Raw genomic sequence first — 123,693 nt, forward strand, 5'->3', positions numbered from 1 at the left:
CGGTATCATTGTTATACTGTCGGTATCATTGTTATACAGTCGGTATCATTGGTATACTGTCGGTACCATTGGTATACAGTCGGTATCATTGGTATACTGTCGGTACCATTGGTATACAGTCGGTATCATTGTTATACAGTCGGTATCATTGGTATACAGTCGGTATCATTGTTATACTGTCGGTACCATTGGTATACTGTCGGTATCATTGGTTATACTGTCGGTATCATTGGTATACTGTCGGTACCATTGTTATACAGTCGGTATCATTGTTATACTGTCGGTATCATTGTTATACTGTCGGTATCATTGGTTATACTGTCGGTATCATTGGTATACTGTCGGTATCATTGGTATACTGTTCGGTACCATTGGTATACTGTCGGTATCATTGTTATACTGTCGGTATCATTGGTTATACTGTCGGTATCATTGTTATACTGTCGGTATCATTGTTATACTGTCGGTATCATTGTTATACTGTCGGTATCATTGGTATACTGTCGGTACCATTGTTATACTGTCGGTATCATTGTTATACTGTCGGTATCATTGGTATACTGTCGGTATCATTGTATACTGTCGGTACATTGGTATACTGTCGGTATCATTGTTATACTGTCGGTATCATTGGTTATACTGTCGGTATCATTGGTATACTGTCGGTATCATTGGTATACTGTCGTGGTACCATTGGTATACTGTCGGTATCATTGGTATACTGTCGGTACCATTGGTATACTGTCGGTATCATTGGTATACTGTCGGTACCATTGGTATACTGTCGGTATCATTGGTATACTGTCGGTACCATTGGTATACTGTCGGTATCATTGGTATACTGTCGGTAATCATGTACATTGGTATACAGTCGGTACCATTGGTTATACTGTCGGTATCATTGGTATACAGTCGGTACCATTGGTATACTGTCGGTATCATTGGTATACTGTCGGTATCATTGGTATACTGTCGGTATCATTGGTATACAGTCGGTACCATTGGTATACTGTCGGTACATTGGTATTACAGTCGGTACCATTGTTATACTGTCGGTATCATTGGTATACACGTCGGTATCATTGGTATACTGTCGGTACCATTGGTATACAGTCGGTATCATTGGTATACTGTCGGTACCATTGGTATACAGTCGGTATCATTGGTATACTGTCGGTATCATTGGTATACAGTCGGTATCATTGGTATACAGTCGGTATCATTGTTATACAGTCGGTATCATTGGTATACTGTCGGTACCATTGGTATACTGTCGGTATCATTGGGTATACTGTCGGTACCATTGTTATACAGTCGGTACCATTGGTATACTGTCGGTATCATTGGTATACTGTCGGTTTCATTGTTATACTGTCGGTATCATTGTGTATACTGTCGGTATCATTGGTATACTGTCGGTACCATTGTTATACAGTGTCGGTATCGATTGGTATACAGTCGGTATCATTGTTATACAGTCGGTATCATTGTTATACTGTCGGTATCATTGTATACAGTCGGTATCATTGTTATACAGTCGTCGGTATCATTGTTATACAGTCGGTATCATTGTTATACTGTCGGTATCATTGTTATACTGTCGGTATCATTGTTATACAGTCGGTATCATTGGTTATACTGTCGGTACCATTGTTATACAGTCGGTATCATTGGTATACAGTCGGTATCATTGGTATACAGTCGGTATCATTGGTTATACTGTCGGTATCATTGTTATACTGTCGGTATCATTGTTATACAGTCGGTATCATTGGTATACTGTCGGTACCATTGGTATACTGTCGGTATCATTGTTATACAGTCGGTATCATTGTTATACTGTCGGTATCATTGTTATACTGTCGGTATCATTGTTATACAGTCGGTATCATTGTTATACAGTCGGTTACCATTGGTATCTGTCGGTATCATTGTTATACAGTCGGTACCATTGTATACAGTCGGTATCATTGTTATACTGTCGGTATCATTGTTATACAGTCGGTTCATTGTTATACAGTCGGTATTATTGTTATACAGTCGGTATCATTGGTATACAGTCGGTACCATTGGTATACTGTCGGTATCATTGGTATACAGTTGGTTTCATTGGTATACAGTTGGTTTCAATTGTTATACTGTCGGTACCATTGGTATACAGTCTGTATCATTGTTATACTGTCGGTACCATTGGTATACAGTCGGTATCATTGGTATACAGTCGGTATCATTGGTATACAGTCGGTATCATTGGTATACTGTCGGTACCATTGGTATACTGTCGGTACCATTGGTATACTGTCGGTATCATTGTTATACTGTCGGTATCATTGGTATACAGTCGGTATCATTGTTATACAGTCGGTACCATTGGTATACTGTCGGTATCATTGGTATACAGTCGGTATCATTGGTATACAGTGGTTTCATTGGTATACAGTCGGTATCATTGGTATACAGTCGGTATCATTGTTATACTGTCGATACCATTGGTATACAGTCGGTATCATTGGTATACAGTCGGTATCATTGGTATACAGTCGGTATCATTGGTATACTGTCGGTATCATTGGTATACTGTCGGTACCATTGGTATACAGTCGGTATCATTGGTATACAGTCGGTACCATTGGTATACTGTCGGTATCATTGGTATACAGTCGGTATCATTGGTATACAGTTGGTACCACGGTATATAGTCGGTATCATTGTTATACTGTCGGTACCATTGGTATACAGTCGGTATCATTGGTATACTGTCGGTATCATTGTTATACTGTCGGTACCATTGGTATACTGTCGGTATCATTGTTATACTGTCGGTATCATTGGTATACTGTCGGTATTATTGGTATACTGTCGGTATCATTGGTATACTGTCGGTACCATTGGTATAAAGTCGGTACCATTGGGTATACAGTCGGTTTCATTGGTATACAGTCGGTACCATTGGTATACAGTCGGTATCATTGGGTATACAGTTGGTTTCATTGTTATACTGTCGGTACCATTGGTAAACAGTCAGTACCATTGGTATACTCGGTACTGTCGGTACCATTGGTATACAGTCGGTATCATTGGTATAGTCAGTCGGTATCATTGGTATACGTGTATCATTGGTATACGTCGGTACATTGGTATACAAACATTTGATACTGTCGGTATCATTGGTATACTGTCGGTATCATTTGGTAATACAGTCGGTAATCCATTAGTAAACTGTCGGTACCATTGGTATACAGTCGGTTTCATTGGTATACAGTCTTTGCCATTGGTATACAGTCAGTGCCATTAGATATACAGTCGGTACCAATGTTATACCGTCGGTACCATTGGTATACATCGGTACCATTCGAAAAAAGTCTGTACCATTAGGTATGCCGTCGGTATCATTTGTTTACAGTCTGTACCATAGGTATACAGTCGGTACCATTGATAAAAAATAGGTACCATTGGTATACAGAAGGTACCATTGGTAAACAGTCGTTACCATTGTTATACTGTTGGTATTATTGGTATACAGTCGGTACCATTATGTATACAGTCGGTATTATTGGTATACAGTCTGTGCCATTATGTATACAGTCGGTATTATTGGTATACCGTCGGTGCCATTGGTATACAGTCGCTACCATTGTTATACTGTCGGTATCATTGGGTATACAGTCGGTACCATTGGTATACAGTCGGTACCATTGGTATACAATCGGTACCATTGGTATTCTGTCGGTATCATTGGGTATACAGTCGGTACCATTAGGTATACAGTCGGTGTCATTAGATATACAGTCGGTACCATTGTTATGCTTTCGGTACCGTTGGTATACAGTCGGTGGCATTTGAAATACAGTCGGTACCATTGGTATACAGTCAGTACCATTGTTATACTGTCGGTATCATTGGGTATACAGTCGGTACCATTGGGTATACAGTCGGTATCATTGGGTATACTTTCGTTACCATTGTTATACTGTCGGTATTATTGGTATACAGTCGGTACCATTAGGTATACAGTCGGTGACATTAGATATACAGTCGGTACTATTGCTATGCTGTCGGTACCGTTGGTATACAGTCGGTGCTATTTGAAATACAGTCGGTATCATTGGTATACAGTCGGTACCATTGTTATACTGTCGGTATCATTTGGTATACAGTCGGTACCATTAGTATACGTCTGTGCCATTGGTATACTGTCGGTACCGTCGGTATACAGTCGGTGCTATTAGAAATACAGGCGGTATCATTGGTATACAGTCCGTATCATTGGGTATACAGTCGGTACCATTGGGATACCGTCTGTGCCATTGGTCAACTGTCGGTACCATTGGTATACTGTCCATATCATTGTTATACAGCCGATATCATTGGTATACTGTCGGTACCATTGTTATACAGTCTGTGCCATTGGTATACAGTCGATACCATTGGTATACAGTCGGTACCATTGGTATACAATTTGTGCCATTGGTATACTGTCGGTACCATTGGTATACAATGGATACCATGGGTATACAATCGGTACCATTGGGTATACACTCGGTACCATTGAGTAAACAGTCTGTACCATTGGTATACGTCGGTACCATTGGTATAAATCGGTACCATGGTATACATCGGTACCATTGGTATACATCGGTACCATTGGTAGTCTGTACCATTGTATACAGTCAGTCGGTGTCATTCGGTCATGTATACAGTCGGTGTCAGTACAGTCGGTACCATTGGTATATAGTCTGTACCATTGGTATACAATCGGTATCATTGGGCGTACAGTCGATACCATTGGTATATAGACGGTATCATTGGTACACAGTCGGTCCCATTGTTATGCAGTCGGTGCCGTTAGGTATACAGTCGGTACCATTGGGTATACAGTCGGTACCATTGGTATACAGTCGGTACCATTGGTATACAGTCGGTACCATTAGGTATACAGTCGGTACCATTAGGTATACAGTCGGTACCATTGGTATACAGTCGGTACCATTGGGTATACAGTCGGTATCATTGGTATACAAGTCTGTAGCCATAGGTATACAGTCGGTACTATTGATGTTCAATCGGTATCATTGGTATACAGTCGTTACCATTGGTATTACAGTCGATTACATAGGCAAACAGTTGGTACCATTGGTATATAGTCGGTACCATTGGTAAACAGTCGGTACTTATGGTATACAGTCGGTACCATTGGTATAAAGTCGGTAATAATTGGTATATAGTCGGTACCATTGGTAAACAGTTTGTACCATTGGTATATAGTCGGTACCTTTGGTAAGCATTCGGTACACGGTGGTATACAGTCGGTACCATTGGTATACAATCGGTACCATTGGTATACAGTCTACATAATCGGTATACAGTCGGTATCATTGGTATACAGTCGGTACCATTGGTATACAGTTGGTATCATTGGTATACAAACTATACCATCGGTATACAGTCGGTATCATTCGTGTAATGAATGAATGACGCATTTGTCTAGCCTCATATATATACAAAACCATTCCGTGTACACTTTCTCTTTACTTTAAAGATGCTCCACCGCTGACAAACGGTATTTTATTTCTCTGGCAAAATCAGGATAAGACGATTTAGTAATTATCTTCGGTTACAAAAGTTACTTACTTAACACCATTTCCGGATTAACCACCAATAAAAAGTTTGAACTTCCCATTTTACTTCAAGATAAAATATATTTAAAATACAATTGTAATTAATTGCATCCCTCTCAAAAAAACCAACCGTGGCACTATTTCCTATGTGGAATTAAGTACTGATTGCGCATGCACCAAAAGCAAAACAAGTGATCTGATATTATTTTTTGTGTTAATTAGACATATATATACACGATTGCTCTGTCGGCGGTGGAGCATCTTTAAATAAAGAATTCATGCATGCAGTTAAGCCAAACAGGAATTCGATTCATACCAATATTGAAAATGAGATTGCTTTGTTTATCACGATCTATATATTAACCAGATTTTTTCCTAACCTACTTATAATAATTACTAATCCAATAAAAGGCTATTGCAAGACCCAATAATATATAGATCGTGGCAAAGCTGGGCAAATTGAGGAAAAAAAGATAATGGTTTAAAGCGGTTAAATGCTGTTGAAGTTGACCTCAATTACTTACATACATGTACATGTACAGTACATGTACATGTCTAGTCCTGACTTCTTTTTCTTCCCGGCCTGTTGAACATAACTCTAATCTGTAATATGATGTACATGTATACTAATATGCCATATCAGAGAGACACTGTTATAAAATTATCAATCCTGATTTATTCTCTGCTTTGAGCTTTGGTTCACTATATATTGATAACGCCAGGTACATTTACAAGAACTAGCTGTACTGTATTCATATGGCGAAGTGATCCACCAAATCCTCAGCCCCTAAGTCCTATTTATGTATGTTTGTATGCAATAAAAAATAAACTAGACTCAATATATAGAACTGTATAGTACAGATGTAGGCTCACTAATGAATATTCTACGGACTTGTGTAAGTCTGTTTCCTGTATTCTGGGAATCCCCTTATCACTGGGCATGCGCAGTCAACATGCTTGAGCGTGTAACGTATCATAACAAACGTCATCGGTCGATGAAAGTTCATCGTCCGAACATGCAACGCCAACATATTGGCCTATTCTAGACAAAGGAAAAGAGGAAATCATTCATAGTAGTGAGTACAGACAACTGTTTCGGACAGATCTTATCAACAAGTTATATTTCCAAAGTTTTACGAGCGAATGCAATGTATAAACGGGCAGACGTCAAAACAAGCCATATTTAGAATCGACTACCCAAGCTCCGAGTAGAATATTTTTCTCGATCCCTGCTAAAACTACAACCATATGCTAAAAGGCTGTGTGCGTTTTGCACAATGGGTCTCGTAGATTTAGTTAATGGAAGGTCCAACCACAAATCAACATGTGAAGTTACATACGAGAAATTTATTTTACAATGTAAACCGGGGAAGCCCTTACGGTCACAAAGGGATTTATTCCGACTGAGTTGCTCGGTCACTGAAATTATCCGGTGTCACAGAAGTCGGCGAGAACGAGATCTTGTGTGTGTTGAGCATCATTGTCTTTTCTCATCTCTACGACTTTGTTTCGAAAACAAAAATGGAATTAGATGCAGTGTGACAGATTTACTGAATGAAATTCTACTCTGTGAAGGAAACCTCCAATCTATTTTTAGCATTCTTCTTCCTGGTCACGTGATTAAGTCAAACGTAAACATAAACATTCACACGCTGTACCCACGGGTTTCCACTCGATTCCTCAATAAACAAGCGATGGGCGCTTTTGAATTTTATCTACACAATATCTGTGAGTTAAAATGTCCAATGAAAAATGGCAAGCGTATAATTGACAGCGAATTTGACAACTGTGGCTGTTTTACACCGCTCATCGCTGCCTGCACAAGGAGAGAGCCGTCCTTGGTTCTCCTGTTACTAAAATATGGCGCCGACCCCTTCTGTGCATCTGTTGGTGACGATTCTGTAGTGGACCCCATTGATACCCTCATATCCGGTCTCAATAGTGTGGCATTGTTCAAAAACAGTTCTATAGACAAAGAAACTCAAATAGCTCTAAATGTAGAAGAATCAAAAGGCATGCATTGCTTACAATTGATTTTCCGGGCTGTTAAAAACATACCCTTTTCCCAAACTAAACATTTTGAAACCCAAATAGAAGAGAGGGATACAGAGAAGAAGAAAGATTATAATCTCCATCCACGCCTCGCGGCTTTGATTGACACAGAGAAGTTCTCGGGCGTAAGAGAATTACAGCATCTCTGCCGGCTGACCATTAGGAAGCGTATCGGTGACAACCCAGCTGCTGTCTCCTGTCTCCCGGTCCCATCTGTAATGAAACAGTATCTCGACCTACAGATGGATTAGAAACAATACCCCGCCCTACAGTTGAATTAGAAACAATACTCCGACCTACAGATGAATTAAAAACAGTACTCCGTCCTACAGATGGATTAGAAATATTTGCGGCATGCCATTCTTTTCATTTGAGCAAAATGATTCATTATTTATTTTAGATATAATTTCTAATATCAAAACTAATACATGTATGATACTAAATTATTTTAATTGACTGTGTTACATTTAATCCTTTTGTTTTTAAGTATTTATTTTATTTATATGGCTAGCATTCCAGCATGTATATATATTTTTTTAAATTTACAAGAGAAATTCTATGCAATACATACACTGGCATCATTGTAAAAACATTTCCTCCGATCATCATCATTATATTTTTTACACATGTTTAAATGTTTGATATTTATCGCCTATCATATTTCAGTGTTTGACGATGAACGATTTACATTGTGTATGTCTTACGTACATAACGTATAACATGATCTGGTTCGGCTGGTTTGTCAGTAATTCAATGTGTATATGTCAGTAAACACAATGTGTTTTACTTTAACATTCACTTTTACGCCCGAGACACATTTAGATTAGTCACAGGGATCTGGGAAATCATTAGATACCAAAGTACATGTGGATTTTGTATCTACAGTGTGAAGGAGTAGATACTGCTCTGTGTATCCAGATGCTTGTGACTTTTTGTTGTTACAGGTTGGATTTTTTTGTGGTTGGATACTATTTCATTTTAGCCCCTTTCACCTCTCTTTTTTTATGAGGATGTTTCGCAACTTTCATGCATCATTATTTATCTACTTTCAATTGTGATAATAATAAAGTTTTATCTATAAATTTTAACTTATTTAAAAATCCCACTTATATTTATGTATTTATAACTAGCCTATATGTTAACATTACATTGTTTATATGAAGTGATCATCGTATATATCTTATGTTAACACTGGTGTAATAACCAGGTTATAATATGTTACAGAAAATGTATTAGGCCAAAAAAAGTGTCTTCCACTCTAAAATAATGGCCGGAACCGGAGTCTGAGATCGAGATCCCGACTTTTATTTTTTTTTTTCGTAGAAAAATGGAAAAAAATAGGGTCGGGGGTAAAAAATTAGGGTCGGTCGGGTAAACCTAAACAGACATATTATTTTTTTTGGTTTTATCATAATATATCTACATTTATTGTGCATTGGCAGCTTGGTCATTGGCCGAATATGTATACGGTATTTTACTTATCACGGAGAATAGACGCATTACATCATAGCTATGCCTACAGACGACGCACGCGGAACTTCATGTAAACCTTGCTCATATAAACACTCATATGCATTTGCCAAACTTATTCAATTTTTGGGGAAGTGATGGGTGAATATTTTAACTTGCATTGAATAACTCTTCCTTTTAAGTAGTTGAAGTTCATGTCATTATTTTGGACACATAATTTCATCAGTTAACGTTTTACCCTGTTATTTTAATCCCGTTTACGATGGTTGAAACTTTGGTTTTGTGAAATAAAAATATAAATATCTATTGTTTTGGAGTCGCTTTTGTACACAATTCTCTCATAATGGTCCGCAGGAGCTGGTATTTATTTCCACATGTACCTGGGATTTATTTCCGCAGGGACCTGGGATTTATTTACATAGGGACCTTGAATTTATTTCCACATGAACCTGAGATTTATTTCCACATGGACCTGGGCTTTTATTTCCACGGGGACCTGGGATTTATTTCCACGGGGATCTGGGATTTATTTCCATATGGACCCGGGATTTAATTCCACATGAACCTGGGATTTATTTCCACGGGGACCTGGGATTTATTTACATAGGGACCTGGGATTTATTTCCACGGGGACCTTGGATTTATTTCCACAGGGACCCGGGATTTATTTACATAGGGACCTGGGATTTATTTCCACATGGACCTATAATTTATTTCCATATGGACCTGGGATTTATTTCCATATGGACCTGGGATTTATTTCCATATGGACCTGGGATTTATTTCCACATGGACCTGGGATTTATTTCCACAGGGACCTGGGATTTATTTCCACATGGACCTGGGATTTATTTCCACATGGACCTGGGATTTATTTCCATATGGACCTGGGATTTATTTCCATATGGACCTGGGATTTAATTCCACATGGACCTGGGATTTTATTTCCACAGGGACCTGGGATTTATTTCCACATGGACCTGGGATTTATTTCCATATGGACCTGGGATTTATTTCCATATGGACCTGGGATTTAATTCCACATGGACCTGGGATTTTATTTCCACAGGGACCTGGAATTTATTTCCACATGGACCTGGGCTTTTATTTCCACGGGGACCTGGGATTTATTTCCACGGGGATCTGGGATTTATTTCCATATGGACCCGGGATTTAATTCCACATGTACCTGGGAATTATTTCCACACGGACCTGGGATTTATTTCCACATGGGCATGGATTCATTTTCACGGGGACCTGGGATTTATTTCCACAGGGACCCGGGATTTATTTACATAGGGACCTGGGATTTATTTCCACATGGACCTATAATTTATTTCCATATGGACCTGGGATTTATTTCCATATGGACCTGGGATTTATTTCCATATGGACCTGGGATTTATTTCCATATGGACCTGGGATTTAATTCCACATGGACCTGGGATTTTATTTCCACAGGGACCTGGGATTTATTTCCACATGGACCTGGGATTTATTTCCACATGGACCTGGGATTTATTTCCACATGGACCTGGGATTTTATTTCCACATGGACCTGGGATTTAATTTCCACATGGACCTGGGATTTTATTTCCACATGGACCTGGGATTTATTTCCACATGGACCTGGGATTTATTTCCACATGGACCTGGGATTTATTTCCACATGGACCTGGGATTTTATTTCCACATGGACCTGGGATTTATTTCCACAGGGACCTGGGATTTATTTCCACATGGACCTGGGATTTATTTCCACGGGGATCTGGGATTTAATTCCACATGGACCTGGGATTTATTTTCACATGAACCTGAGATTTATTTCCACATGGACCTGGGCTTTTATTTCCACGGGGACCTGGGATTTATTTCCACGGGGATCTGGGATTTATTTCCATATGGACCCGGGATTTAATTCCACATGAACCTGGGATTTATTTCCACGGGGACCTGGGATTTATTTACATAGGGACCTGGGATTTATTTCCACGGGGACCTTGGATTTATTTCCACAGGGACCCGGGATTTATTTACATAGGGACCTGGGATTTATTTCCACATGGACCTATAATTTATTTCCATATGGACCTGGGGATTTATTTCCATATGGACCTGGGATTTATTTCCATATGGACCTGGGATTTTTCATTACTGGGATTTAATTCCACATGGACCTGGGATTTTATTTCCACAGGGACCTGGGATTTATTTCCACATGGACCTGGGATTTATTTCCACATGGACCTGGGATTTATTTCCATATGGACCTGGGATTTATTTCCATATGGACCTGGGATTTATTTCCATATGGACCTGGGATTTAATTCCACATGGACCTGGGATTTTATTTCCACAGGGACCTGGGATTTATTTCCACATGGACCTGGGATTTATTTCCACATGGACCTGGGATTTAATTCCACATGGACCTGGGATTTTATTTCCACAGGGACCTGGGATTTATTTCCACATGGACCTGGGATTTATTTCCACGGGGATCTGGGATTTAATTCCACATGGACCTGGGATTTATTTCCACGGGGACCTGGGATTTATTTTCACATGGACCTGGGATTTATTTTCACATGGACCTGGGATTTAATTCCACATGGACCTGGGATTTATTTTCACATGGACCTGGGATTTATTTTCACATGGACCTGGGATTTATTTTCACATGGACCTGGGATTTATTTCCACGTGGACCTGAGATTTATGGGATATATTTGAACCTGCCCTGACGTTTGATAGATTGAAATGCTGTTCGCTCTGATGGCGAGAAACCGCATTATCCGGAGAAAATCAAACTAACAGTTGCAGCTGCTACACGTGGGTTTCGAACCCATACATGTAGGTAGATACTGGATGGAGGTATGACACCGGTTTATCACAATCAATACACTCCTGTAGTCATACAGCTTCGTGACGTCACTGTGTAAACGAATTTTTTTATGTTTTTTTTTTTTTTTTTTTTTTTTTTGTGAATTTGAACATTATTTTCAGAAACTATGCTGGTTGTACTGTAAAGAATGCAAACAACGACATATGCGTTAAAATATGACGCATTTTTCATGCAGCCCATTTTATCTCCATTCACTTCTTCCTCCGAAAGACGGCAATACTAGTAACTATGCTTTAGAGCTAACAGTTTCATTCCTAACTGTAAGAAATTCCTTAACTTAAAATTCCCCATAGGAAAGCATTACAGAAGTTAAGGGAAAAACTCTAAGTTAAGGAGCCTTTCTTAAAATATGTAATGTTTTCCTATAGAAAATTTTAAATTAGGGAACTCCTTAAATTTAAGAAATAAATCTGTTATGCCATCTTTTCGATGAAGCGACTGGATCATCATTTTCATTAGCAACTTTTAAAAATGTATATCGCGTAATTCTGATGAAATATATGTTCAGCATATTACAATTTTTAGATGACAGAAATACAAATATTGTACATACAAAGTTAAGACATCGATGTAGCCAGTTAAATTAGGACTTATTTCGTGTATCTTTGGTCATAAGTGTGAGAGTCCCTTTCATTGTTTCTTCCATTGTAATAAGTATTTCATGAAACTTGAATGTTGATGTTAGTGTGGCAGCGAGCTATATGCTGATTACATAAACCAAAGTTTTTTCGGGCACGTGCATCATTTATAAAGTGCAGTAAAAGATTTTTTTTTTTTTTTTTTTTTTTTTTTTGCATTTATCAATATTGTCTGGGTATGTCGTCTCTTTGTTTCGTCATTGTATGATATGATCAGAAGAAAACATTCATAAGTTGCAATATTTTTTTTAAAAATATGTTTAAAAATAGTTAATTTTAGCCTTTTCTTGTTTTCGGACTGAAAAGATTTACTATAGGACTGAAGCTTTTCTATATTTCAGTCTTTTCGGTCACGCAAAACACAAAAAAAAAAACCGCGATTTTTAAGGCGAAAAGACGAAGATTGAAGGCGCTAATTAGCGTGCATCCATTTCGTCTTTGCGTATTTGATTTTTTCGGGGCGAAAAGACGAAATGACACAAATCAGCCACCGTAAGTTTCGAAACCGTTTTTATCAACTAAATGTACCCTTTTTTATCATTTTCTGAATGAAATTGGGTTGACACCGATGTACAGTGATCTGAGAATTAAAGTTTATGTAAATTTTGGGAAAATCGTAACAATCTACATGATACTATACATACGACGAATAGAGAGCTTTGTATTTAATTTGAAGCGGACTAACGCACTGTACAATGTATCTACATGTACAGTGTGATTAAAATATCTGGATCATAAAAGGTAAACGGTGCACATCAAAAAAGTACAAGCAACTTAATTCAGATGTCAAATATCTCTAAAATATCTAATAAAATAATTAAATGATACAGATATATTGCCATAAACAACACAGTATACATATCTAGTTTAAGTTATATAATTTGAAGTATCGTTTCATTTAGGCTAGTTGTCAATGTTTATGGGGGAAATTCACAGTTATCTCTCTTGTTACGAACTCTCCTTCAGTGCAGCGGTATCAACTTCCGGTTTGCGAAAATGGACGAAATATCTCTAGAAAATATTGTAAAAAGTCAACAAATTACCGTAATCCAATGATGCATTTTTAAAACAACATGGATATGTCGATGCATAGAGTTATGAAGAAAGTGTTTGCATATACATCCGCTGAATTGTCATCAGAATTTTTGAAGAATTTCGATGATGTATCGACTCCACTGTCGAACGTTCAACTTTCAGAAATTAGTCGGGAAGCAGGGGTTGACCTGCACGAAGAAGATGGTAAATTTACCATGGCGGGGGATTGGAATTCTATGGTTTCTGCATACAAACTTTTGATAGAGTTACTCAATTCTGTGTATGGTATTCCTCCGGTGTCATTGGATTACGACGATGGTATCAGACAGTCAACGTTATCGAATCACGCTCAAGACAGTGTCGAAACAAACATAACTAAACAAATAGCAGACATTTACATGAGTAAACAACACGAACATCAAAAGGAGCTTACGTTTAAACCAAATGTTGCGAAAAGCAAGATTCCAGAACCGATCGTATTAACCTTTTCGTCGAAAGATTTCATGAACGAGCAAAATGCGGACACTGAAAAAGTAGCCGAAACGGACCCAATGTATGATGGGGAAACAGAAGATGAAGAAGGAAATATTTCGCCACCTGAAAACGTCGTGAATAGTAGTGAGGATGATGACAAAGATAATATCAATCTAGATTTAGAGGAGGATGCTTCAATAAACTATGTTCATAAGAAACAACAAGCAAACCGTGATGTTATTAATAGAAACAGAGACTTCAAGCATAATTTCAATAAACAAGAACACACTGTTACCAGAACAAAGACCAAACAAACTCTACGTGTTGATAACATAGCTAAGAAAATAAGTAAATTATCACCACCCAAAAAAAAACATAAAAGGAAAGGTGTTCCTGTGAAACTTCTCAAAACTTCATTACGTGCAAAATCTGTGGAAATCAAGCAAGAGGAAGGCGAGGAAGGTCCTAAGGAAACTGTCGAAATATCTGAAGAGGTGGTTGATGATGACAATGATGATGATGTTGAAGATGATGATGCAGATGACGGACAAGATCTAGAATTAGAAGTTGATGAAGAAGAGGATTGTGAAGATGAAGAAAAGGATGAAAAACAGGATGCCAATGATCAAGAATGGCTTCCAGATAAAACATTTAATGACAAAGCTGATGGGTTGAAAATAAAATTTGAAAGGAAATCTGGTAGGAATTCGAAGCAAACAAGGAAAACCAGAGCAGGACAAATTAAGAAATCCAGAGGGAAAAGGCCCCAAAATGTAGGAAAAACTTTAGATTACCCTTGCCCTTCATGTTCCTATGTGGCTAAGAAAAAAAGTCAGCTTGGTGAACATTATAGGAGGAACCACAGAATGAAGAAATGGAAGTGTGAACATTGTGACAGAACATTCGGTATTCATAAGGATTTGAAACGCCATGTGATGACACATGTTGAACCGCAACATTGTTGTGACACATGTGGTAAGATGTATAAATCCCTTCGGACATTTATCAAACACAAGAAAGTTCATGAAGAAGATTATGAAAAACCTGAATATCCATGTGATCAATGTGATAAAGTATTCAGCACTAAATATGTATTGAATTACCATATCAAAGCTGAACATATGGGCATCAGAAAAAGTTTTTTGTGTCCAACATGTGGAAAAAGTTTTACCCAGAAAAACTCGTATATCCAACATGCAAATGTTCATATGGGTCTGCGACCTCATGTTTGTAAGGTGTGCAACAAGTCCTTTGCCTATGAAAAGTCTTTGAAAGAACACAAATACACACATGATGAAGTGAAAAGGTTCAAATGTGAAGTGTGTGATAAACTTTTCAGGCAGTCTTCAGCCCTTGCCATTCACATGAAAGTACACAAAGGTGGAAAGGATCATCTGTGTGGAGTTTGTGGTAAAGGTTTCACACAAAAGCAGGCTCTGTATAGACACGAGAGAATTCACAATGGTGATAAACCATTCTCTTGTGGTCTCTGTGCTAGAAAATTCAGTGACACTTCCATTATTAGACGCCACATGATCTTGGTGCATAAGAGAGATCCAAAGAAATGGAGAGACGGTGTCATATCAGATTTGAAAGGGAAGGAAGGTTATTTTATTGAAAGTTTTGATGGAACAGTCAGAAGAGGAGGTAGGCCTATGATGATGAGTGGTTCGGACACGCCGGCAGATTTAGATAGTCATGATAAGGACTTCTCTAATGAACAAACAACATCCAACATAGAAAGTCAAACCCCAGAAATAATGTCAAGTCCAGAGGCTGAAAACAGGGCAGTGTTTAGTAATATTGTGGAGCGTATCATTGGTGCTACTAGTGACAGTGGAGACAGCTCAGAAAAAATAAACAATCATTTAGATAGTGTGGATTCAACCTCAGAACCAGTGGACAATTATATGTCTCACCAAGATCAGCAGCAACAGCAGCCATTACCACCAGTGACGACTGTACGACCTTTGTCAAGGTCACTCAATCAGGTGACGGCAGCTGCTTCGGCCCATGGCCTTTCACCTCAAGACGAACAAATGGCAGCGGCAACTGCCGAATACTTACGCAAACAAGCTCTTCTCCAAGCAGTCAGTACCATGCATCATCAGGAGCAAGTCCAGGCTCAGGGACAGTCACAAGGCCAAGGTCACGCTTCAATGCACCTGCCCCATCTTCCCTATACAGTTGATCCAACAGCTAGCATTGATCAGGTCAGCCATTTGTCTCACCAGTCGTCCGCCTATATGTCCAGTGTGGGGCCCGATAGTTACTCTGAGCTACGGAGAAAAGACGGTCGAGATGGTCAGAATTCTGATCACTCCTTCACAGACGTGCCACAACAAGTGCATGACTCTGGTCAGAGACAGTACGACAATAAAACTCCTGGTCAGTGGGCTGTACCCCCATTCCCTTACCTTTACATGCACCAGAACTATAACCCATTACAGTACCAAAACCAAAACCAGTGAGATCTGGCTAAAACATGCCTCTATATGGTCACTCTGATGTGATATCAGTTGTCTGCTCTTGATTATAGCTATCAGACAGTGAATAGTAACATTAGATGTGAAAATGACATTGGTTTATCTAAAAATGATAAAAATTTAATTTGTTTTCATACTAAATCCAACATTCTGATTGGCAGATACTTTTTCTTCATACTACTATGAAGAAAAATCTGAGATTGGTGCAAAAACCCGATGTTATCATGACGTCACAATAGAGACCGCGACATGGCGTATTGAATAAGGAAAAAGAATCCATTGAAAAATCAATGGAATCATATGTTTAAATGTATCTTTTCAAGTAGGCCGAAAAATTAATTATAAGCATTGATGTAACTACACGGTTTCACACAGTTTGCAAACAAAATTTCTTTTATACTCTGATGAAGTTAAAATATAATGACATTATAGCTTAAAAATATGACATTATGCTCATAGAAATATATGAAGCCACAATTAATACCTACCCACAAAAGCAGCTGACTTGTCATTACTGTAATCCTAATACACATGTACAATGAATTTTAATGTCAGTCAGGAATGTTACCTGGTATCCTGTGTCCTTGATTGTCAGAATGCATGCCAGCTAGATAGATAAATTGCATCTTGAAGCACAGGGACCTGGCACAAAATTTCTTAACCAACAGTATGCATATAATATATATATATATATATGTATACTCTTGGTTAAAAAAGTTTGTGCCATGTCCCTGTGCTTCAAGATGCAATTTATCTATCTAGCACAGGGACCTGGCACAAAATTTCTTAACAGTATGCATATATATATATATATGTGTGTGTATACTGTTGGTCAAAAAATTTCGTGTCATGCCCCTGTGTTTTTAAGTGTTACCAAGTCCTGTGTTTTTTTTTACTTTAATTGGTTAAAAAACAGAAAATAAGAATCCAGTTCTGTGTGTTTAGGAAAGAATATTTACCAGGTATTTGAAACATAATTATAATATGAGACTTATTTTGGGATGTTTATATTAATATTAAAGTTCACTTTTATACATTTTTCAAGCAAAACTTGTAAAATATATTGCTTTTACAATGCAATTTTATCTATCTGAAAAACATTAATTTAAAAGTTTTTACATCATAATTTCAATTGCATGTCCTGTGATGAATTCTTTAGAAGCAATTGCTGTTGAATATAAGATATAAATCTAATTCACTGACTTATTTAATTTATTTTTCTAATTCTCCAATATAGATGTTACTACATTGAGGTAAAGTTTAAGAACATCATCATCAGATGATGGGCTATTCAAATCACCTTTTGTCCGTGGTATGTCTGTCATTCGTCCGTTAACAATTCTTGTTACCGCTATTACTCATAAGGTACTGAAGAGCTACGTCTCAACTTTCATGCGCAGATTCCCATAGGTCCTTAGTTGTGCCTATTGAATTTTCGTACTGTTTGGTTAACAAGATGGCTGACAGGATGCCATCTTGGATTTTGACAATTGCAGTTAATTAACGCTATTTCTCAGAAAGTACTCAAGGGATCTGTCTCAAATTTCATGTGCAGGTTCCCCAAGGGTTGTAGTTGTGCATACTGCTATTTCAAACCGATCGGTGAACAAGATGGCCGACAGGTAGCCATCTTGGATTTGATAATTGAAGTTTGTTACTGCTCTATATCTCAGAAAGTACTGGAAAGATATTTCTCAAATTTAATATGTAGTATGTAGTTAAAGTTTGAAAAGCAGAGAAAAGATCGCTCCTTCTATTGTCAGAAGTATATTCTTTGGTGGGCGCCAAGATCCCTCTAGGATCTCTTGTATGTTTTTCATTGTCTGAAGGGTTAATGTCCTATCTTTAAAATCCAATACTTACAGTCTTTCACACTATTATTTTTACTGAATTAGTTTGTTTTATGGACAAAAGATTTCGATTTCACTGAAACAAGCAATACTATTGCAACCAATTTTAATGTAGATAAAAAAACCAACTGAATTTCAGTTTTATATATAAGTAGTTGCTTCTTTTATAAAAGTCTTACAATGGCCTATGATTGGAAGTCTCACATCGTTATAATGTTATGTAGAGTTACAATTGACGGATCGCCAGCTGTCAATCAAACCGCATGTGACTTTGTATTTTGTATTGTGTGTGCTACGATGTTTGCTCCGACATTGAATAGAAACACGTGCGTTTGTGAGCATGAGACGTGGCTATATTGCACCTGGCGATCGGTCAATAGGCAAGCTTTGGTGTTTGATCTAATTTGTAAATAAAATGATGGTGTGTAAACCTGTACCAAAACACATTAAGGTTTCCTATTGTAGATTGGTATGCAATGTTATTGGCAAAACAAATATCTTGTGCTTTAGATCCAAGAAAGTGATTTTCCTGTGTGTCCGTACCTTTCCTGTGTGTCCATACCTCTCCTGTGTGTCCATACCTTTCCTGTGTGTCCATACCTCTCCTGTGTGTCCATACCTTTCCTGTGTGTCCATACCTTTCCTGTGTGTCCATACCTTTCCTGTGTGTCCATACTTGTCCTGTGTGTCCATACCTTTCCTGTGTGTCCATACCTCTCCTGTGTGTCCATACCTCTCCTGTATGTCCATACCTTTCCTGTGTGTCCATACCTGTTCCTGTGTGTCCATACCTGTTCCTGTGTGTCCATATCTTTCCTGTGTGTCCATATCTTTCCTGTGTGTCCATATCTTTCCTGTGTGTCCATATCTTTCCTGTATGTCCATACTTGTCCTGTGTGTCCATACCTTTCCTGTGTGTCCATACCTTTCCTGTGTGTCCATACCTTTCCTGTGTCCATACCTTTCCTGTGTCCATACCTTTTCTGTGTGTACATACCTTTCCTGTGTGCCCATACCTTTCCTGTGTGTCCATACCTCTCCTGTGTCCATACCTTTCGTGTGTGTCCATACCTTTCCTGTGTGTCCATACCTCTCCTGTGTCCATACCTTTCCTGTGTCCATACCTTTCCTGTGTGTCCATACCTTTCCTGTGCGTACATACCTTTCCTGTGTGTCCATACCTTTCCTGTGTGTCCATACCTTTCCTGTGTCCATACCTTTCCTGTGTGTCCATACCTTTCCTGTGCGTACATACCTTTCCTGTGTGTCCATACCTTTCCTGTGTGTCCATACCTTTCCTGTGTGTCCATACCTTTCCTGTGTCCATACCTTTCCTGTGTGTCCATACCTTTCCTGTGTCCATACCTTTCCTGTGTCCATACCTTTCCTGTGTCCACACCTCTCCTGTGTCAACACCTTTCCTGTGTCTATACCTTTCCTGTATGTCCATACCTTTCCTGTGTGTCCATACCTTTCCTGTGCGTACATACCTTTCCTGTGTGTCCATACCTTTCCTGTGTGTCCACACCTTTCCTGTGTATACAAACCTTTTTCGGAAGTGTAAAACTGGTGCTGTTATTTGTTCTGCCATTTGGAATCTCTTTTTTGATGGTTTTGTACTACAAACACATACAACTATACCAAGACACTGTGTTATAAAGCCTGTAAGTGTGTATCTTTATATTTTATTGTGATCATGAAAGGACTGATGGTTACATTAATCACATAATGTACAGTTAGACTTTCCATTAGTCCACTAAACCTGCTTATATAATTAGGTCTTCCCCCCCTCCCAATACCCAGTAAGATGACCTGACATATTATCACAAGCCCTCCACCCTTAGGATGTGGGTTCGAATCCCATGTTGGGCAGTTGCCAGGTACTGACCGCTGGTTGGTGGTTTTTCTCCAGATACTCAGGCTTTCCTCCACAAACAAACCTGGCATGTCCTTACATGACCATGGCTGTTAATAGGAGGTTAAACTAATGAAACCAAAATCCACCTAATACCTGGTATATATATTAGGCAAAAATTAATAAAGCCTTATAATATAGGCAGGTTTAGCGGACTCACTTCCCATGTTTGATGATTTAATGGTAAATCACTGAGGACCTATAGTGGATGATTTTCATTTACATAGTTATTATATCTAGATTAACAAGCGTTTTCTTTCATTTCTGTGCAATATTTCAACTTTATTAATTACTAGCCTTACAGACTAGAGAATTTTTTTATTATCAGCTTTGTATGGTTTTATTTTGTGGAGTTTACTGAAAACATATATTTTCAAGTATTTTTACTGTGACAAGCATGTTGCTATCATGTATATATGCATTACATCCTCGATACTCCAGGGGTTCCAATCACTTATGATCTCTACACCCCTGGACTATCCTCATAGTAAAATTGGGGGCAGTTCAGCTGAAAACATCTGAACCAATCACAGGCCAGCAAAGATTTCCTTTGAAGACGACAGAGAGAGTGACGCCAAACATCAAAGCCACACAGCCAACCACAGTGTACCATTATACGGCTCTTTTGTATACATCAAATGACTAAATTACCTGTTCTGTTGTCTCCAATTTTACTATGAGATTGTCAGAGGTGTAGAGTTCATAAGTGATCGGAACCCCTGGAGTATTGAGGATGATATGCATTATAATAATATGTATGATATGTATTGAAGCCAAAGGCAAGTGAGCTTATGCTGTGATGCTTCATCTAGATCTGTTATCTGTCCAGCCATCTAGATCTGTCATATGTCCAGCTATCAACATTTCCCTATTAATGACTTCATCTAAAATATCAAGTGGCCCAGCTTCTAAGATTGTTCAAATGAATAACCTTGACCTTCATCCAAGGTCACAGGGGTTAAATAGGTTTATGTTTTACATAATGTAAAGCAAGTTCTTGAAGTTCTTAAACATGATGCCTAGAGACCTGATATTGGGCTTGCAGCATGTGGGGAGTCTTGAAGGGTTACCAAGTTTATTCAAAGTAATGACCTTATTTTAAAAAGTCATTCAAGGTCACAGGGATCAGATAAGCTACAATCTTTAATTAGGATTGTGCAATTATGTTAAAAGGAAGAAGAGTAAATTGTTCAAAAATTTTGTATGATGGTTCCCAAATTAAAACCATCTAGATGTACAGTGTATTCTTTTTAGGCAAACCATATTCAAAACTCAGAGACTATCATAATTCCCTGTCATCTAGATCTGTTGCGCACCTTTTGGGCAAACATGGAACATCTTGAAGGCCAACAACCTTTCCAAAGCAAAACATAAATGTGTCTTAAAAACATTAATAACATCAGAAAATATATACCGATGGCCTAAGATGAGGTTACAACACCAAACATATGCAAGATTTCTGGCGTAATATATGATAACAGGGGAGATTCATTTCACTGTTTTGCCTTCTCACGCAATAATAGTCAACTTCCGCGTGTTATTTATGGATGACAGCGGGAAACATAAAACGACCCGCATTTTGAAAATTTACATTTTATTTATTTCAATCATATTGTGCAGAAGGTGATAATACGTTTAGTATAAGCGATAAGTTAATAACTTTTGTGACTACGAAATTTTCAGTTTGGTTTTACATTTCCATTTTAAAAATTAAGAGCCGTTTCAGAAAGGTAGTGGGCCTTTAGCAGATTTTCTTTAGTCTTAAGTATGCATCAGTATTGATAATTGCAGGCGAGTTAATTGGGCCATATTTAATGGGGCTATAAGTAACTAGCCTTAAGGATATCTTCATTGCCCATATTGATAAATGGATATACCGGTCAGGTGAAAATAATGATGGTAAAAGGATTTAATTTATAATTTTTTGTTGCTTCCCTTGCATGTGTAGCTGATTGTTAATATTTCTAGCTTTCTGCACACTGATTACATGGTAAACTTTCATGTACCATTTCTGTGATCAATTGATGTAAAGATGTTAAAGTGAATAGTCGGGCATTGAAACCAGTCTAAAAGTGTCCGTTGGCCTTCCAAAAGTCTATATATATACAAAATGTATATATATATATCAAAACAACTGTCAAGTTCTGCCCAGTTTTGACCTTTGAAACTTTAAGGAAAAGCCCTGGGTAAATTTAGCACAGTTCCAAAAATAAATTCTGAAAGAGGCTGCGTAGGAATATCAACAAGGATAGGATGTTTTAGGATTGTTGTAATATAAATTAATTTCTTCGCATGCAGAGCGATTTTGGTGTTTTATTTTTCTATTTCAAAGGAAATTATACTGGATATATCAATACCATTTTACTGACTTTATCCTTCCTTTGCCCGACTATTCACTTTATTGGCTAGTTGAAGACTGAGGTAAATGTACAAAACCATGGTTTCAGTTAACAACATGCGAGATAATCGTTATTATACCATATGTTTACCTGCTTAATTGTTATGGAGTCTTTTTGTGATTCCTTTGCTGTTGAGAGCAGATATTGTTATTTATTTGAGTAAAAAAAAATTCCTTTCTTTATGGAATGTAATCTTTGATTTCGACATTTAACTTTGTTAATTTCTCAGAAAGCACTGAGGGGATCTAGTCCTCTCAAATTTCATATGTAGGCTTACTTTGGTGTCTAGTTAGACATGCTGTCCTTTATAGTATGTATTTTGAAAAAACAAGACAGTTGACAGACAGGCATCTTTGATTTTGATAGAAGAATTTTGTTAATACTCAGAATGTAGTACTAAAAAGAACATTCTGAAATTCCACATGTAGTTTTGTCCTGGTGCTTGGTTATGTATCTTGAATGATGGGGCTGGTTTGAATACAAGATGTTCAGCAGACAGCCAGTTTGACAGTTAAAAAGGTTTAGAATTACTATTTCTCAAAAATCTGAAGGTTTATTTCTCAAATTTCATGCATTGTACATTGTATGTAGTTTTGCCTTGGTGCCTATACTCATGATGTATATTGCATTTTGGGACCGACGGACGGCAATTTCTGGCTGCCATCTTAGCTAATTGAAGTTTTTGCTTTATATTTATGATTTTTATGCAGTTTCCTTCTACCAGTTTTGCTATACAGTTCATTACATTTAAATAATGATATATTTAAAGATGATCCATTTGTAAAAGTTTGTATCCCTGTGAGAATTGTCCAATCTGCCTTTGGAACAGAGATTGTAAGCCTGTGTATATCTATTTATACCAGTATGTATGTACCGTATATCACCTGTAATTATTAGGCACAATGTATAGCTTTGAATAAATAATCAGCCTATAAAAATGTGTATTTCTTGTTTCATGTCTCCGTATTGAATAGTTGTTTTAGTTCACAGTACATTCCACCATTATCTCTTTCTTTGATCTCAGAGACAATTGTTCACACATTGCCAATTTCTGAGATAAATTGTACAGGTCATCTTTCTCACCATTTTCATTTTATTCATGAGTATTCAAGTAAACTTAAAAAAAAAAAAAAAATTAGAGATGCTCCACCGCTGATAAATGGTATTTTTTCACTATCAAAAACAGGAGCAGACGATTAAGTATTTTTCTTCAGTTACAAAAATTACTTACTTTACACTATTACCACCATTGAAAAGTTTGAGCATCTAATTTTACTTCAAGTTAAAAATACAAAAATTAATTAATTGCATCCCATAAAAAATTCTGTGACACTAAATCCTATTTGTACAATATGGAATAAAGTACTGATTGCGCATGCACCAAAGGCGAAATGAATTGTTTCATATTATCTTTTTTTGTGTTAATTAGGCATATCTATACACGATTAATCACCAATTATTGTTCAAATGATGAATATTGTTTATACTCTGCCGGCAGTGGAGCATCTTTAACTTGAACAGGAATAATACAAAATGTCACCCCAGGAATAAAAACAACAGTATATTGCCGTTCTTCCATCTTTTTCAAGGGTGGGCTATTGAAATTGCCTTTTTTTTAGCTCACCTGGTCCGAAGGACCAAGGTGAGCTTATGCCATACCGTGGCGTCCGTCGTCCGTCGTCCGTCGTCCGTCGTCCGTCCGTCCGTCCGTCCGTCAACAATCGACTTCTTCTCCATAACCGCTGGTCGGATTTCAACAAAATTTGACTGGTAGCATCCTTATGGGCTACTAACTGAAAATTGTACAAATGATGGGGCTGACCCCCCAGGGGCCTGAGGGGCGGGGCCAAAAGGGGTCAATTTGGCTATTTCCATATAAACGACTTCTTCTCTGAAACCAAGCATGGGATAGCATCCATAATGCAATGGTAGCATCCTTATAGGGTGGGGATTCAAAATTGTACAAATGATGGGGCTGACCCCCCGGGGGCCTGAGGGGCGGGGTCAAAAGGGGTCAATTTGGCTATTTCCATATAAACGACTTCTTCTCTGAAACCAAGCATGGGATAGCACCCATAATGCAATGGTAGCATCCTTATAGGGTGGGGATTCAAAATTGTACAAATGATGGGGCTGACCCCTCGGGGGCCTGAGGGGCGGGGTCAAATGGGGTCAATTTGGCTATTTCCATATAAACGACTTCTTCTCTGAAACTAAGCATGAGATAGCACTCATAATGCAATGGTAGTATCTTTATAGGTTGGGGATTCAAAATTGTACAAATGATGGGGCTGACCCCCGGGGGGCCTGAGGGGCGGGGTCAAAAGGGGCCAATTTGGCTATTTCCATATAAACGACTTCTTCTCTGAAACTAAGCATGGTATAGCACCCATAATGCAATGGTGGCATCTTTATAGGGTGGGGATTCAAAATTGTGCAAATGATGGGGCTGACCCCCAGGGGGCCTGAGGGGCGGGGTCGAAAGTGGCCAATTTGGCTATTTCCATTTAAACGACTTCTTCTCTGAAACTAAGCACGGTATAGCACCCATAATACAATGGTAGTATCCTTATAGTGTGGGGATTCAAAATTGTGCAAATGATAGGGCTGACCCCCCGGGGGCCTGAGGGGCGGGGTCAAAAGTGGTCAATTTCCATATAAATGACTTTTTCTCTGCAACTTAACATGGGATTACGCTCATAATGCAATGGTTACATCCTTATAGGGTTGGGATTTGAAATTGTACAAATGATAGGGCTGACCCCCGGGGCCTTAGACGGCAATAGATGCGAGGTCAAAAGGTCAATTAGGCTACTATTTTCATATAAATTACTTTGTCTCTGAACCTATGTATTGGATAGCATATTTGTATGGTATCAATAGCATCATTGTATGGTTGTGATTCAAAATTAAACTTTGGGAGTCAATTTTGCTTATTTTTCTAATTGTCTGAGTCTTGTGATAATTACTAACAAAAAACCAGGTGAGCGATACAGGCCCTCTGGGCCTCTTGTTTTCTTTTTGCTGCTATTTTTTTCAAAAAGTACTGAAGGATCATTTGTATAATTTAGAGTCACCACTCCATGAGGATACTACATGTACCAGATCAATTCAGTTAATTTCTGACCAGTGGTTATGAGAAAGTAGTCGATCGGCTACTTGCAGCTGTATTGCATAAGATCACTCAATAAGCTAATTCAATACCTGGATATGAAATATCAAATAATTTATTTTTTTTCTTTCTCCCTATCCACACTACAACTTCTGTAGTATGACGGCCCAGTTTCCCTGATCGTAATAACTTTCTATGACTGTACAGTTGTCCAGCCTCTTACACAGTGTCTCTAGCTCCCCCTGTCTGAACACATGGTAGTATCTATGAAATACACACTCTCCCTGCTCCTTCTTTAACTGCCAGGGCACTAGCATGTCCTGTTGTTTGAACTTGGTCCGATTTTTGTGGATCTCCAACATATTACTAATACACTGTCCTGTTTCTCCACAACTCTCACATGTCCTTGGTGTTAATTCAGGTTTCTGATCACATGTAGAGGCTGTAATATTCACTTGTCCATCGATATGCTCATCTTCACATTCGTTTGTAACAGAAACATTCCCCATTTTTCCTGACTGTGCAGAAGATAATTTATCAATCACTTTATCTGATGAATGTAATTGTGAACTACTCCTTGCACTGTTATCAATGGCCTGTGTTGTTTGACTGTTATCAAAGGCCTGTGTAGTTTTATTTCCTTTAACCTCCTTCAATGGCCTGTGAACTACTCCTTGCACTGTTATCAAAGGCCTGTGTAGTTTTATTTCCTTTAACCTCCTTTAAATATTTTGACTTGACTTTATGAAGCTCCTGTTCCATCGCCCAGACATAGATCAGGACTTTTCCACCAGGACGTAGGATACGCAGCAGTTCTGATATTCCGTGTAATCTTCTCTCCTGGAAATGAAAATATAGAGTAGATGAACAAGAGGCCCAGAGAGCCTGTATCTCTCACCTAGATTTCTATGTTAAGAAATGTTCTGAATACAGATTTATTTCCTCACTGAATTAACCTCAAATTTCCCTATTGGATCCCACACCCCTCCTGCACCAAAGGGTCACAGCTGAAATGTATGTAAACTCTGTTCTCCAGCCCCCAAGAATGTCTCGGGTCTAATGTGCTTTTAAAATACTGCCCTGCATTGACCATCAGCTAGAAGCAGGATAGGCCGTCAGTCTTTTGTTTTCTAATTCAAAGATTGAAATTTGATGGTAAAGGTGTAATTATCAATCGTTTGTTTAATCATCCAATTATTGGTATATATCGGCTGTTTGTTTGCAATCATCCAATTATTGGTATATATCGGCTGTTTGTTTGCAATCATCCAATTATTGGTATATATCGGCTGTTTGTTTGCAATCATCCAATTATTGGTATATATCGGCTGTTTGTTTGCAATCATCCAATTATTGGTATATATCGGCTGTTTGTTTGCATCATCATCCAATTATTGGTATTGGTATATATCGGCTGTTTGTTTGCAATCATCCAATTATTGGTATATATCGGCTTTTGTTTGCAATCATCCAATTATTGGTATATATCGGCTGTTTGTTTGCAATCATCCAATTATTGGTATATATCGGCTGTTTGTTTGCAATCATCCAATTATTGGTATATATCGGCTGTTTGTTTGCAATCATCCAATTATTGGTATATATCGGCTGTTTGTTTGCAATCATCCAATTATTGGTATATATCGGCTGTTTGTTTGCAATCATCCAATTATTGGTATATATCGGCTGTTTGTTTGCAATCATCCAATTATTGGTATATATCGGCTGTTTGTTTGCAATCATCCAATTATTGGTATATATCGGCTGTTTGTTTGCAATCATCCAATTATTGGTATATATCGGCTGTTTGTTTGCAATCATCCAATTATTGGTATATATCGGCTGTTTGTTTGCAATCATCCAATTATTGGTATATATCGGCTGTTTGTTTGCCAATGCAAAGTGTTTTCCTCTGATGTCTTATTATTGCTTTCATGTTCGGATGTCAATATGAAATCATTGTATATTGGCCGAGAAAAGTCTAAATTACAAAAAACAATTGTTTTATGAATCGAAACACTTGCATGCAAAATGGATAATCCATTCTTTCAACGTTAACATTAGTTCCTAGCCGTTATTAATTAAGGGTTAATTAAGAAGGTGTTGCTAATCCGTTTTTATGATTTAATTTTATCATGTAGTTTACAAAATATTACGCACAGGATAAATTTTCGCGATCAAACAAATTTCTCGTAATTAGCGTAAATTTCCCCATCTGGTCAACGTTAACAGTAATATAAAGTTATCAAACAAAGTATTATACAGATATCAATAATTATGGTAAACTAAGTATTATATATACCATATTCGACCCAATAAGCGCCCATGTCCCTATAAGCGCCCCTCCCATTTTTTGAGGCCTTCATTTTAATTGCCCAGGCATAAATAAAGACTAAAAACTGTATAGATTTGCAATAATTTCATCTTATTAGCATTTTTTCAATTTTTTAAACGGCCTGGGCACTTATTGGGTCGAATACGGTAATATAAATCTACTGACCTCTGTAGAGAGATGGTGAAGCACGGCGATACAGAGACAAATGTCACATGCTCCAGACCTGATCGGAATAGACATCACATCACTGACAAATACTTGGAACTCTCGACTCCGGCAGATCTTAGCCAGGTTATAACTCCTGTCTGAACCAACCTAAACATACAAAGGAGATCTTAGCCATGTTATAACTCCTGTCAGAACCAACCTAAACATACAAAGGAGATCTTAGCCAGGTTATAACTCCTGTCAGAACCAACCTAAACATACAAAGGAGATCTTAGCCAGGTTATAACTCGTGTCAGAACCAACCTAAACATACAAAGGAGATCTTAGCCAGGTTATAACTCCTGTCAGAACCAACCTAAACATACAAAGGAGATCTTAGCCAGGTTATAACTTGTGTCAGAACCAACCTAAACATACAAAGGAGATCTTAGCCAGGTTATAACTCGTGTCAGAACCTACCTAAACATACAAAGGAGATCTTAGCCACGTTATAACTCCTGTCAGAACCATTAAAGATTAGATATATATATAAAATAAAAATAAAATTATAAATATGATATTTTGCCTTTTACCTCAAATATGTCCTTGTTGATACCAAGGTACTTGCCATTGCCACATCCAATATCTGCCAGAATGGAGCCTGTCGGCTGAGCCCGGATAAAATCTGCAATCTTGGGCCAGGGACTATGACGGGTTCCACTGAAATGGTCTGCTATTTCTTCATATACCTTCAATATATCATATGAAACTAGAATTTACAGTGAAATTATATGAACAGTTTTACTTTTCATTTGAAGGGAGAATTTGGTCAAGGTGTATTGAAAGGAGGGGTATCACTTTGGGCTGCTTTACAGCCACTCAGTGATCCGTAAATATTTTAAATGTAGATACCATAGGATCAGCTGCATATTGTATGATATTCAGAACATATGATTTTTTCAGGGTTCATGATAATTTCTGAGGTCAAAGTGTGAAATTATAAAATTTCCATCAATGAAGTCCTTACAAATTAAATGATATTGTTTGCAGTTTTTGTCTACAAATGATGGGTTTGTGAAGTTTAATATAGAAAATAGCCGAATATTTGAAGAAGTAGGTCATAACTGTGACCTAATTAAGATGGATACAACAGGCTTAACATGATTAGATCCTAGGATAACATGGACAAAGTGACAAGAATGTAAGTGACATTCAATCAATGGTATTGTCTGTCATCTAAGTATCCCTGGTTTTACGTGTTTGAGAGTAGATTTTGAAGTTATTGATGTTTATCTTAAGACAGATCTCAAAAAAAAGCAACACTGCTAGTAGGATGTTAGAATTGTGTCTGCTGTCCCATTGTACGACTAGTTATTGACAAGTCGTTTAAAGATTTTACCCCTGTGACCTTGAAAGAAGGTCAAGGTCATCCACTTTAACAAACTTGGGCCTTTCAGTTAATGAGAAGAAGTTATTTGAACACGGGTTGGACACGGGTCAGATGATTTACCTTATAGACAAGGGTCAGATGACCTACCTTATAGACATGGGTCAGATGACCTACCTTATAGACACAGGTCAGATGTCCTACCTTATAGACACAGGTCAGATGTCCTACCTTATAGACTCGGGTCAGATGACCTACCTTATAGACACAGGTCAGATGTCCTACCTTATGGACACAGGTCAGATGACCTACCTTATAGACATGGGTCAGATGACCTACCTTATGGACACAGGTCAGATGACCTACCTTATAGACACAGGACAGATGACCTACCTTATAGACACGGTCAGATGTCCTACCTTATAGACACAGGTCAGATGACCTACCTTATAGACACAGGTCAGATGTCCTACCTTATAGACACAGGTCAGATGACCTACCTTATAGACACGGGTCAGATGACCTACCTTATAGACACAGGTCAGATGACCTACCTTATAGACACAGGTCAGATGTCCTACCTTATAGACACAGGTCAGATGTCCTACCTTATAGACACAGGTCAGATGACCTACCTTATAGACACAGGTCAGATGACCTACCTTATAGACATGGGACAGATGACCTACCTTATAGACACAGGTCAGATGACCTACCTTATGGACATGGCTTTCCTCCAGGCATGCAGCATCAGCTGAGGACTGTGCCAGTTTTGTTGGATTTGGTTGCCTAAAAAACGTTTAGATAAAAAATAAATAATTCTGTCATAAATAATTAACAGGAGGCCTGTGTGCCTTCACGGTCACTGATACAAAATGTAAATACTATATTGGCCCACTGAATTCTGATACAAAATGTAAACTCTAAATTGGTCCTGTGAGTTCTGACATAAAATGTTAACACTATATTGGCCAACTGAGTTCTGATATAAAATGTAAACACTACATTGGCCACTGAGTTCTGATACAAAATGTAAACACTGTATTGACCCAGTGAGTTCTGATATAAAATGTAAACACTATATTGACCCTGTGAGTTCTGATACAAAATGTAAACACTTTATTGACCCACTGAATTCTGATATAAAATGTAAACACTTTATTAGCCCACTGAATTCTGATACAAAATGTAAACACTATATTGGTCCACTGAGTTCTGATACAAAATGTAAACATATTGACTCATTGAGTTCTGATTCAAAATGTGAACACTATATTGGCCCAGTGAGTTCTGATATAAAATGTAAACACTATATTGGCCCTGTGAGTTCTGATACAAAATGTAAACACTATATTGGCCCTGTGAGTTCTGATACAAAATGTAAACACTTTATTGGCCCACTGAGTTCTGATACAAAATGTAAACACTATAAATTGGCCCTGTGAGTTCTGATACAAAATGTAAACACTATAAATTGGCCCTGTGAGTTCTGATACAAAATGTAAACACTATATTAGCCCCTTGCACCAATCCAGATCTTTAAGTCAGTCTGGCCTTATGTGAGCATACAATTTAATATAGTGTGGTATATTACATTCTGTGACAACAAAGATTTGCCCTGTAGAGAATGGTATATTATATTCTGAGACAATAAAGATTTACCCTGTAGAGAATGGTATATTATATTCTGTGACAACAAAGATTTGCCCTGTAGAGAATGGTATATTATATTCTGTGACAACAAAGATTTACCCTGTAGAGAATGGTATATTATATTCTATGACAATAAAGATTTACCCTGTAGAGAATGGTATATTATATTCTGTGACAACAAAGATTTGCCCTGTAGAGAATGGTATATTATATTCTGTGACAATAAAGATTTACCCTGTAGAGAATGGTATATTATATTCTGTGACAACAAAGATTTACCCTGTAGAGAATGGTATATTATATTCTGTGACAACAAAGATTTACCCTGTAGAGAATGGTATATTATATTCTGTGACAATAAAGATTTACCCTGTAGAGAATGGTATATTATATTATGTGACAACAAAAAATTACCCTGTAGAGAATGGTATATTATATTTTATGACAATAAAGATTTACCCTGTAGAGAATGGTATATGGCGATTGATTCTGTCCCTAGGAGGAATGATCTTCCTAAAAGTATAGGATGTGCGAGTACTGCGATGTATGAGGGTCAGTCTACCATCGGCTGTCGGGATTATGTCAGATTTGCGTGGCGTGATCCCATGCGACCACAGATATCGTGATTCCCCTGTCATTATCAGTAGGCTGTTAGGCGGCAGTAGTACTGTCAGATGTTTACCGTTGGGGTGTCGGAAATCCATCAACACCTACCAAATACAGAACATTACTATCAACAGTTATCAATACTTTGGTAATACGAATAGTAAAAATTTGGTACAAGACAAATTGTTCAGCCAAGTTAAACCGATAACTAACCAATAACATATGAAGTTTTGTAGTGTTAAAGCTATTTCACAGACAATACTTTTCTTTAAGGTTGAGGCCAAAATGAACCCCACATGTGAAACAGCATTTTGTCTTGGTAAACTTGTGACTAAAGTAAAGAATACTACATCATAAATCTACCTTGATGTACATGTGGGTCAAACAGCAGTTAATGGATCAGAATGTCCTGTTTATAGTACAACAGGACTTATTGGTAGGAGAACAAACACCAGAATTCTCCCTCACTCACAGTTTGGTCCATTACAAACAATCAGTAATAAGAAATGTGGCCTATAACACCGATTCACTGTTGACTATAACATTGATTCACTGTTGACTATAACATTGATTCACTGATGACTATAACATTGATTCACTGATGACTATAACATTGATTCACTGATGACTATAACATTGATTCACTGTTGACTATAACATTGATTCACTGTTGACTATAACATTGATTCACTGTTGACTATAACATGATTCACTGTTGACTATAACATTGATTCACTGATGACTATAACATGGATGCACTAATGACTATAACATTGATTCACTGATGACTATAACATTGATGCACTGTTGACTATAACATTGATTCACTGTTGACTATAACATTGATTCACTGTTGACTATAACATTGATTCACTGTTGACTATAACATTGATTCACTGTTGACTATAACATTAATTCACTGACACTGTTGACTATAACATTGATTCACTGATGACTATAACATTGATTCACTGATGACTATAACATTGATTCACTGATGACTATAACATTGATTCACTGATGACTATAACATTGATTCACTGATGACTATAACATTGATTCACTGATGACTATAACATTGATTCACTGATGACTATAACATTGATTCACTGATGACTATAACATTGATTCACTGTTGACTATAACATTGATTCACTGATGACTATAACATTGATTCACTGTTGACTATAACATTGATTCACTGATGACTATAACATTGAATCACTGATTACTATAACATTGATTCTCTGATGACTATAACATTGATTCACTGATGACTATAACATTGATTCACTGAACTTTGACTATAACATTGATTCACTGTTGACTATAACATTGATTCACTGATGACTATAACATTGATTCACTGATGACTATAACATTGATTCACTGTTGACTATAACATTGATTCACTGATGACTATAACATTGATTCACTGATGACTATAACATTGATTCACTGATGACTATAACATTGATTCACTGATGACTATAACATTGATTCACTGATGACTATAACATTAATTCACTGTTGACTATACATTGATTCACTGATGACTATAACATTGATTCACTGATGACTATAACATTGATTCACTGATGACTATAACATTGATTCACTGTTGACTATACATTGATTCACTGATGACTATAACATTGATTCACTGATGACTATAACATTGATTCACTGTTGACTATACATTGATTCACTGTTGACTATAACATTGATTCACTAATAACTATAACATTGATTCACTGATGACTATAACACTGATTCACTGTTGACTATAACATTGATTCACTGATGACTATAACATTGATTCACTGTTGACTATACATTGATTCACTGATGACTATAACATTGATTCACTGATGACTATAACATTGATTCACTGATGACTATAACATTAATTCACTGTTGACTATACATTGATTCACTGATGACTATAACATTGATTCACTGATGACTATAACATTGATTCACTGATGACTATAACATTGATTCACTGTTGACTATAACATTGATTCACTGATGACTATAACATTGATTCACTGATGACTATAACATTGATTCACTGTTGACTATAACATTGATTCACTGTTGACTATAACATTGATTCACTGTTGACTATAACATTGATTCACTGATGACTATAACATTGATTCACTGATGACTATAACACTGATTCACTGATGACTATAACATTGATTCACTGTTGACTATAACATTGATTCACTGATGACTATAACATTGATGCACTGTTGACTATAACATTGATTCACTGATAATTATAACATTGTTTCACTATCTAAATGGCTTACCTGTGAACCTAGACTTAGAGACATGATCCCATCCTCAAAAGCAGCAGGTGTATCCACATGGGGAGGGATACCTGGGAATGAATTAAAGTTAAACAGTGTATCCACATGGGGAGGGATACCTGGGAATGAATTAAAGTTAAACAGTGTATCCACATGGGGAGGGATACCTGGGAATGAATTAAAGTTAAACAGTGTATCCACATGGGGAGGGATACCTGGGAATGAATTAAAGTTAAACAGTGTATCCACATGGGGAGGGATACCTGGGAATGAATTAAAGTTAAACAGTGTATCCACATGGGGAGGGATACCTGGGAATGAATTAAAGTTAAACAGTGTATCCACATGGGGAGGGATACCTGGGAATGAATTAAAGTTAAACAGTGTATCCACATGGGGAGGGTTACCTGGGAATGAATTAAAGTTAAACAGTGTATCCACATGGGGAGGGATACCTGGGAATGAATTAAAGTTAAACAGTGTATCCACATGGGGAGGGACACCTGGGAATGAATTAAAGTTAAACAGTGTATCCACATGGGGAGGGATACCTGGGAATGAATTAAAGTTAAACAGTGTATCCACATGGGGAGGGATACCTGGGAATGAATTAAAGTTAAACAGTGTATCCACATGGGGAGGGATACCTGGGAATGAATTAAAGTTAAACAGTGTATCCACATGGGGAGGGATACCTGGGAATGAATTAAAGTTAAACAGTGTATCCACATGGGGAGGGATACCTGGGAATGAATTAAAGTTAAACAGTGTATCCACATGGGGAGGGATACCTGGGAATGAATTAAAGTTAAACAGTGTATCCACATGGGGAGGGATACCTGGAATGAATTAAAGTTAAACAGTGTATCCACATGGGGAGGGATACCTGGGAATGAATTAAAGTTAAACAGTGTATCCACATGGGGAGGGATACCTGGGAATGAATTAAAGTTAAACAGTGTATCCACATGGGGAGGGATACTGGGAATGAATTAAAGTTAAACAGTGTATCCACATGGGGAGGGATACCTGGGAATGAATTAAAGTTAAACAGTGTATCCACATGGGGGGATACCTGGGAATGAATTAAAGTTAAACAGTGTATCCACATGGGGAGGGATACCTGGGAATGAATTAAAGTTAAACAGTGTATCCACATGGGGAGGGATACCTGGGAATGAATTAAAGTTAAACAGTGTATCCACATGGGGAGGGATACCTGGGAATGAATTAAAGTTAAACAGTGTATCCACATGGGGAGGGATACCTGGGAATGAATTAAAGTTAAACAGTGTATCCACATGGGGAGGGATACCTGGGAATGAATTAAAGTTAAACAGTGTATCCACATGGGGAGGGATACCTGGGAATGAATTAAAGTTAAACAGTGTATCCACATGGGGAGGGATACCTGGGAATGAATTAAAGTTAAACAGTGTATCCACATGGGGAGGGATACCTGGGAATGAATTAAAGTTAAACAGTGTATCCACATGGGGAGGGATACCTGGGAATGAATTAAAGTTAAACAGTGTATCCACATGGGGAGGGATACCTGGGAATGAATTAAAGTTAAACATTGTATCCACATGGGGAGGGATACCTGGGAATGAATTAAAGTTAAACAGTGTATCCACATGGGGAGGGAAACCTGGGAATGAATTAAAGTTAAACAGTGTATCCACATGGGGAGGGATACCTGGGAATGAATTAAAGTTAAACAGTGTATCCACATGGGGAGGGATACCTGGGAATGAATTAAAGTTAAACAGTGTATCCACATGGGGAGGGATACCTGGGAATGAATTAAAGTTAAACAGTGTATCCACATGGGGAGGGATACCTGGGAATGAATTAAAGTTAAACAGTGTATCCACATGGGGAGGGATACCTGGGAATGAATTAAAGTTAAACAGTGTATCCACATGGGGAGGGATACCTGGGAATGAATTAAAGTTAAACAGTGTATCCACATGGGGAGGGATACCTGGGAATGAATTAAAGTTAAACAGTGTATCCACATGGGGAGGGATACCTGGGAATGAATTAAAGTTAAACAGTGTATCCACATGGGGAGGGATACCTGGGAATGAATTAAAGTTAAACAGTGTATCCACATGGGGAGGGATACCTGGGAATGAATTAAAGTTAAACATGTGTATCCACATGGGGAGGGATACCTGGGAATGAATTAAAGTTAAACAGTGTATCCACATGGGGAGGGATACCTGGGAATGAATTAAAGTTAAACAGTGTATCCACATGGGGAGGGATACCTGGGAATGAATTAAAGTTAAACAGTGTATCCACATGGGGAGGGATACCTGGGAATGAATTAAAGTTAAACAGTGTATCCACATGGGGAGGGATACCTGGGAATGAATTAAAGTTAAACAGTGTATCCACATGGGGAGGGATACCTGGGAATGAATTAAAGTTAAACAGTGTATCCACATGGGGAGGGATACCTGGGAATGAATTAAAGTTAAACAGTGTATCCACATGGGGAGGGATACCTGGGAATGAATTAAAGTTAAACAGTGTATCCACATGGGGAGGGATACCTGGGAATGAATTAAAGTTAAACAGTGTATCCACATGGGGAGGGATACCTGGGAATGAATTAAAGTTAAACAGTGTATCCACATGGGGAGGGATACCTGGGAATGAATTAAAGTTAAACAGTGTATCCACATGGGGAGGGATACCTGGGAATGAATTAAAGTTAAACAGTGTATCCACATGGGGAGGGATACCTGGGAATGAATTAAAGTTAAACAGTGTATCCACATGGGGAGGGATACCTGGGAATGAATTAAAGTTAAACAGTGTATCCACATGGGGAGGGATACCTGGGAATGAATTAAAGTTAAACAGTGTATCCACATGGGGAGGGATACCTGGGAATGAATTAAAGTTAAACAGTGTATCCACATGGGGAGGGATACCTGGGAATGAATTAAAGTTAAACAGTGTATCCACATGGGGGAGGGATACCTGGGAATGAATTAAAGTTAAACAGTGTATCCACATGGGGAGGGATACCTGGGAATGAATTAAAGTTAAACAGTGTATCCACATGGGGAGGGATACCTGGGAATGAATTAAAGTTAAACAGTGTATCCACATGGGGAGGGATACCTGGGAATGAATTAAAGTTAAACAGTGTATCCACATGGGGAGGGATACCTGGGAATGAATTAAAGTTAAACAGTGTATCCACATGGGGAGGGATACCTGGGAATGAATTAAAGTTAAACAGTGTATCCACATGGGGAGGGATACCTGGGAATGAATTAAAGTTAAACAGTGTATCCACATGGGGAGGGATACCTGGGAATGAATTAAAGTTAAACAGTGTATCCACATGGGGAGGGATACCTGGGAATGAATTAAAGTTAAACAGTGTATCCACATGGGGAGGGATACCTGGGAATGAATTAAAGTTAAACAGTGTATCCACATGGTGAGGGATACCTGGGAATGAATTAAAGTTAAACAGTGTATCCACATGGGGAGGGATACCTGGGAATGAATTAAAGTTAAACAGTGTATCCACATGGGGAGGGATACCTGGGAATGAATTAAAGTTAAACAGTGTATCCACATGGGGAGGGATACCTGGGAATGAATTAAAGTTAAACAGTGTATCCACATGGGGAGGGATACCTGGGAATGAATTAAAGTTAAACAGTGTATCCACATGGGAGGGTACCTGGGGAATTAAATTAAACATGTATCCACATGGGATACCTGGAATGAATTAAAGTTAAACAGTGTATCCACATGGGGAGGGATACCTGGGAATGAATTAAAGTTAAACAGTGTATCCACATGGGGAGGGATACCTGGGAATGAATTAAAGTTAAACAGTGTATCCACATGGGGAGGGATACCTGGGAATGAATTAAAGTTAAACAGTGTATCCACATGGGGAGGGATACCTGGGAATGAATTAAAGTTAAACAGTGTATCCACATGGGGAGGGATACCTGGGAATGAATTAAAGTTAAACAGTGTATCCACATGGGGAGGGATACCTGGGAATGAATTAAAGTTAAACAGTGTATCCACATGGGGAGGGATACCTGGGAATGAATTAAAGTTAAACAGTGTATCCACATGGGGAGGGATACCTGGGAATGAATTAAAGTTAAACAGTGTATCCACATGGGGAGGGATACCTGGGAATGAATTAAAGTTAAACAGTGTATCCACATGGGGAGGGATACCTGGGAATGAATTAAAGTTAAACAGTGTATCCACATGGGGAGGGATACCTGGGAATGAATTAAAGTTAAACAGTGTATCCACATGGGGAGGGATACCTGGGAATGAATTAAAGTTAAACAGTGTATCCACATGGGGAGGGATACCTGGGAATGAATTAAAGTTAAACAGTGTATCCACATGGGGAGGGATACCTGGGAATGAATTAAAGTTAAACAGTGTATCCACATGGGGAGGGATACCTGGGAATGAATTAAAGTTAAACAGTGTATCCACATGGGGAGGGATACCTGGGAATGAATTAAAGTTAAACAGTGTATCCACATGGGGAGGGATACCTGGGAATGAATTAAAGTTAAACAGTGTATCCACATGGGGAGGGATACCTGGGAATGAATTAAAGTTAAACAGTGTATCCACATGGGGAGGGATACCTGGGAATGAATTAAAGTTAAACAGTGTATCCACATGGGGAGGGATACCTGGGAATGAATTAAAGTTAAACAGTGTATCCACATGGGGAGGGATACCTGGGAATGAATTAAAGTTAAACAGTGTATCCACATGGGGAGGGATACCTGGGAATGAATTAAAGTTAAACAGTGTATCCACATGGGGAGGGATACCTGGGAATGAATTAAAGTTAAACAGTGTATCCACATGGGGAGGGATACCTGGGAATGAATTAAAGTTAAACAGTGTATCCACATGGGGAGGGATACCTGGGAATGAATTAAAGTTAAACAGTGTATCCACATGGGGAGGGATACCTGGGAATGAATTAAAGTTAAACAGTGTATCCACATGGGGAGGGATACCTGGGAATGAATTAAAGTTAAACAGTGTATCCACATGGGGAGGGATACCTGGGAATGAATTAAAGTTAAACAGTGTATCCACATGGGGAGGGATACCTGGGAATGAATTAAAGTTAAACAGTGTATCCACATGGGGAGGGATACCTGGGAATGAATTAAAGTTAAACAGTGTATCCACATGGGGAGGGATACCTGGGAATGAAATTAAAGTTAAACAGTGTATCCACATGGGGAGGGATACCTGGGAATGAATTAAAGTTAAACAGTGTATCCACATGGGGAGGGATACCTGGGAATGAATTAAAGTTAAACAGTGTATCCACATGGGGAGGGATACCTGGGAATGAATTAAAGTTAAACAGTGTATCCACATGGGGAGGGATACCTGGGAATGAATTAAAGTTAAACAGAGGGATCCACATTGGGAGGGATACATGGGAATGGAATTAAAGATTAAAAACAGTGTATCCACATGGGGAGGGATACCTGGGAATGAATTAAAGTTAAACAGTGTATCCACATGGGGAGGGATACCTGGGAATGAATTAAAGTTAAACAGTGTATCCACATGGGGAGGGATACCTGGGAATGAATTAAAGTTAAACAGTGTATCCACATGGGGAGGGATACCTGGGAATGAATTAAAGTTAAACAGTGTATCCACATGGGGAGGGATACCTGGGAATGAATTAAAGTTAAACAGTGTATCCACATGGGGAGGGATACCTGGGAATGAATTAAAGTTAAACAGTGTATCCACATGGGGAGGGATACCTGGGAATGAATTAAAGTTAAACAGTGTATCCACATGGGGAGGGATACCTGGGAATGAATTAAAGTTAAACAGTGTATCCACATGGGGAGGGATACCTGGGAATGAATTAAAGTTAAACAGTGTATCCACATGGGGAGGGATACCTGGGAATGAATTAAAGTTAAACAGTGTATCCACATGGGGAGGGATACCTGGGAATGAATTAAAGTTAAACAGTGTATCCACATGGGGAGGGATACCTGGGAATGAATTAAAGTTAAACAGTGTATCCACATGGGGAGGGATACCTGGGAATGAATTAAAGTTAAACAGTGTATCCACATGGGGAGGGATACCTGGGAATGAATTAAAGTTAAACAGTGTATCCACATGGGGAGGGATACCTGGGAATGAATTAAAGTTAAACAGTGTATCCACATGGGGAGGGATACCTGGGAATGAATTAAAGTTAAACAGTGTATCCACATGGGGAGGGATACCTGGGAATGAATTAAAGTTAAACAGTGTATCCACATGGGGAGGGATACCTGGGAATGAATTAAAAGTTAAACAGTGTATCCACATGGGGAGGGATACCTGGGAATGAATTAAAGTTAAACAGTGTATCCACATGGGGAGGGATACCTGGGAATGAATTTAAGTTAAACAGTGTATCCACATGGGGAGGGATACCTGGGAATGAATTAAAGTTAAACAGTGTATCCACATGGGGAGGGATACCTGGGGAATTAAAGTTAAAGTGTTCCACAAGATATGGGAATGATTAAAGTAATGTATCACATGGGGAGGGATACCTGGGAATGAATTAAAGTTAAACAGTGTATCCACATGGGGAGGGATACCTGGGAATGAATTAAAGTTAAACAGTGTATCCACATGGGGAGGGATACCTGGGAATGAATTAAAGTTAAACAGTGTATCCACATGGGGAGGGATACCTGGGAATGAATTAAAGTTAAACAGTGTATCCACATGGGGAGGGATACCTGGGAATGAATTAAAGTTAAACAGTGTATCCACATGGGGAGGGATACCTGGGAATGAATTAAAGTTAAACAGTGTATCCACATGGGGAGGGATACCTGGGAATGAATTAAAGTTAAACAGTGTATCCACATGGGGAGGGATACCTGGGAATGAATTAAAGTTAAACAGTGTATCCACATGGGGAGGGATACCTGGGAATGAATTAAAGTTAAACAGTGTATCCACATGGGGAGGGATACCTGGGAATGAATTAAAGTTAAACAGTGTATCCACATGGGGAGGGATACCTGGGAATGAATTAAAGTTAAACAGTGTATCCACATGGGGAGGGATACCTGGGAATGAATTAAAGTTAAACAGTGTATCCACATGGGGAGGGATACCTGGGAATGAATTAAAGTTAAACAGTGTATCCACATGGGGAGGGATACCTGGGAATGAATTAAAGTTAAACAGTGTATCCACATGGGGAGGGATACCTGGGAATGAATTAAAGTTAAACAGTGTATCCACATGGGGAGGGATACCTGGGAATGAATTAAAGTTAAACAGTGTATCCACATGGGGAGGGATACCTGGGAATGAATTAAAGTTAAACAGTGTATCCACATGGGGAGGGATAACTGAGAATGAATTAAAGTTAAACAGTGTATCCACATGGGGGAGGGATACCTGGGAATGAATTAAAGTTAAACAGTGTATCCACATGGGGAGGGATACCTGGGAATGAATTAAAGTTAAACAGTGTATCCACATGGGGAGGGATACCTGGGAATGAATTAAAGTTAAACAGTGTATCCACATGGGGAGGGATACCTGGGAATGAATTAAAGTTAAACAGTGTATCCACATGGGGAGGGATACCTGGGAATGAATTAAAGTTAAACAGTGTATCCACATGGGGTGGGATACCTGGGAATGAATTAAAGTTAAATTGTATCCACATGGGGAGGGATACCTGGAATTAATTAAAGTTAAACAGTGTATCCACATGGGGTGGGAATACCTGGGAATGAATTAAAGTTAAACAGTGTATCCACATGGGGAGGGATACCTGGGAATGAATTAAAGTTAAACAGTGTATCCACATGGGGAGGGATACCTGGGAATGAATTAAAGTTAAACAGTGGATCCACATGGGGAGAGAGATACCTGGGAATGAATTAAAGTTAAACAGTGTATCCACATGGGGAGGGATACCTGGGAATGAATTAAAGTTAAACAGTGTATCCACATGGGGAGGGATACCTGGGAATGAATTAAAGTTAAACAGTGTATCCACATGGGGAGGGATACCTGGGAATGAATTAAAGTTAAACAGTGTATCCACATGGGGAGGGATACCTGGGAATGAATTAAAGTTAAACAGTGTATCCACATGGGGAGGGATACCTGAGAATGAATTAAAGTTAAACAGTGTATCCACATGGGGAGGGATACCTGAGAATGAATTAAAGTTAAACAGTGTATCCACATGGGGAGGGATACCTGGGAATGAATCAAAGTTAAACAGTGTATCCACATGGGGAGGGATACCTGGGAATGAATTGAAGTTAAACAGTGTAGCCAGATGGGGAGGGATATCTACCAATAAAGACAACACAATGTTATATTGGCTTACTGATACTGTACCTTGTCCTGGCTGATATTTGTTGACTGTGACTTGGTCAGGAAAGTGTTTGACATGGCCTTCTGTTAACACCCTGTCAAGAAGCTCCTGACAGATTCCTGGGATTCCTTGTGGCAGAGGATCATCAATGTCCACATCATTGATTCCATATTTAAATTCATATCCATAATGCTTCACTTCTCTGTGTTTGAGTTCTTTCTGTAAGCCTGAATAATTATACTTGATTGGTTACACAAAGGTTTCACACATGGATTTGGCACAACCTTGAGTATATAATACATACAGCATTTAACCGGCAATAAGTCCCTAACCATAGAAACATATGATAGGATTTTAAGGGGCAGGGCGTTTTTGCCGAATGTAGGACTAAATTTGTCCATACCCTGAAAATTCCAGCAAATGGAAATGGAGAAATGTTTACCAGTTTGAAATAAAAAATTTGCTTCTATTCTTAAGATTAACAAGAGGCTCAGATGGCCTGTATCGCTCACCTGTTAATTAGTGATGCCATTAACACATTTGGACCAGGTGAGCTAGGTAACTGACCTAAACACATTCAAGAAGTGAATCTAATAATAACATCATACAAACTGACTTATTACCCATTGATTCATCTTCATTCCATTTAATGTCTGTCAGCAATTTGTTTCCATAGTCTGGTGAAACAAAGTCTTTGAGAAGGATCAATCCAGAAGGTAATTCATCCGAGGGTGAAAGGCTTGCAGGAACTGAGGAAAAATATATTACCAGTACATGTACTCCAAGGTCTAGACTAGGCCTACTGATACCAGTACATGTATTTCAAGGTCTAGACTAGACCTACTGATACAGTACATGTATTTCCTGGTCTAGACTAGACCTACTGATACCAGTACATATATTCCAAGGTCTAGACTAGACCTACTGATACCAGTACATGTATTCCAAGGTCTAGACTAGACCTACTGATACCAGTACATGTATTCCAAGGTCTAGACTAGACCTACTGATACAGTACATGTATTTCAAGGTCTAGACTAGACCTACTGATACAGTACATGTATTCCAAGGTCAAGACTAGACCTACTGATACCAGTACATGTATTCCAAGGTCTAGACTAGGCCTACTTATACCAGTAAATGTATTTCAAGGTGTAGACTAGACCTACTGTTACAGTACATGTATTCCAAGGTCAAGACTAGACCTACTGATACAGTACATGTATTCCAAGGTCTAGACTAGACCTACTGATATAGTACATGTATTCCAAGGTCAAGACTAGACCTACTGATACCAGTACATGCATTTCGTGGTCAAGACTAGGCCTACTGATACCAGTACATGCATTTGGTGGTCCAGACTAGGCCTACTAATACCAGTACATGTATTTCATGGTCTAGAATAGGCATACTGATACCAGTACATGTATTCCAAGGTCTAGACTAGGCCTACTGATACAAGTACATGTAGTTCGAGGTCTAGACTAGGCCTACTGATACCAGTACATGTATTTCAAGGTCTAGACTAGGCCTACTGATACCAGTACATGTATTTCAAGGTCTAGACTAGACCTACTGATACCAGTACATGTATTTCAAAGTCTAGATTAGACCCACTGATACCAGTACATGTATTTCAAGGTCTAGACTAGACCCACTGATACCAGTACATGTATTCCAAGGTCTAGACTAGACCCACTAACACCAGTACATGTATTTCGTGGTCTAGACTAGGCCTACTGATACCAGTACATGTATTTCAAGGTCTAGACTAGGCCTACTGATACAAGTACATGTATTTCGAGGTCTAGACTAGGCCTACTGATACCAGTACATGTATTTCGTGGTATAGACTAGACCTACTGATACCAGTACATGTATTTCGTGGTCTAGACTAGACCAACTGATACCAGTATATGTATTTCGTGGTCCAGACTAGGCCTACTGATACAGTACATGTATTCCAAGGTCTAGACTAGACCTACTGATACCAGTACATGTATTCCAAGGTCAAGACTAGACCTACTGATACCAGTACATGTATTCCAAGGTCTAGACTAGGCCTACTTATACCAGTAAATGTATTTCAAGGTCTAGACTAGACCATACATGATACCAGTACTAGACTGTATTACCAGTACATGTATTCCAAGGTCTAGACTAGACCTACTGATACCAGTACATGTATTCCAAGGTCTAGACTAGACCTACTGATACAGTACATGTATTCCAAGGTCTAGACTAGACCTACTGATACAGTACATGTATTCCAAGGTCAAGACTAGACCTACTGATACAGTACATGTATTCCAAGGTCTAGACTAGACCTACTGATATAGTACATGTATTCCAAGGTCAAGACTAGTAACCTACTGAATAGGCTACTGATACCAGTACATGCATTTCGTGGTCAAGACTAGGCCTACTGATACCAGTACATGTATTTGGTGGTCCAGACTAGGCCTACTAATACCAGTACATGTATTTCATGGTCTAGATTAGGCATACTGATACCAGTACACATATTTCCAAGGTCTAGACTAGGACCCTACTGATACCAGTACATGTATTTTTGTGGTCCAGACTAGGCCTACTGATACCAGTACATGTATTTCAAGGACTGTAAACCTAGACCTAGACAGCTACTGATACCAGTACATGTATTTCAAGGTCTAGACTAGACCCACTGATACCAGTACATGTATTTCAAGTCTAGATTAGACCCACTGATACCAGTACATGTATTTCAAGGTCTAGACTAGACCCACTGATACCAGTACATGTATTCGTGGTCTAGACTAGCCAACAGATACCAGTCTATTTCGTGGTCCAGACTAGGCCTACTGATACAGTACATGTATTCCAAGGTCTAGATTAGGCATACTGATACCAGTAACCTCCAAGGTCTAGACTACCTACTGATACCATTCATTTCGTGGTCCAGACAAAGGCCTACTGATAACCAGTACATGTATTTCAAGGTCTAGATACCAGTACATGACCAAGGTCTAGACTAGATACCAGTACATGTTATTTCGGTCAGACTAGGCCTTAATACCAGTTAAATGTATTTCAGGTCTAGACTAGACCTACGTACTGTATCCAGGTACATGTATTCCAAGGTCAAGACTAGACCTACTGATACAGTACATGTATTCCAAGGTCTAGACTAGACCTACTGATACCAGTACATGTATTCCAAGGTCTAGACTAGACCTACTGATACAGTACATGTATTCCAAGGTCTAGACTAGACCTACTGATACAGTACATGTATTCCAAGGTCAAGACTAGACCTACTGATACCAGTACATGTATTCCAAGGTCTAGACTAGGCCTACTTATACCAGTAAATGTATTTCAAGGTGTAGACTAGACCTACTGTTACAGTACATGTATTCCAAGGTCAAGACTAGATTCCCTACTGATACAGTACATGTATTCCAAGGTCTAGACTAGACCTACTGATACTACTGATATAGTACATGTATTCCAAGGTCAAGACTAGACCTACTGATACCAGTACATGCATTTCGTGGTCAAGACTAGGCCTACTGATACCAGTACATGCATTTGGTGGTCCAGACTAGGCCTACTAATACCAGTACATGTATTTCATGGTCTAGATTAGGCATACTGATACCAGTACACATATTCCAAGGTCTAGACTAGGCCTACTGATACCAGTACATGTATTTTGTGGTCCAGACTAGGCCTACTGATACCAGTACATGTATTTCAAGGTGTAAACTAGACCTACTGATACCAGTACATGTATTTCAAGGTCTAGACTAGACCCACTGATACCAGTACATGTATTTCAAAGTCTAGATTAGACCCACTGATACCAGTACATGTATTTCAAGGTCTAGACTAGACCCACTGATACCAGTACATGTATTCCAAGGTCTAGACTAGACCCACTAATACCAGTACATGTATTTCGTGGTCTAGACTAGGCCTACTGATACAAGTACATGTATTTCAAGGTCTAGACTAGACCTACTGATACCAGTACATGTAGTTCAAGGTCTAGACTAGACCTACTGATACCAGTACATGTATTTCATGGTATAGACTAGACCTACTGATACCAGTACATGTATTTCGTGGTCTAGACTAGACCAACTGATACCAGTATATGTATTTCGTGGTCCAGACTAGGCCTACTGATACAGTACATGTATTCCAAGGTCAAGATTAGGCATACTGATACCAGTAAACATATTCCAAGGTCTAGACTAGGCCTACTGATACCAGTACATGCATTTCGTGGTCCAGACAAGGCCTACTAATACCAGTACATGTATTTCAAGGTCTAGACTAGACCACTGATACCAGTACATGTATTCCAAGGTCTAGACTAGACCCACTAATACCAGTACATGTATTTCGTGGTCTAGACTAGGCCTACTTATACCAGTAAATGTATTTCAAGGTGTAGACTAGACCTACTGTTACAGTACATGTATTCCAAGGTCAAGACTAGACCTACTGATACAGTACATGTATTCCAAGGTCTAGACTAGACCTACTGATATAGTACATGTATTCCAAGGTCAAGACTAGACCTACTGATACCAGTACATGCATTTCGTGGTCAAGACTAGGCCTACTACTGATACCAGTACATGCATTTGGTGGTCCAGACTAGGCCTACTAATACCAGTACATGTATTTCATGGTCTAGATTAGGCATACTGATACCAGTACACATATTCCAAGGTCTAGACTAGGCCTACTGATACCAGTACATGTATTTTGTGGTCCAGACTAGGCCTACTGATACCAGTACATGTATTTCAAGGTGTAAACTAGACCTACTGATACCAGTACATGTATTTCAAGGTCTAGACTAGACCCACTGATACCAGTACATGTATTTCAAAGTCTAGATTAGACCCACTGATACCAGTACATGTATTTCAAGGTCTAGACTAGACCCACTGATACCAGTACATGTATTCCAAGGTCTACTGATACAAGTACATGTATTTCAAGGTCTAGACTAGACCTACTGATACCAGTACATGTAGTTCAAGGTCTAGACTAGACCTACTGATACCAGTACATGTATTTCGTGGTATAGACTAGACCTACTGATACCAGTACATGTATTTCGTGGTCTAGACTAGACCAACTGATACCAGTATATGTATTTCGTGGTCCAGACTAGGCCTACTGATACAGTACATGTATTCCAAGGTCAAGATTAGGCATACTGATACCAGTAAACATATTCCAAGGTCTAGACTAGGCCTACTGATACCAGTACATGCATTTCGTGGTCCAGACAAGGCCTACTGATACCAGTACATGTATTTCAAGGTCTAGACTAGACCCACTGATACCAGTACATGTATTCCAAGGTCTAGACTAGACCCACTAATACCAGTACATGTATTTCGTGGTCTAGCGTACTGTATTCAAGTCTAGACTAGACCTACTGATACCAGCCTACTGATACCAGTACATGTATTTCATGGTCTAGACTAGGCATACTAATACCAGTACATGTATTTCACGGTCTAGACTAGGCCTACTGATACCAGTACATGTATTTCATGGTCTAGACTGGACCTACTGATACCAGTACATGTATTCCATTGTCTAGACTAGGCCTACTGATATCAGTACATGTATTCCAAGGTCTAGACTAGACCTTCTGATACCAGTACATGTATTCCAAGGTCTAGACTAGACCTACTGATACCAGTACATGTATTCCAAGGTCTCGACTAGGCGTACTGACACTAGTACATGTATTCCAAGGTCAAGACTAGACCTACTGATACCAGTACATGTAGTTCAAGGTCTAGACTAGACCTACTGATACCAGTACATGCATTTCATGGTCTATACTAGGCCTACTGATACCAGTACATGCATTTCGCCGTCTAGACTAGTCTACTGATACCAGTACATGTAGTTCGAGGTCTAGACTAGGCTTACCGATATAATTACATGTATTCCAAGGTCTAGACTAGGCCTACTAAACCAGAACATGTATTTCGTGGTATAGACTAGACCTACTGATACCAGTACATGTATTTCATGGTCCAGACTAGGCCTACTGATACAAGTACATGTATTTCGAGGTCTAGACTAGGCCTACTGATACCAGTACATGTATTTCAAGGTCTAGACTAGACCTACTGATACCAGTACATGTATTTCAAGGTCTAGACTAGGCCTACTGATACCAGTACATGTATTTCAAGGTCTAGACTAGACCTACTGATACCAGTACATGTATTCCAAGGTCTAGACTAGACCTACTGATACCAGTACATGTATTTCGAGGTCTAGACTAGGCCTACTGATACCAGTACATGTATTTTGTGGTCTAGACTAGACCTACTGATACCAGTACATGTATTTTGTGGTCTAGACTAGACCTACTGATACCAGTACATGTATTTCGAGGTCTAGACTAGGCCTACTGATACCAGTACATGTATTTCAAGGTCTAGACTAGGCCTACTGATACAGTACATGTATTTCCTGGTCTAGACTAGACCTACTGATACCAGTACATGTATTCCAAGGTCTAGACTAGACCTACTGATACCAGTACATGTATTCCAAGGTCTAGACTAGACCTACTGATACCAGTACATGTATTTCAAGGTCTAGACTAGGCCTACTGATACCAGTACATGTATTTCAAGGTCTAGACTAGACCTACTGATACCAGTACATGTATTCCAAGGTCTAGACTAGACCTACTGATACCAGTACATGTATTCCAAGGTCTAGACTAGACCTACTGATACCAGTACATGTATTTTGTGGTCTAGACTAGACCTACTGATACCATTACATGTATTTTATGGTCTAGACTAGGCCTACTGATACCAGTACATGTATTGCGTGGTCTAAAGACATAAGATATGTATAATGTCACCGACCAATTTCTCTCCTTCTCTTGACTGACATAAGACATGTATAATGTCACTGACCACTTTCTCTCCTTACCTTGACTGACATAAGACATGTATAATGTCACCGACCACTTTCTCTCCTTACCTTGACTGACATAAGACATGTATAATGTCACCGACCACTTTCTCTCCTTACCTTGACTGACATAAGACATGTATAATGTCACCGACCACTTTCTCTCCTTACCTTGACTGACATAAGACATGTATCATGTCACCGACCACTTTCTCTCCTTACCTTGACTGACATAAGACATGTATCATGTCACCGACCACTTTCTCTCCTTACCTTGACTGACATAAGACATGTATAATGTCACCGACCACTTTCTCTCCTTACCTTGACTGACATAAGACATGTATAATGTCACCGACCACTTTCTCTCCTCATTGTCAGCCAAAGATTTCCCATTTAAATTTCTATATGCTGCCTCAGCCTCCTTTTCATTATCATAGCATACAAAAGCGTAAGGTTTTTGAGGCATCATAAGAATGTCTTCCACTCTCCCATGGGCTGCAAATAGTTGATACACTTCGTCCCTTGACACACCACTATCAAATCCTGCGTTGTTGACACAAAGTATCTGATAACAAAGAAAAACTAGAGTTATGTCAGTTTGACATGGAAACCACTCTCACTTGCATGAAAACTTTGTGAATTTTATTTTCTTCAAAAATCTGCCGCTATCAATGCTATTTATTTCTGACAGATGTACAAGTAAAGTCTTGATCAAGCTGTAGCTGCATGTGGTATTAATGCTTTTTGTCAGTGTACCAGTATAACATTTTGATCTACCAGAGTTAATTCCCTTTTCCACAGCTTTAACATATGATTATCATATATATAACAAAGTAGATTTACTCTACATATATTGGTGTACAGAATCTCATACAATCATTATCATAGATAAACTATTCGTCATGTATGGTATATTCTTATAATTTGTTCTTTATTTGTGGAAAATGGAGTTTGCAGGTGGAAAGTGAAAGTAAAATACGAGTTTGCTATTTTTGGTCAATAGTGCAATTATATAGGTAGGTCATTTTACTTAACAGATCCCCCACACCAATCTTATTAAAATTAGACTTGTAATTCCGCTCCACTACGATACCCTATGTTACGCTCCAATACAAGATCTAACAATACCCTGTTCTGTGTCACCTCAGCATGACCACTGGCCTAGAATCGGAACATCTCGGGACGTACTCTTAGCCGTTTACACTTTGGAAGGAATCACCCACACCGAAGATTCCATAGGTGACACGCTGATTGGCTAACCATAGGGGTCATACTGAGGTGAACCCAAACGGGGCTCTGTTAGATCTTGTATTGGAGCGTAACATAGAGTATCGTAGAGGAGCGGAATAACAAGTCTAATTTTAATAAGAGTGCAACTCTACTAACCATATAACACGTGTGTGAGCATATAGAATCAATACATTCCAGTACCCCTTGGACTTTGAAATTGTGTCCTGCGGAAAAAGTCTCACACCTCCATGCAGGCAGCCATGTTTTAGTTCTTGTTATCAGCACAACAAGATTTTAATTTTTTTCTGTAGGCAAAACGTATCACTAGGATACACTTTGAAATTACTTTAAGTAGTTTTAGATAACTACACAAGGACAAGAATGACACAATAAATGTACTGGTCAAAATAATATACTGTCTGTGTGTTGTCACCGTCAGCCGTGACGTCAGGAGGCTTGGTGCTAAAGATGAGGTCACATATTCCCGCGCATTTTTGATACATGGCCAAGCATGTTGCCAAGTTTTCCGCATTGGACAGAAACACGATCGAAAAAATTGAAATAATCCCGTTGAATATTTCTTTCTGACCTGTATATGACGACTGCTAGACACAAATATTGAAGAATAGCATTTACTAAAAATCAATGATTGGAGTACAAGTTTAAACACTTTTTATCTCATAGATCATTTGTCTCTTGTTATAGGCTCCGTAAGTCTCGTCACGTGACCTACGAGACTCTGCGTTATTACGCTACTTCCGGGTACACCGGCTGGTTGACAGGGACGCCATGGCGCTGTCTATTTTGAACGGGTCAAACTATGTTGACGGGCAAACAAAATTAACTGGGAAGGGTGAAGCCAATGTTGAGAGTGGAAGACTTTTACGGTTTGTCATGGATGAAATGCGATTTTTAAGTGCAAACGTACATGCACAGGCCTCAGGGACACGTCTACAAATTGCAGGTACTGTATAAATTTTACGTTGTACTGCCGATGAAGGTCTAATGAACAATACATGTATGTTGAAATAAAGGAGTCAGAGTGATATTGAATATTTCGTTATATTCGGGAATTTGTTGAGGTAAACGAGATGTTTATCATATTTATTTTGTTTTGCTTCCTATCAAGTTGGAGTAGGCCTAGATCAGGGTGGAATATGACCTCATACACGTGTAGTAGTAGAGTAGATAATGGTGGATATACATCTACTCCAGGGTAAATTCATGATTAAAGATGATAATGTGTACAGATATTAAAAATGGATGTTTGACTAAGACAAGACATGCTCCCATCCTCAATGCTGAGAGATACATGTACATGTATGAGATAGCTGGAATATGTACAGTATATACCATATAACCACTCGGGGCCCCATTTACCTTCCAAATATTTACAGCATTGTCAATTCAAACAATTAATTTATGATGTTAATTTAGATATGAAGATATGATAATAATTACATCTATTAATTACATGTATAATGATTTAAATACTGATATTACTTTTATGCAGATATTTCTTGAAGATACACTACAACGTAATGGTATTGTGAACTCTTCTACATGTGAGTGCCCAATGGGACAGTACAGATGTCATAATGTAGCAGCAGCTTTATTATTCGGGTAAATACACTAACTAGATCATTACATTGTTTTCAGTCCTGGTATCATATACCCTATATTGGTATTATCAGCCAGCTAAATTCTGAATTTTTAAGGATCAAACTCGATATGTTAGGTCTATCAATGCCTGTATGTGTATAGACCAAAAACCATAATGTACTCTGCATAAACTGTGAAGTTATATATTTATGCAATAATACACCCTCATGACCCAGTTAAAAAAATGCTGAGTGCGTACAATCTGGAAAAGAGAGCCCCTATTCAGTGGGGTATTACCAATGAAACAAATGGGATTGATGCATACTGCAAAGCAGGGGGAGTTAATATTATAGAGACATGCAAGTTTATGGCCACCCACACGCATACATACACACACATAAATATAATCTCCATCAGTGTACCAAATACTTTAAATGTCATTTACCACTTATCTGGCCAGACCAACCATGTAATACAGCCATGTCATAAGTATTTTAAGACACATGTTTAATATATGTAACACTATTATATCACATGTAGTTGTGACGACATAATCTGTATATTTCGCATAATTGTCTCAGTAGACAGAAACATCACATCCGAGCCGGATTTCTACTGTTTTATATAGAGACGAAATTATTAAGTTTCACTTATATTACAATTAAAGGGACAATTCAGTAAGGCTAATTCGTTACATAACCACGAAGCAAAATATGACATTAATGTATTGTTCTACAGTCCTTATGAAACGTATGCCAAGAAATAGCGACAAATTCCACAACATTATTAAGTATTTTGATTAATACCATTGAAATTCCAAATCGTTGATCAACACGATTAAGCAGGTACAACATGTACGCTGTTCCCTTACCCGAGTCAAAGTCACGCACGTTAAACAAATGCAATACATAACCACTGAGGAGTTGATGAAATTATTTTTAGACAAGAACATGCATCTAATAATGTTACCACAACTGTAAGAGCGATATGAGTAGTTCTAGACAAAAAATGCTTAACTACACAGGCAAGGTTCAGGGTTCGGCATACAAGGCTATGTGTAATGGCGATTGAACATTTCACATACATTTGACTGCAGTGGGCTTTTTTGACATATCACAGTAAAACCAACTAATCTAATTTCCATAAGAACTGGTTTGTTTCCGAAATATGTGCAAGTTTTAATGAAGTCTTAGAGCGAATTGTCCCTTTAAGTTATGTGATGATTAGAATCTTACACTTGTGGCTGTGTAATTTGAATTTTATTAAACTTAAATAATTTGATATTCCAATCGCTTAGGCTCATGGCATATCAAATTATTTAACTTATTTGATTTTTTTTTATTTCATAGACAGGACTCTTCACAAAGACAGTTTTCGTCCTGGTACTTTGCTTTACATTTGCATGTTTTTATTTATCTCTTGCATATTGGTATGGAATATGAATTTTCATGACACCAGTTTGGTATTTGATCAATTTAAACAAATTGTCAAATTAAAATGCCCGTAAATATTTGTTTAAATTGCTGATTTTCATGTTATAGGTATATGGTTTCATGAATCCGGCATCATTGGAGCTTCTCTGATGGGTTTGTACAGGGTACATTTTCAAGTAATGTAAATGTACATTTACAGCACAAAGACCAGCCACTGTTGTCACCACACATAATTGAGGTGAAATGCCTATTCTCAGCTAAGAAAATGACAGTAGCTGAAGCATGTTTGTCTCAAAAAGATTTTATACTGGGTAATTTAAAATTTAAAATTGAGAAAAAGTTGCATGTTGTATTAAATTTTTCAGGATTTATTCATGACCAAGAATCAGTTTTTAACACTGAACAAAAGACAAACAAACACTGTTTTGATTAATTTTCATACGTTATAATTTTAGAGCATGACTATATAATACAGCCAATAAGTAATTAATAGTGTATACTGAATAAAAAAGAACTTAATATACACATTATTGTATTTCATGTATATAAATTAAAATAAATAAACAGAAATTTAATGTCAAATTTATTAATGCACTGAATAGCTTCTTCTGTTGTTTCAGATCTCTCAAGTGATGAACATCTCATACTAAAGGAGAATATTGATTATTGACACCAGATTCAGGGACAGCTTTCCTTAACTGGAACTCAGTGTGGACATGCACCCAAAGATTTACAGAAAATCAGAATAGTCATGGAAGACTTATGGGCATCTAACATTGCATTAAATATATGTGTTCCATTATTTTACTTTTACAAGAAAACTGTTGAAGTAATATGCACTGTCATTTTCAAACAGACAATTCAAGAAGAGTTTTCCACATGTTACACAAAGTAACGAGCATTTGGAGAATTACAATAAATAATAGGGGCCGCGGTGTCCGAGTGGTTAAGATGTTTTGACATATTACCACAAGCCCTCCACCTGTGGGTCGCAAGTTCAAATTCCATGTGGGGCAGTTGCCAGGTACTGATCGCTGGCAGTGGTTTTTCACCTGGTACTCTGGCTTTCCTCCACTACATCACCTTGCACATCCTTACATGACACTGGCTGTTAATAGGACGTTAAACTAATAAAACCCCAAACCCAAATACATGATCCATATATAGTTTTAATATTACACAGACAAATAAGAGCAAGAAATTAAATTCATTTTTGCAGTATTGCCAAAAGCCATTACATGTATTTACTTATACAGTGCAGTGAAATGAATACATATGCTCATACCATGAAATCAAGATATGGTCAACATATTCCATTTCACATTTCTAAAGTCTTATGATTAATTATATTAACTGACTTCTGTAGATACATGTATGTCTCATCTTAACATACATAAAGCATAAATCATACATATTTGTTCGAGACTTTGCCTTAATGTCACAGTCTTATTTGTCAAACTTTATAGCTCTCAATATATATTACTGAAAAGAGAATTAACATGTCAACATATTTGCCCAGTTATTATACATATAATTTGTATATTTTCTATATGCAATATATTTCAATGTGCTTACTCTATGACAACATATTTTCTAATTTTAATTTTTACACCTTTGAAATATTTGTCCATACCAAGAACAAGACTTATAATCAAATATCTATGCAGAAATCCATGTCAGTATAAACTCAAACCTGGTCATTAAATCAGCTTTTAATTAAAATAGAAATTTTATCTAACTATTTCCTTTAACAAATGTGAAGGTTAATAAGACAACAGCATAGCTGAAATAGTTTTGTAAACAAATGCCTATACTGAGCTGGAAAATTATTTAAAATGTCAAAATTTTCAATTCTCTCATTTGCCCTTTCAACATGATTTCTGCTTCTTCCAACATTGTTACAATGCCCAGCCTCTTCTGTGAAATGACATTTTGTTGAAAGAAAAGGTGGGATATTTAAGGACACACCAGCAGGAAGTTTATCAAATGTGTTAAAGCCTTTGTCAGCAAGTAACATGTCACCTGGTTCCAGCTGGTCAAAAAGTTTGCAATGGTCTACTACTTCAGAATCAGAAGTAGTCTGAACTAGTGCTCCATTAGGGGCAGCACATGTAACAACTTTTACTGTATGCCTGCTCTTGTAACGACTATATGCCAGAGACTGGCTGTTCATGTCTGAAGGTTTCTGTTGCATCTATTGCTATCCTAGCTGATGTGAAATCTTCAAATGACTTGCACATAGATCCCTTGGATTTAAGCTGACTAGGAATGCCAAGGGCTGATATGTCTTTTGTTGACATTCTTTTCCTTTCAAATTTGAGATCTTAAATTTTATTTCATCTTTGAAATGTGATATTTCTTCTTCCAGTTTTTGAACTGAGAATTAAATAACATAACATTTACAAACTTTGCTTTTGTCTGAATTTGTTGGTAATTAAAATGTTGCCATTCAGGGTTCTGTCTCTTGGTCAGATGTGAACTTTTTGTGGAACTCTAGACCCTAGTAAAGACAACTTAAGGCCTGAATTTCTCACAACACTTTTTTACAATATTATACTCAGCTAATCCTGCCTATGTTATTAGTTTTATTTCTTTTTTAAATTGTCTTAATATTCATATGAAAAAACTAAAAATATAGGCAGGTTTAGCTGGTTAACATTATTAGACCCAATAAGTTCTTAAGAATTGCATAACACAAAGAAGACATAAATCAATTTGCAAAGGAAATTAAAAAAAACCCAACTCCTTCACAGTTTTCATACTTTCAGTCTACATATAAATTGAGGTTGGTGAAAATGAAGCCCCAAATAGGGGAAGGGGCCCTTTTAGGGACGAGGACACTTAATGGGTCTGATAGGGTATATCAAAATCTTTCTCAATTAAATGTTATAAAAGGAAAACCACTGAAGTTTGACTTAAGTCTGCATTTTTCCCCCAATAAATCAGAGTCGGAACAGATAAATAAGACAGATATTAATGTACACCTTTTATTGAAAACAGAAGAAATAAATGGATAATGTGGTAAAAAACATACTGCCTCATTTAATAGGCTTACACCTGAAAATCTACAGAAAGATATATTAAAGTACAGTCATAGTGAAGGTCCAACTGCAAGGCAAGTCCCTAGAAGAAGCACTGTGAAGATGGTAACAAACACAGAGGGGTGCTATAGTGTCAACTAAGGTGGTAACGTGGCTGTACACAGTATCTGGAGTAATTATACATTGTACAAATATAGATCGTCTTCGATATTCAAGAGGTTCTTTATCGTAGTACATATATATGCTATCGTAGTAATAATGTTAGATCTAATTTATTGTTTACAGCCGATGACAGGGACATGTGAATCGTGTACTACTCATGACCTGATATTGACTACTGATTATATCTGAATAATCTCTGTCTGAACAAATTTACCGTTAAATATTAACCTGCATCTTTCAACCCATTTCTTCCTTTCCTTTGGGTCTTTCGGGAACCTAAATACACTGCATGTATACGTTCCTCCCGCCCGGTAAGTGCATCCGAATGCATAACACCATAGGTTGCTACCGATGCCGGGATCCTGGATGTACCCGGAAGTTGAAAACCGGAAGTAACGCGAAACGAGACTTACGGAGCCTATTATCCTAACTATATTTACATTTTTTATATGTAACTGCGCTCTTCTGTGGCTTTGCCTTAAATTCATATTTAGATTGCCCCCACACCAGAGACAAAGACGTTACACACATCTCATTTTCTCCAAGGAAGCCTCCAATACTTCCACTTGAAGTGGTCTGCGCACCAAATGTAACAGGGCGAGAGTAGTGTGGCGCCAGCCGGGCTTGAACCCGCAACCCTGGACTTACTGGTCCGCCACTCTAACGACTAAGCTTAAGGGAAATTCCCCCTAGCGTGAAGCTGGAAGGTGACCGTTTTACATTTAATGTTAAAACCTGCTACACCACAAAACAAACAATGTTCATGAATTAACTGGGCCCAGTTTCATGAACATTCCTTAACTTAAATTTTCTCATAGAAAAGCATTACAAAAGTTAAGGAAAAAATCTTAAGTTAAGGAGCCTTCCTTAAAATCTGTAATGCTTTCCTATGAAGAATTTAAAGTTAAGGAATTCCTTAAATTTAAGGAATTTTCATTGAAATTGGGCCCTGGCAGGTTGTGCACATGTAAATTTATTGCTATTATAGCGATATAATAGCTATAATAGCATAGCTATTCAAAACTGATGGTAAACAACATTTTTGAAGATAAAAATGCTTCCGCTCAAAACCGACTCCTGAAACTTGCAATGGTTGTTTATAACGATCATTCAAACATATAGAAAGCAGTTTTGATGAGGTATAATTAAGCTAATTAAGTTAATTATTGCTCTATTGTTTCGAACGAAAAGTGGTTGCATAGTGTTCAAATTATCCTTATACACATTCCCTGCAAGTTTCAGGAGTCGGTTATGAGCGCAAGCATTTTTCATCTCCAGAAATGTTTTTTCACTAGTTTGTATAGCTATAAATAGCTTTTATAGCTATATATCGATATAATAGCAAAAAATTTACTAGAGCCCAACCTGACTGGTCGATCATCGATCTGGCCACTACAGGTTCTCCTCTCCTTTTACAAATTCAATCGCACGACAGCTATCCAAATCACTCACTTTTGTTGGAATATCTGATGCTCTTATCCCATCGTGCTTTAACAACGTATATTGAGACTTCGTTTGCTTCTTCCGCAACTTTCTCTCTGATTTTGATAATTTCGTCATGGTTTGACCATCCGCTGTGGAGGCCGCCATCTTTAATAATCTCTAAACAGCTGTTTTTTTTTTTTTAAGTTAATGGCATATAAATATTATTCTCCTTTACAGTATTTTTATAAACGTGTTAAATTAAGCCTTTTTAGTATAACAATGTACTCAAAAAAGGGATAACATGTCTTTGAAAACAAAGAACTAAATTTTTTAAAGGCTATTTGTATGTGACGTCATTGAAGCAAGTGTGCCCGAACTAAAATGGCGGTAGCTCAACACTGCAAAACATGGGAAAAATCGGGGAGAACAGAGTTGTAAGTGTCTTAATAGTCACCGGTTATGGTATATATATCAAATGTTATCCTTTAAGATTAAAATAATACTGGTATAGACTGTTATTGCAGTGTCGTGGTACGTTTTATGGCCACGTCCTTTCATTCGGCAAACTAAAAATGAACTGACGTTATAGGCCTACTGCACTGGGCCTTCAGACTGTATCAGGTCCGGTAACAGGCTAAATCTGGCTATGTAGCTAGATTTGACTATAGCAAAATCTGACAACACGTTATAATGAACCAATAAGAAGAGAAGAAGAAGAAGCTCTTACTTCTACATGCGGAAGACCGTGACAGACTTCTCTTCTTGAGTTGTCGGGATCAATCTCATCCCTGAGCCAGGACTTTTTCTCACTGGTTTGGGAATGGGGCCTATGGCTTTGAATTGTGCGACAAAACCAGGATTTGTGAAAAAATTATGAAATATGAAATAAAGCATAATGAATAAGATTTTTTTTTTATTTCCATTGTATTTTATGTACTTTTCTGAAGCCAATTCACTAGGCCTAATATTTAAAGTCTTAACCAACTAAATTCATGTAATATTTTGAATAGTTTTCAAGAAATTTTAATTTTTTGGAAATTTAAGGCTTGAATTGGGAAAAATTTAGAGGTTTTGCCATGGGGAATGGGGCCAATTTCGGCCCCAAATCATGTTGGAAAAAAAAACCTGTGAGCACATATGCAGCCGGATTTAAATCAATGACAATCCAATATATTAAATATTAGATGCTTGATATTGCGAAACTTCTGATAGCAAATATCGACATCTAATACCAGAATCATAAACGAGTCTTCACAAGTTCCGCTGTCAAAATACTGCGTAACTTTGACACTAATAATATAAATAAAACAGTCTACATGAAGATGGCACCCAACATAAACTTAAAAACAGATAGGAAAATAATTGGAAAAGTCAGTAGTTAACATTTACCATAACTATAAGACTACCATAACCTGAAAATTGATTAAACCATATTAACTATAATTCATGTGTCCAGTGAAAAGGAACTATATAATTCCTGTATAGTTCTTGTACTGGAAATTTTACTCTATAATCTATCGCATTATGCTACCCAGAGTTGTCATAAATATTGATTTTAATAATAATGAATTTACTTATATAAATTCAATAGAAAGTCGAGAACCTTCCATCATTTAAAATGAATTTTAATCCTTCATTAATTTCAAGTTTTTTCAATTTTTTTTTTCAGATACAGGACTTTTTTTCAGCATGATTTTCGAGCCCATGGCCAAGCCTCTAAATTTTTCCCAATTGAAGTCTTAAATTTCCCAAAATCAAAGTTTCTTAAAAACTAACCAAAAATATTGCATGAATTTAATTAGTTGGCTAAAGCTATACATAAATGTTTGTGAATTGGCTTCTGGAAAGTATATAAACTACCATACACTGGAAATAAAAATAAATCTTATTTTGTGAGTATGCTTTATTTCATAACTTTTCCAAAATCTTAGTTTTGTCCTACAATAAATAGGCTACATTTTCCCAAAGTCAAAGCCACAGGGCCCATACCCAAAGCATTGAGAAAAAGCTCAGATAAAATATAAGTTAGAAACATATCTGAATTATGTTAATTTCCATTTTCATTGCAGTTTGAAGCTATGTAAAAATTCAGCAGAGAACAATGGTTTGTGGAACCAGGGTCCAAAATCACTGTCTCGAAGTCTGTATGATTTGTGTTGGCAAGTAATCAAGGGCCAATTAAAACAGGAACAAGCTCTTTCTGCGCTCAGTGAAGCATCAGTAAGTCATTGACTCATGGATTGTTTAATCTTATATAGATATCGGGAAGTATTTGATTTACGTTAACCTGAAACATATTAAAAAGGTTCATATGTAATATCATTGCAAAGACATCAAATGTAATGATCCATGTCTGATTTGGTGATTATAACTAAATTAATTTATGTTATTGTAATCCAATTTGATGATAATATGAAATTCTTTAGACTGATTGTGATTTAGTAAGATGTGGAAGTACATTGATATGGAAGTTGTTGTATATAAAATTTATACATTACTAATGAATTGTATTTACAGGATGCACACACAGGAATCCCCAGTGTTTTGGCAGATGTGTTTGGCATTGTTGGTAAGTATTACCTACAGTGTCGGAAACTGTGTCATTGACACAGTAACTAACACCATATCAACAATAGCATTGATGATGTGAGAGAATTCAACATTTTACTTTGTGATCCTTTATAACCAATATACCTTTTGTAATGAAACAGCGAAATGCAGAAGCAAAAAACTACACCATTAAACTTTTAACTTCTCTGACAGATTTTTCATGTAAAATCTATGAAGAATAGTTTTATGGTGACGGGCCAAGCACTTTTTGTATTATAAACAGAAATTTCACTTTTCCCATCTGATTCCTGTATAGATGGAACCTCCCAAATTGTATATGTGATCAACATCGGCAATACCTATGCTGATTGGCAAAGCTCAGAGACTTCAGAGATATTTTAAACATGTACACGAGAAAAATCAATACAGTATTTAAATTTGATTAATTAATAACTTGGCAAATACTAACATTACGAAAGTCGGTAAATATGGAAAGTTTCAAACTTAAAGAGACAGAGAAAAAATATTTAGAACACTTTAAATGCCTTTTCTCTGTCAAAAAAGAGCAAGTCATGGATCAGAGACCATACAACTTTAAAGTCTAACGACCATCAGGTCACTCAGGTGGCCTCTTGTTATACAGAGGATTCCGCTTATTATCCCCCGCCCAACGAAGTTGGCGGGGGATATACAAATTGGTTCCGTCCGTCCGTCTGTCTGTCCGTCCGTACGAATGGTTTCCGGAGCATAACTCTAAAACCAGTAGAGATATTTCCACGAAACTTCATACACACATTGGTCTTATGGTCTAGTAGTGCCTTTTGCTATTTTAAGGTTTTCACTTTTTGTACATTTTTCTGTAACCATGGAAACATTGCTAAAAATGGCAGATTTTTTGTGTAAGAATCGTTTCCGGAGCACAACTCTAAAACCAGCAGAGATATTTCCATGAAACTTCATAGACACATTGTTCTTATGGTCTTGTAGTGCCTTTTGCTAATTTCAGGTTTTTACTTTTTGTGCTTTTTTCTGTAACCATAGAAACATTGCTGAAAATATCATATTTTTGTAGCAGGTTCATTTCCGGAGCATAACTCTAAAACCAGCAGAGATATTTCCACTGCATAGACACATTCATTTTATGGTCTAGTAGTACCTTTTGCTATTTTTAGGTTTTCATTTTTTGCACTTTTTCCTATTTTTTTTTTCATACACATAAGTCTTCACAATCAAACTTACTTCAGCTTTGATATCTCCATTGGCGGGGGATCTGAATGACTATGTCCTTGTTTGAATAAGTCATTTTCCAGAAGAAAATATTCAGTAACCGGAGTATTCGAATTGGTAGAGATGGCATTTTTCACCTTCTTTTGACCTCCCATACATGTGAACAGGCAAAAAAGATATCGTTTCTTTTAATTGATAAATACGTAAATTATTTACACTTAAAACGAACAACAAGTAATTATTTTCAAAGTTGTAAATCGATTTTAATTGTTTAATAACAAAAAATATTACAATATTAGATTCTTGTCTAGTTAGATCACATGTGTGTATGAATTCGAAAATGGCGGCGGTTGATGAAGCCATGCGTTCACTGGACCTAAATGTGTTTTGAGAATTCTTCCTGTATTGTTGAAAGATACAGCAAATAGCTTGATAACATTTAGGAAATTAATGCATATTCAAGTAGCAATGAAACAACGTAGCAAGTATCTTTTGTATCCATAATATTACATACGAAACTTGCGGTTGTCATTGCACGCCGACTTTGCATGCTTTTGTGTCTCGTTCAACGAGACGCTTGATACGGACATGTCTGGCGTAGTAAACAAGACTCTTGTTGTACGAGACTACTCATTAAATGGCGATTGTTGTAAGAAAGCAAGGTTTCTCCAACCGATCGCGAACTAAGGTACGTTACGTTAATAAATAAACATATTTGAAAATGCAAATTCTTTAATTAGATGTTTGAGTCATTGATTATACTAAAGTAATGATCTACCGCTGCTGATGTAAATCGTAACAGCATGGAATACCTTTGCAGATTCATGCATAAAATAACAACCCATACGATAACGTTAATCTGTCAGCATGATGATTTCTAGCGAAGTATCTTGAAACATATACCGGCGAATTTCGCTAAAAATATATTGCAAAATTGAAAAATATTCGATTTTGTTTTTGGAATTTCCCAAATATTTTATTCGAATAACCGGAGGTCATGTTAAAGTCTATTCAAATACACAGAGTTGAAAAACAAAGATAAAGAAGGGAAAAATCAGGACCGCAGAATTTTATACAAATAACCGAAATATTCAAATAACCGTTATTCGATTATGTGGAGTCCTCTGTACATAGTAATTTGACTTGTTATACATAGTAATTTGACTTGTTATCGTAGTTTGACTTTTTATACATAATAATTTGACTTGTTATACATAGTAGTTTGACTTGTTATACATAATAATTTGACTTGTTATACATAATAATTTGACTTGTTATACATAATAATTTGACTTGTTATACATAGTAGTTTGACTTGTTATACATAATAATTTGACTTGTTATACATAGTAGTTTGACTTGTTATACATAATAATTTGACTTGTTATACATAGTAGTTTGACTTGTTATACATAATAGTTTGACTTGTTATACATAATAATTTGACTTGTTATACATAGTAGTTTGACTTGTTATACATAATAATTTGACTTGTTATACATAGTAGTTTGACTTGTTATACATAATAATTTGACTTGTTATACATAATAATTTGACTTGTTATACATAGTAGTTTGACTTGTAATACATAATAATTTGACTTGTTATACATAGTAGTTTGACTTGTTATACATAGTAGTTTGACTTGTTATACATAATAATTTGACTTGTTATACATAGTAGTTTGACTTGTTATACATAATAATTTGACTTGTTATACATAGTAGTTTGACTTGTTATACATAGTAGTTTGACTTGTTATACATAATAATTTGACTTGTTATACATAGTAGTTTGACTTGTTATACATAGTAGTTTGACTTGTTATACATAGTAGTTTGACTTGTTATACGTAGTTTGACTTGTTATACATAATAATTTGACTTGTTATGGTAGTTTGACTTGTTATACATAATAATTTGACTTGTTTTCCAGATATTGAGTCATCAGTGACAGAGGACAAAGTCCAGAGAGAAAGATTTATCTCTTTGGTATCATCTTGTGATGTAAGTAATAGACCTGTAACCATGTAAAACTATCAGTATTTAATTCACTTCTGCTATATTCTGATAACAATTAGACTTTGGCAGTTTGTTTATAGTACCAATGTTGCAATCAACATCTATATATTTAAGTCATGTTTACTGGTGCCAACTTTACCACAACAACATCATCATTTTATATTTATCTTTTATGGCCTGGCTTAAAGGGCACTATTGCCTCGGTATTTTCGAGGAATGCCTTCGGTTGGACACTATTCCATCAGGAGACAACACTTACGAGCCAATAGTATACAGTTGTTGACTGGGGCTTTGGCCTCGGGCAACAGCTTGTGTGAGGGTCCAGCAAATCATCTGTTGCCCAAAGCCACAGTCATAACGTTGACTGTTTTGTTATACCCATTGACTCAAAACAATGCATTGACGTTGACAGGTCTTTGGACCGCTCAAAGTTTATTTATTGGCATTTTTGTCATAGAGTTTATATTTAAACTATTTTAAATGTATATAACAATGCCTTCTAGACTATGCCATAATGGGTTAAGTACATCACCCATTTGTATGTAATCTTTTCATTTCATTGTAACTAAAACACTTCAAAGGAAACTCTGCAACGTTATCTTCATTTACACAGCATGTTCTTAAACGTTGTTATAATTTAAGTAATCGCTGTAATCTTATTCTTTAAATGAGATTCAGTTTCATGAAGATTAAAAGATCAAAATTGGGCTAGTGAAATGTCTTATGTAGAAAAACGACACAAGTTTCCTTCCCCGTACACCAGTCTGGCCGCCATCTTGAGGTGTTGGTTGAAGCGTAACGTTATAATGGTGTCACGTAATAGTGATGTCACAATATACTAATGTTAAATATATATCACACCACTTCTATAGTACCCACTTCCGCGGGCATAATGCAAATAGTACCCATGTGTGTAGCCAATCAGAATCCAGTATTCTGTCACTTGATGTGTTAAACAAACTTAAATGATTCTTAATGGGGGTTTACTCTCAACTGCGTTATTTGACCTTGTCACTGATTGTTTCAGATATTTGTGCCATCTGCTGTACTGAAAGAAAGGCTTGACCAGGAATTACTAGAGAGCTGTGGACTCATCACATCTAAACTCCAATTTCAGCAGAAATATGTCAAGACCAAGACAAAATTATAGTAAGTTTCTTTTGGACTTCCGCGGTGGCCGAGTGGTTAAGATGGCCCGACATATTACCACAAGCCCTCCACCTCTGGGATGCGGGTTCGAATCCCATGTGGGGCAGTTGCCAGGTACTGACCGCTGACCGGTGTTTTTTCTCCGGGTACTCCGGCTTTCTTCCACCAACAAACCTGGCACGTCCTTACATGACCCTGGCTGTTAATAGGACGTAAAACTAAACAAACCATTTTGGACTTCCACTAGCATTTCAGTCATTAAAGTATCATTATACGAATAGTGATTTGAATTGTGGGTTTAATGTATATACACTACATACAGATATATGTAGTGAGTTGGGAGTTCTATATCTTCATCAACAGACTACAATAATTATTGTCTGCAGCTTATAAACTGGATTTGTTTGTTTGATTAATTAATACCGGTAAGGGGTCAGAGTTCAGTTGGGATACAGGTAAGGGGTCAGAGTTCAGTTGGAATACAGGTAAGGGGAAATAATAACTAAAAACTGTTACTGGTATTCCAGTAGGGTGTCAGCTGGTCAGTTATACGGCCATGGGAATAGGAGCTACAGCCAGCACTGTGCTGACTGGCCTCTTCATACATTATACAATACACACATTTATCTTAAAGATGCTCCACCGCTGACAAAAGGTAATTTTTCACTATCAAAAACAGGAGTAGATGATTTAGTCTTTTTTCTTCAGTTACAAAAGTTACTTACTTTACACCATATAACCACCATTGAAAAGTTTGAGCTTCTAATTTTAATTCAAAATAAAAATATTGAAAATAATTAATTGCATCCCGAAAAAAATCTGTGACACTATGTCCTATTTGGAATACAGTACTGATTGCGCATTCACCGAAAGCAAAACACATTATTTTAAATAATATTTTGGGTTAATAAGACATATGTATACACGATTAAAATACCAATTATTGTTCAAATGATGGGTATCATTTATGCTCTGTCGGCGGTGGAGCATCTTTAACGTCCTTTTAACAGCCACAGTTGTTAGAGTCTAGTGTATGCGGTGTGTTGCGTGCATGAAGTGTGGGTGTGTGTTTTGGGAGACTGGGGTATATTCGTGATGTGTCTTGTATAGTGGAACTGTTGCCCTTTTTATAGTGCTATATCACTGAAGCATGCTGCCAAAGACCACAAGCAACACATCCCAGCAGTTAATAAACTGGAAAATAAAGTTGTGTTTTGTTAGCACTACAAGTATCATTTTAGTTTAGATTTTGATGTTGGTTGGCTATTCAAATTGCCTTTGGTCCATGTAGATTATCTTTATCTCTATAGATTTTCAATTGCTTTTTGTGTATGAAAAGGAAACAACATGACAGCTGATAAGCAATCATTAAGGATTTTGTCACTTTCTCAGAAAGTATATTTACTGAAAAGGTCGAGCTTCCTCAAATTAAACTTGTAGGTTCTTCTTGGTCCTGAGTTTTTCATAATCATTTTGGAACAAATCCAATCACAACATAGAAGGTGACCATATTAAATGTGACAGTTGAAGTGCGTTATTGTAGGCAGTTTAAAAGTCAAACTTGGTGTATTCATTATTTCAAAGGATGGTTGGAGGGGGGAGGAGAGAAAAGCAGAAGCAGAGATCCCTCTTTCGATTGTCTGACATAGATAATGTTTGATGAGTGCCGATATCACTTAAAGTTGTTTAAGTTTTGACTGTAGTGTAGTATTATAACCAAAGGCACTTTTATAGTGTCCCATTGTTATAGAACACAAAGACTTTTCCTTGGTTGTGTTACATGAAAGGACACTATCTTAATCATGTGAAGGTAAACAATAGCTGTACATCACTTGGGCTTGGTAGTAATATGAAAAAGAGGTCATTTTTTTATCTTGTGTATTGATTATTTTTTGTACTTATTTCAGCTACAAACAACAAAAGTTCAACTTGTTGCGAGAAGAAAGTGAAGGTTACGCAAAGCTAGTTACAGAGCTTAACCAAGAGTTCACAGACAAAACCACGTATACACAGGTGTTGGAGAATCTGAAATCTCTTATTGGTAAGTGATCTTATAGTTCAGTATATAACACAGGTGTTGGAAAATCTGAAATCTCTTATTGGTAAGTGTTCTTATAGTTCAGTTTATAACACATGTATAGATGTTGGAAAATCTGAAATCTCTTATTGGTAAGTGATCTTATAGTTCAGTGTATACATGTATAGATGTTGGAGAATCTGAAATCTCTTATTGGTAAGTGATCTTATAGTTCAGTGTATACATGTATAGATGTTGGAGAATCTGAAATCTCTTATTGGTAAGTGATCTTATAGTTCAGTGTATAACATGTATAGATGTTGGAAAATCTGAAATCTCTTATTGGTAAGAGATTCACAGACAAAACCACGAAACCACGTATACACAGGTGTTGGAAAATCTGAAATCTCTTATTGGTAAGTGATCTTATAGTTCAGTGTATACATGTATAGATGTTGGAGAATCTGAAATCTCTTATTGGTAAGTGATCTTATAGTTCAGTGTATACATGTATAGATGTTGGAAAATCTGAAATCTCTTATTGGTAAGTGATCTTATAGTTCAGTGTATACATGTATAGATGTTGGAAAATCTGAAATCTCTTATTGGTAAGTGATCTTATAGTTCAGTGTATACATGTATAGATGTTGGAGAATCTGAAATCTCTTATTGGTAAGTGATCTTATTATAGTTCAGTATATCATAAAGTGTTTGAAAATCTGAAATCTGAAATCTCTTATCGGTAAGTGATCTTATAGTTCAGTGTTCAACAAATGTTGGAGAATCTGAAATATCTTTGTTTGGCTATGAGGTCAGAAGGGCGGGACCAAAAGGGAAGACCAGTTACAATATCTACATAAACAACTTTCCTAAAATCGTGAATTGATATTTTCATGTATTTCCACTTCATATGCTTTGCAGCTTCTAATTCTATGCCAGATAAGTGTTTATTAAATGGAATGAGTGTACTATATTAACCAGATGAGCTATACAAGCCCTCTGGGCATCTTGTTTATTTACCCATAGTTTGATCTATAGAGTTTGACTTTTTAGTGTTTTTACAGAAATTTGATTTTTATATACATTTTTATATTTTAGGTTGCTTTGATTTGGATCCTAATCGTGTCTTGGACATTCTTTTGGAATCATTTGAGCGCCGTCCAGAACTTCATGATTTCTATGTACCCCTCTTTAAAGAATATGTCACAGAACAGAAGACGCTGTGTCATATACTTGGCTTTAAATTTCATTTCTTCAAGGTAGGTGTAATCTCTTGTATAACAAACCTATTAGCATACAATTCATGTGTAAATACATTCACAAAGTATTCTCTGGATCCATATAATTTTCATATGCTAAATGTATGAAAGTGTTTTTTGAAATTTGGCCAGATGACCATTTTAATATTAAAGACCTTTAGGCTTTTATGTGTATTTTGTCGAGGAATTCACTGCTAATATTTTAAGTAGTTCTACTTTTAGAAAGTACTCAACACCTGCAGAATTTTTTACCGTATAATCTCTTGTATAACAAACCTATTAGCATACAATTCATGTGTAAATACATTCACAAAGTATTCTCTGGATCCATATAATTTTCATATGCTAAATGTATGAAAGTGTTTTTTGAAATTTGGCCAGATGACCATTTTAATATTAAAGGCCTTTAGGCTTTTATGTGTATTTTGTCGAGGAATTCACTGCTAATATTTTAAGTAGTTCTACTTTAGAAAGTACTCAACACCTGCAGAATTTTTTACCGTATAAAGTAGTAGTGATGACTTATGTATATGTGGATATTTCACTGGGAGATAATTTTGCTTTCTTAGCTTTCAAATTGTGTTAACAGATTTGATGAAAGTAAATGTATTACTCTGTTATAGGAGGAGGAAACGCCTGCCAGTCTGTACACACTTGCTGCCCAGCTACTACAGAATGGTCTCATTGATCTGGACACTTTATATCCTCATGTAAGTCTAACATGAAATATTTGGTCCAATCTTGATTACAATGTCTGAGAATAGAGTACCATGATTTTGGAGCATATAGTGAAAATTCACATATAATTGACAGTTATGTATTTCACTTTTATTTTTTTTCTCATTCCTTAAATTGAAAATAAATGTTTATAATAAAACCAAATACCTAGATAGGTGAAGTTAGACATGATGGATTGTTTACACCAAGGCAGGCCTATTGTTAAATTGTAAATTGCTGGTAAGTCTATAACAGGGATCTCATCAACAATGTTTTTACAATCAATCAATTAATTCTACCTTATGTAATTCACTGACTATCAGTTTTCATATCTGACTATGTCCATAATATTAATTACCTGGAAAGTCAATAGATTTTAACGAGAAAATTGTAATTATAAAATTAATTAATATGTGAATTACTTCAGGTAGGATTCATCAATTTGATGAAGAGCTGGCAGACATTTGCATTGATAAATTAATAACGAAAGTGTACTGACTGCACATAGTTTTGTATTCTTAATGTGTTGGCCAATTTATTCCAGTTAATCTACTGTGAAATAGTTATTTTTTGTGGGGTTTAATTTTCGTGGATTACATCTTTTTATGTCCCCCATTAAAACTTATGTTTTTAATGAATATATGCAAATGTCGGGTATATTTGTGTTCATAGGATAGTTGGTACCCCCTGCATAATGTCTATTTCAGGGAGTTTGATTAAAATTAGGGAGTTTGATTAAAATTTCAAAGCATTATTATTGTACAAACAAAGATAGTTTTCACAATATGGTAGACTATATCTTATAACAAATAATTGATCGAGTCTCACTAAGTTATCAATGCGGACACGATAATAGTTTCATGGGTACATTCACCTGTAAAAACACTGGTTGAGTACCGACTCAACCGGTTGTGATTGTAAATGTGTTACGAAGTAGAGCTTAGTTCCACTTAAGGGATCACACAGTACACAGGGCAGTGTCTACTGTTTTTATGGCAATAATGTGTAAGGCCTTCTTCACGAATTGAAGTGCCAACAAAATTGTAAAATTTTATAATTTACTAAAATTGAGCCCAACGAAAATAAATGTTTTCACAGTATATATATATTAATCAAGATAAGATATACTGTATTTCCTGGAGTAGAAGCTGCAACTTATGCATGTTTAATCAAGAAATGCTTTATTCATCCTTTGAGCATCCTCCATACTCCAGGGGTTTTGATCACTTATGATCTCTACACCCCTGGACTAGTAAAACTGAAGGCAGCTCAGAGGAAAAACTCTAAACCAATCATAGGCCGGCAAAAAATCCTTTGAAGACTACAGAGAGAATGACGCCCAACTTTAAAGCCACATAGTTAACCACAGTGTACCGTTATACGGCTCTTTTGATGTAAATCAAAGGACTAAATTACCCGTTCTGTTCTGTTGCCTCCAGTTTTACCACGAGATAGTCCAGGAGTGTAGAGATTGGAACTCCTGGAGTATCAAGGATGTCCTTTGAGATGCATTATTAAGTTGTGATTCACATGTGAAAATTGTAGGTTTTACTTGTCGTGTGGTCACAGGTGCTATGATATAGTAATAATAGAAACATTTTAGATACTGTTGCATATATCATTTATTGTTCATTGTTTCAAACAATATTCATGTTTCATTGGCAATCTGCTTTTAGCTGTCTCCTCCCGATGCCAAAATTCGGGAACAACATCAAAAAGATATAGATGAAGCGAAGGCTTACACTAAGAAATTGAGTGTTGTGGTTTTGTCGGATCGAGCCGAGGACAAAAAGGATGATGAAACTGTCAAAGTGGATGTGGTATGTAAAATTATTTTCAGTAAATTTTGGTCATAGATCTAATTCACCTTTCATTTATCATTCGACTTTCCTTCCTTTAACATTTTTTGTTACTGCTATAATTACTGAAAGGATCCTCACATTTCATATTTGTTTTGGTATCTAGATGTTTGGAGTGATCAGACAATAGATGGTTGACAGGTTAAAAGCTCATTTATAGTAACCGTGCTTCGTCCGCCGTCATGCGCCATCCATAAACCTGTACCATACTGGGATGAAGGGCTACCAATTTTGTTCAAATGAATGACCTTGACCTTAATTCAAGGTCACAGGGGTTAAATAGTCTAAGATATTTAAAGACTTCTTGGGAATAACTAAGAGTTCTAGAGACCTGATATTGTGCCTGTATACAGGGCATTGTTCTTAGTATGAATCTCTGATCCTTAAACACAAAATCACTGATATTACAGTTCTAGGCTTTTCTTTGTGCTTCATTGAGGAAAGAAATATCAAAACCTGTTGTGAACCCTAATTAGGTATTGCTTTACTTTCCTTTAACTGAAATTTGTGTGTCATTTTAGCACTTAACAAACCAGAAACTGGGGCTGATTGAGGCTTTACTTGGTCTTGGAGCTTGGGACAATGCTAAACAGATACTAGACCGTCTTCCTGAGTTCTTCGCTACCATCTATAAACCCATCGCCAGGGCTCTCTGTTCTCTGGTGCATTTTATGATGGACCCAGTTTACAAGAGGTGAGTACTTCTGTAAAGTAGGTCTGACTTACTGCATCAGCTTAAATAGTTGTAAGGCATTGTATGTGTAGCTATTGATTTTTGTCACATTTTTAGCCCACCATCATCAGATGGTGGGCTATTCAAATCGCCTTTCGTCCGTGGTCCGTCCGTCCGTCCGTTAACAATTCTTGTTACTGCTATTTCTCAGAAAGTGCTAAAGGGATCTTTTTCAAATTTCATATGTAGGTTCCCCTAGGACCCTAGTTGTGCATATTGCATTTTGGGACCGATCGGTGAACAAGATGGACGACAGGCGGCCATCTTGGAGTTTGATAGTTAAAGTTTGTTACCGCTATTTCTCAAAAAGTGCTGAAGGGATCTTTCTCAAATTTCATATACAGGTTCCCCTACAACCCTAGTTGTGCATATTGCATTTTGGGACCGATCGGTGAACAAGATGGCCGACAGGCGGCCATCTTGGATTTTGATAGTTAAAGTTTGTTACCGTTATTTCTCAAAAAGTACTGAAGGGATCTTTCTCAAATTTCATATATAGGTTCCCCTAGGACCCTAGTTGTGCATATTGCATTTTGGGACCGATCGATGGTCAAGATGGCTGACAGGTGGCCATCTTTGATTTTGATAGTTAAAGTTTATTACCGCTATTTCTCAAAAAGTGCTGAAGGGATTTCAAATTTCATATACAGGTTCCCCTACAACCCTAGTTGTGCATATTGCATTTTGGGACCGATCGATGAATAAGATGGCCATCTTGGATTTTGATAGTTAAAGTTTGTTACAGCTATTTCTCAAAAAGTACTGAAGGGATCTTTCTCAAATTTCATATATAGGTTCCCCTAGGACCCTAGTTGTGCATATTGCATTTTGGGACCGATCGATGAACAAGATGGCCGACAGGCGGCCATCTTTGATTTTGATAGTTAAAGTTTGTTACCCCTATTTCTCAAAAAGTGCTGAAGGGATCTTTCTCAATTTTCATATACAGGTTCCCCTAGGATCCTAGTTGTGCATATTGTATTTTGGGACCGATTGGTAAACAAGATGGCCGTCAGTCGGCCATCTTGGATTTTGATAGTTAAAGTTTGTTATCGCTATTTCTCAGAAAGTACTGAAGGGATCTTTCTCAAATTCCATGCATAGGTTCCCCTTAGACCCTAGTTGTGCATAGTACCTTTTAGGACTGATGCATAATGCCTTTCGGGACTGATCGGTAAACAAGATAGGCAACCTGCTGCCATCTTAGATTTCATTGTTGAAGTTTGTTACCACTATTTCTTAGAAAGTACTATAGCGATCTGTCTCAAATTTTATATGTAGTGTGTTTGAAAAAGTTTGAAAAGCAGGGAAAAGATCCCTCTTTCCATTGTCAGACATTAATCATTCTTTGGTGGGCGCCAAGATCCCTCTGGGATCTCTTGTATTTAGAAAAATTTAGATCATACAATTCAAAAAATAAATGGTCTTGGTAATTCTTAAAAAAAAACACCACCTTAAAATATGTAAAATACTTGCTGAATATTTCAGTTTTTCATGAAGTACTCAAAGAACTAAAAGGATCTATCTCAAATTCCATGTATATGCTGCACTTAGGCCCTAACTACGGTAGTAGTCATGCATATTGAATTTCGGGACCAATCAAACATCAAAATGGCCGTCAGGCACCTTTTGACATTTGGAATTTGTTGTCACTATTAAAATTACTGGAGAGAGCTTTCAGAAATGTAGATTCGTATAATTTGGTACCTAGAGTTCTGTAAATAATCAGGAAACAAAGCCATCAAAGTCTTAAACAGAAAATAATAATGAGGTCTTCCTTATTATTTTAACATTATGTTATCAGCCAGGGTCTTTTAAGGACGTTCCAGGTTTGTTGGAGGGAAGCTGGAGTACATGGAGAAAATCCACTGACTGTTGGTCAGTACCTGGCATCTGCCTCACATATGATTTGAACTTGCATCCCAGAGGTGGAGGGCTTGTGCTAATATGTTGGGACATCTTAAACACTCGGCTACCGCAGCCAGAACATGTCTGACAGTGGCCATATTGGATTTGAATTGTGTTGCTGCTATGTAGACTTTTATGTAAAGTTTCCATGTGTGTAGGGAAAACCCCATTGACTTGTATAGACACCTAGTATCAGTGTATACAGCAAAATAGCAAAGTTGGAAATTCATTCACAAGCTTTAAATGAAAGTAAATGAGTTGTTAGATGTTAAATTCTTGACTTTTGTAGAAACTCTGGTTTGCCAAGTAAGATTCTAAAGAGCAAGCTACAGGATGGAGGTAAATTTGGGAGCAAGGTGGCCCAGGCCCATACATTCCGACAGCTGCATCAGATGGTTCTCCCTGTGATGAGATACCTCGGACCTTACACCTCCTGTGATCCCATCCTTATGGTCAAAATCATACGACTCGGCAAAAACTTCATGGCAAAGGTAACACGGGCAAAAATATATCCAAAAATGTATCTAAAACAAGGAGAATATGTGAAGAATGATAGAAGGTGTGATGGAGCAGAAAACATGTAATTAATTACAATAATTAATATACAAGTAATAAAGAGTTTTTATAGCAGAAAGTATGTAATTTTTATTATAAGTGCTGAAACGGCGGTTAGTAAAATTACCAACAGGTTAACTGGATCGGATTAACCGAACTGTAACAGGATAACAGTGTAGCTGTTTACATTTTTATGTAAGTAACGTTAACGTTACAGTTGTACATGGATACCATAAGTTCGTCATACTCCGTCTGGATTCCATAACAATCGCTTACATCTTTCAGAAAACAATCATTTGACACAAAGAATTATTGCTTTGAATTAGATTTATTTTGTTTGCTTTTGATAAAACCATGATGGTGAATGAAAATCAGTGTAAACACTCCTGCATATGGTTTCTTTTGCACACAGCACTTGCACACATCACACTCACTGGAATGTTTGAATAGAAGCCAAGTGAAACCTAAACGTTTTAGTGATGACGGATAACAACACTGTTGTCGTACAGTAACACTTTCAATTTCATTTCAAAATTACGCATATGAAAGCATATATACTTTTTTTTTTTTTTTGGGTGAAGATGGTCGTTACTACAGGAAATGCTAACCGAATACAAGCTCAAAGCGAACCGTGAACCGGTTATCCGGATACCCGTTCTAGCACTATTTAATATAGTATAAATATTCCTAGCACTATACATGATGTTTGGGTTCAAGCTGCTAATGTAGTGCGCATGCTGAACTGACCAGACTACATTGTTTAATCCAGGACACGGATATTCAGCCTCATGAAATAATTTGTGTGTGTGGTTATTAATGTCTTACAGACGTTTTCAGTTGATTTTCACATTTATTGATGTATTTGAACTCTGGATGTTACAGAGACAAAGTGGTGGAATCAGCCCAGATGATGAGGTGGCGTACTATGGTTTCCTCAACATGTTAGACGAGGTGTTGTTACCAGGGATGGTCCTTCTCCCCTGTAACTGCTGTATCTCAGAAGAACTGTGGGGCTTCATCAGACTCTTCCCTTACATGTTGAGGTACAATATTACAAAATCACTGCTACACTACAAATGTGAATATTTTTAGCCCACCATCATATCGCCTTTTGTCCGGGGTCTTTCCGTTAACAATTCTTATTGCCGCTGTTTCTAAGAAAGTACTGAAGGGATCTTTCTCAGATGATATGTAGGTTCCCCTGGGGCTTTTGTTGTGCATATTGCATTTTGGGACTGATCAGTCACATAGATGGCCGACAGGCATTCATCTTGGACTCTGATAATTGAAGTTTGTTACACATTTATTTCTATCTTAGAAAGTACTGAATTGATCTGTCTCAAATTTTATATATAAGTTTTCCTAGGTCCTGGGTATGTCACTGGTCGATGGTAACTGACCATATGTTATAATCTTGGTATGTCACTGGTTGATGGTAACTGACCACATGTTATAATCTGTGTTTGTCACTGGTTGATGGTAACTGACCACATGTTATAATCTGGGTATGTCAATGGTAACTGATCACATGTTATAATCTGTGTTTGTCACTGGTTGATGGTAACTGACCACATGTTATAATCTGGGTATGTCACTGGTTGATGGTAACTGACCACATGTTATAATCTGTGTATGTCACTGGTTGATGGTAACTGATCACATGTTCACTGTTATAATCTGTGTTTGTCACTGGTTGGTAACTGATCACATGTTATAATCTGTGTTTGTCACTGGTTGATGGTAACTGACCACATGTTATAATCTGGATATGTCACTGGTTGATGGTAACTGACCACATGTTATAATCTGGGTATGTCACTTGTTGGTGGTAACTGAAATGTAATGAAATAGTAAACCAGCCCTATAAATACCATACCATCATATCTGACATGAACATTTAAAGTCGAAATGGACACAATTTTTTTTTGGTGTTGATTTCAATGTCGCAGCATATCAAATGTGAAAAAATAGTGTATTAAATAAACAAGTAATAAATTATAATCCTTTGCTTTAACAAATCAAAATTATATAAATGATAAAACTTTTCCTGAATTATTCCTATATATTTACATAGGAACAGGATTGGGAAAGTTATTTGAATTTTTAAAAAAATTCTGATGTTCTGGAATGGACCTGAAAGTGAATGTTTTTGGTGATTTATGTTTTAAAATCTGGTGGTACATCTTTGCTGCAGATATCGTTTATATGGAAACTGGAAGAACGATACCTACAGTCACCATTCCAAGCTAATTCGAGCACGAGCTGATTGTATGGAGAGAGCCAAATACATCATGAAGTAAGTCAGTCCTCATAGAACATTACCAGGCACCTGTGATTTAACTGAAACAGAGTATGCCAGTCTGTCTGTCTTGCTGTCATATGTCTGTCTGTCTGTCTGTCTTGCTGTCATATGTCAGTCTGTCTGTCTTGCTGTCATATGTCAGTCTGTCTGTCTTGCTGTCATATGTCTCTGTCTGTCTTGCTGTCATATGTCAGTCTGTCTGTCTTGCTGTCATATGTCAGTCTGTCTGTCTTGCTGTATATGTCAGTCTGTCTGTCTTGCTGTTTCTGTGTCTGCTGTCATATGTCAGTCTGTCTGTCTTGGTATTGGTATATTATGGGTAGTTATCATTGGTGCATTACTACACATACTGAATCTGATTGGCCAATTAATTCCCTTAAACTTTACCTGTTATCCGTGTGATATTGGTGTAGTGCTGAATCCATCCTCTACTAATCACTCTACATTTTATTTTTCAGACGTCTAGCAAAGGAAAATGTGAAGCCCTCAGGACGTCAGCTTGGAAAACTTAGTCACAGCAACCCAGGGGTTGTGTTTGAATATGTAAGCAAACTTAAATAAGATAATGACTATAAATTCTTTTGGCTAGAAAATATCCTTAGGGGAAGCCTGAAAGGTCTACATAAATCTAGGTTCTAGGTTCAGTAATTCCTTTCAATATCTACTAGTCAGAGAGTTAGTTCTGCTGGAATTTTAACCAAATTTAGGGGAAGGGAAACAAAAATTTGCATAAATGTGAGGTCTGACCCCCTGGGGCAGAAGGGTTGGGGCCCAATATGGGAAAATAGAATTGATTATTAGGTCATCTGTCCTGAAGGGTCAGGATGACCTGTAGTTATCGTGCTTGGTCCGTCGTCATGATCTCTCCGTAAACTTTTCATTCAAATAACTTCTTCTCAATAACCGAATCGAAGGTCCCAGGGTGTTCATATTAGACATTTAGCATGCTGGGATGAAGTGCTACCAAGTTTGTTCAAATGAATGACCTTGACTGTCATTCAATGTCACACAGGTCAAAAAGACTAAAATTTTAAAACAATTTAATGTGAATAACTAAGAGGTATATAGACCTGATTATAAGCCTGTCACATGCTTGGATGACAAGCTACTAAGTTCGTTGAAATGAATGGCCTTGACCTGAGGTCACAGCTGTCAAAAATAGCAGAACCTTACAACTACTGGAGACTTTATAGTATACAATGCTTTAATTGTTAGGTGAAGAAAAGATGAACATTTTCAATCTGTTTGATTCTTTTGTATTGATGCAAAGTTGTTTTGTCCATCTGTGTACTTTGTGCTGTATTGTGTCAATAGTCAGATGACTGTTTAGGCCCATAGGCCATTTTTGTTTTAAATTGTTACTAGTAATAAAGTTTTACATGGATTATATTAAACTTGGCAAGCAACATTCTTAGGAGAAGGGTACTTGGAGATAATTTTTTTTAAATCCTTGATGAAATAATCGCTAGACCTATATTTAGAACATTCCTTGACATAAGAGGCCCTGTGGAGCTCTGGTATAAGGTGCTGTTCTGTTGTAGGTGCTGTCTCAGATACAGAGATATGACAACTTCATCGGACCTGTCGTGGACTCTCTCAAATATCTCACCTCGCTATCCTATGATGTACTAGCCTGTATCCTTTATACTATTGTGGAATAGCTTTATTATCCATTCAGTAATGCAATCTAATATTAGGTTGATTTTGTGTGGTCATTCCAGTGAGATGAATTCAAAATGCTCATTTATATCAAGAAGTTGGAATGTCACAATGAAATGTCTATTCACAATTAACCTTGGTCACAAAGAATGGAACAAAAATGTATTTCTTACCTACTTAAGTGGCGTACATCAGCAAAGTTAAAGCAAAATAATGTTTGTGATTAATCATTAGTAATATTAAGTTGTATTTTGAAATACATGCCTTGTGCCTGTAAACATCAGAACTCTTTCAGTATGTCAACTGTTTTCATATTCCTAGATAAACTACATTGGCATGTTGTCTGCCTGTCTGTCCTTAGTGAACATTTCCAAACACTACCATCAACGACTGGTAATCAAATATTAAATTTCTTAATTAAAATGTGTAATCGGAGCAGAATTAATGTGAAGTTTCCCTATGTGTATTAAATATTTCAAAGGAAGAGAGAAAAAAAAAAAAAGAGAAAAAAAGATCCCTATTTCCATTGTCTGACATAGATCTTCTTGTGGATCCCTCTGGGATCTCTTGTTTCCTAAATTATGACTTTTGACACATGATTTCTGATTTCTTTTGAAAAGTAAAATAAGTTAATCTTCATATTTTTTTTTATCAAATCAAGTGATGCGCCAAAATTATACATGGCATAGGAAAACGCCAAATTTGAACGCACCAAAATTCAACCACCCTATTTTCATACAAAAACACCAAATTTCTCGATGCCAAAATATCCCAATGACCAGTAGGGACAGAGTTATGAACTTCATTGGTTGAAAGCCTATATAAAAGGCAATAGAATAATTAAGACTACATACATAATATGACTGCCATAGTGAACCTGTAGGTACAGAATGATGTATAGAAGTTTTCCTTAACATTACATAGTTTGTATTATTGAAGCTGTGGCTAACCCTGAGAAGGACAGAATGAAATATGATGATACAAACATATCCCTGTGGCTACAAAGTAAGTATAGTCACAATTAATGTACAAACATATCCCTGTGGCTACAAAGTAAGTATAATCACAATTGATGTCGTTAGATTGAGATAACAATTCTGAATATATTTTTTTACCTTATCTGGTTCAAACGACCAAGATTAATCTCAGTGGGCGACAACTGTGGTCTATTTTCCCTCTGTCAGTTAACATCTATAAAGCTGCTTGTCTGAATTACAATGATGATAATTAAAACGATTTATACCTATGTAGCCATTACGAGGTAAGCCTATTCTCCCTCGGTGTATTCAATAATTTAAAGAGAAAGAAGGGAAAAGTAGAGAAAAAGTCCTTTCTATCTTTTGACTGATAAGATATGGTTGGTGCAAAGATCCTTCTGGGATCTCTTGTTATATTTACTCAGGTTCATTTTCTTTTGTGTCATTTCTCTGTTAACGGAATTATGTTCATGTGTTATTGCAATATTTCTCTATTAATAGAATAATCTTGATCTGTTCAGGTTTGGCTAACTTCACCGGGTCAATCTGTCGAAAGTACAATATTGAGTTGGCTGGAGTTATGCAGTATGTCGCCAATCAGCTCAAGGCTGGCAAAAGGTAAGGTCAAGACTGGCTAGAGGTAAGGTCAAGGTTAGTCAAAGGTGTGAAACAGACTAATGTATTGTATATATTTCTTATTGATCTACTAATGTTCAACTTATCAAAGTCAAACTTAAAATTCAGAAGTCATATATATCAGAAGTAAAATTAACAGGGTCAAAAATAGGCCTGACTTTAGGCCAGAGCCTTCGCCATACTTATAATATACTATACTCCTATATATAGATCATTAAGGTAGCTATCAGCCCTCCTATCTTATAGTCACTGAATGACAAACCAGAGCAACAAAACTAAAATTATTACAGCTAAATTGATAAATTCAATGGCAGTGTCAATATACAAAGGGATCTGAGAATTAGTTACAGTTTATATAATTATGGACCCACCAGAGAGCCCTAAGACCATTTTTAGACATTTTAGAAAATCATACTCTACATATAGTACTCTCTACGTGAAGGCTGGAAAACTCTCGACTCCAAACTTCTAACCCACCTAGCTTTAGTGTCTAAAAAAAATCATTTCTATCAAGTCTTCATAAAAACGGTTACTACTGTTGGAAAGATCGATAATTTTCCTTTCAAAATCATCTTACACAACTATACCAAGTACTGTCACCAAGACGATAGCAGCTCCAAAAATACAAACATATGGGTTGATCAGGGTCAGGAAAATCATCATGGCATTTTAATTATATTTTCTCATGCATTATGCATGAGCAAAAAATCCGCTGCAATTTCATTTGCTGACTGAAATGAAATTTGTTATGCTCCTTTCGAGACATCTTGTCATTTACCTTTGGCGTAGCCTACACACGAGAGTCACCTGAATTGAAAATAGTTTAAGGACACAATGGTGGGTCCATAATTAAAAAAAACTGTTAGTAATTTACAGATCCCTGTGTCAAGATGTACTAAGATAGTTGATAATGTAGACAGATGCTTGTTTTTTCTCTCTCATGATTTTCACCACATTGTAAAAACTGTTTTCAGCTTTGACCTATTGCTCTTGCGTGAGGTTGTCCAAAAGATGGCTGGGATTGAAATCTCGGAGGAAATCACTGGAGATCAGCTTGATGCCATGTCAGGTGGAGAACTACTTCGGCAAGAGGTACTTAAATCCATGGATAATTTAATAACTTTATACTTTTTTCACTGTTCTGACTTCATACCTATATCATTCCAATGTCAGTCAGTGTTGTTGTGTATTTATATCAATAGTTACATCAGAAAACCAACAGATTACGAGAAAAATAATCATTTATATCCTTGATGGTGAGACAGAGTGAATCTTACTCCTCGGGTATCTCTGTCCACATTATACAGGGTGAATCTTAACCCTCTGGTATCTCGATCTGTCCACATTATATAGGGTGCATCTTAACCCTTGGGTATATCTGTCCACATTATACAGGGTGAATCTTAACCCTCATGTATCTCTGTCCATATTATACAGGGTGAATCTTACTCCTCATGTATATCTGTCCACATTATACAGGGTGAATCTTACCCTCGGGTATCTCTGTCTACATTATATAGGATGAATCTTACTCCTAGAGTATCTCTGTCCACATTATGAAATTAATGTTTTCCTTTTCCAGGGTGGTTACTTTTCACAAGTGAGAAATACCAAGAAGTCCTCCACTCGACTGAAGGACACACTACTGGAACACGACCTGGCGCTGTCACTGTGTTTGTTGATTGCTCAACATAGGGACGGAGTTATATTCCACGAAGGTGCTGATACTCATCTCAAACTCATCGGCAAGCTGTATGATCAGGTAAATAGGGGAAATAGATATATATTAATGTTTATCAGAAAAGGTGGTTCATATAGGTTGTACAGTTCAGTGGCTGCCTTTTTAGCCCACCATCATCAGCTGGTAGGCTATTCAAATTGCCTTTCATACATGGCACGTGGCCCATCCGTCCTTCCATCTGTTCACAATTATTGTTATTGCTATTTCTTAAAAAGTACTGAAGGGATCTTTCTCAAATTTCATGTGTAGGTTCCCCTTTGACCCTGTGCATATCACATTATTGAACTGATCAGTCATCAGGATGGCCATCCCCCACCAGGCAGAAAGCTTAGATTTTGATAGTTAAAGTTTGTTACCGATATTTCTTGGAAAGTACTGAAGAATCTGTCTCAAATTTCATATGTAGTTTGTAGTTGAAGTTTGAAAAGCAGAGGGGAAAAAAATTGTCTTTCCATTGTCAGACATAAATCAGTCTTTGGTGCTTGGATCTCTTATTTATGTCATTGATGAAATAGCACAGTAAATCTGAACTCTTTATAATTTACATACCATTTTCGTATATATAGTCGACAGGATTTTTACCTTGTCTTCCCTATTGTCAGTTATAGTCGACACTCAATATTGCCATTTTTTTATTTATTCACTATAAATTTCCTGTTATATTCAAATTTTCAATGCAGAGATATATGAAAAATAATTTAAAATCCCAATAAATTCTTTTATGCTAAATATTTATTTCGATCTTGTATATGGTTTTAATGGCATTGGAACAAGATAAATCTGACAGAAGTTATCATCATCAACATATTTTCAGTGCAGGACACTAGAGCTTGGTATTGGAAGGTCTAAATCGATATGATACGTATTGACAATACACTGAAACAATACATGAAACATATTGACGATACAGGGGACCTTTTTTCAAATTCAGTTGACCATTGTGTTTTGAATATTTTGACAATAAAAGACAATTTTGATAAAACAAAACCTAGAACAAATCTACCAAACATTTGATTTGGTTTATATCATCTGTGTTAATTAATTTCTGTCAATTCGTATTCATAGTTATGAAAAGGCATTTCTAATCCATCTGGGTGAGACAGGTGCATAAAACACTTCCTTTTGATTGAAATGCTCTTACTTGAATGATGTTTTAGGATAAATTTTGTTTGGAATTTCCTATTTCTATAACAAAAGCAGTACGTTGAGTTGTTAAAACGATACAGCGATAAACAGCATGTTTGTGTATCGATATTCAATATGCTGCTGAAAACCGATACATATTGGTATATCGATATATTGATCCAGCCCTACAGGACACTATGTTGATATGAATTGGTTATTGTTTCAGTGCCAGGACACTTTGGTTCAGTTTGGGAGTTTTCTGTCTATGCAGCTAAGCTCCGAGGAGTTTGTAAAACGCTTGCCTGATGTGGATACTCTCATTACAACATACCATATTCCTCCGGATGCAGCCTTCTTTCTTTGTAGGCCAGCATTTACATATGCAATTAATGTAAGTTCTGCTTTTATAACATATGCTTGTTAATAAACATTGAGAAACAGTAGAAAAAGATATGTATATATATCAATTTGGAATTGTTGATGGTGTGAAAATGTTTTGATCTTGTTAATGTAGACATTTATCTTATATTTAACATATTGACATTAAACACTTTGACAAACATTGATTAACTCTTTTTATATTCACAGTCAAAATTTGATGAACTCAGGAAAATTGACAAGAGCAATAAACACAACTCTAGTCAACAAAAAGTAAGTTACTTTGAACATTAGAGTTTGTTTTAGAATAGATTTGATGTTACTAAATGACTAGGACAGTAAAATATTGTAAAAATGGCGTTGTTTTTGGTGTCTTGAAATTTCTGTAAATATATTCTTTCACAAACACTTTCAGAATTAAATCTTCAGGGTATCTAAGGTTTTCTACTTGAACCCCCCCATTAGCAACCTACCTTGTTTGAAAAATTCACTATGTTTTTAGCTGACCTGGCCCATGGTGCATATTTGTCTGTTCATCCGTCAACATTTCCTTTAAATCACCACTAAACATAGAGTTTACATGGATTGTAACCAAATTTGACTTTGACACCCCCTTCCCTCCCTGAAAAATTATTGAAGAAGATTCAAATGAAATTAAAAATGAAAAAATGAAATTACCCCTATTTTGAGTTAGTCAATGCAATAGGATCAGTAATTCTTGTTATAGATGCAGAGATATATAGAGGCGTCTGAGTTTGTCAATGGTCCTGTGATAGAGCTGGTGCGGCCACTGTACACTGCTAAAGTGTGGGAGGATCTCAGGTATGTGTTTATAACTGTTTCTCCCACCAGTCACTGATTTGTCATCAGTTTTAGCTGTCAGAGATTTCTTTGTCAACACCCAGGATATGACAGATTGTGCACGCTAACCTTTTGAACCTGAAGACAATTACATGACGTCATGACTTCATGCGGTGTAACCATGACATGCATTGTCGATGATGCAGAGAAAATGCTTCTAGTTTGGCTTTTATCTCATCTTTTTCCTCTATATACGAGGGGGGAAAAAAATCATTCCCTACCTATGAGAGTGTGACAACAAAATCACAACCCTCGTTAGAATTCCTGAACGTCCAACCTCGGCAAGCCTCAGCTTAGACGTTCATGAATTACCTCTCAGGTTGTGATTTTGTTGTTACATTCTCAGGGAGGGAAATATTCTATCATTATCCTGGTCATCTAGTGGCCCAACCTGCCTTGTCTGTCATATGCAAACTTTTCATTCAAAATTCAATAGCCAAAAGTCTACTAACACTAATCACATTTGATTGAACTGAAACTTTCAAAAAAGTATCAGCCAGCTATAAAATATATTGACAGATTCTCATGTTTTGGGGGGTGAATTTTGAGAATTTGTGTTTAAGTCTTATTTTTGGTAAAAGTTAATCCACCCCAATCTAACTTAGACTACTATGCACTATAATTTCATACATGATAAATCTTATGAAAAAGATTTTGTCCTGTTATATATTTTAAACAAACATGCAAACATTACTTACAAACTGGGATAAACGAAACAAATTATGTGTAATTCTTGTGTAATCATATCTCCCAAATGAAATGGGACATTGTTTTTGCTCCATTTCGTATTAATTTGATGTTTTAAACTTTCTTTGTGAAGATTTCTGGAACATTTCTTAGAAACTCTATTTTAAGAAACTTGACAGACTACTCCACAGAGGGTTGTAGTGTGCATACAGTTTTTTGGGGATCGGAATTCCAAGATGGTTGCCAGGGTAACAAATTAAAATATCTCGAAATTCAAATGTTTGAGAAACAGATCAAAATTGGTAAAAAAGGGTTATGAGTGATACTGAACGAGTGATATGACTGGGGTCATTTGGGGGACATCATTAATGGGATCCAGGGGCCACGGTGGCGGAGTGTGTAATATTTCTCGACATATTACCAGGGCCACAAGCCTTCCACCCTCTGGGTCACGAGTTTGAATCCCAAGTAGGGCAGAGTCCAGGTACTGACCACTGGTTGGTGGTTTTTCTCCAGGTACTCAAGCTCCAACAAAGCTAGCACGTCCTTATATGACCCTGGCTGTTAATAGGACGTTAAACAAATAAAACCCGAACCAATAAATGGATCCATTATAATCCTTACTTGTTGATATAATCATTTACTGTAGTGTTGATTATAAACTAAAACATGTTTTTGTTTTACAGTGCACCTTTCTTTGTGACATTTTGGTCACTACAGATGTACGACCTGGCAGTACCGTCTAACGTGTACGACAAACAGAATCAGCAGCTCAGTACACAGATCAACTCCATTGAGGATAATAAAGACATGGTAAGATTGTAAACTTAATGATACTACACATCAACTCCATTGAGGATAATAAAGACATGGTAAGATTGTAAACTTAATGATGCTACACATCAACTCCATTGAGGATAAATAAAGACATGGTAAGATTGTAAACTTAATGATACTACACATCAACTCCATTGAGGATAATAAAGACATGGTAAGATTGTAAACTTAATGATGCTACACATCAACTCCATTGAGGATAATAAAGACATGGTAAGATTGTAAACTTAATGATACTACACATCAACTCCATTGAGGATAATAAAGACATGGTAAGATTGTAAACTTAATGATGCTACACATCAACTCCATTGAGGATAATAAAGACATGGTAAGATTGTAAACTTAATGATACTTCACATTAACTCCATCGAGGATAATAAAGACATGGTAAGATTGTAAACTTAATGATACTTCACATCAACTCCATTGAGGGTAATAAAGACATGGTAAGATTATTAATTTATTGATGCTACACATAAACTCCATTGAGGGTAATAAAGACATGGTAAGATTGTAAACTTTATGATACTACACATCAACTCCATTGAGGGTAATAAAGACATGGTAAGATTATTAATTTATTGATGCTACACATAAACTCCATTGAGGGTAATAAAGACATGGTAAGATTGTAAACTTAATGATACTACACATCAACTCCATTGAGGATAATAAAGACATGGTAAGATTGTAAACTTAATAATGCTACACATCAACTCCATTGAGGGTAATAAAGACATGGTAAGATTGTAAACTTAATGATACTACACACATAAACTCCATTGAGGATAATAAAGACATGGTAAGATTGTAAACTTTATGATGCTACACATCAACTCCATTGAGGATAATAAAGACATGGTAAGATTGTAAACTTTATGATGCTACACATAAACTCCATTGAGGATAATAAAGACATGGTTTGTATATGATGCGGCCTGAGGACAATTACAGTAATATAATTGGGACATGGTGATTGAAGATTGAATATGTCGGCCTGAGGACAATTACAGTAGTTATAATTGGGTTATCTTGATGATGTTTTGTATATGTCGGCCTGAGGATAATTACAGTAGATATAATTGGGTTATAATGATGATGTTTTGTATATGTCGGCCTGAGGACAATTACAGTAGATATAATTGGGTATAATGATGATGTTTTGTATATGTCTGCCTGAGGACAATTACAGTAGATATAATTGGGTATAATGATGATGTTTTGTATATGTCGGCCTGAGGACAATTACAGTAGATATAATTGGGTATATTGATGATGTTTTGTATATGTGGCCTGAGGACAATTACAGTAGTTTATAATTGGGTTATCTTGATGATGTTTTGTATATGTCGGCCTGGAGGACAATTACAGTAGATATAATTGGGTATATTGATGATGTTTTGTATATGTCAGCCTGAGGACAATTACAGTAGATATAATTGGGTTATAATGATGATGTTTTGTATATGTCAGCCTGAGGACAATTACAGTAGATATAATTGGGTTATTTGATGATGTTTTGTATATGTCGGCCTGAGGACAATTACAGTAGATATAATTGGGTTATATTGATGATGTTTTGTATATGTCGGCCTGAGGACAATTACAGTAGATATAATTGGGTTATAATGATGATGTTTTGTATATGTCGGCCTGAGGACAATTACAGTAGATATAATTGGGTTATATTGATGATGTTTTGTATATGTCGGCCTGAGGACAATTACAGTAGATATAATTGGGTTATCTTGATGATGTTTTGTATATGTCGGCCTGAGGACAATTACAGTAGATATAATACAGTGGGTATAGTCGGCCTTTGGGTAACAGTAGATAAAATTGATGATGTTTTGTATATGTCGGCCTGAGGACAATTACAGTAGATATAATTGGGTTATCTTGATGATGTTTTGTATATGTCGGCCTGAGGACAATTACAGTAGATATAATTGGGTTATAATGATGATGTTTTGTATATGTCAGCCTGAGGACAATTACAGTAGATATAATTGGGTATATAATGATGATGTTTTGTATATGTCGGCCTGAGGACAATTACAGTAGATATAATTGGGTTATATATGATGATGTTTTGTATATGTCGGCCTGAGGACAATTACAGTAGATATAATTGGGTAATCTTGATGATGTTTTGTATATGTCGGCCTGAGGACAATTACAGTAGATATAATTGGGTTATAATGATGATGATGTTTTGTATATGTCGGCCTGAGGACAATTACAGTAGATATAATTGGGTTATATTGATGATGTTTTGTATATGTCAGCCTGAGGACAATTACAGTAGATATAATTGGGTTATAATGATGATGTTTTGTATATGTCGGCCTGAGGACAATTACAGTAGATATAATTGGGTAACTTGATGATGTTTTGTATTTGTCAGCCTGTAGACAATTAGTAGTAGATATAATTAGGTTATCTTGATGATGTTTTGTATATGTCTGCCCTGAGGACAATTACAGTATATATAATTGGGTTATATGATGATTGTTTTGTATATGTCTGCCTGAGGACAATTACAGTAGATATAATTTGGTAACTTGATGATGTTTTGTATATGTCAGCCCGAGGACAATTACAGTAGATATAATTGGGTAACTTGATGATGTTTTGTATATGTCTGCCTGTAGACAATTACAGTAGATATAATTGGGTATATTGATGATGTTTTGTATATGTCTGCCTGAGGACAATTACAGTAGATATAATTGGGTTATAATGATGATGTTTTGTATATGTCGGCCTGAGGATAATTACAGTAGATATAATTGGGTATATTGATGATGTTTTGTATATGTCGGCCTGAGGACAATGACAGTAGATATAATTGGGTATATTGATGATGTTTTGTATATGTCGGCCTGAGGACAATGACAGTCGATATAATTGGGTATATTGATGATGTTTTGTGTATGTCAGCCTGAGGACAATGACAGTAGATATAATTGGGTATATTGATGATGTTTTGTGTATGTCGGCCTGAGGACAATGACAGTAGATATAATTGGGTATATTGATGATGTTCTGTGTATGTCAGCCTGAGGACAATTACAGTAGATATAATTGGGTTATAATGATGATGTTTTGTATATGTCGGCCTGAGGACATTGACAGTAGATATAATTGGGCATATTGATGATGTTTTGTGTATGTCAGCCTGAGGACAATTACAGTAGATATAATTGGGTTATAATGATGATGTTTTGTATATGTCGGCCTGAGGACAATTGACAGTAGATATAATTGGGTATATTGATGATGTTTTGTGTATGTCAGCCTGAGGACAATTACAGTAGATATAATTGGGTTATAATGATGATGTTTTGTATATATGTCGGCCTGAGGACAATTACAGTAGATATAATTGGGTATATATTGATGATGTTTTGTATATGTCTGCCTGAGGACAATTACAGTAGATATAATTGGGTTATAATGATGATGTTTTGTATATGTCAGCCTGAGGACAATTACAGTAGATATAATTGGGTATATTGATGATGTTTTGTATATGTCGGCCTGAGGATAATTACAGTAGATATAATTTGATAACTTGATGATGTTTTGTATATGTCAGCCTGAGAACAATTAGAGTAGATATAATTGGTTTATATTGATGATGTGTTGCCAGCCTCAGAGTAAGAAGAAGAAAGAGAAGGAGAGATGCAACACACTGATGGACAAACTGAAGGACGAGGAGAAGAAACAGGGCGAGCATGTAGCACGTGTCCTTAACAGACTCAAGAATCAAAAGGAACAGTGGTTCATCTCAAGTACGTAGTATGGTACACACAAAAACTTTATTGTTAACTTTATTGACAGATTTGTAATAGATTCGGATATTTTACGATCATCTTTCTCCTGTTTGAGGTTTCAGTTAAGTTTGTTTGAGATATTTTGTTGGGGAAAATAACAATCAAAAGCAAAATTTTGAATAACAAAGAATACCTAATCTAACAGTAGAATAAGGCCCCACTCAGCAGCCCTAGCCTCTCCTGTATCTATCGGAACTAGGGTCCGTTGATAACACCCGACTCAGCAGCCCTCTCCTCTGTCTATCGGAACTAGGGTCAGGTGATAACCCTCTATTTCAGATCATCTGTACTGAAGGGTCAGGATGACTTATAGTGATTGTGTATTGTATGTTATAGTAAGTCTTCACCTGATTGTTAACACACTGTAAAAGTTGTTATCAATTCATTTCTAATTAAGTCATTAGAGAGGTATAAATAGATTGGTGAACCATAACAGTGATTAGAACTCACTTATTTCTAGGGTAGGGGTTAGATGATGGTAATACAACAAACTTTTCAATGGCAGCTTTAGTAGTTCCAGTGATCATATGAGGTAACTAAAGAGTTCCCAATGTTGGTCCAAACAGCAGGGATGAAAATATTCAGCCGATTGGCGGAGTTCAGCCTTTTGGACTTTCAGAAATAGGTTCCTGGTACATGTAATTCCATTTAATTTTCCCCCAAAACATAAATTTCAGCCTTTTTCAGATTTTTCCAATTTTCCTCTCTGAAACAGGCACTGATGTCTTCTATTTGTCATGCAATATTTGATTTTTTGTTTGCTACCTATAGGATCGTCCAAGAATGAGACGATTACACAGTTCCTACAGCTGTGTATATTCCCGAGGTGTTGCTTCACAGCCATAGATGCCTTATACTGTGCCAAGTTTATACACATACTTCATGACTTAAAGACACCCAACTTTTCAACTCTTATCTGTTATGACAGGGTAAGTTCACAATTTACATGTTTTGTGTGTATTTGTCCTCGCTATGACTTACTTGTGTCCGTACTGTCACATCCCGTTCATTGTCCTGTTTACAAATGAAGGCCAGGGCATTTTTAGGTCACCTGAGTATGTAAAAGAATTCATAATTTTCCCCAAATCCTTAAAACTATTTACCTGTGTATACCTGCTGTGTTTATAAAGAGGAGTAGGTATGTACAATGTATAGAACATTTTGAAGTGTTTAGCTTGAATACTTTTCTTAAGATATTCTCCTTCAAAGTTGATATGGGCACATTTTGAATTTTTCCTGTGAAACTGAACATATAGGGGTTACATAGTAATTAGTGAATGTTGTCGGGTTGAGGATGTTCAGTTATTTATCTAAAACATAAATTTTGATTGTTTGAAAATGTGCATTATTATTGTGACAAGAAAAGTGAGAACTACATAAGACTGAAGATGTTTCATATTTTAAAAGCGTGTAATAATTATCTAATTATTAATCACTATGAAGTAATTATATAAGGTTTGTGTTTACAGATCTTCTGTGATATTACGTACACTGTGACGTGCTGTACGGAGAATGAGGCTCATCGCTATGGTCGCTTCCTATGTACTGCCCTCGACACCATTATGAGATGGCATAGCAACAGGAGTATCTATGAGAAGGTAAACAAAAACAAAATTACTTAATTATTTTAACTTAAGTAGTTAAAAGCATGTGTCTGTCTGTCGGTTCATAATTGAGTTTTCTATGGAGTACATCTTGATATTTCTATTGTATAGATGAAGTAGACAAAACGTGACACTTCATATCTCTCCTTACTGCTGTCTCTCTTTTCCTTGTTAGGTTGAAAAGGCAAACATGACATGACATTCTTAGGTATGAAACAGCAAAATTAGAATAAAAACAAACAAATAAACTTTAATTTTGCCAAAATAAATGGCAGTACAAAGAAAGACTTGACTACCAGAGGATGTGGTGTTCCTAGACTTGGCTACCAGAGGGTGTGGAGATCCTTGGAAGTTTCTTTCCACATTCCGCATTTATCCAGCCCAATATTTGATTACTACAAGTTGATAATTATTTTCCAATGATAATTGTGTGTTTACAGGAGTGTGCCAGTTACCCTGGATTTGTGACCGTGTTCCGTAAAGGTACAGACAGCAACAATAAGGCCGATCAGCTCGACTACGAGAACTACCGACATGTGTGTCACAAGTGGCAGTTCAGGATTACAAAGGTGATTAGTGGTTCATTTCTTTTTGTAGAATGTTGTTACATTAGCTGACTTTGTTTGGTACCCGGTTCAATGTATTGTCATTGCCTTGAATGATAGCTGTCATATAACATAAACTTCCTATAACAAAGTTGTGAGTATACAGGAATCCCCTTGTCTTTCTGTCTGTTGTCCGGGCAACTCTTACAATTAAGGATTAATTTCAATGAAACTTCACAGTAATGTGTAGATGTGCAAGAAGGCTTTATTTTCAAAACTTTCCTTTTGCATGGCCATGCAGTCTTTGAATCAATTATATTCATGCAATTTGACACATTGCATGGTTTAAAAATAATTGCCATGGAAAGATCAGATGTCATTTTGATTTTACTGACATGGTTACCAGGTTACTTGGCACAGGTTTTGAGAAATAGCCAATGACTCTTTAGCCTTTGTGTAAACTTTGTCAGAGGTAACCTAGCCTGTAATTTCACACGTTGTATGTTACAATAACAGTTACACAGAGACACATAAGTTGGCTTCTGTGTTGGTCAAAAGTTATGATGTTTTTTTTATTTAGCTGAAATTTGTTATATGGGGAAGTTTTCAAACTATCAGTGTCATTTAGTTGCCATAGTTACGAAATGAAACATCAAAATAAACAGGTATGGATTAGCAGTGATTATGAGCTGGATGCCATTTGGTTGTCCTGGTCTTATGTGGAGGGTAGCGGTGTGTATTATTTAGCTATTGCTTTCCCTTAAGAACATTCTAGGAAAAGATCCAGGTATATATGCCTTCTGAATCACTTTGCAATTATTAATATTTTATTTTTAGGCAATGGTGTCGTGTCTCGAGTCCGGAAAGTTCATTCAGATTCGCAATGCTCTCATTGTTCTTACAAAGGTTTGTTGACGTCTGAAAGTCATGTAAAATTGTTGAATGAAATAATTTACCTTCCAAATTCTCTCTTTAAGATAGATAATAATAAATATAAAGATTAAAAAGGTGCATTATTGAAAAGATGATTTAGAAAGTTTGAAGTCTTAAATTTTTAATTCAAAAGTGATATAAACAGGTTTAACCAGTTTGTGTTTGGAATACTAAGTTGAGGTTTGATGTTATTAGATCCTGCAGCACTACCCACGCATCACCCAGTTTGGCCAGGCCCTGGAGCGTCGTGTTGACAGGCTGAGACAGGAGGAAAAGGACAAACGACAAGATATTTATGCCCTGGCCATGGGGTTAGTTTATTTATCACATATTTTGATTTACAGCTATATTTAAATGTTGATCAGTCAATAAGAAGCATTTTAAGCTATATATGACTAATTGGCCTCTACAACAAAAGTAACATATCATTGGAACTTCTCTAAACCTATCAAGCATGGTACATGAATTTCACAATTTATGTATTTCAACCTAGGATATTATTATTATGTAATGTTAATGAAGAACTCGATCAATGACAAAGAAATTGAATCACTTAAAAGATGTAGTTTACTATTATTTTTTTCTTTCTTATCTAACAGGTATTCCGGTCAACTTAAAAGCAAAAAGACTACATGGGTTCAGGAAGCAGAATTTCACTTGAAAGATAAAGAGGTAAAAAGAAAATGCCGCACTGTCTGTCAATTTACGCAATTTAATGTGATGGGTATTCTGTAGGTGGGTTTAAAGCATTTTTATGCCGTTTAATTTTGCCCTCACAAATTATACAAGATGTAACTGCATATAAAAGTAAGTTGATGTAAGTACAGATGATTCCGCATATTTGCATAGGGTTTTTTCCAGACGAAAAATTAATATGGTATAACTGGAGTATTCAAACAGGCAGAAATGGCATTTTGCACCTCAATTTGACCACTACATACACAAGTGATCAGGCAAATAGACATGTTTCCTTCACGATTAATATGTAAATGATTTACACAAGAAACAAACAATAAGTAATAATTTTCAAAGTTTTATATCTATTTTAATGGTGTAGTAACAAAAGAAAATGCTTCAATGTGAAATTTTTGTTTACGTTATAATAGACATTAATCTGTTTGAAAACAAGCTAGACGATCGAGTCCTAATGCAATAACTTAACATGATCGTGTCTGTAAATATCTGTAAATATTTACATATCAATTTTAAACCTGAATAAAATGACCAAATGTATGTACGTTTGCCCTGGCATGATAAGCTTACGATCGTGATTAAACTTCAAAGGGCCCATCAACTTGCAGTGTTGTTATGACATATGTGTAGAAATTCGAAAATGGCAGGAGGTGATGAAGCCATGCGTTCACTGGGTCTTAAATATGTTTCGAGAATTCTTCTTGTATTGTTGATCGATGCTGTATATTAGCTTGATAATATTTTAGAAATTAATGCATATTCAAGCAGCAATGAAACAATGTAGTAAATAAACAAAACAGGAAAAACTAACAGTCAAGTAGACGAGACAACAATCAACTCACGCACTCATTCCCCAGACACTCCAAACCCAATGACTACATAATTGATATAACAATTCCCTACATTTTTGACAACGCACTTTCACAAAGACAGCAACGTATACTCTGTCAGCAGGTGAGAGAGTGACAGCACGACTTATGCTCAACCACTCTCCACCTGTACACAAACTGCACCTGACTTTATACCCGCTCAGATACAATGCACGTTCACGCCAGCCAATCAACACACAGATAACGTACTCACTTCGGACTCAACCAGACACATTAACCTGTATGACAAACAGATACCAGTTATATAGAGTCTGTTTCTATCACACTCCGATACAGTTATATAGAGTCTGATCAGTTCTATCACACTCTGTTACAGTTATATAGAGTCTGATTCCATCACACTCTGATACATTTATATAGAGTCTGATTCTATCACACTCTGATACAGTTATATAGAGTCCTATTGTGATTTACAAAGGTGTTTTATTACAGGTGAAAAGTACAACAAAGACCTCCAGTGCTTCCGCCCAGCAGTCCAGTGCACCGACTACAAATGGTGTCGCAGACAACGGACCAAAAAAGATGAATGGGGAGGTGAAATCTCAGTCAAAGAGGACGGAAAATGGAGAAGGTATACTGATTATATTGTATTTGTTTTTGCTGGGCTATGTGCTAGATGAGTTTGTTCACAAAAATAAATCATGATAAAAAGGCAAGCACTGTAGAAGTATTGTGATGGTAAATATGAGTAGGAGAATTATTTACACTAACTATGGACAGATACTTATCAAACATTGGCTACCACGTATAAGTCTGAGTAGGGGAATTATTGACACTAACTATGGACAGATACTTATCAAACATTGGCTATCACGTATAAGTCTGAGTAGGGGAATTATTTACACTAACTATGGACAGATACTTATCAAACATTGGCTATCACGTATAAGTCTGAGTAGGGGAATTATTTACACTAACTATGGACAGATACTTATCAAACATTGGCTACCACGTATAAGTCTGAGTAGGGGAGTTATTTACACTAACTATGGACAGATACTTATCAAACATTGGCTATCACGTATAAGTCTGAGTAGGGGAATTATTGACACTAACTATGGACAGATACTTATCAAACATTGGCTACCACGTATAAGTCTGAGTAGGGAAATTATTTACACTAACTATGGACAAATACTTATCAAACATTGGCTACCACGTATAAGTCTGAGTAGGGGAATTATTGACACTAACTATGGACAGATACTTATCAAACATTGGCTACCACGTATAAGTCAGAGTAGGAGAATTATTTACACTAACTATGGACAAATACTTATCAAACATTGGCTACCACATATAAGTCTGAGTAGGAGAATTATTTACACTAACTATGGACAGGACTTATCAAACATTGGCTACCACGTATAAGTCTGAGTAGGGGAATTATTGACACTAACTATGGACAAATACTTATCAAACATTGGCTACCACGTATAAGTCTGAGTAGGAGAATTATTTACACTAACTATGGACAAATACTTATCAAACATTGGCTACCACGTATAAGTCTGAGTAGGGGAATTATTTACACTAACTATGGACAGATATGTATTAAACATTGGCTACCACATATAAATCTGAGTAGGAGAATTATTTACACTAACTATGGACAGATACTTATCAAACATTGGCTACCACGTATAAGTCTGAGTAGGGGAATTATTGACACTAACTATGGACAGATACTTATCAAACATTGGCTATCACGTATAAGTCTGAGTAGGGGAATTATTTACACTAACTATGGACAGATACTTATCAAACATTGGCTATCACGTATAAGTCTGAGTAGGGGAATTATTTACACTAACTATGGACAGATACTTATCAAACATTGGCTACCACGTATAAGTCTGAGTAGGGAAATTATTTACACTAACTATGGACAGATACTTATCAAACATTGGCTACCACGTATAAGTCTGAGTAGGGGAATTATTGACACTAACTATGGACAGATACTTATCAAACATTGGCTACCACGTATAAGTCTGAGTAGGAGAATTATTTACACTAACTATGGACAGATACGTATCAAACATTGGCTACCACGTATAAGTCTGAGTAGGAGAATTATTTACACTAACTATGGACAAATACTTATCAAACATTGGCTACCACGTATAAGTCTGAGTAGGAGAATTATTTACACTAACTATGGACAAATACTTATCAAACATTGGCTACCACGTATAAGTCTGAGTAGGGGAATTATTGACACTAACTATGGACAAATACGTATTAAACATTGGCTACCACGTATAAATCTGAGTAGGAGAATTATTTACACTAACTATGGACAGATACGTATTAAACATTGGCTACCACGTATAAATCTGAGTAGGAGAATTATTTACACTAACTATGGACAGATATGTATTAAACATTGACTACCACGTATAAATCTGAGTAGGAGAATTATTTACACTAACTATGGACAGATATGTATTAAACATTGGCTACCACGTATAAATCTGAGTAGGAGAATTATTGACACTAACTATGGACAGATATGTATCAAACATTGGCTACCACGTATAAGTCTGAGTAGGGGAATTATTGACACTAACTATGGACAGATATGTATCAAACATTGGCTACCACGTATAAGTCTGAGTAGGGGAATTATTGACACTAACTATGGACAGATACTTATCAAACATTGGCTATCACGTATAAGTCTGAGTAGGGGAATTATTTACACTAACTATGGACAGATATGTATCAAACGTTGGCTACCACATATAAATCTGAGTAGGAGAATTATTTACACAAACTTTGGACAGATATGTATTAAACATTGGCTACCACGTATAAATCTGAGTAGGAGAATTATCAACACTAACTATGGACAGATACGTATTAAACATGGCTCCCAGATATATGTGCTCAGTTTTTATTCTCTGCAAATATATTTCATTTTTAGCTTAGGGCTGTTCCAGCAAAACATATATGGTAGGGGGGGGGGGAAGGCACTTTGAAATTGGGAGACTCGCAGATAGAAGAAATTTTCAATTTTGTTGACCCTCCCACATATCTATTTTTTTGTGAACGAGACCATGTCGTAGAAGCTATTTAAAAAATTTATTTTGCTCCGACACCTTTTTGGATTTACATATTTTGATTGCTAGCATCACCGAAGAGTCCTAGGACAAAATTGCACTGTATATGGTGCAGTAAACTATTTCTTTTTTTTGATGTGCTGCATCTATTACTAAATTTGTATAAAGGTACAATCCTCATAACAGGCAGCCATCTTTAAAATATAAACAGATCTAGAATAACTCGATGAAGATTTATATAAAGCTTGAACAAAATTTGTGCAAGTTGAGTAAATACTATCTTTTAATACCTATATATAAATGTAGGTTTGTAATGTAAAGATTAGCATATCTAGTAGATCCCAAAAATGTATATTTATCAATTATGGTGTTATTAATTATGCTGAGAGAATTGAAGATTTTATGAATGAAGTAAATATATTTTAGCTTCAAGTTCAAAGTCAAAAGAACCGAAGGAGACCAAGGAGGTGAAAGAGAAGAAGTCGCGGGAACCAGCAGAGAAAAAAGACAAATCAGAAACTAAATCCAAGTCTGAGAAGCATTCTGTTGAAGAGAGGAGAGAGATAACGTCAAGGTAATGTTGAGCATGCTGTCTCTAGTTTAATTGTTCAGTTTATTTCTATGAGAATGCGTTTTTACAAAAATGCTTGTGATGGGATACTTTGGATCACTTCTCAACTCTATATTTAGGTCCAGAACCTAATCACTTCTCAACTCTGTATTAAGGTCCAGAACCTAATCACTTCTCAAATCTATATTCAAGTCCAGAACACAATCACTTCACTAATCTATATTTAGGTCCAAAACCCAATCTTATTTTCTCAACTCTATATTTAGGTCCAGAACCCAATCTTTTCTCAACTCTATATTTAGGTCCAGAACCTAATCACTTCTCAAATCTATATTTAGGTCCAGAACCCAATCACTTCTCAACTCTATATTTAGGTCCAGAACCTAATCACTTCTCAACTCTATATTTAGGTCCAGAACCCAATCACTTCTCAACTCTATATTTAGGTCCAGAACCCAATCACTTCTCAACTCTATATTTAGGTCCAGAACCCAATCACTTCTCAACTCTATATTTAGGTCCAGAACCCAATCACTTCTCAAATCTATATTTAGGTCCAGAACCCAATCACTTCTCAACTCTATATTTAGGTCCAGAACCCAATCACTTCTCAAATCTATATTTAGGTCCAGAACCCAATCACTTCTCAAATCTATATTTAGGTCCAGAACCCAATCACTTCTCAAATCTATATTTAGGTCCAGAACCCAATCACTTCTCAACTCTATATTTAGGTCCAGAACCCAATCACTTCTCAACTCTATATTTAGGTCCAGAACCCAATCACTTCTCAACTCTATATTTAGGTCCAGAACCCAATCACTTCTCAACTCTATATTTAGGTCCAGAACCCAATCACTTCTCAAATCTATATTTAGGTCCAGAACCCAATCACTTCTCAACTCTATATTTAGGTCCAGAACCCAATCACTTCTCAAATCTATATTTAGGTCCAGAACCCAATCACTTCTCAACTCTATATTTAGGTCCAGAACCCAATCACTTCTCAACTCTATATATTTAGGTCCAGAACCCAATCACTTCTCAACTCTATATTTAGGTCCAGAACCCAATCACTTCTCAACTCTATATTTAGGTCCAGAACCCAATCACTTCTCAACTCTATATTTAGGTCCAGAACCCAATCACTTCTCAACTCTATATTAAGGTCCAGAACCCAATCACTTCTCAACTCTGTATTAAGGTCCAGAACCCAATCACTTCTCAACTCTATATTTAAGGTCCAGAACCCAATCACTTCTCAACTCTATATTTAGGTCCAGAACCCAATCACTTCTCAACTCTATATTTAGGTCCAGAACCCAATCACTTCTCAACTCTATATTTAGGTCCAGAACCTAATCACTTCTCAACTCTATATTTAGGTCCAGAACCCAATCACTTCTCAACTCTATATTTAGGTCCAGAACCCAATCACTTCTCAACTCTATATTTAGGTCCAGAACCCAATCACTTCTCAACTCTATATTTAGGTCCAGAACCCAATCACTTCTCAACTCTATATTTAAGTCCAGAACCCAATCACTTCTCAACTCTATATTTAGGTCCAGAACCCAATCACTTCTCAACTCTATATTTAGGTCCAGAACCCAATCACTTCTCAATCTATATTAGGTCAACCATCACTTCTATTATTTAGGTCCAGAACCTAATCACTTCTCAACTCTATATTTAGGTCCAGAACCCAATCACTTCTCAACTCTATATTTATGTCCAGAACCCAATCACTTCTCAACTCTATATTTAGGTCCAGAACCCAATCACTTCTCAACTCTGTATTAAGGTCCAGAACCCAATCACTTCTCAACTCTATATTTAGGTCCAGAACCTAATCACTTCTCAACTCTATATTTAGGTCCAGAACCCAATCACTTCTCAACTCTATATTTAGGTCCAGAACCCAATCACTTCTCAAATCTATATTTAGGTCCAGAACCTAATCACTTCTCAACTCTATATTTAGGTCCAGAACCCAATCACTTCTCAACTCTATATTTAGGTCCAGAACCCAATCACTTCTCAACTCTATATTTAGGTCCAGAACCTAATCACTTCTCAACTCTATATTTAGGTCCAGAACCCAATCACTTCTCAACTCTATATTTAGGTCCAGAACCCAATCACTTCTCAACTCTATATTTAGGTCCAGAACCCAATCACTTCTCAACTCTATATTTAGGTCCAGAACCCAATCACTTCTCAACTCTATATTTAGGTCCAGAACCCAATCACTTCTCAACTCTATATTTAGGTCCAGAACCTAATCACTTCTCAACTCTATATTTAGGTCCAGAACCCAATCACTTCTCAACTCTATATTTAGGTCCAGGAACCCAATCACTTCTCAACTCTATATTTAGGTCCAGAACCCAATCACTTCTCAACTCTATATTTAAGGTCCAGAACCCAATCACTTCTCAACTCTATATTTAGGTCCAGAACCCAATCACTTCTCAACTCTATATTTAGGTCCAGAACCCAATCACTTCTCAACTCTTTGTTTAGGTCCAGAACCCAATCACTTCTCAACTCTATATTTAGGTCCATAACCTAATCACTTCTCAACTCTATATTTAGGTCCAGAACCCAATCACTTCTCAACTCTATATTTAGGTCCAGAACCCAATCACTTCTCAACTCTATATTTAGGTCCAGAACCCAATCACTTCTCAAATCTATATTTAGGTCCAGAACCCAATCACTTCTTTAATCTATATTTAGTTACTGTAATTGAACTTACTTGTAGTCATGCGGAGTTGCTTATTTATTTTTTCGTATTTAATAAAAGTGTTTTTTACATATGTACAGCTCAATGTTCTTTTAGCGATTGATTGCTGTTCAGGTTTATAAACTCACATTATGAATACATACAGTGTTAACTGGATAGAAACAGTAACATTCATTAAAAACATGTGAAAACTATTAATCACTTTTATTTGAAGAACAATATGAGTGAACTATATGTATATATACAAAAAGGCCTCTGAGGTATGCAACAATAGTTCTGTTGATCTTTTGTTGTGATCGAGTTTGTGCCACAATTTTACATGGAGGTCATGGAATTGCCAAATTTAAACCCATCAAAATTTGACCATCCTATTTTGGTACAAAAACACCAAAATATCCAAATTAATGGTTCAGCCTGCTGTTAGAAACAAAACAAGCTGTTTGAAGGAATTCTTGATTTCCCTTTTGAATAGATTTTTTTTTTTTGCTCTTTGGTTTTGGTGTTCTGTTTCTATAATCTGTTTTGATCTGTTCTTACAGTTTTGAGATATTTGTTTGTGGTTTGTTACAGCTCTAAGAAAGAGGAGAAACCTTCAAAGGACAAAGACAAGTCTCATACAGAAGACAGGTCCAAGGAGAGGGCACACAGCAGCAAGGAAGTCAAGTACAGCAAGGAAGAAGACACGGAATGGGTAGCTAAAGAGGATCGAGGCCATTCCTCAAAGGAGGTAGTCAGGGTCAAAGAGGAAAAGGTGCGAGTTAAGGAGGAGCCTAGGGAAAGGAAAGTCGAAATGAAAGCTGAGAAACCAAGCAAACGTGAAGAGAAGCATGAGAAAGTGAAATTGAAGAGAACATACGACACAGAAGGTAGGGATGGCAGTCGAGAGGTGAGGGATGGCAGTCGAGACACCATGAGAGATTACCGAGAGTCGCCCAAAGACGGCTATCGAGAGAGACGAGTAGAGGAGCATCCTGAGAGGGCATCCAGTGTGGGCTCCAGTGGTAGCCATGGATCTGCCAACTTTCGCCGTAGTCCTGACAAGTCACCTCAATACGCAGATGAAAGAGGTATGGGTTTTTTTCTTTGATGTTTTGAAGTTTGAGGAACCGAAAGAATGATTTTGGGACAGCAAATTTGATAAGATGTAGTGTTACTAGGCATAAACAAAATGTGTTCAAAAAAGCCATTTACCAGTACATTTATGTATCCTCAGGAACACATAATAAATAATATGAATGAAATCAGCTGTACATATATCCATGAGTTTGCTGATAATTTGGTGTCCCTTTGTGTCTGATATGTATACTGATACAATGGATTTGATTAATTCAGCTTTTAAAATGGGGAGGGGATATGGAGAAAGAGCTCCAGTAAACCTGTAAATGTTTTTAAAAAGTGGTGAATTTTGGTAGTAAGACACAAACCAATTGTTCATTAACAAAGGAGTCCTAAAAAGTTTATTTTTCCCTCAGATGGAAAGCGTCGGCGCCTGGACACCTCTGCTACACCTTCAAGTTCCAAGGTTAGTATGATGGAGGTCTGCTCCTGATGTCAGTCAGCACTGTGTGGGGTCAAGTACCGAGGTCGCAGGCACCTTGCAGGCGTCACCTAGGCAACCCGTACCTACTCAGGCTCCGGGAAGGAAGGAATGAATTAATGTCTAATCCATGTTGGTTTTCAGAGAATCTGGGGTTTCAAGTTGTCTATTCAAGATCCATTTTCAGAAAGTGGCAAGGAATTTGGAAGAAGGCTCCAATTTTCGGAGATTTGGTTTGGGAAGTCATAATTTTTAAAGGGTTTATAGTTGTATCCGGATAGCTTGGAGTTTTATGTTGAAATAAAGTGGGAAGGTTTTTATGCCTCAAGTCAGCATGATTCCTACATCACATTAGATAAAGCAGAATGGCACCCTTGAAGCAAGGCCTGAATGGTTGTGAGCTCAACGATGTGCATCATAAGATCTCTTCAAAGACTTTGTAAATGTTTTAAAATGTGTTCTATAGGTATTTTGGTTTTAGGCAGAGTATTGTTAGCTCCATATCCTGTGTGTTTTTGTTTGGATGAGGAAAATCTTCAACCATACAATACCAGTTTTAATTTTTGATTCCACTATTATCAACCGTTACTATGAGATGCCACTTCCATGCAACATCCCAGGAACACCTGCTGCTCTTCAGGCAACAGTTACTCTAAAGATGATTTCAATAACCCTCAATCTGCACCTTTATTCTTCAACAACAGAAATTCTACCACTGGAGACGAGATGATATTAGTATTTAGTAGTTATAAGAGAGAAGATCAGTAAGCTGTTGAGAGCCAAATCTACCATGCTTTAATTAATACAACAAATAATGTTGACAGCCCTTCATGAAGTAATGCAGCTATTATCCAGAGATGTCTCAGCTACAAAGTGATCACATTGTCCAAAGTTTCACTTCCCAAGGATGTTGTCATCTTGCACCTAGTCATGGTTCTTCTACTCCAGAGATGTCTTCGCAGTTAAAGTCAGCCATCTGGAACCTACCACTGAAATACATAGTTAAAGTCAGCCATCTGGAACCTACCACTGAAATACATACTCCCAGGCTTGCTGATTGAATATTGTCAAACTTACAAAGAGCAAGAAAACAGTCAGTATCCAATGATGTTCCTACTACCAACGCCTTATGAGTAAACCAGCGCGAGTCAATGGCTGATTACAGATTCTAAAACAGCCAGTATCCAATGATGTTCCTACTACCAACGCCTTATGAGTAAACCAGCTCGAGTCAATGGCTGATTACAGATTCTTAAACAGCCAGTATCCAATGATGTTCCTACTACCAACGCCTAATGAGTAAACCAGCGTGAGTCAATGGCTGCTGCAGATTCTAAAACAGCCAGTATCCAATGATGTTCCTACTACCAACGCCTAATGAGTAAACCAGCGCGAGTCAATGGCTGCTGCAGATTCTAAAACAGCCAGTATCCAATGATGTTCCTACTACCAACGCCTAATGAGTAAACCAGCGCGAGTCAATGGCTGCTGCAGATTCTAAAACAGCCAGTATCCCAATGATTTCCTACTACCAATGCCTAATGAGTAAACCAGCGTGAGTCAATGGCTGCTGCAGATTCTAAAACGGCCAGTATCCAATGATGTTCCTACTACCAACGCCTAATGAGTAAACCAGCGCGAGTCAATGGCTGCTGCAGATTCTAAAACAGCCAGTATCCAATGATGTTCCTACTACCAACGCCTAATGAGTAAACCAGCGTGAGTCAATGGCTGCTGCAGATTCTAAAACAACCAGTATCCAATGATGTTCCTACTACCAACGCCTAATGAGTAAACCAGCGCGAGTCAATGGCTGCTGCAGATTACAAACAGTATCCAATGATGTTCCTACTACCAACGCCTAATGAGTAAACCAGCATGAGTCAGTGGCTGCTACAGATTCTAAAACAACCAGTATCCAATGATGTTCCGACTACCAACGCCTAATGAGTATACCAGTACGAGTCAGTGGCTGCTACAGATTCTAAAACAACCAGTATCGAATGATGTTCCTACTACCAACGCCTAATGAGTAAACCAGATACAGATTCTATCCGTCTAATGGATCAACTATTCAAGACGTTGTCTTTACTTTCAGCTTATAATCCAAAATAGTCAAGGTGATTCCTTCAACATCTAGGATCCAGATGTAGACAATATTGAGTTTGCCCAATTTCCGATTATATGGATGAAAGTGTTCAAAATCGGCATGTGCCATTATTTCTGCTGATGTCTAATCTGAATGAAAACAACCAAATATGAACTAACTGTTTGAAAATAGAATATATTGTTGTAACAGAAAATCGATGGCTGTTAAATGAAGATGTTGTTGTACCAGACAAGGTGGATATGTGTGGATTAAAATTGAAATAGCCACTTGTGTGTTGATGTGACGCGTAAGGAAATGGCTTTACACACTTTCAAGATCTTATTGAGATTTGAGGACCGTGTTTGGTTAAGTTTAGGACAATACAGATGGAAATTTAGGATTTAAAGTGTTCTAGATTTAGGTTCTTAAAAAAATGAATCAGATTTTATCGTCGTATTATGGGGAAACTGAAGTTGGAGGTTTTCATAACCTTTACTATAAACACCAGTTTGATTCTACATGAAGATATATTTAGAGTCTTGACTTATACCAAGTGCCTTTTTGAATATCAACATTCTGATTTAAAGCTATGTTTGTGTACATGTAAATCTACAAAGGGAAGAAGAATTTCAGCGGATTCAAGAGTAGCTTTTAAATTTTTTCACAAAGTGAAAATTGGTGGATTGTGCAATAAGGATTTTACTCGTCGTGTGAGTATGAAAATCTACTCAAAGGAGAAGCATTTAAATGTATCTGTGCCAAAATTTCATGAATAAGTGCAAACTAATCATATCCAGTGATAGAATGGTGGGATTTGGAATATATGTATACTAAAGGATATTCAGTGCTATTCAGTGATGGTGTTAAAAAGTCCTAGTGGATCAGTGAACATTTCCTAGTGTTGGTATCAGTGTCGGCATTTATTGAGTGTTGATAGGATTTCTATTGCGTATTAATCATGTTCAGTTTCGGTATTGTAATAGTCCTACACTGCGTATTTCAACATTAGATTGTGATACTAATTCCCTACTCTTATATCTTCATAGTGTTTTACAGGGAAAATAATCAAATATTGGTGCTATCGTCTCCTGTCATCAACCTCAAGATAAATACATATTAGTTGTTAGGGAGGCTATTTAAGGTCTTTAATAGTTAGGTGAGCAGTGTAGATGTAATCTATCCCTGCACAATCTTGTAGTGATGTTACTGTCGTGCGTTAGGATGTACATAGTGTATAATAAGTTTAAATTGAGTTATATGTCTTTGTGACATTGATTTTGTTGTTTTACCGGGAGTAATAAAACTTTTAAGATATCATGAAATTTTGTTAAGTCATATACAAGTTAGTAAAAGTAACAGAGTTTAAGTGTACTTACGTTGGTAAAGTCAAATACAAGTTAGTAAAAGTACAAGAGTTTAAGTGTACTTACGTTGGTAAAGTAATATACAAGTTAGTAAAAGTAACAGAGTTTAAGTGTACTTACGTTGGTAAAGTCTCATACAAGTTAGTAAAAGTACAAGAGTTTAAGTGTACTTACGTTGTTAAAGTCTCATACAAGTTAGTAAAAGTACAAGAGTTTAAGTGTACTTACGTTGTTAAAGTCTCATACAAGTTAGTAAAAGTACAAGAGTTTAAGTGTACTTACGTTGGTAAAGTCTCATACAAGTTAGTAAAAGTACAAGAGTTTAAGTGTACTTACGTTGGTAAAGTCAAATACAAGTTAGTAAAAGTAACAGAGTTTAAGTGTACTTACGTTGGTAAAGTAATATACAAGTTAGTAAAAGTAAAAGAGTTTAAGTGTACTTACGTTGGTAAAGTAATATACAAGTTAGTAAAAGTACAAGAGTTTAAGTGTTGGTAAAGTCAAATACAAGTTAGTAAAAGTAACAAAGTTTAAGTATACAATACAGTTTACTGTTTCCATGCATATTTTGTGGAGGTACTCTTCAGAAAATGAATACAAACATGTCATAATGGACGGAAGTGAGTAAATAAATGTACTTCTTTGTGTAAAGTACATAAAATGTCAAATGCTACCAATAAAATATGCACTGAAACATAAAATATCATTTAAACACGACAGGAAACTTTGAAGCCTTTTGTTGGATAGATTTTGTAGTATATTTGTGAGATTTTAGTTTTCTGATTAGGATAGATAAGTTATTGAATCTTTTATATAGAATGTAAAACTTGTTTAAGGGAGAGTAATGGTGTTTGTGGATGTTTTTTTCTGACTTATTTCAATTGAACGGCTTATTGATTTTTCAATGAACCAGAATCCAGTTAGTTCATTTTGATCACTTTTACAAATGTAAATCAATAAGTAGTTATGATTGTAACTATTGAGATTTACAGGTTATTGATACATATTTACAGTTTACACTGACATGGACTCAATAACCATGCTTTCTAGTATTATCATTATCACTGTATAATAATAGCACAACACGTGCGGCGATTCTATTGTTACGGGAATAGCCGCTGGCGTAGCAACGTCGGGTCATGACCCCACTTTTGGTAGAAACATATGAATGACTCGATTACAATCAGTTGTTCAATCAAATTCGTTTACGATGAAAGGAGAGAAAAAACTGCCACAAGAATAAATAATATTTATTTGCGTGAAAAACTGTAAATATAAAGAATAGATTTTTATTTTGTTGAGGTTATGATGATATAATTATAAAGGAGCACGTGTAAATTTTATATAACCTGGCTTCGCTGTGGTTACATAATTTGCACATGCTCCATGATCAATATACCCTCATAACCTCAAAAAAATAAAAATCTGTTCCTCAAGTATTCCATTTATTAGCCCACCACCATCACATGGTGTACTATTCAAATCGCCTTTTTTTCTGTCTGTCCATAAGCAATTCTTCTTACCACTATTTCTCGGAAAGGTCTGAAGGGAGCTTTCTCAGGTTTCATGCACAAGTTCCCTTAACTCAAAGTTTATTTCTATTTCTCGGAGAATGCATATCGCGGTAATGAAATTTTCTCTCAGTTTTACCTGTCATTTCTGTAAATATTTCACCAAGTTTTGTTATCATAGGTCAGTATATATATATATATGAGAAATTGGTTTAGTGCCTATTTATTTTAGTCTCCATGTTATCAACGGTTTTAATGGAGAATGGTTTTAAGAGATAACAACCATCTTTAACTTAAGCGTTATCAATGGTGGGCGCCAAGATCCTTCTGGGATCTCATATATGTTGTCATTCATTTGGACAGGATAAATGACACTTTAATATTATATATAATAGAACATATTTTGCATTTAAAAATTATTCTATCATCAAAATAATATCGCTTCTGTTGAAAGCAACATTTTTTATAACAACGCTGTTAGTCATTATGGAAATGCAAAACTTTTACTGTTATATACGTAACCGTGCAATTGAAGCCAACTTCTAGTATTTTATACGGTAACAGTATAGAAACTGTTCAGTAAAAAAAGGACAATTTTTAATGCAAATGGTGTTTATGGAAGGTAGATCTGCAATAGTGTGTCAATTTTCATGTTTTATATACATGTAGTATAGGAACATTCCAGATAAGTATATGGTAGTATGACTTCCAGCATTTTACTTTTGGTCTGCTGGGATATTGATGCCTTTCGTTGCTAAGTTGTTTTGATTTTGTGTCTGTTGTGTATACGAGATTGTCTTCAGCTGTTTACTGACCTAGAGGGACGAAGAAACCAGCAAGTGCTATGATGAAGAAACTTTCAATAGTATACATCATCTTTACGTGAAGTCTACTATGCCAATAAACAAAAAAGTCTTACAAGACAAAATTAAACGTGTATTAGTCAACTCACATTCTAGTTTTTTGTAGTTAAAGATGCCCCACTGATGACAGAGCATAAACAATACCCATTAATATTTGAACAATATATATACATATGTCTAGTAACACAAAATGAAATAACTTACATTGCTTTTTGTACATGAACAATCAGTACCTCGTTCCATATAGGGCATAGTGCCATAGAATTGTTTTGGGACGCAATTATTTATTTTTAGTATTTTCATCTTTAGTAAAATATGAAGCTCAAACTGTACAATGATGGTAATGGTGTAAAATAAGATTCATTAGGGGTGGAGCATCTTTAATATATACATAAAAAATGGTGTTGATTAATTTTATGTTCAATTAACATAAGTATTTAACTGATTTTGTATAGTAATATGTTAACATTAGTAAGGTTCAAATAGCAGCACTCCTATATTATTGATCATCTTAACAAAAGTGTTTTTAAGGTAAAACATTCAGATTGCGGCATTAAACAAAATATTATGTTAAAGAAGTCAACAATGTTTGTATCAGCATATAGATAACATTAGCTGATTAGGGGGAATTGTTATTTTTACCATATTTATCATGATTTGTCAATGGATTATTTGTCATAATTTTTTATCCACATCGTACAAAAAACTAGTCTAGTCCCAAGTATTTTTGTTGTTGTTTTTTACCTCACAATGTTTTTAATGTGGCTGCAATTATTTCATATTAGAAATTACACAAGATGTATTTTTGAAATGTTAATGTTTTAAACCTTTGCTGTTCATGCTGAACTTTTATTTCCTATCAACATTTGGCACATTTTTCTAATCTATAAAAATGTTTATGTTAAAAGAAATCAGCAAAAAAAGTCAATTCAATCCCAATGTATTCTAGAAATGTATAATTAAATTCTTCTTATTCTTAATTTCTTCTTTTAATGCTAATTTTCAAAATTCATTCCTGTGACTTGTTTTAATTATCCTTTATATATATGTTCGGGATGATATGTACAAAAGGTTAGAAAATGTATTTACATTGAGGTTTTTCCCAGCAAGAAGATCATTTCAGAAGTTGAACTTCTCTCGATATTGTGATAGCTTTTATGTTTTTATACGGGTACATTTTTTTGGAGTGCTATTTACACTTGTTAAAGTTTGTTGTTTATGTTTGTGTATTATTTACACTTGTTGTTGTTTATTTATTGGATGGTACACAATGGCCTATTGTGGTGGAGAATATGTTGTGAGGTGTTTTATGTTTTAATGTCCATGTGAACTTTTTATCATTGAAACAGGAAAGTGTTCGGAGTGAATCACGAGAAAGACACAAGCGGGTAGGTAGCTTAATTATCACACACAATTAACATGCCTTGCCTTGAGGGCCATTCCCTCAATGCTCATTATCATGGGGGCTTCTAATTCTGATACTAGGAGATGAAACTAGAAATTCTATTATTGTTTAATTTGTCAGAACTACACCTTAGTCCTTTCTTAATAATAATGTTTAATTTCTCAGAACTACACCTTGGTCAGTTTTACACCTTGGTCCATTATAAGCAATATTGTTTAATTTCTCAGAACTACACATTGGTCCGTTCTAAACAATATTGTTTAATTTCTCAGAACTACACATTGGTCCTTTCTAAACAATATTGTTTAATTTCTCAGAACTACACATTGGTCCGTTCTAAACAATATTGTTTAATTTCTCAGAACTACACATTGGTCCGTTCTAAACAATATTGTTTAATTTCTCAGAACTACACATTGGTCCTTTCTAAACAATATTGTTTAATTTCTCAGAACTACACATTGGTCCGTTCTAAACAATATTGTTTAATTTCTCAGAACTACATATTGGTTTAATTTCTCAGAACTACACATTGGTCCTTTCTAAACAATATTGTTTAATTTCTCAGAACTACACCTTGGTCCATTCTAAACAATATTGTTTAATTTCTCAGAACTACACATTGGTCCGTTCTAAACAATATTGTTTAATTTCTCAGAACTACACATTGGTCCGTTCTAAACAAAATTGTTTAATTTCTCAGAACTACATATTGGTCCGTTCTAAACAAATATTGTTTAATTTCTCAGAACTACATATTGGTCTATACTTAAGGCCCGGTCCCACTGGCGTTAAGAAAGATTTGCGAATATATTGCGCACAAAATTGGCTGATATTCGCTGAACATACGCAATATTCGTTAATCGTACTTGTATCTGTCGCCCAACATCCGCACACGTCCGCAATTATCCGCAGTGTCATGTTTTTCCGTTCCCAGGATTTTTGAACTACACAAAATTTTGATTGCGGAAATCATTCGCATTAGATACGCTATTCGCACGCAATACATACTCAATACATGCTTACTATATGCGCTGTATATCCGCTGTTATTCGTTGATATCCGCAACTGACTGGGTTTTGCGGCTTTATAGCGAACTGGGACAGTGTGTAAAACGAATGTATAGCGTACCTATCACGTTGACAACACGAATTAAAATAATTTGTAGCGAATGCATATTGAGTTCAACGTTTGTATTGCGTCTGTTTTACATTTGATTTGAGAATAATTTGCGAATGTATAACAAACGTGTTGCGTAAACCAAAACTACTGTATAAATATGGCAAAAATCGACATATTTGTCTATTATTTCCTGTCCGTCGAGAAGTACAGGTGTAATAATGGGTCATCGGCAATAATACCAATGCAGCGTAACAATGGTATCCAACAACATATTAATCTACTTGTTCAAGTCTTGAAATTGTTTCAAAGACAGAAAAGAAAACGTTGTCTGCTTTGATTTGAATTTGAAACACATTGGACCTTCTTTGTATCTGGAGGAGGTAGGATGAAAGTTGCAACTTGCTTATCTTTGTTGCAGTCGTGTTGTTGTGAAAAGCGATACCGAAAGGCCCGAGCGCGCTTCTTTTACCTCCGTAATTCAGATGCCTTACATGCGCAATACAACCGTTCTTTCCGCTACATCTGCGCAATGCATTATTAATAGATTCGTAATATTTCCGTAACAATCGCAATAATTCCGATCTGTTTCCTCAATATATGCGTTATATATTCGTAATTGTTTGTTACGTATCCGCATTGTTGGATAATCTTACCGATTGTACACCTCACGGGAAAGCGTCCGTTATCGTATTCGCTTGTATTCCTGAAATATCCGCATTTGTTCGTAATAAATTCGCAGAACGTTATTATTTTATCCGTAATTTATACTTGAAAATTTGTTATTTTAAGCCAATTTTGTTGCGGATGACAACGAACGGCCAAAATTTATAAAATAATTCATCCGTAATTAATCCGCTCTTCAGTGGGACCGGGCCTTTAAAACAATATTGTTTAACTTCTCAGAACTACACCTTGGTCCATTCTAAACAATATTGTTTAATTTGTCAGAACTACACCTTGGTCAGTTCTACACCTTGGTCCATTCTAAACAATATTGTTTAATTTAACTACACATTGGTCCGTTCTAAACAAGTTTTACTGTATTTGTCATGTCAAAATGTTTCTTTACGAGCTTGCCATTTTAACCTGTGTCCATCAGTCTATCATGATTTTTCATAAAGTCGTAAGCATCAAAAAGAAATGAGCTTAAAATTGACTGTAAAACATTGGGATATCAATGCTTCAAAGAGAATTGGAAGCTAGAGAAGAATACTAGGTAGTCAACCTTGTTAAATTGGCGATATTATTTACGAAATAATTCTCTGGTATAGGTATGGTAGTTATACGAGTTTGAGGCTCATTATCCAAGCTTCAGAATGGTATATTGTGAGCCAATCATTGATTGTGGCTAGTTTCAAATCAAGTGCACGTATACTAACTTAAGGATTAAATACTTTTCAATATAGTTGTTGTAATATTAATTCGCGGAGGTAAACAGTCACAAATTTACTTAGACGGCATCGCTCGCTTCAAGGTTTGTTTACAGTATCTTTTGACCGCAAAGAGTCCGATTAATTTGTTGGTGTATTTAAAACTGGAACTGTGATTATGTTATACAACTCAATAACTAAATTCCTAAGTCTGACATTAATTAAGGATTAACTTGAATAAATTTTTTTATGTTATGAAGATATAACACAAAAATCTGAGTGTACTCTAAATAAACCGCGAAGCGCTTTATGATGAGAGTACACTCAGATTTTTGTATTATATCTCCATAACAAAAAAACTATTCAAGTTAATCCTCATAATTCAATTTACTAAAGATAATCTCTTAAATATTCAAAATTCATTTTGGGACTCTTTTGTCAATGAAATTATTACGCCTTCATCTCAGCCAATCAGAAGCAACGTTACAAACGGCGACGCCATTTTTTCCCTTTATGGGCTGATAAAGTAAATTTGAAGCCAATGAAAATGCTGTAACAAGCAGAATTGAATTATTTAAAACAGGAACTTTACTGTGATTGTATGTTATACAACCCAATTATTAAATTCCCAAGTCTGACATTAATTTGTAGGTGTATTTAAAACAGGAATTTTACTGTGATTGTATCTTATACAACCCAATAACTAAATTCCCAAGTCTGACATTAATTTGTTGGTGTATTTAAAACAGGAATTTTACTGTGATTGTATGTTATACAACCCAATAACTAAATTCCCAAGTCTGACATTAATTTGTTGGTGTATTTAAAACAGGAACTTTACTGTGATTGTATGTTATACAACCCAATAACTAAATTTCCAAGTCTACATTAATTTGTTGGGTATATAAAACAGGAATTACTGTGATTGTATGTTATACAACCAATAACTAAATTTCCAAGTCTGACATTAATTTGTTGGTGTATTTAAAACAGGAATTTTAAGTGATTGTATGTTATACAACCCAATAACTAAATTCCCAAGTCTGACATTAATTTGTTGGTGTATAAAAAACAGGAACTTTACTGTGATTGTATGTTACACAACCCAATAACTAAATTTCCAAGTTTGACATTTTCGTGATAAAAATGTCGAGAGAAGGGAGTGATGGTTTTTTAGTACGTCACAAATTATGGTATTTGCTTCATTAAATCATTGCTACTTGATCGTCAGTAGTACCCACAACATTTGTTCATTATTCATCGCTACTTGATCGTCACTAGGACCTAAAACTACATTATATTGTACATATCCCACATCGCCTATCTCAACTGCACTAAAAAGATGTAAATTTTATTCTAAAATCATTTTCAATAATTTAGTCCAATGTTTTTTCAAAATATACAGTTTTGAAAACTTTTGATTTTGTACTTATGGGTAAAACGTGTTCACAACAAATTATTTGACAAACTATTATCGCTCGTGAAAATAGGTTGATGTAAATTATTTTGTTAAAAAAACCACAATGAGATGTTTCTAAAATGTGTGGGGTACATTTGTATGTCTACAGCGTAATGGAAAAAATATGTATTGTCAAAAAAGCAAATAGGATGTTTGCCGACTATGATGTATGACTTATTGGGGAAATAATTCATGGCATGGAGTTGTACATGGACGAGGGAATGATTTGGAATATATGTTAAACGCTGGTTTGCTTTGACAGAGTCCATCGTATGAGAGGGAAAAAGATCGAGACAGGGAAAGGAGGGACAGGAAGAGGGTAAGTGGATTTCATCATTAAATTCGCTGATGGGCGATCTTTCTATCAGGCACAATTTCATAGAGGATATTGATCTTATCCAATGAGACCCACATCATGAGCCAGTCATAGAAAACCTTAGTATTGAACCAATGCTGGACTGCATCCAACAGCTTATCCTGACTTACATAACGTGTTTTCTCTAAAAACTTGATCCATGTTTAGTAGAGCTTTATAACAGGATTAGGAATGCAATGAATCATAGAAATGAATTTCAATTAACATTTGAGAATGTTTCACAAACGCTTGGTTGGGAGAACTATTCCGGACGCTATTCTATTAATATAGACTGGATGTTGATGTGATTGACCAGTAAAATCAACGTCTTGAATAAATGAACTATGCTGATACTTTTAATTAGATTGAGGAAATGTCTACAAAATTGATATACTTTGATGTAGTAAGATTTGGTATGAACTGTTTCTTGAATGAAGAAGTGATAAGTCTGAGGTTTAGCAAATGTCAACTTTTGTTTTGAAGGGAAAAGGGATAGTTTATCAAGTAAAGGTAAACAGTTTTATAATTTATATTTGTGCCACTGCACCCATGCCGATGGCTACTCCCTCAAACTTGGTCATATCAAAGTTCCATAGAAACCTCACAACACCTGCACCGTTATTTTCCATGCTATAGACACATGCACAAAACATGTCATCCTCGATACTCCAGGGGTTACTATTACAGACGTTATATCCACACCAGGACTATCTCATAGCAAAACTGAAGGGAACAGAACAGGTAATCAGGAACATCAAAAGAATCGTATAACGGTACACTGTGGTTGACTGGCTTTGAAGTTTGGCGTTGCTCTCTCTGTAGTCTTTAAAGGGAGTCTTTGCAGGTCTGTGATTGGGCAGAATTTTTCTCCCGAACTGCCTCCAATTTTACAATGAGATAGTCCATGGGTATATATAACAACAGTGAAAGTAACCTCTGGAGTATTGAGGATGAAAACATATCAAATAGATAGTAAGCTGGTGGTCATTATTATACGCTTAGATATTCTGATATTCTTGTTAAATGGACTGCTTGTTACAGTAAAACATGTCGGTAACGAACATGCTTACAACAAAGTCATAGTTATATCCGCAAAGGTCCATAAGGTGATATTGATATAGCCAACTACTGTATGCTTATAACCAAGTCATTTCACTGATCCAAAGTGGTTTGTTCTAACCGTGTTTTACTGTACTTAATGAGAAAAGCCCCCCCCCCCCGTTTCTCCCCGTTTGTTGACATAGTAACTAGCGACATTTTTTTTTTTCAAAGAAGCGATAATTGCCATATGGGATCATAGGAAAATTGCACCTGCTTTTGTGATGGGTCGCATTTGTTTTTGTTTTAAATTTATCGTATACTTTCAAAATGATTAAGCGGGGTATATATGATTTTATATGATTCCAAAAAGTACATTACCGTTTGTCGACACAAGATATCACTTGTAATTCTGCTGATTTTTGCGTTTTGAAATTGCGATAGATTCATGTATTTTGAACTAACGCACGGTATACATTGCAGGACTTTTTTTCACTTTCTGAAGTAGTTTACTTCCAGTTGTCACATATTATAGAATTACGTACAGTATGTATATGTACGATAATTACCGTAGTCAAACTTGACATAAGTGTGGATACATTTTGCATTGAAACATTATGGAAAAATCGAATGAGATGTAATCTACACAAAAATACTAAACAAATGAAATGTGAAATCAGAAAAAAATACGTACAGAGCTATAGGTGTTCTACATAAAATCCCAATATCAGTATCTGGATTTTTTTCATGATTTAGAAGAATTCTGAAAAAATCCTGTTTTAAATCATGCGGAGACAGGCCTAAATCGAAGTCAAGATGAGCGATAATGAATCGGAAACTTTTGATTAGAAATCAAATGGATGGGTCCCATTTTTCAAACAAGCCGAAGTTAGCCGACATTGTAAACGTCGTTACTGAGAACACCATGTGACTACCGTAACTAAAATAACGTCATTCCGAACTCTTCCGAGAACGGGGCATGAACTTTTCGATGGGTCTTTGCGACAGATTTTTGTTGCATGAATACAAATCGGAAAAACTTTATTAAGAAATCGTTATAAATATTTCAACTAACATGGGTCCCCATTTTTCAAACAAGCCGAAGTTAGCCAACATTGTAACGTCGTTTACCTTGACTCTTTAATGTGACTTACGTAACTAAAGTAATTGTCATTCCGAAATCTTCCGGAGAACGGGAATATCTGTGACTTTTCGACTTCGTCCGTTCGCAACAATCGTATCGTCGATGCGACCAAAATTTGAATGGTAAGGATCGACTTTAAAGTTCAGCTATGCTGTTGCTTATTACAAAAATTATTAAGAAAATCTTTATAAATATTTCAACTACATTTACAAAATACTCAACAATACTGAGGTCGAATCTAAACTTGCACTCGTTACTGGCATACGTATAGTGTGACTATAAATGATATCTGTGAGTTCTCAGAAATGATGCCAAAATTTGGACATGGTAATGGTTGTTGCGGTTCTGTACTTGGACCAGTCTGTAACTTCCGAGTCTGCGACACACAGATCCATGGCTTCCGAGGACAAAATAACGATAATGATATTGAATATAGTATCCGTTTTAAACCTTATATCTTCTCTGACTTAGTGTCAGCCTATATTATCTTTACTTGGATAACGTACTACAACTTTCGGAAAAAGGAAAACATGCTATAGCCTACAACGTAAAAGATTATGAATCACACAAAACGAAATCTCAAATATCAAACTCTATTTAATTGTAACACTTATTAAATAATCATGAAGTATTTTACAATTGATCCTAAGCAATGAGGTATACGGTTCACGTTACGAAGGCCTAGCTAATGTATTGCCTGGATCTCGGTCAAATCAAGTTGTTGTATAGGTATCAGGTCGTAAGTATAACTAAGTGGACACAACAACGGTTAACTTATAATTGTATGTAACTGACAGTCCCGGGTAAAAACGATCAACAAAGTCTTCTATTTTGACAGTAGTTCAGATAGGCTATCGACAGGCATGTTTCTCGCAACACATATGCATATGACCACGTAACAGCAAAAGATCCAATAGAGAAAACATCACTGTCACCAAGTTATTAGGGCAGTAAGAATACTGTATAACATTTGTTGTGCAGAAGCTTAGGTTTTCTAGATTTTTGAACCACGAATAAAAAACAAAGGAGAAGGTACGTTAAGACTCGAATATGGCCGCAAAATTAATTCTCCAGTAAAGAACAACATATTTTGTCATATAACAGTTGAATACATTTGCTAACACATTACATCCCGAAAATATCCCGCATGTGCGAATTATGCTCACTATGACGTCATCAACATACAGTTTATCGCAATTTTTCACAAAAATCCTTGAAAAATCATACTTTTTGAGTGGTTTTCTCTAACAATGAATGTGGCCGCCATCGTGGAGCAGAAAGAGATATTCACACGTGTATCGTGTATTTACGCATATCCATGCAAAATATAAAGTTGCTCCAAGGTGGCGGCCAGATCCATTTCAAGCCTTTTCTAACTTAAAGATGGTGATTTTCTAGCAAAATTTGGCGAGAAGAGGAAAATCATCAATTTGATGACGTCATAGGTCGAGCACATCGTGTACATGGTTATAAAAAGTTATGTTTTGATGAATGGCAAGTATGAGAGTATTTATTGATGTGAAATCGATGTGGATCAGAGTTAATATTTTTCGGCCTGAAAAATTAAGGCCAAATACTGGTCCTATTATATCTACTCCAAATTTGGTTTATGTTGAATTGGAATGTTGTGGCCACCACGAAACCTTAAGAGACTTTAACACGAAATAAAGTGATCTAATTATTATACAGTGAAGTCGGTGGGTTGAGACTCGGGTGTTAGTGTGGCCAGATAAACCAATAGCATTTGAAACATTTTACTGTTCACTGTGAACGAGTCGTTCTAAAAAACAATCCCGTATTTGTCCTAGTATTTGAAGATGACTAGTATGGACAAACATTTCAGGAAAGATGTGACAAAACAAATATTGTAAGACACAGAGGATATATTTAATTACTGTCGTTGTTTCAGGAGAGTCTTGAAGATAGATTGGAGGTGGAGACTAAGAAAAGAAAAAGTGTAGAACCGTCCTCAAGTAAGTAAATTCTAACACGGAGAAATTTTAGATAAGAACTGATGATATACAAATCTCCACAACTTAAGGTTTTGTATTTAGTTGATATTGAACATTTACTGACACACGTTTATGTTGTTCAGGTAAATCCAGTTCCAAGGTGAATGGTGACACAGAGAGACACGCCAGTAAGGCTACAGAGAAATCTCACAAACACGACAAGCTGATGGCTTCGGCTATGCTTCAGGTAATCATTTAGAAACGCAATGTTTAAGGTATGCAAATGTACCTTTTAGCAAAGTTGATCTTGTCAGTGAAGACGCTCCAATCTCTGATATTGGCCATTCTTATAAAGTGTTGGGTTTTTTTTCTAGGTAAATCAAAGTTTAAATGTGCTCCCTGTGTCCCTTTGTTCTTTGAAAAAATATAAGCATTCCTAGTCCTTTTGATTTTTTCATATTTAGTACAAAGTTTTTTCCCACTGGAGTATACAGTTTTCTTTCATACCTACGGTTGTAATACTGGTTTATCTCTTGTCATACACTCGTGTCACCCGAGACAGTATTAGATGGCTTCGCGGAAAAAAATTAAATGGTTTATCCAGATAACCATGGTGGTGTTATTTTAAAAGACCCAATAGTAGGATTAACGTTTACTAGTAAATGTCACACAATTTTCATGTTTCAAAAGCTGACTTTGTTTTCGTGGTTTTCTTAGAACTCGTAACAGGAAAACATCTGAATGGCAAGATATCTAATAACGTTGGTATGAGAGAAAAATAATCTTTCATATGTCGATAAAATGATACAAATATTAAAGTTCTATGGTCTATGACTTTTTTTTTTTTTTTTTTTTTTTTATTAAACTTCCCATATTTACCGACTTTTGTAAAGTTACTACATTTTGTGACCATCTGTTAGAATATCTTTACATATGAAAGAAACTTACAGAATCATGCCAAGTCAGATGACATATACGAAAAGACCAATAAACATTTGCAAGAGATCAAAGCTGGTCAGAACTGGTGACATCAATTCATATTAAATTTTGTAACAGGACGAAGAATCATCGCCACAGAGAACAAAAAAGGAGAAGGAAAAGACAAAGAAAAGTGACCGCAGTGATAAAGAAAAGACCAAAGATAAGTCGTATCCTTACACGGAAAATAAAATCTATTACTTGACGGTAAGTAAATGTGGTACATATAAGAGAACCTGGATTCATCGGGGTTTTGAATCTGTTGGAATATCGGGATTAGCAATACAGGCCAACTCAGTCTCTTGTTAAGCAATAACTAGCTTGGTAGTTTCTATAAGCTTTAATTTCCTTAACATACCCTTCAGGTCGAGTTCGAAGAAGAGCAAGAAATGATGACAAGCTTTCTTAATTACTCACATCAACAATGTTATGTCATGATCAAGATCGGCGAGCTTCATGTGGATCGTTGTACAGGGATAATTCCTGATAGTGCTGACGTCATATAAAAAATTCAGTTTTTTTTTCAGAGGACAAGGAATATGTTCCTCACTGTATGAGAGAATGTACGAATGGACAGTTATAATAGATTTTTGTTGTCAAGTCTTTCAAGTGGGAAGTTATTGTTAGTGATAGAGTATGTGATGTAAGTTCATCATGGACGAGTTAGATTTTGAGAAAATATTTGATCTGTCTGCCGGATGACCAGACTGTGTGCAAGTGAATCATGAAACAATCTTAATGTCTGAATAATTTTATTCTCGTGAAAATACACAACAAAAACGTTTTGTCTTGTTGTTGTTTTTCTTTAGTTTTGATTTATTATACAAAAAAACTCAATGCAGTTATAAGCACTAAAACCCACTGGATATCAAATAACACATATATGAACAATATATAATGTTTGGCTAAAATATTTCGTTACGATAAATTATATTATTTGGTCAGGTTTCTAAACCTACTAGATATATTATATTATTTGGTCAGGTTTCTAAACCTACTAGATATATATTATATATTTGGTTAGGTTTCTTAACCTACTAGATATATTATATATTTGGTCAGGTTTCTTAACCTACTAGATATATTATATATATTGGTCAGGTTTCTTAGCCAACCTGGATATATCATATATTTGGTCAGGTTTCTTAGCCCCTACTGGATATTAAACTTTATATATTTGGGTCAGGTTTCTTTAGCCTACTAGATATAATTATTTGGTTAGGTTTCTTACCTACATAGATGTATATATTATATTGGTCAGGTTTCTTAACCTACTAGATATATTGTATATATTTGGTCAGGTTTCCTAACCTACTAGATATATATTATATTTTGGTCAGGTTTCTTAACCTACTAGATATATTATATATTGGTTAGGTTTCTTTCTTAGCCTACAGATCATAGATTTATTTTATTATTGGTCAGGTTTCTTAACCTACTAGATATATTATATATTTGGTCAGGTTTCTTAACCTACTAGATATATATATCAGGTTTGTTCTAGGATATATTTTAAATTTGGTCAGGTTTTTAACCTACTAGATTTATTATTGATGCTGTGAAACAGCAATCATAGGTACGATAAAGCAAGTCTGAGCACATCCAAAAAATAATAAGAATCCGCGATGGAAATAAACTAAATGCGCTGTTTTGTTACATTCACACCCTAATTAAAGGTATAAAATAATATAACACATATGCACAATAATTGTCACAACGATAATCGATGTGTACAATTTTGCAGTCAGTGATGTTTTCCGATGTTTTCTTAGCAACTATTTCGTTTTGATCTTGGTTCAGATCTTGTATATTCCCGAAAATCACACACAACGCCTTCTTAATTTAATCCTCCGCAGTAGATTTTCTTAGTTTATCTATCTAGTTGAATAATGGTTACAAAAATTTATGCTATAAAGGATGATTAATTATATTTGTTTAATGATTTACAAAAACAAAAAAAATAAGATTTAAATGTGTTTGCAAAAGTCTTTTATCTGATTGACGTTGCGAACTATATCTGTTAAAATTACTACGCTATCTTCCATCTAGAGATGTGAAATCTCGAGTTGCTCCCTTTAGTAAACGTTATTGCTATTAGGCCTTTCATTGCAGGAATTTATTATTTATAGCTACTTTTTTAATTATTTAATTAAAATCAAATCAAACAAAATACATATAGAAATTATACATGAGGTGCCAATCTCCAGTCAACATTAATTTCATCTTTCTTTTTTTCTGAAAAACACGTACGGCCATAACACTGCTATATTACCGTAGTAAACCGAACTTATCATCTTAGAGATGTGCAAGCATCGAGTTGCCTCCCTAAAACGTCATTACTATATTATGGTAGTGAAAGTGCAACTTGCATAGCACTTAACAACCATACACAACATATTTGCAACAATGTTTCATAACAGCGGAGGATTGTTTTTAATAGGTAACAAACTATGCCTTCTTATTTGACTAAAAGTATCTGGCTATGATTTCAAAAGTCGGCAAAGCAAAGTGATACACATTCAAGCACACCATGTTAGTCATCAGGAAATCGCAATATTTCTGTTGTTATTAAATGGATATTTAATTAACTTATTTTCTTTTTCTTTTAAAGAGACATTGATGAAATTGATTATTTTAGTAATTAATATGTGTATATTTAGATGTATTAAACGCAACTGGCACTATATTTTTACCAGATTCATTGGTTTAATAAATCTACTTATTTCTGAAATAAGAAATTTTAATATATAAAATATATTTTTAGTCATTTCAGGAAAAACCTATTTTATATTTACTTATAGTGGTTGAATCAACTTTAATTATAATAAAATAATTAATATATTTTGTTTAACTCCAAAGTGCAACATTGCACATTATATAAATTCTATGTTCTACAACATGTTAACTAAATTTGATATATAAATGATAAATCAATTCTTTTATTTTTTTTTTTTTGTTTGAGTCCTTCATTCACAGCATCTATGAGTGGCCTTGGCACTTTGATATATTATTTGGTCAGGTTTCTTAACCTACGACTGTCATATCTATAGACTGTAAACCAACTTATTATCGTGCCGTATATTTTCGCGAATTGATATCTACATGACCTGTGTCGATTAAAATTTGAATTAATTTTTTTTTTATCCCAGAACATTATTTTTTGCGAGCTTATTTTGGAATGAAAATCGCAAAAATAAGTAGCCGAAAAAGAACGCTGTTTTTACAGTACTTGGGTAATATTTATATACACAGGCGTAATAAGATGTACATACCAAAACCGTTTTTGTAATTTTTTAAATGAACACTTTAGTGAAGCAAAATTTCACTCATAACCACGAAAGACAAAAATAGAATACTACTACTGTTCAGAATCTTTGTGGGAAAACGAAGTTGGCAAAGGAATGAACGGTTTGGAGCCTATTAGTGATTAATATCGAGTACATCTGTAGTACAACACCAAAGGGACATGAACCTAAAAAAAACCATGTTAATTTGAGTAAAATACATATTTAAGACATGTCAGATACCTTATTAAATTATATGTATCAGTTATTGTGCAAATGTGTCAAATAAAATAATTATAATGGAAATTCCATCTTTCTGTATTTTGAAAAGAATTCCATAGAAAACAGAGTACGTCAAGAGTCAGTAACGTGCGCGATTGGGAAAGTAGGTAAATATAAATGGATCGCAGAAATGCAAGAGACAGGAACAACTTCCCACTTTATACTTGCGTGATGTACATATGTGCAATAAGTAAAGAACCGCCCTTCGCGTTACCCTGTCGAATGAAAAGTCTCGTTTGACTTTTGACTTATAATCCTTACGCTAAATACAAATTGTTTTATAACAAATATTAACAAATATGGCATAAACTTCATTTGTCAACCATCGTAAATCAGAAAATAATCTTAAAATATGGAAAACTAATATTCCTTGTCATATCGGCAAGTTTGTTGTTCATTATAACCTCACTTTCGGCCAGCTTTCGTTTTGTGTTCCAAAAATATAATATGACCGTCTCTTTTTATCATTTTTGGGGTAGGTATTCCCCACATTTTCCTGTCGTTTTAGATAACCACTCATTGTAATAAAATATTCAATAAACATCTAAAAATCATATCTAAGCCTACAAAACAACTTATTTAAGGTTCATATCCCTTTAACATGCTAGTTGTGTACATCTGCAGATGTAGTTGTCATAGTAACCATCCGAAATATGCATAAATTAAGAAAAGTTGATCTTTTGTCTATTTTTGTTAAGTATTAATCCTAGAAATCATAGATCACATCCTTGAACAAACTTTATATTTCTCCTAAAGATGCATCCTATGTGCCTGTATAATGAGTTTCGCTATTTCGTTTCTTGAAGAAAAATTGATATAAAAAATGGTAATATTTTTAAATTCGCCTTTTTTGTGCATATTTTGGATAGTTACAATGGCAAACTAGAACTCTAATAATAGAAAACTAACAACAATAGATGCATCAGGAATATAATAAATATAATACAGCAAAGTACACTTAGCACTTATGGATTTTAGGGCGAATTAAGGTCCAAACCAGACGGTGCTTTCACGTTATTGGTAATAACATTAATTGATAATGATATACGTACATGTAAAGTACAACATGTCTTCATATCCAAACATGTAAAGTACAAAATGTCTTCATATCCAAACATGTTAAGTACAAAATGTCTTCATATCCAAACATGTAAAGTACAAAATGTCTTCAT

At 36.3% G+C, this 123,693-nt stretch overlaps 4 protein-coding genes and 1 pseudogene across 9 annotated transcripts; 3 read left to right on the top strand and 2 right to left on the bottom strand.

The window, feature by feature from the left end:
* Positions 1–6,895: 6,895 nt before the first annotated feature.
* Positions 6,896–7,921, top strand: LOC138327217 (uncharacterized). Its single transcript, XM_069273197.1, has one exon. It carries the CDS (start codon positions 6,896–6,898, stop codon positions 7,919–7,921), a length of 1,026 nt encoding a protein of 341 aa, XP_069129298.1.
* A 5,685-nt stretch (positions 7,922–13,606) lies between these two features.
* LOC138328422 (uncharacterized) lies at positions 13,607–23,982 on the top strand. The gene has a single exon (XM_069275224.1). The coding sequence runs from the start codon at positions 13,757–13,759 to the stop codon at positions 16,661–16,663; it is 2,907 nt and encodes a 968-aa protein (XP_069131325.1). The 5' UTR covers positions 13,607–13,756; the 3' UTR covers positions 16,664–23,982.
* A 2,069-nt stretch (positions 23,983–26,051) lies between these two features.
* LOC138328423 (alkylated DNA repair protein alkB homolog 8-like) lies at positions 26,052–58,848 on the bottom strand. Of its 3 annotated transcripts, none has more exons than XM_069275225.1 (11): positions 58,706–58,848; positions 50,107–50,350; positions 43,446–43,571; positions 42,846–43,049; positions 34,404–34,474; positions 31,936–32,186; positions 30,540–30,612; positions 29,030–29,185; positions 28,455–28,604; positions 26,672–26,794; positions 26,052–26,601 (listed from the first exon to the last, which is right to left on the bottom strand). In XM_069275225.1, the coding sequence occupies exons 1-11, from the start codon at positions 58,841–58,843 to the stop codon at positions 26,098–26,100; spliced, it is 2,040 nt and encodes a 679-aa protein (XP_069131326.1). In that variant the 5' UTR covers positions 58,844–58,848; the 3' UTR covers positions 26,052–26,097. The 3 variants fall into 3 exon arrangements, with proteins under 3 accessions (XP_069131326.1, XP_069131328.1, XP_069131327.1); XM_069275227.1 differs by lacking the exon at positions 58,706–58,848 and adding an exon at positions 58,619–58,635; XM_069275226.1 differs by lacking the exons at positions 50,107–50,350; positions 58,706–58,848 and adding an exon at positions 49,801–50,029.
* On the bottom strand, positions 55,798–56,514 carry LOC138326758 (uncharacterized; annotated as a pseudogene).
* Positions 58,849–59,029: 181 nt separating the features above from the next.
* LOC138328424 (THO complex subunit 2-like) lies at positions 59,030–119,738 on the top strand. Of its 4 annotated transcripts, XM_069275229.1 has the most exons (42): positions 59,030–59,112; positions 60,748–60,898; positions 61,196–61,247; positions 64,391–64,461; positions 65,504–65,625; positions 67,533–67,638; positions 68,031–68,058; positions 68,741–68,901; positions 69,525–69,611; positions 71,295–71,438; positions 71,999–72,171; positions 74,408–74,609; positions 75,556–75,716; positions 76,868–76,969; positions 77,434–77,518; positions 78,517–78,610; positions 79,559–79,639; positions 80,133–80,229; positions 81,222–81,339; positions 81,830–82,009; positions 83,340–83,504; positions 83,702–83,764; positions 84,219–84,313; positions 85,726–85,852; positions 89,535–89,676; positions 90,490–90,647; positions 91,188–91,316; positions 91,763–91,891; positions 92,705–92,773; positions 92,996–93,111; positions 93,400–93,472; positions 94,816–94,954; positions 97,875–98,022; positions 101,339–101,835; positions 102,241–102,290; positions 109,482–109,520; positions 113,751–113,807; positions 114,327–114,353; positions 117,935–117,998; positions 118,121–118,224; positions 119,034–119,125; positions 119,321–119,738. In XM_069275229.1, exons 1-42 carry the CDS (start codon positions 59,060–59,062, stop codon positions 119,346–119,348), a joined length of 4,779 nt encoding a protein of 1,592 aa, XP_069131330.1. In that variant the 5' UTR covers positions 59,030–59,059; the 3' UTR covers positions 119,349–119,738. The 4 variants fall into 4 exon arrangements, with proteins under 4 accessions (XP_069131330.1, XP_069131329.1, XP_069131331.1 ...); XM_069275228.1 differs by lacking the exon at positions 68,031–68,058 and having other exon boundaries at positions 67,533–67,666; XM_069275230.1 differs by lacking the exons at positions 68,031–68,058; positions 114,327–114,353 and having other exon boundaries at positions 67,533–67,666.
* The last annotated feature ends 3,955 nt before the right edge of the window (positions 119,739–123,693 follow it).

This window comes from Argopecten irradians, chromosome 7, assembly GCF_041381155.1.
Source record: "Argopecten irradians isolate NY chromosome 7, Ai_NY, whole genome shotgun sequence".
Classification (NCBI taxonomy): domain Eukaryota; kingdom Metazoa; phylum Mollusca; class Bivalvia; order Pectinida; family Pectinidae; genus Argopecten; species Argopecten irradians.

What these genes read in the sequence shown, in the direction of transcription:
- LOC138327217 (XM_069273197.1), top strand. Translation starts at nt 6,896, where the DNA reads ATGGGTCTCGTAGATTTAGTTAATGGAAGGTCCAACCACAAATCAACA.
- LOC138328422 (XM_069275224.1), top strand. Translation starts at nt 13,757, where the DNA reads ATGGATATGTCGATGCATAGAGTTATGAAGAAAGTGTTTGCATATACA.
- LOC138328423 (XM_069275225.1), bottom strand. Translation starts at nt 58,843, where the DNA reads ATGGCGGCCTCCACAGCGGATGGTCAAACCATGACGAAATTATCAAAA. An exon ending in CATCAGATATTCCAACAAAA is followed by an intron (nt 50,351 to 58,705) that starts GTGAGTGATTTG and finishes CTTTGTTATCAG; the next exon opens with ATACTTTGTGTCAACAACGC. An exon ending in CATATACCATTCTCTACAGG is followed by an intron (nt 30,613 to 31,935) that starts GTAAATCTTTAT and finishes AACGTTTTTTAG; the next exon opens with GCAACCAAATCCAACAAAAC.
- LOC138328424 (XM_069275228.1), top strand. Translation starts at nt 59,060, where the DNA reads ATGGCGGTAGCTCAACACTGCAAAACATGGGAAAAATCGGGGAGAACA. An exon ending in GAATCTGAAATCTCTTATTG is followed by an intron (nt 67,667 to 68,740) that starts GTAAGTGATCTT and finishes TTTATATTTTAG; the next exon opens with GTTGCTTTGATTTGGATCCT. An exon ending in TCGGCAAGCTGTATGATCAG is followed by an intron (nt 82,010 to 83,339) that starts GTAAATAGGGGA and finishes TTATTGTTTCAG; the next exon opens with TGCCAGGACACTTTGGTTCA.